This window comes from Perognathus longimembris, chromosome 4 (genome assembly GCF_023159225.1).
Source record: "Perognathus longimembris pacificus isolate PPM17 chromosome 4, ASM2315922v1, whole genome shotgun sequence".
In the NCBI taxonomy this organism is placed as follows: Eukaryota; Metazoa; Chordata; class Mammalia; order Rodentia; family Heteromyidae; genus Perognathus; species Perognathus longimembris.
In genome coordinates this window covers 12,590,266-12,734,444 of record NC_063164.1, presented here as the reverse complement: position 1 = coordinate 12,734,444, position 144,179 = coordinate 12,590,266, and positions in this window count along the sequence as shown.

Here is a 144,179-nt window from a genome sequence, read left to right as displayed (position 1 = left end):
AATACAGCCCCATCAATTCAGTAAGTTTTCATTTAGGTGGCTTCATCACTTGATTGGACTCAGTTACAATTTACTGTTTGGTTTTCATACTATTGCTCCTGGATTGTTTCTTAAAAGTCATCACTGCCTTACGTATGAAACTGTAACCCCTCTGTACATCACTTTTACAATAAAGAAATTTTTAAAAATCACACACACACACACACACACACACACACACACACAAAGAAGATATCTAGATAGTTGAGTCACATACTCACTCAGAGAGCCAGGAAAACTAAGAATTTGGTTATATAACCTTTGCTTTTGAATCCAATGTCCAGGTAATAGGACAAGAGAAAAAAAGTCACTGCTTAGAGAACAGATCAGCAAGCCGCTACTTGAGATGATTCCCCCTGAGTTCTCTCCAAGTTGCCTTCCTAGCTCTAAAGTCATGTAACTTTTCTAAGATGTAAGTTGGATGCAGATATTCCTCTTTAAGCACCTCCAGTGGACTATCACCTTCTATACCTTCAAGTTCTTGGCCATAGTCTTTGTATGGGCCCAATACCTCCCCTAATGTGAGCCACAGATCCTTCAACTCTCACCTCCTTTCATTTATTTACTTACTTAGTTTCTTTCTTAAGTTCATTTCAATAAATAGTATTTTATATGATCAGATGTATATAGTTATTGTATTGCACCTTTGTGATCCTCTGCTAAGAGTAGCCTCCTTTGGTCTCATTGTGTGTGAATGCCTGAAGACCTGTATAATTTATCATGTCCTAGTGTACATTTTCTTTTCTTTTTTAACCATCCAGTGTGTTTACTTATAGATTTATACCTATATTATAGCTACCAAAAATGAGAGCAACCGTGCAATCTATGTTTCTCTGTGTCTAACTTAATTTGCTTAATGTAATTTTTTTCTCAGCTGAGATCACCATCACACTTTTCCTTTACCCAGTTCACACAGGTATGGATATTATACGGCAGATAATCAAAATAAAATAGAAATATTCCTGTGCCCAACCCTATATCATTTCCCCCATTTTTCTAAATTTAGTTTTATTGTCAAGGTCAAGAAAGGTTACAGTTATATACATAAGGTAGTGAATACATTGCTTGTCAAATTTTTTGCCCTCCTCCCTCATTTGTCTCCCACTTTTCCTCCCTCCAAGGCCCCCCAAATTGTTCAGTTAATTTCCAACACATTGTCTTGTGAATTCCACTGTTGCATTGCTTCACCCTTTGTCCTTGGTCTCACCATTTTGATGTTCCCCTTCCCTTCCCTAATTCAGATAAAGATATATACAATATAGAGGGTACCAAAGTCAAATACAGTGATAACAGGGGATAAATCATAGGAAAGAAATACAAAAGAAAAAAATAATTTCACATTGTATAGTAAAAATAACAGAAACAACAAAAAAACCTCCATATCTTGGAGTTCATTTTGCTTAGCATCTCTTACATGATCATACATACATAGCTATTGAGCTATTGTGATCCTCTGCTAGGACTATCCTAGGCAAATATTAATTATTATCAATGAGAGAAACCATGGACTCAATGTTTTTTTGGGTCTGGCTTACTTCATTCAATGTGATATTTTTCCAAGTTTTTCCATTTTCTTTCCTTTTTTTTGAAGGTTAAAAAAACTTTTATTACAGTTGGGGACAAAGGGTAAACAAATACAGCAGTGGTACTCACTAGACACTATGTGGAAAATGAACTATGCAACTTGTGGGTGGGGATAGGAGGGAAAAACTAGGAGAGAGTGAGGGAAGGGGGGAAGGCATTGTCAAAAAAAAGTACTATTTACCTGGTTTATGTAACTGTAACCCCTCTGTATATCACTTTTATAATAATATTAAAAATAAACAACAGTTTGGGCTGTTAGATATAAAGAACCTAAGAGAGGGTAGGTGGTTTGAAGAAGTCACAGAATCTGAGAGTGGAAGAAAATAACATGAATGTTTCTTCTATAGCCAAGAATAGTGCTAAACTTTTCTCTTAGGTTTATTTAGCATGCACATACACCACAAAAATGGGTTGCAGAGAACAATACAAAGAACAGAATGCTGTTTGACTATTCTTTTCTTTTTTTTTATTATGAATGGGATGATGTCATTCTTTTTGATAGAAGCATAGAATTCCATTGTGTATATATACCACATTTTCTTCTTCCATTCATCTACTGAGAGGCATCTGGGTTGGTTCTATATCTTAGCTATGGTAAATAGTGCTGCATAGAACATGGTTGTGCTGGTAGTTTTACTGTGGTCTTGTTTGTGATCCATTGGGTAAATGCCCAGAAGTGGGATTGCTGGATCATGGAGGAGCTCTGTGTTTAGTCTTTTGAGGAACCTCCATACTGCTTTTCAGAGTGGTTGAACAAGTTTGCACTCCCACCAAGAGTATAGTAGCATTCCCTTTTAGCCACATTTCTTTTTTCTGATCCTGGAACTCAAGCTCTGGTCTTGGGGGCCGTTCCTGAGCTCCTTTTTGCTCAAGGCTAGTGCTCTATTACTTGAGCCACAGTTCTACTTCTGGCTTTTTCTGTGATTAATTAGAGATAAGAGTCTCATGGACTTTCCTGCTTAGGCTGGCTTCTAACCACAATCCTGAGATCTCAGCTTCCTGAGTAGCTAGGAATATAGACATGAGCCACTGACACCTGGCCATATCTTGTCTTTAAAAAAATTCTTCAGATAGTTACACAAAGGAGTTGTCATTTAATAAAGCAGTTCCTAGAAGCACTGCATCCTGATCAATGTCACACTTTTCACTATTCTCACCCATCCCTCACAATCCTCTCCTTTCCTTACTTTGCTTAGTTTAGTAGGATGTGTATTGAAGTCTTGACTGCATAATTCCTCCCTTCTTCTCTTCATTCATCTACCACTCTTCCTTTGACCCTATCCCACACTTTTCAAGTACCCACGTCGTGGTGTTTATTTTGTTGAACTTTTACTTTGCCTTTCTAAGAAATTATAGCATTTGAGTTGTTCCTTGAATTTACCGTATCACCCACCATATTTACTTGTAAGTTTTAAGTTAATTCTAGTTTCCATATATGAATTTCCATATATGCAACCTTTGTCTCTCTGGGCCCGACTTACTTAACATAATTTTCCTGGCCTTACCCTTTCTTTGCAAATGGTAAATTATCATTCCTTCTAATGGATGAATAAAATTGTGCATATATACCATATTCTCTTGATTCATTCATCTATTGAGGGGCATCTGGGCTAATGCCATACCTCTGCTATACTAAACAATACTGCAATACTGCAGTACTGCAATAAATACTGCTGGTGGTGGCTCCTGGTTTGTAATCCTTTGGTATCTCTGATAGATATAAGCAAAGATTTACCGAGCTCTAAATGTTCTCTCTGACTTCATACTTTCATACACACCAATCCATCCTCCTACAATGCCTGTTCCTGCCATGTTTGCTTACTATAGTCCCACTTCACAAATCCCTTCCAGAGTCTCCTTGCTTATAACCTCTCTTCCTCTTAGTTGTTCTCTCACCTTGCATTCTACAGCATCTTTGTGAACCTCGCATGCCTCTTAATGCTTGTCAACTACTCCTCATTGCATATATTTACCATCAGACCATCAATACCTTGAAGACCGGGATCTGGGTGAATTTTAATTTCCTTGTTCTTTTTTGTTCCAGTACTAGATCATGAACTCAGGACCTCACACTATTACTTATTTTTCCACTCAAAGCTGGTGGTCTATTTTTTGACCCACAAATCAACTTCTGGAACTTTGTTGGTTAATTGAACATAAGTCTTATACACTTGTGTACTTTGGCTAGCTTCCAACCTAGATCCTCAGATCTTAGCCTCCTAAGTATCTAGGATATAGCTGTTAGCCAATGGTGACTGTTCTTTAGATCCCTAACACCACCATGATGCCAGGCTCAACAGGAATCCCCTTAGAGACTTTCATTGTGAGGCTTCTAGAAATAATATAATGGCAGTGTGGGAAGAGTTCATGCAAATTTTTGAATACAATGGGAATTCCTGGTGGTATATGCATTTATATCTGTGTTCTGGGTTATAAGTGTGTACAAGTGTGTAAAGGACAAAAAGGAAATTATGAAACTTCTGAAACACAGTTAAATCACTGTTACCTAAAAAGCAGCAGAAATACTAAAACTATTAACATAGGAAAATTACAAGTTCATGGAATATTCAAGGCCTTTTATGTCCCTTCTGAACAGTAAGAATCAATATTTAAGTAGTGTTTACTATGTTACAAGGACTATTTGCCTTATACTATTTTAGTAACTATATTTTAACTACTATCTCATGACATAGTAATATGGTTTTCTTTGTCTTTATATAGAAAGAATCTCTGATATCTGAGGTTATGTAACTTAGCCGTGAATCTAAGCACACATAGCTTACCTGCTAAAAGCAATGATCAATGAGAGATGATCACTAGGGTGAGATGGAGCCAGGTAGCAAGAAGCCTTACCATGAAGACATGGATGGAATACCAAGAATGAGTAGATGGTCGATCAAGAAAAACAAGTTCCTAAAGTATGGAGACCTCTTTTTTATTCAGCAAAAATCAGCTACCATTGCATGGGGATACTTATTAACATCATTTGCTTTCTGTGCTCAAATCTGAGCAGCTTATTCTATTTAGTTCACATATTTTCCCAGTTGCTTAATTGATGATCTTTATATTTGAGCTGATTCAACTACAATGCTTTCATGGGTATTTATCCTTCAATGGGTTATCCAAGATTATAATTAGCGACTGCAACCACTCCCACTTAGAGGATTTATATTATTTGTAGCTGACTTGATTTTTTTTTTGAATTAGAATAGGACAGTGAAGATCAGCAGCCATTTTGTGTCACCTGTGGCTAACCATTGGGATCTCTGGACACCCATCATCCTATGCTTTAGCCACTCTGTCACTACCTTTCTTCATCTCTCCACCATGGTCAAGCTAAGACAGAGGATCAGAGACTGAATGGATCCATGTTGCCTGACTCCAGTGATTCTGCTTGTTTTCTTCTTTTTAATTTGTTATTCTTTTTTTATAAAGGTGATATACAGAGGGGTTACAGTCACATATGTAAGATAAAGAGTACAATTTTTTTCTGCTTTTTTTTTTTTTTTGGCTGAGTCATTTCTATGGTTTCTACAGAACCAGAGAAATGTCACTCCAGCTGATCACTCTTTCAGTGGCCAGTCCAAGCTTGTGGCCTCACTCTTAGCAAGTAATCCAGGAACAATAGTGTCATTTTTGGCTGGAATTTCTGGTTGGAATCTCTGGGATAGATTTTGCAATTGTGATATCAGTTAACTTTGTGAGTAGATACGGGAGGTAGGAATTCAGATTACAGAAAATGGAGCATGTTTTGGGGGAATGTATCATCCTGTTTTAATCATGCACTAATACATACCCATGTTGTCTCCCTAGGTAAGAAACAAGTCCAGTTTTCCTGGTTACAAACATAGGCTAGGTTCACCTCCATGCGTTGTCTGGTTAGTGAATGCTAGGGTTTGTGTGTGTGTGTGCATTTGTGTGTGTGTGCGTGCGCACATGTGCATGTGTCTTTGTGTCATGTTTGGAGGTTGCACAGATATCTGTAATTAATACATGTTTTAAATTGGTAATGTAATTCTAGATATATAATGGTGCTTTTCTTGATGCTGAACGGATTCCTAAACTCATGAGTTATGGGTCCTCTTCTGATTGATGTTGTTCTTGAAGCTTACTGAGGAATACTGGCCAGATATCCTACCTTCTCTGTTTGCTCAGTGTCCTCATCTGTGAAATAAGAACTTCAGGCAAATCACCTCCATGTTCTGTGAAACAGCTTTACAATTCTATAATGTGAAGTGATCAATAAATCTTGGTGCTGTGGCTGTGTTGAAACCTCTTCCATTTGTGATACATTTGGCACTTGAGAACTAATGCTCTTAGAAATAATTCTCACCAAGGGAAGACAAAAAGGATGCACCATCTTTCTTATTTATTTTATTTTATTTTATTTTATCGCCAGTCCTGGGCTTTGACTCAGGGCCTGAGCCCTGTCCCTGGCTTCTTTTTGCTCAAGGTTAGCACTCTGCCACTTGAGCCACAGCACCACTTCTGGCCTTTTTCTTTATATGTGGTGCTGGGGAATCGAACCCAGGGCTTCATGTATACAAGGCAAGCACTCTTGCCACTAGGCCATATTCCCAGCACACCATCTTATTTCTTGGTTGTAGATCTTCTTCTGTTGGCTGAGACCTAATACCACACCAATTGGCTGTGAAAGTCAAGCATAAGGTGGTAAGGTAACTCTTCTGTTAACGACTGAGGTAAAGGCATGGGGAGTTACCCATGCTTTCTTCAATAACTCCTCCAAGGATCTGCAACATGTGTGTTGAAGAGGAAAACAATGGATCCCTTCCCAAGTTTTCCCCTGCATTGTCCTTCAAGAATTCAAACCTTTTTTGCTTCAGTTTCCTGATTCACTCAGATTCAGAGTTGACCCTCTCATCACTAAGGACATGGAGCAAAACCTATAATGGCTTATAAAACTGTTCCATACTGTGCGGGCCTCTTTCTTGGTCATTGTGGTGTGATTACTTTGTCTTGTTAATTAAGTGAAGTGTTTCTGATTTTCAGAGTTGGATTGTAGGGACAGAAACTAAGTGCACAACATTATTCTGAAGCCTGAATCTGCCTGCATTTGTTGGGCAGCCCTCTCTGCTCTGCACTTCTGCTTTATATACTTCTCATAGCTCTGACACCTCTGTTCAATATGTCTTGTCATTCCTGGCTAATAAAATTGGTTTTATGCCAAGTCAACAATTCTCTCAAATCCTGGGTGTCCCTTCTCATCAAGTCTTCCTTTTATCACTGAATAAAGCACAAAACTGTTTGACCACTATAGTGTGTATGTGTTTCTTTGTTCTGTCCTACAAGCACAAACCCCTTCCAAATAAAACTGGACCATTGTCTCAACTATGATTTTTTTCCTTCTTTTCTCTGTTCCATAGATAGATTCGAAGAAAGCAATTATTGTAAGATGTGTGGCTCTTTGTTCTCCTCGAACATATTCAATCATTCAGAGAATTCCCATTCTTTATAAGCCCAGCAATTCGTTGAAGAAAATCATCTTGCATTGGGACAACTTGATTCTCATTAGGAATATTTCTTTCTGCAGTGTAGACCCAGAAGCTTGGCCTATGCCTGTGTGTTTCCTTTAGGATCCTGTGAGCCAAGAAAACTAGAGTGTTTTGTGTCCTAGGCCATATTTCCCAGTGAAGTTTTAAATGGCATTATGTAATACTAAGTGTGATACTAAGTTTATTTTTCTGGTAATTTGGGGTTAATGTAATACAGGCTTTGAAAAAAATTAGTTTCTTTATGTGCTCAGCTTCCTTCTCCTCGGCTTTACACTATTTCTCACCATGTTTTTCCCCTACAGATGACTTCTGTATGTGTCATGGTAAACACCGAGTATTTATAGCCTTCTAGGTTTAGCCATGTGTACTTAATCATATACAAAAAAATATTCATAAAGATTGTGCTAGCCAGGGTCCTGGGAGAAAACAGTTGGCAACTTCTAAATAAGATCATGTAGAGAAAGCTTAATAATGGGATTATTTGTAAATGTGCAGAAAGGGCACTAGAAATTAAAAGGATGAGAACTCAACCCTAGAGCTATAAACTTCCCTAAGGCTGAAGGGAAGGGGAGAAGGGGCTAATGTAGCCTTGTGGGGAGAGCCTTGAGAAAGCTGTGTCTTGTAGATGAAACCAGTTCCAACCCCTTTCTCCCTTCACTTTCTAGTCTTCCAGGGCTCTGACTGAGCCTGACTGAAAGTACTATGTTCTCTGCAGGTCCATGTTCTGAGCGGTGGGAGGAACAGAAGTTGAACCTCAGGGGAGGAGTGAAGATATCCCACTTTGGAGTTTTGTTAATCTTTTTATTTCCAACAAGTGATGTATTTTTCATTCTTGGTGACATCTACTTTCTTCACAATGCATCCAAAATAAATGGCAAGTCATTTATTCTTCTTGATTGTGTGGAGTTTTGAAGAGTGTCCGTTTTACTTATTTGTCTGTTTGGCTACTGAATATCATTGAAATATGTGTGGATACATAGGTATGCTTATACATACATACGTGTGTATGTATCACTTTGAGGAACTAAGATTTCAACACTTTCTCTTTTGGAGGAGTTATCAAAATATTACAGGTATTTATTAGAAAGCAAGGCTATTCACAGGCTGTCAAAGTCCAAAGTTCCTGGGGGCAGGGAAATAAAACCTGGCCTGTGCATCTGTTTTCTGTTCCTGGAAGGAGAAACCTTATGTTGATGGCATCACTTTCTCTTTTCCCCAGCAAAGTCTGAGCTCCTCTCCAACAGAAACTTATTGTTAATCAGTACTACATCTCTATCTGTGTACAATGCCAGGAATGTGATGTTTACCAAATAACAAATGGTAGACTGGTATAGGTAAGCAAACTATGCAGAAGAGAGCATAGGCCTGCTAACTCTACAGTTAGTGATATACATCATAGGCTGAAAGCAAGAAGCTTCCAGCACCTGAAAGTATACCAGAGAATACTTAACTGTACCTATTCTAATGTAGAAAACCCTTCTGCCATGGGAACTTGGCCTAACTACTACTCAGCTCAGTCAATCACTGCAGAGTTTAGACCTGGAGATTATGGCAATAAGCCTGAAACAGGGGTAGCCTTTTCCTTCTTGGGACAAAAGGCACAAATAATTGGGGAATGATCTGGGAGACTCAGCACCTCTCTGTGCCTGAGGAGTGACTCTGAATACAGAGTTAAGAACATTTGTCTAGGCCTTGGCTTCATGCAAATCACAGAGCAGCCTCTAAAAGAAAAGAACAGGATGGCAAAAGAACAGACGCCATGGAATGAATGACTGGGCCAACTTCTATGAAGGAAGAATCTGATACCTTGAATACATTATCTTGTATTTAATCATTACCACAGCTCTTTTGCTGTAGACGCCCATATCACTTTAAAGAAAAGAGGAGGTTCAGAAATGGTACAACCTACTCAGGTCACACAGCCAGCATTTGTATCAACATCTATTTACCTCATCTTGGTGTCCCTTCAGCAACAATTAACTCATTGCCTACTCTGAGCTTGTAGGTTGAAGTTTGCCCAAAGCATGTTTCTTCTGTCATACCTGGATATCTCTTCCTTTCACTCCTTGACTTTTGAATAAGATTTAAATGCATTATAGAGGTTCCATAGGAATGGAAATGGGGGAGAAGGAGCAACTGAGCATCTCATGTCCCTTGTCATATTTTTCCTGAGGAAACATGATTTTCAGGGGCTGGCACACACAATTGATTGCATTGTTTAAACTTACTTAGCAAGATGTCTTCAGGAAAGGCTGGAGGCCATACCTCCTTCAAATGTGTTTGAAAACGGTCCAGAAGCATTTGAGAAACATTTTGGTGGTAATATCACACTTACGGATTAAGGGAGAAAACATCTTTATGATTTCAGTTTGGGTATTCGTGGGTCTTTTTTTTTTTAATTAGTAAAAGAGCCCAAAGTATAAATTTTCTTGGTGCTTCATGGGACTGCAAACTCAATCTGCTCTTGCTAGCAACATGTTCTTGATGAGCTGCCCTCTCTGTTCTATGGGTTGAAAGCAGTGACAGACTATTATCCTTGAGTGGCATGAAGTTTCAATGATAATGGAAACTGCCAGTGGTGCCAGGATTTGTAAGATGAAGTTGCAGAGAGCTCCCCTTTTCCTGGCTGAGTCTTGCTCTGGGGATGGTGGGGACTAGAGCCTTGGGGGCTCATTCAGCTTTCTGAACTTCTGGAATCACCTTCTGTTTTGGTATCGGAGCCCCAGGCATTGACAGAACAGACTCTCCCAGTTCTCTGTCACCATGCCTGAGAATCCATGTGGTGACAGGGAAGACTGAGAACAATACTACTATTTGTGTGCTTTGTGTTGGTTGTGTGACCAAAATTTTTTAAATCAAACAGTATAGTTGAAGACATTGCTCAATACAAGCTACACCAAGTGTCTCTGGACAAAAGTGGCAACAAAGTATTGAAAAGCAGTGGCTCTGACTTGAGAAGAGGCTAAAATCTGGACGGGAATCACCCCACTGAGTAAACAATCCAATTTCAAAATCACTGATAAACTCTTTCCACTTAATCTTTATTTGTGGTAATGGTGTTAATTAATTCTGTCTATCTCATGTAATTATCTCAGAATAGGATAGGTACTGAAGATTGATAAATGCAATCTCAGAAAGAAATAGTGCATTAGTAAACTATGGAATAGACTTTAACTTTGGCCTTGTCTAGGCCATAGTCTTTACACTCAACTCCCACCAAGACTAGAAAACTCACTCATCAGTAACAGATTAGAAAGAGAATGAAACTGCCCAGTCCTCTGAGAATTTAGTTTTTAAATATTCTTTGATTTTTTCATTTGGAATAAAGGTAAAATTAAGTTTCAAAATATTCCCTAGATTGAATCATTGTTATAAAGCTGACAAGGTGAATTTAACCAGATTAAACAGGGGGATCTATGTTCCATAGGCCTGATGAAATCATATTCATTGAGGCCAGAGGTATGTCTAGTTATGGGCTAGGTGTACCCAGTGCTCATAAGAGTATTATGGAAGAATTGACACTAAAAGATATGTGTTGCATGAATAAACCTGCCCAGGTAACAGAGGAAATAAGAAGTGCTAAGATTTCACAATGTTTAACTCTGAGGAGACACAGCAATACAGCATTTCAAACATGCCAGAAATACAAATTAAAAGATGAGAGCCTTTGCTAAAGATGAAGCTTTCATTTCATTCTGAATTGCTTTCCTATAAGTGGATTATGGCCTGTTTTCAGTTGAAACCCACTACTGGATAATAAAATGAATTTATAGGTTCAGGACTACCATTTTCTAAAAAGAAGAGAAAGGAAAAAGAAGGAATGAAAGGAAAAGGAAGGAACGGGGATGTTTGTATGCTTCCAAGCTTTCAAAGTTAGTTTTCTTTATCTGTACTTGTATTTCTCAGAATATGTGTGTATATCTATCTACATAAGGGGCATGTAATATGTTGTGATGTTAGAGACAACCTAAAAATGTTGGATGGTATTTCTCTAGAGAGAAAATTAGTGATTGATCAAGAAAAAAGGGTTATTTGGACAAAGACAGGGAGGATAAAATGGCCTAACTAAGTGTGGCTAAAAAATTGGGTGCCTGAGAAAGAGAGATAGGAGATAAGGATGGAAGGGTAGGCAGGAGAAGGATACAGGGGCATTTTGCTCAGCTAATAATTTTATATTCAGCTAAGGACAAGACAAATAATACTCATAATTGTGGGAAGATGAAGAAACATGGCAAAAATCAAAAGACAGCGGATTTTCCAAAGATTTGAAATTGTGTGCTTATAGTGGTCAACCAAAGTAAAAAGTACAATGGTGAATTTGGCAATTCAAAGGACAGCGATAGTAATAGCTTTCCATAACCTTCACAGAACATCTGAGAGAATCAACTTCAAGGGAGCAAAGGTTTCTTTTGTCTCACAAATTCAGAGATTTCAGCTCATGGATGTTTGGTCCCAAAGCGCTTAAGACTGGTATGAGGCAGTGGATCATGACATGTGGATCAGAAAGCATGGGTCCCAGAGCAGAGTTGCTCACCTTTATGGAAGATGGGAAGCCAGGAGGGAGAGACGGAGAACTAGGATCTCAACATCCCCATTATGTAGATAGTTCCCTCAAGTCTTATCTTCCTCTAGCAAGTTCTAAAGATTCAATCAATTCCCCGTAGCACCACAGGATGGAAGGTGGGAGTTGTGGGGCCATTTAAGATCAGGACTATGATGAGGGACAAGGCAACAAACAGTACAAGAAATGTATCCAATGCCCAACGTATGACACTGTAACCTCTCTGTACGTCAGTTTGATAATAAAAATTTGAGAAAAAAAAAAAAAAAAGATCAGGACTATGAGAGTGATATTGGTTTCTTGTTTATCCTGATTCCTTGTTATTTTTATCTTTGTTTTATTTTTGTCTCTTTATTTTATCTCTTTATTTTATCTCTTGTTTTTAATCTATCTTCAGCAGCACATTAAAATATATAATATATTATAAATAATATAACATATAGGTATGTTATAATATTTAGATATGTTATAATATGTGATATTATATTATATGTTATCTTATATATAGTATAATATATAATATATTATATATAATATGAGTTGGACAATGTTTTTCTTTTTACAAAACATTACAAGACATTCTACCTTTTATGTTTTTTATCTTCTATTCTATTTATTTAGGTTTTGAATTCTTAAGACTCAGTTAACTGATTTCATACCAGGTACTGGCTAGTCACCAATGCCTTGAAAAGGACTGCATTAGATCACAAAGCAATTGCACTGGCCAGGATCATGGGACAAAAGCATGCTGTCCTGAAGCCAGGAATGAAGTGTTCCTGCTCTGCTTGCTTGCTTACTTGATTTACTATTTTATTTTATTTATTTATTTTTACATCCTGTATGGTAGATCTAACTTTGAAAAGCCAAAATAACCCTTGTATATATATGTAAATATGTTAAGCTAGGAATTATTTTTCAATCTGATCTTTACTTCAGTTAGCCAGAACTTTCTTAGAACCTGACTTTAAGACCGTTCATATTGGCAGTTGTAAATTAGCTCTATGCACCTGCCTATGTCTATAAGCAGACAAAAGTTCACTAGTCACACATAGTTGGGGTGGTTGTGGAGACAGAGAAAAGAGGAAGAAAAGAAGAATTGGAAGAGAAGATTCTAAATTTCAAGATTTCACCTTACACAACGAAAAACAGAATCATTCCCCACTTTCCAAAGAAGACTAAGGAGGGATTTAGCTCCATGGAATAGAAGAATTCACGGAACGTTCACACTTGGCTCACCGAGGGTAAGAATTAGAACATGTTTAATAAGTTTTACGATGGCTATTTTTGTTTTATATCTTCAGGGTTGAAATGTTTAAAATAAGAATGACATTGTGAAATAATTACTTTGCTCTCTTCTGCAAAGACAATTAGGTATTTTTATGCAGTTGCAAACTGAGGTCACAGTGAAAACTTTCTGAGGGCTCTACATGGGGGAAATTATTTTAAGCAAACATATATTTATTGCATTTACTTAAGACTAAGTATTGGCAAAGACTGTTGGGGAAATCAATGTATTTTCTTAGATTTTTGTCTTTCCAAAAGGTATTTGCCATCACTGGTCAGTAGAATGTGATAGATATAAACTTTATATTTCAGGAATTTCAAATTATGATATGGCCTAGTGGTAGAGAGCGTTTGCCTCGTATACATGAAGCCCTGGGTTCAATTCCCCAGCACCACATATATAGAAAACGTCCAGAAGTGGCGCTGTGGCTCAAGTGGCAGAGTGCTAGCCTTGAGCACAAAGAAGCCAGGGACAGTGCTCAGGCCCTGAGTCCAAGGCCCAGGACTGGCCAAAAAAAAAAAAAAAAATTATGCTTTCTTTCTTATAAGTCATCCTAAGGGCTCCAGTTTTTTGGAGAGAAAGTTTTCTGTTGGACTTCCGGGAAGACTGTGGAGGAGCAGCAGAGCCCTAGCTGAGCTCCCTCCGACATCGCAGTTTTCTCACCCCATAGAAACTTTTACCCCTAGATAGACAGCCAGAGTAAGTTCTAACAGTACAGGGATTCTGGCCAGGAAGGAAAAATCGACTTTGCTCATCTGAAAACACACATTTGAGCTCCGGGCGGTGTCCCACCACCACGCCAGTGCCAGCACCGGCACAGCACCCAGCACAGCAACCCACACTCCGCATGGCTAAAGCACACAGCGTAGACCAGGGAGAAATCCTCCAGACGGCTGTTGAGCACAGACGGGCTGAAATCGCAGAGAAAGTGTGAGTACCCCAGGAAAGATATTCTCACTCGTGCCCACAGAGCAGCTTCTGGTAGGCAGCCCTTCCCCCACAACCAGAGCAAAGCGCCATCTTTGCCACTGGCATAGGGTCAGACCAGACTGGAACTAAAGCGGCCCTGGGGAAAGTGAACCATCTTTGAAAAGGGCAAGAGGGTCCGACCAGTGAGAGCCAGCTCCGCCCAGGAGAACGCCCCTTGCCCAGGCAGGAGGCGAGTCCTGGGCTATGGCTTAGCCAGAGGTGCCCCGCCCTGCCTGCCAGAATTTCTAAATTTAAAGCAATAGCAGTGAGCAGCTACTGGTGGCACGGAAACACCAGACGGGGGAACAAACAGTTCCTGAGACAGATAAACGGTCCCACCACAGAGGACACCCAATTCTCAGCCTGAAATGGAACTGAATTCCATAGCCAGCCCCGCCAAGGAGGCCGCCCCACCCAGGAGGGAGAAGCCTCCCCCAGGCAAGCAACTCTTAGCCCCGCCCTGCTGAGTCCACCGCCTATTCAAAGCCAGGCATTAAAGGCCGAGGCCCCACAGCAGACAGAGGAGCCACAGTTCCTGAGACTGCTCACGTCCCCATCTACAGAGGACGCCCAAGGCCTACCTGCAAGCTGTGTGAACCACACAGACCCAGGATTGCACCAACAGGGGAGAAGGTCAGAACAGATCCACCCCCTGCAAGCTGAAAGCAAGTCTAACCAGCCAATCAGGAAAATAGACTGCAGACCATCGCAAGGAAACCAGAGACTGGAGAAAGACCACCCAAACAAGAAGGATGTAATAGGGAGGTCAGATCTGGCCAGTGCCATCATTAACTGTGGAGGGACTTCAGGTTGACTCCAGCTCAGATAAGAGTAGAAGCCAACTCCATCTCTACTAAGCCCTCCCCCACCCTATCCAGGGAAGCTCCCCATAAGTTATGTAGATTGACTAACTGAGACCTGGGAGCTTCAAGGGAACCTGTGCCCTCCTATAAGTAGGCGTATCCACCTGTATCATGTGAGCCCAGCCAAATCCATTCACCAATCCTAACTAGAATGATAGGTTAGTTCAAACAGATATTATGAGACAGACTGTAACCCTATTGGCCACTTGTGTGCGGCCTAGCATACTCTGTAAGTGTTGTATCTTCATTGGTCACCTGTGTGTGGCAAGTTTGTCTGTGATGTTTGCCTTATAACCAGGCTAGAAGGCCTGGTTCCAGCTCCTGAGTCTGGGCTGCACACATGAAGGCGGTTCCAGCTCCCAAGTCTGGGCCCTGATCCTGCACTCGTGGTCAGCAGTTTCGGCTCCTGAGTCTGGGTTGCGACCAAGGCCGGTCAGTTCACTTTTTGTTCACTTTTTACTTCCCCAATAAATCTGTCTTTTTGTCATCTTGTAGTTGGTGACTGTGGTGGACTCTTGGGGGAACCAGGAATCTCCTCCCTTGGGGGGACCCCATTTCATTGTAGTGAACCCCACTCTACTTCAGAGGACTCCTTTTTTTTCTTTTTTTTTTCTTTTCAAACATTTTTTAAACTTTAAAAAAAATTTTTTTTAATTTTTTCACTTCTGAAACACCGTTGGTTTCTTTTGTTTTTCATTTTTACCTGTTTGTTATATCAATTTTTTTTGTTTGTTTGTTCTTCTGGTTTTTTCCCTTTTTATTTTTTTTTAAATAATTTTTCTCTGTTTTGTGCATCTGTCTTACAGTATTTTTTCTTTATTTCTTTCTTTGCATTCTCTGTCTTTAAAAATTACTTTCCTATGAATAACACCTCCACTCTTTTCTGCTAACTCTCCATTGTCTATCATTTTAAACTTGTTCTTTCTACTGATTCTACTCTTCTCCACATTTCCACATCACTGAAACTAAACCAAAATCATCACCCCCTGAATACATTTTACTCTATTCTCTTTACTACCTCTGACTTACCCTCCTGACTTACTGCCAGGACCTCCAGGTTTCATTGACTCCTGGTTATTGGAAAGAGGGTATCCCTGCTTAATCCAAGTGAATCAAAGGGGTTCATAGAGAAAGCCAGTCCTAAAAGAACTTAATATAAGAACAAGAATTGCTCATATGGGCTGGGGATATGGCCTAGTGTCAAGAGTGCCTGCCTCATATACATGAGGCCCTGGGTTCGATTCCCCAGCACCACATATACAGAAAACGGCCAGAAGGGGCGCTGTGGCTCAAGTGGCAGAGTGCTAGCCTTGAGCAAAAGGAAGCCAGGGCTCAGGCCCTGAGTCCAAGACCCAGGACGGGCCAAAAAAAAAAAAAAAAAAAAAAAAGAATTGCTCATAAGGTTGTAACAGTAAATAAGTAACTACTGAATACAGGGCCCAGAATCGGTTGCTATATTGAAATTGTATTCTTTAGGAACACCAAATCTAATTTTATAGACAGGTATACAAGGTATTGGTATATAATTGTAAACTTATAAGATTGATACAACAGTGCTTGGTAAGGGCTGCTTTGGGTCTTAAACGGTGCTCATAGGTGCTTGTAAATTGGCATTCCCAATCCAAATGGGCAGAAGAAACACAAGAAAGATGGCAAACAATGGAGTCTTTTCTCCCACTCAAAACAAGCAGGAAACAGAGCAGTCAATCAAAGACATAGAAGAGAACCCTCAAAATGCTCTACAAAGTCTACTGATAAACATGTTAAATGAAAAGTTTGAATCAATACAGCAATCCTTCCATAAAGTAATAGATGATTTCATGGCCTCAACACATAGAAAGACAAATGAAATTCAAGAGTCAAATGAAAAGATAGCTACCCAGGTAAAAGATTTGAGAGACAGCACTCAAAACCAAATTAATGAAGTAAAGAAGTCCATGCAAGACCTAAGAGATGACATGGAAATCATCAGGAAAGACCAGTCAGAAGGAAAAGAGATTCGAAATCAAGTAGCTAGCCTACAGTCCCGACTAACTGAAGCAGAGGATCGAATCTCGGGAGCTGAAGATTCCCTAGAATCTATGAAGAAAGATAAAAAATCAATACAAATCCAGTCCAATCAACAAAACAGATCGCTACAGGAGATTCAAGACACGATCAGGAAGCCCAATCTAAGGATAATAGGTATTGAGGAAAACTTGGAGAAAGAAATTAATGGGATAGGCAACCTATTTAACAGAATATTAGCTGAGAACTTCCCAAATATTCAGAAGGATAGACCTATACAGATACAAGAAGCATTTAGAACCCCAAACCGACCAGACCAGAATAGGACATCCCACTGACACATTGTGATCAAAACAGGATCAGTAGAGTACAAGGAAAGAATCCTTAAAGCAGTTAGGAAGAAGAAAACAATCACTTATAAAGGAAAAGCAATCAGAATTACCCCAGACTTCTCAGCAGAGACCATGAAAGCAAGGAGAGCCTGGAATGAGGTATACCAAACACTAAATAAAAACAACTACCAACCAAGAATACTGTTCCCAGCCAAACTCTCATTCATAGCCGAAGGTCAAATAAAAGTCTTCCACAGTAAGGAAAAACTGAAACAATATATATCCACCAAACCAGCTTTACACAAAATCCTTAAAGATGTACTATACAGGGAAAATAATCAAGATCACAATACAGACCGAGAAATGAACCCTAAATAAAAAACCAGAATATTAGATCAAGAATTGGGAAGACACAGCTTTTAACAAGATAGCAATAATGAAAGGAACAAATGATCATCTCTCAATCTTAACTCTCAACATTAATGGACTCAATTCTCCAATCAAACGACATAGGCTCATAAGTTGGATCAAAATCAAGATCCATCTTTCTGCTACTTCCAAGAGACACATCTATCCAGCAAAAGTAAATATCTTCTAAAAGTGAAAGGCTGGAATCAAATCTACCAAGCAAATGGCCCCCATAAGCAGGCTGGAGTTGCAATCCTACTATCAGATAAAATTGACTTCAAATTAAAAAAGGCAAGAAGAGACAAAGAAGGTTACCACATACTAATAAAGAGATCTCTCCTACAGGAAGATATAACCATCCTAAATATCTATACACCAATATGGGAGCACTCAACTTCATCAAACAAGCACTACTGACTCTAAAAACACTCATAGACACAAACACATTGATAGTTGGGGACTTTAACACTCCTTGTCACCTCTGGACAGATCAACATGCCAAAAACTGAACAAAGAAACCACAGAACTAAACAATTGCATAGACCAACTAGACTTAACCGACATCTACAGAATATTTCATCCAGCAACAACAGAATACACATTCTTTTCAGCAGCACATGGAACATTCTGTAAAATAGATCACATCTTGGGGCAAAAAGAAAATCTGTATAAATTCAGAAGTATCAAAACCATTCCCTGCATTCTCTCAGACCACAATGGAATAAAATTAGAGCTCAACTCAAACAGCCACCACAGAAAATCCTACAATTCATGGAGGTTAAACAACACACTGCTGAACCATCAGTGGGTCACTGAAGAAATTAAAACGGAAATTCAAATGTTTATAGAATTCAACCAAGATGAGGACACAAAGTACCAGCCCTTTGGGATACAGCAAAGGCAGTACTCAGAGGAAAATTTATGTCTCTGAGTGCATACACCAACAAACTGGAGAAACAGCAACTCAATCATTTAAGGAAGCACCTTATTTTCCTTGAAAGAGAACAACAAGCCAAACCCCAAGTCAATAGTCGGAAGCAAATAATTAAAATCAAATCAGAATGAAATCAATTAGAGACGAAAAAAACCATCGAAAGAATCAACAAAACAAAGAGTTGGTTCTTTGAAAAAAATCAACAAGATAGACAGACCCCTGGCAAACCTGACCAAAAAATGAAGGCAGCACACTCAAATAAACAAGATAAGAGATGAAACAGGTAACATTACCACAGAAATAACCGACATTCCGAAAATAATAAGGGACTATTTTGCAAACGTTTATTCCAACAAATTTGAGAACTTGGAAGAAATGGATGATTTCCTAAAAAAAATTCATATCCCCAAACTCAACCACGAAGATTTAAACCTTCTAAACAGACCCATATCCAGTTGAAATAGAAACAGCAATAAATGATCTCCCATCCAAGAAAAGCCCAGGACCAGACGGATTCACTGCAGAATTCTACAAAGCCTTCAAAACAAAACTCACACCAATATTTCTCAAACTCTTCAATGAAATTGAAAGAGAACGTTCACTACCAGACTCATTCTATGAAGCCAGTATAACCTTCATCCCAAAACCAGGCAGGGACTCATCACGGAAAGAGGACTATAGACCGATTTCCCTGATGAACATAGACACAAAAATTCTCAACAAAATTCTGGCCAATCGACTTCAACAGGTCTTCAAAAAAATCATACACCACGATCAAACTGGATTCATCCCAGGGATGCAAAGTTGGTTTAATATATGCAAGTCAATTAATGTAATCCACCACATCAACCGGAGCAAGGTAAAGAACTACATGGTTTTATCTTTGGATGCGAAAAAGCATTCGATAAAATCCAGCACCCATTTATGCTAAAAGCCCTGGAAAAACTGGGATTCCAGGGAACATTCCTGAATATAATCAAGGCAGTTTATGACAAACCAACAGCAAGCATAACTCTAAATGGTGAAACACTAAAGCCATTCCCTTTAAAATCAGGAACAAAGCAGGGATGTCCACTCTCTCCCCTGCTCTTCAACATAGTACTAGAATTCCTAGCCAGAGCAATTAGGCAAGAAGAAAATATAAAGGGGATCCAATAGGAAAAGATGAAGTTAAACTTTCTCTCTTCGCAGATGACATGATCCTATACCTAAAGCACCCCATAGACTCTACCCCCAAGCTACTAGAGCTGACCCAAAACTTTGGCAGTTGCAGGATATAAAATAAACTCTCAGAAATCAACGGCCTTTCTCTATGCTAACGACCCAAAGATCGGGGCTGAAATCAGGAAAGCAACTCCTTTTCCAATAGCCCCCCAAAACATAAAATATCTAGGAATAACCTTAACCAAAGAAGTGAAAGACCTCTTTGGTGAGAACTTAAAAAGCTTGAAAAATGAAATTAAGTCAGAACTAAAGAAATGGAAAAACTTCCCATGCTCCTGGATTGGGAGGGTTAATATAATCAAAATGGCAATATTGCCAAAGGCTATCTGCAAATTCAATGCAATACCCATTAATATCCCAACATCATTTTTTAATGAAATAGAGGAAGCAATCCAGAAATTCATATGGAACAATAAAAGACCTAGAATAGCAAAAACACTCCTAAGCAGAAAGAACAGTGCTGGAGGAATTACAATACCCAAGTTCAAGCTGTATTATAAAGCTATAGTAATAAAAACAGCTTGGTATTGGCACCGGAACAGGCCTGAAGACCAATGGAACAGAATTGAAGACCCAGAAATGAACCCAAAGAACTACACCTACTTAAATCTTTGATAAAGGAGCTAAAACAAGAGTTTGGAAGAAAGATAGCCTCTTTAATAAATGGTGCTGGCAAAAGTGCTTCAACACATGCAACAAACTAAAACTAGATCCTTATATATTACCCTGCACCAAAATCAATTCCAAATGGATTAAAGACCTCGAAATCAAAGCAGACACCCTGAAAACACTAAAGGAAGGAGTAGGAGAAACACTTGGGCTCCTTGGCGCATGATGGAACTTTCTTAACAAAGACCCAGAAAGGCTACAAATCAAAGAAAGGTTGGACAAATGGAACTGCATCAAACTGCAGAGCATCTGCATGGCAAAGGACATAGTTCGCAAGATAAACAGAAACCCCACAGACTGGGAGAAGATCTTTACTGGCCATTCAACGGACAAAGGCCTTATATCTAAAATATATGCAGAACTAAAAAAATTACCTTCCTCCAAAACAAAACCGCAAAGAACCAATAGCCCCCTCATCAAGTGGGCTAAAGACTTACCAAGAGACTTCTCTGATGAGGAAATGAGAATGGCCAAGAGACATATGAAAAAGTGCTCTACATCACTGGCCATAAAAGAAATGCAAATCAAAACAACATTGAGATTCCATCTCACCCCAGTAAGAATGTCATATATCAAGAAAACTAACAATAACAATTGTTGGAGGGGATGTGGCCAAAAAGGAACCCTACTTCATTGTTGGTGGGAATGTAAACTGGTTCAGCCACTCTGGCAAGCAATATGGAGATTCCTCAGAAGGCTAAATATAGAACTCCCCTATGACCCAGCAGCCTCACTTTTGGGTATCTATCCAAAAGACCACAAACAAAATCACAGTAAATCCACCAGCACAACAATGTCCATCGCAGCACAATTTGTCATAGCTAGAATCTGGAAGCAACCCAGATGCCCCTCAGTAGACGAATGGATCAGGAAAACGTGGTACATATACACAATGGAATTTTATGCCTCTATCAGAACGAATGGCATTGCCCCGTTTGTAAGGAAATGGAAGGACTTGGAAAAAGTTATACTAAGTAAAGTGAGCCACACCCAAAGAAACATGGACTCTGTGCTCTCCCTTACTGGGAATAATTAGCACAGGTTTAGGCAAGTCACAGCAAAGGATCACAAGAGCCCAATAGCTATACCCTTATGATCACATAAGATGATGCTAAGTGAAATGAACTCCATGTTATGGAAACGATTGTTATATCACAGTTGTAACTACTTTCAACGTCCAATGTGTATCTGTAGCTTCTATTATTGGTGATATTCTTGTAACACCTTCCTCTGGTTGTATCTACACTATCTCTGTAATCTTATCTGAGTGTATTGGAAACCGTGTATACTGGTATTAGAACTAGGAAATTGAAAGGGAATACCAAAGTCGAGAGACACAGGGTAAAAAAAGACAAACAACTACAAGCTCAATACTTGCAAAACTGTTTGGTGTAAGTGAACCGAACACCTCATGGGGGGAAAGTGAAAGGGGGAGGAGGGAGGGGAGAATGAGGGATGAGGTAACAAACAGTACAAGAAATGTATCCAATGCCTAACGTATGAAACTGTAACCTCTCTGTACATCAGGTTGATAATAAAAATTTGAACAAAAAGTGAAAATAAAGAAATAAATAAGTAAAAAAAAAAAAAGAAAGTTTTCTGTTTTACCTGCAGAAGTGTTTCCTAATGTTCATCTGAATTGAGTGATATGTTGACATTATATCTGGAAATAAATGACATGAAATGTAAAAGATGGAATGATTCTTGCATAAACTTATGGGCAGGGTGGGATTTGTTTGGACATCCTAGATAAAATGAACTGAATAGGTAACTCATCTGACTTCTGTGAAACAGGAGGATTAAGGGACACTCACCAGGACTTCTACCAAGACTGCTCATAGGCAGCTCGGGGGGCCATGGTTGCAGAGTAGAGTCATACACCTCCTGCCTGGATATTCTGGTGCTCAGCCAGGTCAGTCAGATGCCCGCTGGACTTGACATGACTGCAGGGAAATGCCTTTCCCCTCACTCCCTGATCCCATAATAAACGGTTTCCCCCATTAGTGTACAAAGTACTTCCTCTCCTTCAGTCATTTTACCCCTGAGGAAATGGAATAATTTATGAATGATAAAGCTGGAAAGAATACGTGGAATGGTTGGCTCAGCTTTTGTGTTTCTCTCTTGATCGAACAAGCCCTATTTTGCTCCCTTGTCACCTCTCTTCCTGTGAAAGAAGGCCATTTCAAGCTCAACTTCTAAGTACTGAGTGGTTAAGTCCTGGCCAAATTCCTACTTGTATTATCATCTTGGCTGAAGAACTAAAGTCAAGTCTTTCAACGTAGTCCCTATCATTATGATATTTTGGCCTCAGTTCTTGTGCTTTATCTTATTTTCAACATGTTCAGAACTTGGGTGAGAGAACAAAATCCTACTTATTAAAATCCCCTTCCTAGGCTTGCTCCAACAACATTACATACCTTATTTAATTTCCCATCACTTAAACTGATTAAAGTTAACGATGATTAGAGTTGTTGATTCAACCAAGTTGAACACTTGGAGAATGGTTGGCAAAGGTAATAGTTTAATAAGTGCCATAAGTTGATAAAAAATGTTATTTAGTGTGAGCATAACAATTGTAAATGTTTATCAGGAAATTATACATATTTGGAATTCTGTGTTCATATTACTTCCCGTGTGTGTGTGTGTGTGTGTGTGTGTGTGTGTGTGTGTGTGTGCGTGTCAGTCCTGAGACTTGAACTGGGGGCCTGGGAGCTGACCCTGAGCTTTTTTTCTCTGCACTGATGCTCTACTACTTGGGCCACAGCTCTACTTCCTTTCCTAATGTTTGAACAGAGTCTTCACTTTCAAAACTGTTCAAAAAATGTCTTTATTTTAAAGGAATTCAACCTGTACATATGTGTACATATGTGATGCTTTTGGTAGTGTCCTTTTTTGTTATTTTTAGACTAACAAAATTTTAATTAGCTTATCAAAACAGAAAGGAAACAAAACCTTTAACCCTGTGTGTATATGTCTGTATATATTACAGATACATGTGTCACATATGTATTACACATATATGTTTTTATGTATGAGGGCACAAATATATATATATACATGCATATATATGTTTTAAGTCTACAGAACGTTTAAAGCATTGATGTGTCATTTAAAAAGAAATTTTCCCTTTCATTGGTACTTAAAAATATATTGAACCAAGTCACTTCTGCTATAGTTCTTAATTAAAAGCTTTTCCAACTTTTCAGGCCAGGAATCCTTCAAGAATCTAGGGAAAATTCTTGAATCTCTTCCTTTACTAGGTGCATATACACCCACCCAATGCATAGAGTGCATTTTTGCTTGTGCTCCTGTTAAATTTTCTGCCCTTTAGTATTACTGGATGGCCAGGATAACTCTTGTGAAGATTTCAGGATAGCCATGAGATAAAGTAAGTGTGACTTGATGTCACAGAAATTGAAATTTATTACCTTCTTTATTCCCATGTAGCACACATACTAACCTCTTCCTTGTGACAACTCTCACATAAATGTGAGAGAAAAGGGATATATATTTTTAATATTAAAATTTTGCAGAAAAAATGGATAATGAAATATTAACTCTCCCACTCCTTCCCTGCTTCTTTATTTGCAAATCCTTCCATTGGCCTGGTCTCTTTCTTTCTAACTTATGCTCAAATTTTCCCAGAAGAATTCGTCAATCAAGAGTGGTCCCTTGGTTTGGAGTACCTAGTATAAAATAAAAATATAGGTTCTCTGGTTCAGAAAAGGTTAACAATTTGAAGACAATAGTAAAAGAGCATTAAAATAGATTCAAGTTCCTTTTGTGTATGTAGGTTGTACACCCATGAAGCCAACCCACATATAATTGCTGTTTGTTTCCACATGTGCAAACATTGTCTCTCTAGGCCTGACTTACTTCACTTAATGTAATTTTTCTCAGGTCCTTCCATTTCTTTACAAATGATACCGTATTATTCTTTGTAAAGGTTGAGTAAAATTCCACTATGTATATATGCCACATTTTCGTGATCCATTCAGCATTTAAGGGGCATCTGGGCTGCTTCCATACCTTGGCTATGGTGAATTAGCTTATACACATGTAAGTAAATACGTTGGATGATATGCAAGTGCATATAGAAGTCTTAATTGAAAGATGGTACATTCAAGGGAGAACTCCAATAACGTAATTCCTTAGACAGGCAAAGCCAAAGTTCAACTAAACAAACACTAGGAAAAGGGTAGTTGAAAGGGGTAGGGTGAGGCCAAGGAAAGAAGAGTAGATGAAAGAAAAGGAGAAGGAAGAAGAATTCAATTAAGAATTCAATGTATATCCTACTAAATTAAGAAAAGTGAGGGAAGGGATGGGTTATGAGGGATAGAGATGAATGTTAAAGGGATGACATAGATCAAAATGCATTGTACTGTGTTAAGTGGCAAGTTCTCTGTACAACTACTTTAAGATAATATAAGAAGAGAAATATTTGCTTTGTTTGGAGAATGCTTCTCTATGTTAGGACAAAATGATCACAATTAATCTACCTTGAAAGGTTTTTGCTTTTTAAAATATGGAGCCAAACTTTGAGCAATCCTTGAGATACATAGTCATGTGAGATCGGAATAAAGTAGGTGACTTCAGATCACAAGTAAGATGAGTCAAGAAGCTACACTTATGAAGAAAATAATTTTCTAAGGTTAAATGCAGTACAAGTAGACTTACTGGGTTAGAATTCATACTTTATTCCAATTCTCCTCTACAGAGAATTAAGGAATAAAGAAAAGATAGAAAGAAAATGCAAGGAGCTGAGTCTCTCACTCTCCTTGAAGTTGAAGGAGGTAAGTCTCCTGTGTCATCAAATGAGGCTGTATGTTCTAAGGATTCAAAAAGAAACCAAGCCCACCCCCTGCTTTGAAAAACATGCAAGGAAAAGGACCCAGCAAAAGAATGGTGCCTCTAGCACTTAGAAATGGATGTGGCCGGATGAGATTTCCTGCAACTCATGAAAAGTCCAACATCTTTTCAACAACCACCTAATCACCCAGACCTGCTCTCCCTCCTTCCTGGGAGGGTCAATGTCATCCCTAACAGAATCCAAGTGTTGTTTTCCTTCCCAAAGATGAGAATAAACTCATTGAATTGGGGCATGGGGTGGGGTGGGGGGGGGCGTGGTGGAGAGAAGGATCTAGTAATAAATATTGGTTCACATTTAGAAACAGGGTAGCATTAATTTTTCAAAAAACTGACAATAGGGGAGAATGGCTGTTTTTGTTCCAAGCCTTGCCTGGATTCTGGATATTTGTTCCTGCTATTCAGACTATAACTCTTCTTTGGTATTTTCTAGAGGTCCACAACGGAAGAATAAGATGCTAGCAAGCCTTGTGACTGCACGTAAGAAATATCGTTTTCCAACTGGGGTTATCAATAATAATGCATCTTTATTCTTCTCTCTTAGTCTTTATACTTTATCTTATGAGCTGCTTTTGGATTTGAGAAGAGGAAAGGGTAGTCCTGTTTTCCTCTCCAGATCTCAGTGACAATTCGTTCTTGTCACCTCCACATACATACCTTCACAAACATTCTCCTTTCCCTAAACCTCTGAAATAGTCAGTGCTAATTGGTACTTTTTTTCTTGCTGAAATTTGCCTATTCTATGAAGAAGGACTCTATACTAAAGCAATTTTATTTCTGTATTGAACTCTTTCATTGTTCGCTAACTTCACACAAAGCACTTCCTTTCAATAGGCCTCAGCGTTTTTCATTCGTAAAAGGATGGATAGGATCTTGTGGTTTCTAGGGTCCCTCTCACCCATGACTTTTGATGCTTTATTCCTTGAGGGTCAGGGGCTCAAGGTCTTTCAAGGAAACCCTTAGAAGATGAATCTGAATCAACACTATTATGGGACAGGCATAGAGGAGGAGGCTTAAGGTGGCATCAACAACTAAGTAGAATCATGAGGGTATCATGGTTTATTCTATGTTATTTGATCAGGGAAGACTTGCAGGGTACAGATTTGAGGCAACATATAAGAATGTTTTTCGAATGGTCCAGGAGTTTTCAGTATCCTACTATGGGTCAACTCTTGAGGTTCTAGTTTTAGATGTTCTATTTTATTTGAATAGATCAATTACATATAGTAATTATCTACTTTGTAAATGGATATTTGGAGGGGGCATTATCAAGAGGCAAGGTTATTTCTAGAGACTAAACTGATTCAGCAAATAAGACAGAATTTTCCCTCCCAAGGGAAAATTTACATTCTAAAACAAAATAGCATTTCAGTTAGGAGAAAACAACAGATACTGAAACAGAGATAAACTTGAGCAGTGTTTTTTGAATACAGAAAGTATGGAGGTAATAGGGCAACTAGAAAGCTAAATGTTATTTAGGATGTTTCTAGGAGTAGGCATGTAAACTGTATGAGATGTAGTCTAAATTGATGGGCAAAGTAGATCACCCTCTGTAAAGGTGAGAAGGCCTCACCAATCAGCTGAAGGCATGTGCACTCAGAACAACAACAACAACAACAACAAAACATATATGAGGCTCTCCCAAGCTAAGAAAGAGTTCTTCAGCAGAATGCCTCTGGAATTCGTCTACAACATTGGCTTTTCCTGGTTTTATTGTGGACCTCTGGGTCCACAATATTGCGGATCTCTGGGTCTTGCACTTGATGGCTCCCACTACAGATTTTATATTGCCAACCTTCATAATAATGTGTTATATGCATCCAAGTGCACCTTGTCACATTGAACCTGAAGACACACACATATTCTGTCTGTCTGTCTCTCTCTCTCTCTCTACTACCTATTCCCTGACTAGCTCTAATGAAGTAGAGAAGTCGGCCTGTGCTGTGCTGCGTGGAGCTTTTGATGTAGTCAGGAGCAGGAACACACTAAAGAGCATTAGCAGGGGAATGTGGATTGCATGTGACTCACGCTGGCTGCTACATGGAGGACAGACTGAAGAAAGAAAGCATGAAAACAGTCTGAGAACCACACTCACTTGCCCAAACTTAAAGAAGTACAGATAAAGCAGGATTTTAATGATGGTCTTGCAAGATCAGGTATCTGGTAAACAGAACCACTCAAAACAGCAAAAGCAAGTATCTACCTACGCTGTGGCTCCCTCCGCTAGTCCCTCATTGGCTGAGTATTATGGGGTGTATAATCTACACAGGCTTTGAGTAAATTTCACTGTTTTCTTATAAACGTCTTTCATCTCCCTCCCTAGTGTTAAGTTTTTATTTCTATCCAATGTTATTTCCTCTGCTCTCTCTTGTTCCTGATATTCTGTTTGTTTGGGGACTTTCCAGGTGTGTGAACTTTAAGGTCATCTCCATTATGAAAGCAAATTCTTAGTAATTTTTTTAAAGCACAAGGATAAAAATACACCTAACACACAACTTTGTCTTGAACATCAATAAACCCATAAGGCTTGGGACAGTGCCAGGCATGCAGTGAGGAGCATAAAAGTCCTTGTTGCCTCTGTAATAATTATTGTTATTATTAATGTTATCATCATTTTAATGAGTAAAATCCAACGTCAGTCAGACTTAGAATAAATATCTAAGTTGTCATCCAAGGGAGCAAGAATAACACTCTGGCTTAGTTATGAACATAGAATAAACAAGTTTATGTGAGCAAGGCAGACATATATGTACTGAGTACATGTGTCTCTCAACACAGAAATCAACACTTCAGCAGTCAGAGCCGTCTCTCCTTTCCTACATTCCCACACACCACATGTAAATTCTCAGGGAATCATGAAAATCCCCTAATCCTTTCACAGCCACTCTGGTTTCTTATTTGGGGAGTTTTGTTGAGTGTTTAGTGGTATCAGGGATTGAACTTAGGACCTCGTACTGCCTTGGCTTGATTTGCTCACAGCTGTCACTCTACTCCCTGGATCATGCCTTCAGCGCAGCTTTCTGCTGCTTAACTGCAGCTAGAGTCTTACAGACTTCCTTATTTGGGATAGCTTCCAGCCACAATCCTCCAATCTCAGGTTCTTGAGTAGCTAGAATTTTAGGCCTGGCCCTGGCTTCATCTTTACAATCTTAAAACTGGTGACAATAAAAACAACAACAACAACAACAACAACAAAACAACCATTCCCCTGAGATAAAAACGGAGGATCTTCAAGTTAAAGGTCCTTACTCTCCAGGCTAAGTCATTCCCCAATGCAGCGCAGCCCTCCATGGAACACAGTCTGGTTTCCTGCCGACCCCTGCGTTTCCCTTGTTGCAGTTCTCTGCTCATGAGCATTGCACCTTAATGAAGCCAAAGCATGAAGAATCAAATGAAAAGTGATGCATCGTTGCCCTAAGCTTTCAAATGTACCTCAACCATTTTAGCCAGACGACAAAGGGGGGAAAAATCTCTATACCAGTTTGATGTCTCAATCACTTGCAAGAATCAGCTGGAAGGAGACAGAGCCTCCAGAGTGCATTACCCGGAGAGATGCTGACAGAGGCTGACAGGAAGAGAATGGCTTTCCCACCTCCTCTCTGTACCCAAGGGTCTTGAAACGCTGCAGGGCCCCCATCTCCCACACAGGGCCACCAGGGGAAGTGGCCAGCTGCCAGCCTGCTGTAAATGTGGCCTACCATGAAGACTGCTGTATACACAAGGAAACCAAGAGGAGCCTCTCTGTGGTTATTGTCACCGGAAGGATTTCAGAGGATGGCACGGCTGTGCGAGCAGTGTTGTATTTCAGAATTCCATGAGGGCTTTTATAAATGATGGAGGATGAGAAACAGGTTACACTGAAAGTAAATGCAGCATGCAAAATGATTAGTGTTACGCTACAAGGGAAATGTTTAAATACCACCAGAATTCTTGGAACATAACCAGAGGACTCCTGTTGATGCGGAAGCTATTCACAATAAATGGCCCCTGCGACTGCAATGTGCCAATTAAACAGTTTGTTTCTGCATCAACCTTAATTTGGCAGACAGCTCTGTTGTAAATCTGCATACTAAGATGGAGAGAAGTTGTTTTTTTAGCTTCATGTGACACCCCTCCTCCCCCCAGAGTTTACTCTTTGCTTAACACAAAATGTAAATATGTCATTGTGTTGACTAGGAGTCAGACAAAAGATGCCAATTGGAAAGAAATAGCCAAGTCCTTAGATTAATTAATGCTTGAGATATTTTTTATTCACTGCCCATGATTGATGTAACAGAAAAGTTACAAGGGATCAAAGAACCTTGACAATGCAGAACTTCAGAACTTACAAAGGGGAGGTTGAGAATGTCAACACAGTTGTCCTGACCACAGCCAGAAAGAAGGTATTTCCCTCATCTGAGGGTCAAAGGATAAAACAATATTAGGCTCCTGACTAGCCAGCTCCTGGATATAATTTAATCTTACAAAAGCCAAGAATCATATTAACTTTTGAACAAAGTATTTATTTCTATTTATTGATTTTTGAGGTTTAGGTATGAGAATCATAAATAGCAGTAGTTACAAGGATGTTGGCAGATTTTATAGGATGTCAAATCACAGTTTCACTGACACTCTGAAACAATCCTGTAGAAATCTCTAGAATTCCTAGGTCTTTATTCTTCACTGTAGTTAATGAGTAGTCTCTTATAGGAAACTGAACTCCTCCTGGCAGACTTATCTCAATGTGGCAGATATTATGAATGCCATAAGACAAGTAAGCTGAGAGGGGATAAGTTAGTCTACCCTTGGGCATGTTGGTCTTAATCTTAAGCCCTCAGGAAATCTGTGCCAATCCATCAGGTAAAGACCTAGTTTGGGATAGAAATCAGAAAACAGTGGTCCAACCAACACCTGCCTTCTCCTTTAATTCAGTGTTCTAAAATAATTCTTGAAGTCACACATGTTGGCACACACCTGTAATCCCAGCATAAGGGAGCCCGGGTAGTATCAAACAGTTACACAGTTTCATACCAGCCTAAAGTAAAGACTCAAAACATTAAGTATAAAATTTAGTCGGCCCTGACACATATTCCTATCTGTTTTAGATATGAATGAGAAACAATAACAATAAGACTGCCAAAAAATCCATTCATATTACCTTCATTTATTTAATTATTTATTTTATTTTTGATAAACAGTATTTGTGGTAGTATTTCTACCTTATAGTCAGTTCATTGAATAGATTGATTTGGATTTTTTGCTAATGTCCTCTTCTGGTTCTCATTATACTCCATTGTATTTATTGGTCATTTCTTTTTCATCTCCTCCAGTCTAAACAGTTCTCTCTTTCCACATCTATTCTTTGGAGGATTGTCTCTAAATGCAACTGCAAGTAGTTGAGGTAGAAGGATAAATGGGGTTAAATCACATCTCTTAGGTAGGAAGTACCTGTGTAAATTGCTTTGAATTCTTCTCTAGGGAAGATTGTTTTTCCTCCCTTGTTTATTTAAGTTAATTATTTATGTCACTGTGGACTCATGTATATTTATCTTGTATATTGCCTGTTGTATGACTCATCTCTATTTATTTTGGCTATAATTCATGACCATGTTATTTATCTCCTTGCTAAAATTCCGGCTTTGGCGACCGAAAGCTTTCTTGCATGGGTCCTTTATCCCTTTGGGGTTCTTTTAATTTTTCAAGAACTTCTTTACTTTGTGGTACTGCAAAATATTCCAGGCATGCCTTCCATTTTCCATGCTCCAACTCAAGAATATGGCATTTCTCTAAGGAGCTCTGGTCCTATTTATTTGGAGAACAGCATTTTCAAATCAAAATGTGGCATGGTTTATGGTCTTGGCAATAAATATGTCATTGTTTCTAAGCCCTTTTAGTTAACTGAACTAGGTAGTGCATATGTAGATGTGCGTGTGTGCTTGCGCATGCACATGCTAAAATATACAACTACACAACTACTCAATTATAGATAAGCATATCTATACTTACCTAGACACAAATCTGCCCATGTAGATATGAAGCTAAACATATGTTCCTGCTGATGTCTCAGACTTCAATCCAGTATAACACAAAGTTCTTTGGAACTGCTCTCCTTGCTTATGTGTCTCCTTCCACTCCACTAGTGAGAAGCCTGGCTCCCACCATCCTTCATTCATCTGCTTACGTGTCCAATACCAGTATAGACATATATCAAGCGTATTCCAAATTGTGAACTCATGCTCTCACAAGAAGCAAACACACCAGCTAGCACCTCAGTCAAAATTCTACCTTCCAGTGCCATTTAAGGCAGCTCTGTACAACTCCCTTCCATAAGGTTATTGCAATTCCATTGTATGACCTAGTGTGCACTGCCTCCTCGTTATTGTTGTTTTAATCTGCATACATTAAAGTTCACGCTTCTAATGTTTGAGACAATCTTTTTATGTTTAAACAGATTCCAACTTCTGAAGTGAACTATGTAAGGTAGGTTTTAAGAAAAATCCTTTCTGGTGGTGTCCTGTTGTTACTCGCTCTATAACCAAGGAATTGCTGTAGGAGAATTGTGAAAGTCTACTTTCCTCTGGCAAGGCACTCAAGAGGATAGGGAACAATTATTAATTACAGATCCTGAGCAAAAGTTAGGGGCTGAGATAGAATTCTACAAAAATCGCTGTCACTTGTTACATTAGGACCCTATGTCAAGGCAGGGAGCACAGAGCTGGGAGAGGATGACCAAGACAACCTTTACTTTTGTGTCTTATCAAGCCATATGACATAGAACTCACTCCTCCCAGAATGTCCAGCACTCTGCATGTCATTCTTTGTTGTTGTCATTGCCATTGCTACTCCCTGTCCTGCAAATGCTAAGCCTTCTTAGCAAGGATCCTGAACCACTCCACTTACAAGATGCAGATCGTATATTGTCTGATCAAGTTGAAAATAAACCTCTTGGGGAGAAAGGGTCATGCCAAATTCCCACCAACATCTCCACAATATGTACTGAATTTTATGACAGCATACTTGCTGGCTGATACAATGTATTCTGTGGTTCGATAATGATAGCAATGACTGCTATTGAACATCTATTGAACACTTACTGTGTACCATGTGCTGCTCCAACATGACTATCCTTAGACTGAGGCATCCCCATGGGACATTTTTGGAACAATTAAATATTCCCCTGCCAGAGCCTATACAATGCCTTAACTCAACGTCACCCCTGCCTTGTCAGTCTTCCTTTGGGTACCAGGACCTAAGGCATGTCTGCCCAAATGGTCCTAATCCAGAAACTTCCAAGCATAATTTTTTTCTCCAGATTTTTACTCCTCAGGTTGAGGACATCCTTAGGCAGGATGACAGGAGGAGCTGTTTGTAGTGATATAGGGGGAGTTCAAGAAACAGCAGCACTAATAGTGGGCGGGGGTAAGATACTCTGTGTCTCTTGCCCTGAACCACACCACTAGATTAGGAGTGAATTATATAATTATATGCTGTGTGTGTGTGTGTGTGTGTGTGTGAGAGAGAGAGAGAGAGAGAGAGAGAGAGAGAGAGAGAAAGAGAGAGATCATTTTACCTTCAAACATTCCTATCCACAGGTGCAGAAGGGCACAGAGAGGTTCAGTAGATTTTCTGAGGAGATGCAGTGTGGGGCACACCTGGAAGTCAACTAGCTGGCCCACCTGTTTCTCAGTCTTGGGGCCACGTGTGGCTAAGATGGCGGCGCCTAACAACAACGCACAGCTGCTACAAGTGTCTTTGGTTATAACCCGGAGGCGGTTCTGTGGGCTGTGATGCCTCGGCTCTTCCACCCTTACCACCCTCCCCTTCCTGCCGATCTTAGACCTGATTGGCTCCTGTGCCTTATATTAGTGGCACATACTTCTCCAATAAATGAGATCTTGCGCTGACTTGACTCCCAGGCCGTCTGATTGTCCTCCGGTGAGGGAGGGCTGTGTGCGGGCGGCCTGCCAACCCTTTCCTTTCTTGGCTCGTCTGGTCTGGGCGTGCCTCTCCCATCTCTCCCGTGGGTCGGGGGAGCGTCGGGGGCCAGAGACCCCGACAATACAGCAGAGTGTCTCTTGAGAAAATGGAAGACAGGCCACAAGTCCAGATTTATTTAACTCTGTATTTAGGGCTTTAACCATGATTGTGTGTGTGTGTACGATGAATGTTTCTGGCTACCATATTGAACAACTTCATTTCTGTTTGGTGGATGTGTATCCCAGAGTTAGGGAACAGCGAAGCCATCTGGTAGGCATAACAATTAACAAAATAACAATTGGTCATTCACAATATCCATTTTCTGCCCTGTACTCAGCCTCACTCATTTGTTACATTGACCCCTGAGATTGTCCTCAACCAACAGCCCAGAGTCCTGTAGATCCATATTAACAGCATCTGTGGTTAGTGCACACACATGTGTACTTGCAAATCCATGTGTCTTTCCATCACAGTCTTACAACAGGTAAGTTTGTTCTTAGGGAAATGGCGGGTGTACCTCTCCAGGAAGGAGGGCATGACATTTCTGTGCTTGTCACCTCAGTCCCTATTTGCCTCCCCACAAAAGGAGTATTTTAATAGAAGGTTAATGGAGGGCACACTAAGCAAAAAGAAAATCCTGTCATCATTATTCCATGTTTTATTGTAATAGAGGTCAGCTCTCCTGGTCTCTTCCTAGTATCCATCTTTTAAATGAATTGTTTAGCCTATGAAAACAAAAACTAGTTTATTTATGATGACAGAGAAGCTGTAAATGTGCTCCTGATCTGTGCATTGACTAATTAGATTAATTAAGCCAGCATGCATTTCAGAACAGGCAGGCAGGTGGCAAATAACATTTGAGATGATTTATAGGATATATTCCATCAAGCTTGTGGTTGATAAATAATATCACATTCATTCCATTAAGATATGGGAGTAGAAGAAGAAAACAGGGCATTCTTGGCTCTGTGTTTTGACCACCAGAGCCACCAATGAGGTTAGTACATGGGGTATCATTTAGGATGCTCAAAACAGGGAAGAAAAAAACCCACATAAACCAAGCCTCAAATGTGAGTCAGACGTCCTAGTATTCCTTTTCTTAGATGGGTATTATTCTGATTTGAGGAAGAGAGATGAGATGTGGATCTTAATTATGTCATGAATGTTGGCTGCCAGTTTTTGCTAAAAGCTCCAGTATCATATCTTGTTTCCCAATCCATGCTAGATGGGAAAGAAATGGTGTCTCGGTCTGCAATTGTAAAACTTCAACATGCCCTGAAAAATCGCTACGAATTTTCACAGAAGTTCAGATTCCTGGATCCTGCCCTCAGTATTTCTGGATGGATCTCAGGGTCCTATTTTGTTTTGTTTAATTTGATTTTTTAAATCAATTCCTAGAGTATCGATATTACCACTATACCAAGCTGCTCTAATACCCAAGAACTGAAATGTGTGATTTGATTTTTGGTCTTTTAAGATTCAAGAGTCTGTTGAAATATGTTAGAGTTATTTCTTCTTTTAAAGTAGTGTTGCCTACTGCTCTGTATATCAGCTTGACAATAAAAAAAATAAAGTAGTGCTGCTTGAAATTTGATGAAGAGAACACTTGTATTAGAAAATTTCAGGAATGTAAAAATTCACACTCACTTGTAACCTCTAAATCTGAATTCTCAAGGGCAATGTGGGATAATTTGCATTGATTTAAACAAAAGATACAGCTATGCAAACTAAAATCTAAGAACCACTTTTTTGGAAGAAGGAAATCTAAAAACCACTGTATTGGAAGGAGTGTGTGTACGTGTGTGTGCATGTATGTGCACGTGCATGTATGTGTATGTGTAATTTTTTGCTAGTCCTGAGGCTTGAACTCAGGGAGCCTAAGCACTGTGCCCTACCACTTGAGCCACAGCTTTATTACAGGCTTTGTTTTGGTGCTTAATTGGAGATAAGAGTCTCATGGACTTTCCTGCCAAGACTGGCTTCAAATTATGACCCTCAGATCTCAGCCTCCTGAATAGCTATGATTACATGCCTGAGCCACCAGCATCCTGCAAGAAGGAACATTTTGATATAGGACAATACAATTCTCTTCTGTTCTGTGCTTGTAGTTGGTATGGCTTAGAAGATAAAGATGTGTGTTTCATTCTAAAAATAAATTGCCACAGGCCTGGATAGAATGGTCTCGTTCACCTCCAGATCAATTTTTCCCTCCTGGCTCCTATTTTGGTTTATATTTAAGACACTGAAGAATTGCTCCCATTTGGTATCTGCTCCCAAGTTGCCTCTGAAAATACTAGAAAGGAAGTAGTTTAATGGGACTCTCCCTTGATTACCACTGGGGGAGGGGTATACCAATCATGCAGGTGCCCTGGTAATGACAAAGGATAGAAATGGATATGTGAGACAGACTCAAATCAAAACCTGACATCCTGCACAGCCCAGGAAGAGATAATGATCCCTCCTACTATGGCAGGCAGAGTATTGGAAGAAAAGGAGTGACAGAACTGCCTTGGCATTGCAGGAGAGGGGCAACCCATCTTCTAGGGATCATGGGAGTCCAAGCAGAGCCTCCGCGAGTCACTGATAATGTCTGTTTTTAAGCTTGGTACAATCATGTAAACAGTAATTGAGAATAATCTGTGAAGTGTAATGAGAATTCTAATGGAAAGATGTTATCTTGCCATTCTCAGACTGCATCAGACAAGGATGAACAGGATGGAAAAGAACAACTTTGTAATCTGGAAGGAGAAAAACTTTGGGATGACCAGAGAAGAGGTTCTTTCTTTAGTCTGCCAGATACTCCATAGCAAGAAACTAAGAGCTAGAAACTAAGTGGAGAATCTTTTTAATATACCCTACACAATTCTGGCAAAAATTTTCATTTGCTTATTGCTAAGTATTGTTCTCTTCTTTCACAGGGCAAGTTCAGATCATCCAAATCAAATCTTACAGATATTTTCACCAAATGCTATAGATATTTTCAAGCTATCAAAGAAGGAACTTTCCAGAAACCAATGCCCATAAAGGCCTATGTTTCCTTGATGGATAGAGAGAAGATTCTAGTTTTCTAAAGGGCCAAGAAATGATTAACAACCTTACTCTAGAAGAATCATTCTGATGGGTAAGCCAGATCTTACTGTGGTGAAATAAATGATTCCACTTAACCCTAAAACATATATCCTAGTATATTTTAGTATCTAATCTCATGAAGCATTGTTACTAAGATGTTCTTTATTAACCTATAATCTTAGGATTACTCACAGTTAAGCAGTTTTCTTTCATAAACAAAAGTCTATAGGAACTCAATTCTTGAGCAATTCTTCCATCTATAGCTTTACCCTAACGGAGACTCCCTTGATCTCAGGCAAACATGGCAGCAGAGGGAAGCAAAGTGAATCAATAATAAGACCCAGTCAAGGTTTATGGAGAAAGACACATTACTTTTTCTTATCCTTTCAACTGCTCATCTCAGTTGGGCTTCTATTTCCTTATGATTTTATGTATGCTGTAGACATTATACTCTACCCGCCAGGTTCTAAAAATGTTCTCAAGTGTCTGCCATAAAAGATATACAAAGGATAGATTTATTAAAAATTAAGTGGAAAATGTCAACTATGCCTATAGAAAGTGCACTGCTCATCCAAAAGGTACTCTCTGTTACTATGAATAAGCATTACATTTAGCTATCAGGTTCTTCAAAGCTAAGACAACCAGAGGGATAAAATGCACTTCATTCTTCCTAGTTTTCAAAGCAAAATATCTACCAGCTTTTAAGGCATAAAACTATAAAAATCACCTATTTAAACTATGCATTTGACAAATGTAATGGGTAGGTATGGAATCATTACCACAATCCAGAGAAGGTCTGTTATCTCCCCAAAGGCCTTCAACCCCCAAAGGTCTATCAATCTTGCTCTAATCCTAGGCTCTGCTTTCAGTTACTATTTGTGCATTTTCTATGATGTCACATAAATGCAATCGTATGGTAGGTACAGCTTTCTATCTTGGTTCTTTCATTTAATAGAATCCTTCTGAGGTCCACCCAGTGATGTTTCATACCAACAGCTTATTTGTTTTTATTGTTAAGTACTATTGCCTTATAGACGTGAATCATGATGTGTTTTGCCATTCATTTGTTGAATTTTTGTTCATTTATTGACTCTCCAATAAAACTACTGTAAATTCTTGTGTGAGTTTGAATGAACATATGTTTTCCTTTCTGTTGGACAAACACCCAGGAGTTGATCTCCATCTTGCCATACTGAGATCTCCCTGTGGTTTTAATCTATGTTTTCACAGTGACTAATGATAATGAACACTTTTTATATACTTAGTTGCCATTTCTATGATTGGAGAGTATCTGCTCTCAAGTTTGCACAATTCTTTTGTTTGTTGTAGGGCTTGACCTCAGGGCCTAGTTGCTGTCTCTGAACTTTTGCACTCAAGGCTAGCATCTTACTACTTTGCGCAACCGCGCCATTTCCAAGTTTGCACAATTTTTATAATGTTGTTTGCCTTTTTCTTTACAGTTGCATTTTCTTCTATTTTTCAATAGAAGCTCCTGTGTCACTAAAACTTCACCTGATCTGAAAAGTCCATTTCCAAATGTAATTAAGATAGAATTATGCCATCTGAATGAAACATCAGAAAGGGAACAACATACTCAAATTCTAACTAAAATAAGAACAAATAAGCCAGCAAACCATACATATTTCTGAGTCTCAGAGCAAGCAAATGATTGCCTGGCATAGAATCCACACATGAGTTCAGGAATCAGGATTAATGACAAAGATTCTTAGACTGACAAGACCAATTCAAAGGACAAGCTAAGACCCCATCAGGAATTCAAAGACACATGGTGCGGTTACCTGCAGAGCATTCAAAGTCAAACCTGGTAAACTTAGACTGTTGTTTCCATGTCAGTTTTTGTCAAGGAGCCAGTGCTGGTCTTTTCCAGTGACTACTTCCTATCTCTGCATATTCACTGTAGAAAAAGAAATCAGCCTCTCACCAATAGATGACTTCCAAGAATACAAACAGAAATTGCTCAGGAAGGCAGAGTTAATGCTTGGCAAACAGGGTCTGTGCTCTCTTGGTAGAATTTTTCCTTTCTTAGTATTGGGAGAAAGCCATGGAACTTGAAGCTAGATTCTGAGGGCATTTCTGAGTATGTAGTGAGTAAAGATCTCAGAGGAGCTGAGAACAATGACGATGATAAACACAGTCTATGTGTACACTTGCTTTAACAAGTGGCTGGAAATGGGGTGGACCAATGAAACCATTGTACAATATATAGTCTTTTGGTTTCTCTTGAGGATTAAGCAAATTCAATTCAAGGACAAATTTCTCTTTTGATTTTATTTTATTATTTTTTTTTGCTAGTACCAGGGTTTGAATTCAGAGCTGAATTCTAACTTGACTTTCCTATTCATGTTCCACTGTACCATTTGACCCATGCCTCCAGTGTAGCCTGTTGCTGTTTTTGGAGAGGGAATCTTGTAGACTTTTCTTCATCCTGCCTTGAAGCAAGATCTTTTAGATCTCAGCCTTTTAAGTAGCTAGGATTACAAATGTGAACCACTGGCACTGGCTCATTTTAATAAACTTTTTGATTCTTTTTAAAATTTTATTTTAGATTTGATATTCATTTTTTTCTTATTTATTGTCAAAGTGATGTACAGAGAGGTTACAGTTTCATACGTTAGGCCTTGGGTACATTTCTTGTACTGTTTGTTACCTCCTCCCTCATTCCCCCTCCCCCCTTCCCATTTCCCTCTCCCCCCATGAGTTATTCAGTTGGTTTACACCAAATGATTTTGCAAGTATTTATTTTGGAGTCATCTGTTTCACATGGCATGTTGAAAGTGATTACAACAGTGATATAACAGTCATTTCCATAACATGGAGTTCATTTCACTTAACATCATTTTATGCGTCCATAAGGGCATAGCTATTAGGTTCCTGTGATCCTCTGTTGTGACTAGCCTAAACCTGTGCTAATTATTCCCTATGAGGGAGACCATAGAGTCCATGTTTCTTTGGGTCTGGCTCACTTCACTTAGTATAATTTTTTCAAGTCCTTCCATTTCCTTAGGAATGGGGCAATGTCATTCTTTCTGATGGAGGCATACAATTCCACTGTGTATATGTACCACATTTTTCTGATCCATTCGTCTACTGAGGGGCATCTGGGTTGGTTCCAGATTCTCGCTATGACAAATTGTGCTGCGATGAACATTGTTGTGCTGGTGGCTTTAGTGTGTTCTTGTTTGTGGTCTTTTGGGTAGATGCCCAAAAGTGGGGCTGCTGGGTCATAGGGGAAGCTCTATGTTTAGCCCTCTGGGGAATCTCCATACTGCTTTCCAGAGTGTTCACATTCCCACCAACAATGAAGTAGTGGTTCCCTTTTGGCCACATCCCCTCCAGCATTTATTATTGTTAGGTTTTCTTGATATAGGACATTCTTACTGGGGTGAGGTGGAATCTCAATGTAGTTTTGATTTGCATTTCTTTTATGGCCAGTGATGTAGAATACCTTTTCTTATGTCTCTTGGACATCCCCTGCTCCTGGATTGGGAGGATTAATATAATCAAAAAGGCAATATTGCCAAAGGCTATCTACAAATATACCCAGTAATATCCCAACACCATTTTGTAATGAAATAGAGGAAGCAATCCAGAAATTCACATGGAACAATAAAAGACCACAAATAGCAAAAACAATCCTAAGCAGAATGAACAGTGCTGGAGGTATTACAATACCAAACTTCAAGCTGTATTATAAAGCTATAGTAATAAAAACAGCTTGGTATTGGCACAGGAACAGGCCTGAGGACCAATAGAACAGAATTCAAGACCCAGAAATGAACCCACAGAACTATGCCTACTTAATCTTTGATAAAGGAGCTAAATACAATAGTTTGGAAGAAAGATAGCCTCTTTAACAAATGGTGCTGGCAAAACTGGTTCAACACATGCAACAAACTAAAACTAGATCCTTATATATCACCCTGCACCAAAATCAATTCCAAATGGATCTAAGACCTTGAAATAAAAACAGATACCCTAAAAACACTAAAAAGAAGGAGTAGGAGAAACACTTGGGCTCCTTGGCACAGGATGAAACTTCCTTAACAAAGACCCAGAAATGCTACAAATCAAGGAAAGGATGGATAAATGAAACTGCATCAAACTGCAGAGCTTCTGCAGGTCAAAGGACATAACTCGTAAGGATAAACAGAAAGCCCACAGATTGGGAAAAGATCTTTACCGGCTATACAACAGACAAAGGGCCTCATATCTAAAATATATGCAGAAACTAAAAAATTACCTTCCTCCAAAACAAAACCGCAAAGAACCAACAGCCCCCCTCAACAAGTGGGCTAAAGACTTAAAAAACTTTTTGATTCTTGAAAGTGAAATTTTGAAAAGGAGTCAATCATCCCTCTCTGAATGGAATTAGGAGCAGAGATCAATGGCATAATGACCCATAACCCTGTGGAAAGGTCCGTGGATCTTGAACATCAAGTAACAGCTAAACTCCTCCTCCTCCTCCTCCTCCTCCTCCTCCTCCTCCTCCTCTCCTCCTCCTCCTCCTCCTCTTCTTCTTTTTCTCTCTTGTTCTTGTTCTTCTTCTTGTTCTTCTTGTTCTTCTTGTTCTTGTTCTTCTTGTTCTTGTTCTTGTTCTTCTTCTTCTTCTTCTTCTTCTCTTCTTCTTCTTCTTCTTCTTCTCTTCTTCTTCTTCTTCTTCTTCTTCTTCTCCTTCTCCTTCTCCTTCTCCTTCTCCTCCTCCTCCTCCTCCTCCTCCTCCTCTTCTTCTTGTTCTTCTTGTTCTTGTTCTTCTTCTTGTTCTTCTTGTTCTTCTTGTTCTTGTTCTTCTTGTTCTTCTTGTTCTTGTTCTTCTTGTTCTTCTTCTTCTTCTTCTTCTTCTCTCTTTCTTTCTTCTTCTTCTTCTTCTTCTTCTTCTTCTTCTCCTTCTCCTTCTCCTTCTCCTCTCCCTTCCTCCTCCTCCTCCTCCTCCTCCTCCTCCCTCCTCCTCCTCCCTCCTCCCTCCTCCTCCTCCTCCTCCTCCTCCTCCTATCTTCTTCTTCTTCTTCTTCTTCTTCTTCTTCTTCTTCTTCTTCTTCTTGTTCTTCTTGTTCTTCTTCTTCTTGTTCTTCTTCTCCTCCTTCTCCTTCTCCTCCTCCTCCTCCTCCTCCTCCTCCTCCTCCTCCTCTCCTCCCTCCTCCTTTCCTTCTTCTTCTTCTCTCTTCTTCTTCTTCTTCTTCTTCTTCTTCTTCTTCTTCTTCTTCTTCTTCTTCTTCTTCTTCTTTCTTTTCTTCCTTTTGTTATTGTAAAGGTGATGTACAGAAGGGTCACAGTTACATAAGTAAGGTAATTTGTACATGTCCTTTTGTACAGTATACTGATTTTTCCTATGATATCACTCTTCTATTTTTCTCTCAATTTCAGAATATCTTTATTTTATTTGGATAAAATCTGGGGGCTGGTGGCTCAGGCATATAGTCCTAACTACTCATGATGCTGAGATCTGAAGGTCACCATCAAGCCAGCACAGGTAGGAAAGTCCATGGGACTCGTATTTCCAAGTAACCACACTCAAAAGCCAGGAGAGGACCTGTGGCTCCTGTGGTAGAACTCTAGCCTTAAGTACAAAAGCTCAGAGACAGCAATAAGGTTCTGAGTTCAAGCCCCAGGACTGGCGTGAACATTCACACGCATATGCACACACATACACACAAACACACACACACCCCAAATAAATGAATAAAATAAAACTGCTAAAATTAAGAAAATCTGATAAAATATGGACTTCAGTAGATATTATGATCACTTTTCTACATCAGTTGTACAAACATGACATTCTAACCTTAGTCATTTTTCTGTAAACATTAAATGTTCAAAAAAAAGCAAGCTTTGCTTCATATTAATTTTTGGAGAACAGAAGCTTTCAAAAACGATACCATGTCTGCAATGATTGGATTACACAAACTTCACTGGTTTCTTATTTTTTCTCTTTTCTCCATTTTTTTTTTAAGTTTTTTCTTATCAAACATAATTACAGAGAGGTTACAGTTTCATACATTAGGCATTGGATACATTTCCTGTACTATTTGTTTTACTTTGTCCCTCATTCCCCCTCCCCCTCCCCCTTTCCCCTTTTCCCCTCATGAGTTGTTCAGTTCATTTACACCAAACAGTTTTGCAAGTATTTGCTTTTGTAGTTGTTTGTCTTTTTTTACCCTGTGTCTCTCAAATTTGGTATCCCCTTTCACTTTTCCTAGTTCTAATACCAGTATACACGGTTTCCAATACAACTCAGATAAGATACAGAGATAGTGTAGGTACAACCACAGGAAAGGGGGATACAAGAAGATCATAATATAATAGATCATAATAGAATAGATCATAATAATTAGAAGCTACAGTTACACATGACACGTTGAAAGTAGTTACAACTGTGATATAACAATCATTTCCATAACATGGAGTTCATTACTTAGCATCATCTTATGTGTTCATAAGGGTATAGCTATTGGGCCTCTTCTGATCCTCTGCTGTGGACTTGCCTAAACCTGTGATAATTATTCCCAGTAAGGGAGACCAAAGAGTCCATGTTTCTTTGGGTCTGGCTCACTTTACTTACTATAACTTTTTCCAAGGTCCTTCCATTTCCTTGCAAATGGGGAAATGTCATTCTTTCTGACAGAGGCATACAATTCCATTGTGTATATGTACCACATTTTCCTGATCCATTCGTCTACTAAGGGGCATCTGAGTTGGTTCCAGATTCTAGCTATGACAAATTGTGCTGCGATGAACATTGTTGTGCTGGTGGCTTTACTGGCCATTCAACGGACAAAGGCCTCCTATCTAAAATATATGCAGAACTAAAAACATTACCTTCCCTCCAAAACAAAACCGCAAAGAACCAATAGCCCCCTCCTCAAGTGGGCTAAAGACTTTACAAAGAGACTTCTCTGATGAGGAAATGAGAATGGCCAAGAGACATATGAAAAATGCTCTACATCACTGGCCATAAAAGAAATGCAAATCAAAACAACATTGAGATTCCATCTCACCCCAGTAAGAATGTCCCTATATCAAGAAAACTAACAATAACAATTGTTGGAGGGAATGTGGGCCAAAAGGGAACCCTACTTCATTGTTGGTGGGAATGTAAACTGGTTCAGCCCACTCTGGCAAGCAATATGGAGATTCCTCAGAAGGCTAAACGTAGAGCTCCCCTATGATCCAGCAGCCCCACTTTTGGGTATCTATCCAAAAGACCACGACCAAAATCTCCATTTATTTTTGCTCTCACATGTTTGAAAGTCAAATAGGAACAGTGTGAGGAGGAATTACTCTTATGAGTTGCCCTGCGGGAATGCAGCTCAGTGAGAAGTTCAGGATGGGGTAGCATGGTGCGTGCCACAAACCTGCACATAATTTATGATGATTTCTTTCTTCATATTTTAAAGCAATCAAGTCACATATAAAAGGAGCAAAATTATACAGCTACTCTCTCCTCTTAACTTATTTAATCTCTTTGAAGTTATATAAGCCATACTGTCTCATTCTTGTAGCCATCAATATGTTTACCCTTAGTAGATCTTTAATAAGTGGCCATAGTTTTAATGAATGTTGTAAATATAGGCACTGATAAACACAAGGAAGAAAACATGAATGTTGTATAGATAGATAAAGAGGTGGCTCATACTTATCAATTAAAATCTAATTTTAATTACATTTAAAGTGTTGGCTACATCTTTTTAAAATTAACTGCTTTTAAAATTATTAAGCCAGTTTAGACATGAATTCATCATATTGGGAGTGCTTTTCCACCCAGAAAAAAAAATGATTTTCTATTCAATAAGCAAAAACCATATTTTGAAAGATATTAATTTCCATCTTTTTGACAGCCTTGTCACTCATTGCTAGAAAACTTTATTTAAGGGTTTCAAATTCTGTCACTTAGAACAAATTTCAAGCTGAAGATGCCTATGCAAAATTTCATTGGTAATGTTTTCCTCGCCAAGATGTTGCAGCCTGCAAAAGAGAACTTTCAGCTACACTCAGGCAGGTTTTAAAGGTAGCAGATTGAAAATTGATATACCATCAAAAGAGTTCCATAATTAAGGTATTTCTTTACAACCTCTCCCTCCATCCATTCACTAATTCAAAAAATATTTATGGAGCATTAGCAATTTGTCAAACTTTTCTGTTTCTTGAACCTGATAATATTACCTAAATGAATGCATGAATGAACAAACAATTAAATGAATGACTCAGGAGGAGAAAAATGGAAATGCACAAGATACTACTCCTTTAGCCAAATTTTTCTAAAAGCACAGGGCAGTAAGATTCCTGTGTTTCCGTTGGGGATGTCTTGAGTATTTTATGCCACTCGTTGTGCTGCTAGAGTTCTGCCCAGAAAAGATGCTAAAGTATCTTCAACTTAGTTCTTGCCTTTCTCCCTTTCCCTTTCAGTCTCCTGCTGTAAATACAAAAGGAGCTTTTTCTTTCTTTTTCGTAGGTCAGGATCTGCTCTTAAGTTATATCTCTTTCCTAAGTCCTTGAGAATCAGTTTCATAACCTGCTCTGTAGTTTTTAGAACCATTGTTTCTATTTGCTTGGTTAAATTTTGTATTATGAATAATTCAGAGCACATAAATATGAAATAAGATTGAATAATGAGTCATTTGTTCATCACTCATTCCAAAATGCCATCACCACAAGTACAATGCTGCCCCACCTACCTTTACTTTATGGAAACAATTCATCAAAACATCTCTCAGGGCTGGGGATATGGCCTAGTGGCAAGAGTGCTTGCCTCCTACACATGAAGCTCTCGGTTCGATTCCCCAGCACCACATATACAGAAAATGGCCAGAAGTGGCACTGTGGCTCAAGTGGCAGAGTGCTAGCCTTTTGCAAAAAGAAGCCAGGGACAGTGCTCAGGCCCTGAGTCCAAGACCTAGGACTGGCCAAAAAAAAAAAAAAAAGTAAAAAAAACATCTCTTCCGTTATACCTTGAACTTGATGACAGAAAGACTAGATGGAGGAAAGTAAAGAACATCATTCCCTCTTAGTAAGTAAACTGGGAAAGTGAAAAGGTTAACAGGATTGCCCAGGTTTGAGAGGGAAATGAGCTAATGACAGTCCTGGAGAAGGCAGAAATGGAGACAGGTAAAATTCTGAATTTCTTTTTCTTGCTCTTGCTTTATTTCTGTGCCTGGTACTTACATCTGCTTTTCTCTCTTCACTGGCAGGGGCCTCCTTGTAACACCTGTACTCTTGCACCCAGATGTGAGCAGAACAACAGGCTCCATCTCTGCACTTCTATCTTATGTCCATGATTCTGATTCTACCATCTTTGTTGTTAAAAAGCATTCCTAGAAAGTACTGTGATTGGTCTATCTTGAGTTCCATGTATTTCTCTCTGAACCAATCATGAAGTCAAATGACTGACATAACTTACTCTTTAATATTTTTTATTATCAAACTGAATTACAGAGAGGTTACAGTTTCATACATTAGGCATTGGATACATTTCTTGTACTGTTTGTTACCTCGTCCCTCATTCCCCTCCCCCTCCCTTTCCCCCCCCCGCCCCCCGCCATGAGTTGTTCAGTTGTTCAGTTCATTTACACCAAACAGTTTTGCAAGTATTGCGCTTGTAGTTGTTTGTCTTTTTTACCCTGTGTCTCTCGATTTGGTATTCCCTTCCAATTTCCTAGTTCTAATACCAGTATACCTGGTTTCCAATATACTCAGATAAGATACAGAGATAGTGTAGGTACAACCACAGGAAGGTGATACAGAAAGATCATCAATAATAGAGGCTACAGTTACATATGGCACGTTGAAAGTAGTTACAACTGTGATATAACAATTGTTTTCATAACATGGAGTTCATTTCACTTAGCATTATCTTACGTGTTCATAAGGGTATAGATATTGGGCTCTTGTGATCCTCTGCTGTGACTTGCCTAAACCTGTGATAATTATTCCCTATAAGGGAGACCATAGAGTCCATGTTTCTTTGGGTCTGGCTCACTTCACTTAGTATAATTTTTTCCAAGTCCTTCCATTTCCTTACAAATGGGGCAATGTCATTCTTTCTGATAGAGGCATACAATTCCATTGTGTATATGTACCACATTTTCCTGATCCATTCGTCTAGTGAGCATAACTTACTCTTGATATACCATGGTTCACATCTCTGCCACAGAAGAAAAGATGTGATCATGTTTGGAAGGAAAGAGTTTGAATGCAAGTGTATACAAATGTATTAACTGAAATATGATAGATTCAAGGGAGATCTCCTTAGGCAAAACCAAAGTTCAGCAAAATAAAACACGAGGGCACAGGTACTCAAAAGGGGTAGACTGGGGTCAAGAGGAAAGTGGTAGACCCAAGAAGAGGAGAAAGTGCAGTCAAGAATCCAATCTTATAAAATCAAGAAGAGTGAAGGGAGGGCAGATAGAAATTAGTGTGAATGCTGAAAGCGATGGCATTGATCCAGACATATAGCGCTCATAAACTGCCTTATTAAATGGCAACTCCTTTCCACATTGCTTAAAGATAATAATAATTTTTTAAAAGCCAGGTGTCTGTGGCTTAGAACTATAATCCTTGCTACTCCAAAAGGTGAGATCTGAAGATCACGGTTCAAAGCCAGCCTGGGCAGGAAAGTCGATGAGACTCTTACCTCCAATAAACTAATAAGAAAAAGCCAGAAGTGGTGCTGTCTCTCAAATGGTAGTGTTAGCCTGGAGGACAAAGATGCTCAGGGACAGCACCCAGGCCCTGAGTTCAAGCCCCAGGACCAGGGGAAACAAAATATAATAAGAAAATAAAACCATCAGTAACTAAAGTAAGTAAAATAAAATAAAATACAAAATTAAAACAATCTAGTTTCTTTCAAATATCTTTCTCCTGGGTGACCAGACATACCATAATTTTAATGAATATAAATGCCCTAAAAGATAAACCAGATGATTTGCATTTTGTGTGACTAATGATAAACTCAGAAAGGCAGTTTGCCCAACCTTTAGCTCTTTCGGTGTCTTGTTTTAATACTTATTCACCGACGTCCATGTATAATTTGAAGCATATATATGGCATACATCTCATGAAGTGTACCTCATGAAGTGTCAAGTTTTGGCACTGATTTTGATGTCTTTGAATCTTAGCCACACAAGTATTATGAAGCTGTGTGGTGTCAAGAGGTGTTTCTAGCTTCTCTCTGCCTTGATTTTCTGCTGTGTAAGATCATGGTAACAATATCCACCTTGCCAGGCAAGGGTTGAGAAGTGCATACAATATGTCTCAACAGTGGCCAGTTGGCAGTATGAGAGAAATAAATGGTTATAATTATTATTATTACTTCTACAACCTAGTACTCTAAGTGACTGCAAAGAAACAATTATCAAGAGCAAAAATAAACCCAGGCTTACCAACTGTGATAAATTGCTGTGATTGTGACATGAAAACACCTTACCTTTATTACTTCTTAAAAAGCAAAGTCCCAAAAGTACAAAGGCGATTTTTGTTTCCCATATCAACTGCACACATTTTCCCCCAATCTGGGGATTTACTGAAAGCTCAACTGAGAAGGGTAATGAGGTTACTAAAAAGGGAAAAATTGAAAAGCACAAAAAGCTCACTGACCTAAAAAAGTGTACTGTTGGAGTGGATTTTTCAAATTAGAGTAGATATTGTTCCATTTCTGGTTTTTATTTGAAAAGGAAGCCAATAAAATTGCCTTAAAGAGGAAAATTGTTTCAATGAATGGTTCTAACCTAAATCTATGTGACACACTGTGTCTCTATTTGCTGAAGATTGGGCAAATATTACTGTTCGTGCAGCTGGGAAAGACTGGCAATGAATGGAGACAATTCTGGAAAAATGCTACCCTGGGATTATATTCAGTAGTATAGATAAAATTGTCTGTACCTCAGATTTCAGCTTGCCAGGTATGTTTCTTGCTATGTAAGATACAACTCATGCTAGAAGGCAGTGTTTAAGAGTAATGCAGGGAAATTTCAGCCAATAGAAGGCAGACATTTCATACAGTCTTACTGTGAGGTCCCTAGAACCAGACACCTGGTTCAAGGAAGGCCCAGATGGACTAGAGAGGACAGCGAGGCATACCTTTCCTTGCTGCAAGTTAGGTGCTGGCTCCTGAAAGTGAGTTTGTATCATCTCCGGTCTCGATTAGATTAAGTTCTGAAAGTTTATTCTGCAATGTGAGCCAATTTTTAAAAAAAAGCTAATAAAGGTTGTGCCAAGGATCTGCAAGGAAAGGCACATTACAAACCACAGAGATATGCTTCGAGCAAAGAGGCAGTCTCTGTTTTCATAACATTGAAGCTGTGCCAGTGATATTATTACAACAAATCCATAAGCATGTGGAAGCAAGAATAAATGACCCAGGATCTTATTCCTTGGGCTATTGCTTGGCCTAAAGCCAATAAACACCAAGACTATTTAGTCTGAATGGTCACATGAAAGATAGGCACATTTCAGATACAAGAGTTAAATGTAAAACGGTCTTAAGAATTGATCGAGAGCAGTTCTTGTGCAAGTGGCTAGTCAAAGTCTGATATAAATCTATTTTCTATGCCAGGAAGTCAGGATAAAGTTGGCAATTGGAGGGACCACCATAGCAAAAGGTGAAAACTCTCATTTTATATTTAACATCTTGGGTTTTTGCTGAGCTTTGAGCTGAGATGGGATTCATTTTACTCAATCAAAAAGCGTGCTTTGGCTGAGAATGTGGCTTTGCAGTACAGTGCTTTCCCAGCATGCATGAAGCCCTGGGTTCTATTCCTTAGCACCACATGAACAGAAAAGGCTGAAGTAGAGCTGTGGCTCGACAGGTAGAGTGCTAGCCTTGAGCAAAAAGAAGCCAGGGACAGTGCTCAGGCCCTGAGTCCAAGCCCCAGGACTTGGAAAAAAAAAAAGTGCCTTGTTTCCTGACTCCCTCACCAGGAGGAAATCTCTAGAGATGCTGATGATGAAAAACTGGAGAGAATTAAAGTCTCCTTAAAATCTGTGATTCTAAAGAGAACACGTCCTTTTTAAAGTGGGTGGGTGTGGGCAGGGATGCTTGCTGTGCGTTCCATAAAATGAGGAAATTCCAGCACATTGTACTATAGCCCACCATGGGAGAGAGAGAGAGGCAGGAACTGCCCTTGTATTCTCTTCTGAGTTTGTTTTACTCTCTTTCCTCTCTGGGCATTCTGTCTTTTCTCGCCCATTTCTCCTTTCATTGAACCAGATATTCCATCTCTAACTAGGGACCTGGTGGAGATAATCTGCCCACATTGGGTGGTCAAAGGACTTCTCTCCCCTGCCCACTTTCCTTTGTTCCAGGCAGTAATTAACTCTGATTTTCCCGAGCAAATGACTCCATGTCCACTTGACCACTCCATGACAGCCATTGACACTGAATGTGTCCTTTTCAAATTTAAGTTGGCTCTTGGCCCACGGAGTGGTCAAGTGACAAATATATGAGTCAGTGACGCAAGATTGACCTGACTATTTCATTTTCGTACTTCTTTTCTTCAGTAGTGCCATTCGTAACATTACTGTAACATCACTAACATTATTGTGAACTTTTCACTAGGGAGTATATCAAATGCCTATGACAGCAGGATGGGCTAATAGACTTACAGGGTACCCATCAGTAGCTTCACAGCTATGTGTGAAGTCTGTGACTGTAACAAGTAGTTGTGTGGCCAGCACATCACTGTAATTCTACACAGTTACATTTTTACCTCGAGGCCATACTTGCCATGTGGAGCTTTGGCAGCTTTGCCTCTTAAGACCACATCCTGCCTGGCTTGGTAATCACAGCCCATTCCACCGAGCTGACAGAGTCTAAACTTCTTAAGCAAATCTCCTCGAGATATTAAGTTCGCTCCCTTTTCTTCAAAAATAGGAGATGATTTAGAAGGTCATAAAAATGTTCATTCTTCAGGTCAGTCCATGCAGAACCCCCTTTCTGGTCTCTGATAGCAGTCTGGCAAGGGAGCATGTTTATTGTCTCTGATCTTCACCATGGAAAGACCAATGAAGTAACACAAACCATGCCAGGCCTCCCTTCATAATTAATGCCATGGCTCATCCATAAGTTTAAACATTTCTTGCAGCTGTTTCTATTTCTAGCCTGTGTGAGTTCAGAACAAGCCCCTCAGAGACCAACACAGATAATAGTAGACTCTCGAGGTGGTGGGCAGAAATGGAGCTCTCTAGACACAGGCAGCAAAATCTGTACTTAAGCCAGTGAACTTTCTTTCTTTATTGCTAATGGGCTTATCATCCAAACCAATAAATTCTCACATAGCCCAGCGTTAGTGCATTTCTAAGATATTAAAGATGCTGTAAGTTATCTTACAACCAACGCTGCAATCTAGACTGGTAGAGATAAGACATAGGCATAACAGGTCTTCTTGCTCTTATCTCCAATAACTGTAGTCTGGAAATTTATCTTTATTAAGGTGAAGATGGATATTGTGTTCATGTACATATGGGTGTCTGCAAATGTGTGTCTACACAGATGTATTTCATTGCTGTCATGGCCTCTTGAGGTTAAATATAGTTCTGAAGGTAAAGATTTTTTCTTCTTTTTGGTGCCAGTACTGGGGCTTGAACTCAGGGTCTGGAAGCTGCCCCTCTGTTTTTTTGCTCAAAGATGGTACAACACCACTTGAATCACAGCTCTACTTTCAGCTTTTCAATGATTAATTGGAGATAAGATTCCCATGGACTTTTCAGCTGGGGCTGAATTTGAACCTCCGTCTGTAAAGCTCATTCTCCTGATTAGCTAGGATTACACTGAGCCATAAGTGACCACCAACATTTGGTGTTTCTAAACATGCTTGCTAAGTTCACAAATAAGACTTCCTGCATCCTTTTTCTCTCTGTTCTTTTCTTGATGCATCATGCTTCTATGTCTTCATAACTGAAGGACCCTAGGCTAAAATACCCATTCCAAAGCTATCACAAAATCTATATTCCAAAGGCTTTGTCTTCCCCCCTCCTTCTCGCCTCCATCAAAGGGTTTGATCATCAGAATATCATATTTTCTAAAATGATGTTTCATTGGTTTAATGAGCAGCATCTTTAAAATTACAGAAATAGATTGAGCAATGCAGCTGCCTAAACTCTGTACGGATGCCGTCCATTTCCATCCAGATGTTACAAAAGAGGCTGTTGTCTGCGTCCTACTGCTAGGATATTGTGGGCATTCATTTCAAGAGAACCTATTCTACTATCTGCTTGTTCAGAGCATCCAAAAGCCTTGCTACTCAAAGTGTGGCAATTCCGAGACTTCTGAGTGCTGGCTAGAAATGTCCTATCTCAGTCCCCGCCTCGGCCTGACCACTGTGGTCACCAAGACATGCTGATCTCTCTGAGGGTGACATTGAAGGAGTACCGCATATGTTCGCTGATGGAAGACTGGGACTACAACATACTTATACACCAGGTTGTATGACTGCTTTTTCAAAATTCTGTTTGAATGCTAGTCTCCTGTTGGTGTAACAGAATTCCTCTGAGGGTTAGTGCCATTGTCACTGCCACCCAGTGGTGAGGAGAGGCCTGCAGAAAGCTGCAGAGCTCTCTGATCATTATGATTGATGCACAATTGCTTCCACCATAAATAACTTTATGATTATGAATAAGTTTATTCAGTTGACTTCAAATGGCTGATAGTTATCTCCTTTAATCTATGTAGGCTCTCAGAGGGCAGAAATAGTTGTGCTTAGTCTCACTCTTTGGGGTTAAGCATGTCACAATACAGTCATTCAGTATGTGCGTCTTGAATGAATATTGTTGAAGGAATTTTTCTGAGCAGGCTGAGAAAATGCACTGAAGCTTTGTGGGCTTTAGCAGTTTGAACATCATCTTGATCGCGGAGCACATCTTCTGCTCTGGTCCCTCACATTCCCAAACTGAAATCCTCTCCAACTTTGTCTTCTGTGCATTTCCACTGGTGTTACTATGAAGCTCAAATGAAGAATTGGTTATATTTTAAAAGCAAGAACAACAAATATTTGAGGTTTCTTTATCCCCTACTTCCCATCCTTCGCTCCATTCCTTTCCCCACTCCTTTCCTTCTTCCTATATTTCCTCCCTCTTTGCCTCCCTCTTTGCCTCCCTCTCTGACCTCCTTCTCTCCCTTCTTTCTTTCCTCCTTCAACCCTTTTTCTCCTTCCTTCTTCCCTTCTTCCTCTTCTCTTCTTCCTTCCCTCCTTTCCTTCTCCCCTTCTTCCTTTCCTCTCTTCTCTCTCTTTCCTCCCTCCCTCTCTCCTTTCCTTTTTCATGGGTTTCCTCTGCCCTTTCTTCTTTCCTTCTTCCTCCTCTCTCTTCTTCCTTGCTTCTCCTCCCTCCCTCCCACCCTCAGTCCCTCCTTCCTACCTTCCTCACATTCTTTCACTTTTGCCTTCCTCATTTTTTCTTCCTCTCTTCAATCTCTCTCTCTTCCTTCTTCTTTCCATTGGTCATTGCTTGGTTCGGAGCTCGCTGCTCAGGTGTGTGGGAGTTTACCAGTTCTGCAATGCATACCGCACTGTAGAAGGAGCAGGGCTGAATGATCTCATGATTTCAGTACAGTGTTCTGGGCTCCTAGTGGCAGCTAGCCATTTCACCAGCGGGAGGAAACCAAGCCAGGGGTGACTCGCATATGCCTCCTCCCAACTCCACTCTTGTCAGATAGAAACTCTTATTAGAAATATGTAATCAATCTCAGCTTATTTTATGCAAATTATACCCTATTAAGGAAGCTTGTGAACAAAAATCCCTGAAAATAAGATTCTGCAGGCTTTTTTTTTTTTTGGCACTTCTGTGATAGTACTAAATGCCAGCAGCTTTTGCATATTTAAAATATTTAATGATGAGGAGAAAATATAAAATTAATTATCTTGGTGATGAAAAAAACTGTCAGACAGATAATTTATTTAAAACTATTTTGGAGAATTGTTAGATAAAACATGTCCAAATAAAAGAAATTGATATATGTAATAATAGATATTGGAACTCTACCAAAGTAGTACTAAATTAAAATTTATATTGAGCTCTAATCCAAATAACAGATGACATAAATTGTACTTACAATACACACTTGTATGCCTGTGGCCACCTCAAATCAATCCCCCCAAAAGGCTTGCCAGAGGCATTTACATGTCTTAATACTTTATGTGCTATTAAAGGAAATCAGGTACATTTAATGTTCCAAACAAAGGATAATTTTTTCAAAAGGAAAGGCTCTGTTATTTGATTTATTTCTAAGAAAGTTCTTCTTTCAGAGTACCTTCACCATTGTTCTATTATTAGTATTGGCAATCTCTGTTTCTAAACCACGTACGTGAGAAAATAAATATGCAGCAAAGGAATCTATATGCTATAATAATATATGGGTGAAGTGATTGAAATGGTTATGCAAGACTGTATTATTAAAATAACATTTTTCTTAGACTTTCCACTTCACATGGAGGACTTGCCATTTGAAAAGAATGAAACTGTAAGGTTTTATTACATGGTGATATTTATGCACAAAGATCCCTGAAATGAAAAAGCACATACTTTATCGCCTCGCTCCTGTAACTCACAACTATTGAATAGATTTAGTATTTTTTTTAATGAATTAAAACCAGAGGTGGGCAATTGAAGTCCTAAAGCTGTTGGTTTCAATAAGGAAAGAGGGCCATACAGTGGCGATATGGAAAAAGCTACTTTGTGGTGCTCTTTCTCCAAAGGAGAGAGGGTGTGTTATTTCCAGGGATGATAGAGAGTAAGAATGGAAGACACAGGCCAACTCAAGTGATGGAGAGCCAATGCGAGCTTTCAGCTTCCAAGAGCTTAGGTCGTTCTTTTCTTAATATGGCGGTAATCCATGACACAAATCATTTCTTGGGACTCAAGAGATTGCCTTTTTCTCAGTCCCTGAAATTACTATCACTGGCTCTTCAGATGCCATTGCCAAAGATGATACGCGCTAGTCTCTCCTCCTAGACTCAGCTTACAGTATAGGAAAAGGGATGGAGTACTTATTCTCCTGTTATCTCGATTTACCAAGAATTTCAGAGCTACACAGACCCAAGACTTGGTAAGGAAGTTGTTTTCATGCTGTTTACCCAATGCAAGCCACTATGTATTTTCACTGTTTACTTTCCAGAAGATCTTCTCGACTTTAGGGGATGCCTCAAGTGTCTCAGGACCTCAGCATAGATTCCCCATGCTGTAACAAATACATCCTTTCACATGGCATCATCGCCTTCAAGAAAGCAGACTTATCTCCCCACTTCATCTACGTGGCTCAAGTAATTTATTTAATCAGTATTTGTAAAATATCTTCCATGGAGAGAAATGATGAACTTACTAAAAATCATAATTAACATGACAAGGAGATCCACAGAGATAGAGAGAGGGAGAGAGGGAGAGGGAGAGAGTGATAAAGAGAGAGAGAGGAGAAGAGAGAGAGGAGAGAGAGAATGCATGCATACAGTGATTGTGCATGAGATGTTTGCAAGTATATACTAGATTGGGGGGATACTCACAAGCAAGTAATCATCACGGTTAGATTCACATGGAAGGGCTTTGCTGAGGAAGTTGAGAGAGAGAGAGAGAGAGAGAGAGAGAGAGAGAGAGAGAGAGGATGCCAGCCAATCTCAGCCACATTGTGGTATGAAGCTGGGATTTCCCTGTGGAACATTTGTTCTAGAAGCGCTCTTGCCTCCACATACTCCCAGGTCCTGCTTTCCACTACAGTGTGCCAGGGCTCCTCCAAGCATGCCTTTCTTTCTTTTCAGACCTGTGGGCCAACATTAGTTATTCACATCACATCTAAGAGTAGAACTATACGCATTCTTATTCTTCCCTTGTGGCCCTTTCACTCTCTCTCTCTCTCTCTCTCTCTCTCTCTCTCTCTCTCTCTCTCTCTCTCTCACACACACACACACACACACACACACACACACACACATTTTACCAAAAACCTGAATTCAATTAAGCTGTGTGTATTGGGGGAGGGGGGGAGGGCGGAGAGGGAGAGAGGGACCGAGAGAGTAGGAGTTTTGTTCTCATTTATTTTCTTGTTTTGGTACTAGGGTTTCATTCAGAGCCTTGCACTTGCTCAGCTTCCTTTCTTAACTGGATCTCTCCCACTTGAGACATGCATCCAGTCCTGCTTTTGCTGCTTATTTTTAGAGATGGAGTCTCTCTTTCCTGTCACAGCTTGCCCGGAAATGAGATCTTCTAGGTCTCCATGTGCTGAATAGTTAGGATTATAGTTATGAGCCATGGGTGCCTGGCTTTCTTTATTCAACCCCACCGATAATTGTGACAACTTTCAAAAAACATTTTTATATTAGCATAATGAATAGTATAATGGGGTTATGTTGTAATAATCCTATAGATACATAAAGTACATGTTGAACAAGTTCACCCACTGTAATTTTCTCTTTGTTCCCCACTCTCCTCCTTGCTTCTTCAAAGTTTGCTGCGGCTTATTATGGTATCTTTACGTACACACACACACATACACAAACATACACACACTCACACACATACAATGGACTTTGATCTTCACCCCTAATGCCCTTCCCTTTGCCACTCCTACTGATCCCTCATGGCAGACCCCTTTTTACACCCATGGCTGAAAAATACTTCCTTATGTCTGAGTAATATTGCATGGTGTATACCTACCACAGTTTCTTTATTGATTATTGGTTGTTCCTATAAGCTGATTCCACAGCTTGGCTCTTGTAACAGTGTTGAGATGATACACATGTGTGTGCAATCATCTCTCTTCTATGTTGATTTTGAACATATACCCAAGAGCAGTAGGATAGAGTCACTAAGGCAGAACTACTGTTAGTGTTTTGAGGAACCTTCATATTGCTTTCCGTAGAGGTTGAACAGGTCTACCTTCCCAACAGCAGTGTAATAGGCTTTTTCTTCCCATATTCTCCAATCTTTGTTATTTGTCTTCTTAAGATTGTCATTATGACTGATATATGATGGGAATTCAATGCAGTTTTGATTTCCATTTCCTTTATAGCTAAGGCTGTTCGACATTTCTTCATATGTTCAGTAGCCAGTTGTACTTCTGCTCAGAATTGCTTAACTCAGTTGCTCATTTATTAATTAAATTATTTGTTCTTTTGCTGTCTTAATTTTTTTTCGAGCTCTGGCTACATTCTGTATGATAACATTTTCTTTTCTTGCTGCAATAAATGTTAATGTCTTTATAACCTTACATATTTTTTCTTCACAATTTTGTGATTATCAGAAATGCAAGTATTAGGTCAGCACACATGCACATGTAAATGCACATGTGCGTGCACGCACACACACACACACACACACAATTTTATAGACATTCCATAGCAGGTTGCTTGCAGAAAATGTTTTAATTCACACTATCAATGTGTGAAAAAATATTCTTTCTGTAATCCCATCAGTAACACATGTTTATAGTTTTTTCTCAATATCCAGAAATTATTTTCTCCTTTTTGTGAATCTACTTAAAATTTTGAATAAGTTAAAAGTTGATTTCAAAGTCATAGATCTGTATCCTACTCTATTCAAGGACATCTCATTTCCAGCACTGCCAGGTCTTCCTACTCTCTTAGTCTTCCAATGCATTTGAGCTTAGTCTTTAGTATGTCTTTTACAAATATACTTAATCGCATTCACATTTATACTTTTAACCCTTTTATTACATGAGATGTACCCTGCCATATGTTCTTGTTCTTAGCTCTCATCACTTAACAGCCTCTTTTGGTTCTCAGTGCGGGTGAACTACACAACATTACATGACGTGAGTACACGGCCATATGTTACTCAACTAGATCCCAATTGATGAACATGGAGGCTGACTTCAATCTTCTGCTTGTCTCAAAAATGTCATCGTGAATAATCTTGAACATAACTCATTTCCAGCATATTTAGGAGAGATTTCCTATAAATAAGATTGCTGTGAAAAGAGTACATGGATGTAAGCTTTTTTGTTTCCCAGATATTACCAAAGACCTCTGCATTCTCTGATGAATAGCTAGAAAATTGAACAAATACATGAAATGCAGAGTAGTCCCATAAAAAAATGTAAGTGTCTATGTATCCTCCCCATATTCTTATAAAAATTCCAAATCTTTAGATGTTCAACATCCTGACAGGAGAAATACTAGTTTTGTCTAATCTGTATTTCTTTATTCTTGAGTGTGATTGTACAGTGGCTCAGATGTTTAAGAATTGCAGACAAAGTTTTGGTTATAATTTCTTCTGTGTATATTTTGCTTGGTTTTCTATTGAGTGACTGGACTCATTGCTTCAATGTTAGTAGCTCTTTCTATTTTAATGTTAATAACTATTTTAAACCTGAAATTCAAACATTTTAAATTTACCATTTGCTTTTGCTCTTGGTGATGTGTGTGTGTGTGTGTGTGTGTGTGTGTGTGTGTGTGTTTGTGTTCATGCCTATAATCCTAGCTATTCAGGACATTGAGATCTAAAATCATGTTTGAAAGCCAACCTGGCAAGAAAGTCTCTACATACCATAAAATTAGCAAAAAGCCCAAGCTGGCTTTTAGTGGCTCAAGTAATAGAGTGCTAGGCTTTACACACAAGCTAAGAGAAAGCACCAAGGCTCTGAGTTCAAGTTCCAGTACCAGCACAAGAAAAAAAAAGATTTTTTTGTCTAAATGTTTTATGTAATTGAACTCAATTATTTTAAGTCAGTATGGATTTTCAGCCACAGATAGTAAAGTATCCCCATTTCCAGTTCACAAAGGGTCTCTCTCTGTTTGGTCTTAGGGGATGTATGTTTTTGATCTCCTATCAATTTGGCGTTTATACTCATATATAGTGTACCATTTTCCCACATTACTAATTACAATGTTCAGTGATTCACTGTAGATCATGATTATGAAGTTCAGGGTTTAAAACAATATATATATACCAAATTTCTGTGTGTCTCTGGAGTCAATTCTGTACTATTTTATCAAAAACATGGTCACCTAAAGACTTCATAGCATCTCCCTGTCTCACCAGAGGGACAAATCTGGTCACTGCCTCCACCACAGATGTTTTTCTTTTGTAGGATATGTTTGTCAGCTTTTTGATACTGTAATGAGTACCTGAGGTAATCAGATTCAAAAGTAGAAGTAGTTGAGAGTGACGGCACATGCCAATAATCCCAGCTACTCAAGATGGAGAGGCAGGAGGATGACAAGTTCAAGGCCAACCTGAGCAACATAGTAAAGCCCATCTCAAAAAAAGAAATACATTAGATACTAATACTCATGTGAGATTATGGTTTTCTTTCCTGTACAATTTTTATCAAGTGTTAACATGTTTTTACTTGTCTCCTAAACATAATTTGGAAGATTTCTTTCATTCCGTAGAAGATATTTAAAATAGTGCGAGGATAAATTACTTCTACTATTGAAAATTGGTTTCTGTTTAGATTTGTTTTGTCTGGCTTGGAATCATATGGGGAAAATTATATTTTACTACAAATTTATATCTTCTAAATTTTCTAATTTATTTGGAAAGAATTTTAGACAGGTTTTTTTTTTCCTAGTGACATTTCCTTTTCCTTCAACCCCTTTCTTCTCTCTTTCTCTCTCTCAGTGAATGTCTACTGCTTTTATACCATAATAAAGTGAAAAGGCTGTAACACTTTGTTAGGTGCTTGTGGCTCACACCTGTAATCCTACCTATTCATGCAGCTACTATCTAAGGATTGTGCCTCAAAGCCAGCCCTGGCAGGAAAGTCCATTAGACTCCAATTATCTCCAATGAATCACCAAAATAAATTAAAAAGAAATAAAAAGCCAGAATCAGAGTTGTGTCTCAAGTGGTAGATTGTCAGCCTTGAGTGAAAAAGCTCAGAGACAACACCCAGGCTCTAAATTCAAGTTCCAGAACTCTCTCTCTCTCTCTCTCTCTCTCTCTCTCTCTCTCTCTCTCACACACACACACACACACACACACACACACACACACACACACACATACACACAGAGTTAAACTCAGAAGTCAAGGATAAATTGAGGCTCCCTTGTACAGCAGAGTCTCCTGACTGATTCTTCTTCACCTGTGGCGCTATGGAACTAAAGAGGACTGTTACCACTTTTCACAATGTAATGGTGGAGCAGGCATAGAATCGCCATCATAGACATTCAGACTGAAATTACGGTGAAAGGAAAGCAGAGCCCTTTACACAAAGACAATGTGGACTCTAGAAGTGTAAATTTCTTTAGACCACAAGATTTCAGGGGGGCGGGGTGTTAAGCTCTGCTCTTCATCCTTTGTTTTGTTGTGTCTGCCTTGAGACTCATTATCCACAGTTCATGGAAATTGTAAGGAACAGCTTCAGCTGTGATTTTATCTATCTGTTTATCAGAAGGTGTGGAATGTGAAAGTCTTTATAACTTCTACTTTGTTTAGTTTAAGCAGTGTTTCTGCTAATGCAAAACTTTCTTCTCTGGTGCTCACTGCTCCAACCTTTTGCTCTTTCAGAGTTATACAAAGAGATTTCTGCACATCACTGTACAGCTAAGCTATATGCTAAGCTTTTTTTTCTCTATGCCATGCTATCAAAGAAATTGCTTAATTAGAATATCATCTGCAATCTGGAAAAACTGAAAGACATTTCTCAAACATCAAGACCTATTTCCTATTGTAACAAATTATTAAGCTAAGAAAGAAATGTAAAGTTTATTTGGCCATGGAAACTGTCTAAATCATTGATACTTCACTGGGGATAGTTATGCCCTCCAGGGATATTTGGTCAAATCTACATGCAAATACTGGTCCTTAAATATGGGTGGGAAGGGGGAGGGGAGCTATTGGTTTCTAAAGGATTACAGGCCAAGGATGCTATTATACATGCTGCAATTCACAAGAAGACCCTTTACCTGCAGTGAACAATTATCTGCCTATAAATCTAAATATTGTTGAAGTTGGGAGACTTTAATCTAAACAAATCCCTTTCCTTTAAAGATGAAAGTAGTATGAATAGTAAACTAGGATCCTTGATAGACTAATATGCCAGAGAGGAGTCAGAACAAGAACAAACACTCTCTTCTCCCCATCCTCCTCTCCTCATTATCTAATTGTTACACCCGCCAGTCAACCCTCGACACATAGGCATAACACTTGTTTTAAGTGTGCTTTATGATTTTTCACAATCAGAAATTTGACCTATAGTACAATATTTCAAAATTAAAACCAACAATACTCCTTTCTCATCAGTAAGGAAAGAGCAGTCTTGGCATTCTTTTCCAGAGATGTTAAGCCTTTGATTTGCCTCTCCATTATTGTCCAGAAGCTTCTTCCCTTGCATTTTATTCTTACCCGGTTAGATAATCCATATTCACATTTATAGGCTATTTAAAATGTCAAATGGTTCCACGTGCATTCCAATAAAACATGCTTGGAGAAATTACAGAGCTATATATTTTAATATGCATTGTTTTATCTCAAAGCATCACACTGTCTAAAACTAGAAGCTAGAGTATGTCATTGGGAAGCTGCCTTTGGATTCCCACCTAAAGCAGCATATAAATGTGCACTTTCTTCCTACTCGCAAATACTCAGCTGCACTTCCTGGGGGGGTGTTCACACCAAGTTATTTTTTTTAATACTATAAGAGGCAAATTGATTAAGTCCTTTCTACCATGATTCTAGTTATTTAAAGCAATACTGGTATTTATGATACAATTAAAATATGTCAGCCCTGAAGACTGAGCCAGCCCTGAAGATTGAATATGACCGAGACACTCAACTTACATAGCTTCTTAACTGGCTTGATTGACATTATAAATTTTCTCCAAAAGGTTGTACACTTTTCCCTCAATCATCAGAACAACTATAGAGTATAAGACTCAAGCACTGACAGCAATGTCCTTCTCTGCAGAGCCCCATGGTAGATGGCGTACGATGACCTGTGGGAATGAGAACCTCTTCACTCATCTGCTTGTAGCATTGTTGGAAGATGGTCCTTAGCTGTTGGCTGTCTGCCTTGCTAAGGGTCACCTTTACATTCCAGGGCATCGCATATTCATTCAGTGATTTTGCAGGGGTTTATGGACTTGGTTGTTTGCTTACACTTTGGACAAATCTGGGAAACTGGGTACTGAGACCTTCAATAGTACTGTTGAACTTCTGGCTTTGTGCTCGACGCTAGTCCTTTCCCTCCACACTATAATTGTAACTCCCAAGAATAATGTTCATTTCCTTTTCAGGGAAGTCAAGCTGGAAAAGCAGACTGGGAAACAGAGACTGGTTTTGATTGTTCTTTTCATTAGTCCTGACTCCCATGTACTTGGCTGGTCATTATCACAGGAGGAATTCTGTCCTCACAATAAGTAAAACAAGAGTTCTCCAACCTATGTCACAGAAGGTGGTGGCAAAGGTGATGGATTTGGTTCAAGCATTTCAGCTACGCTTCTACCCTTCTTGTCTAAGCTAAGCTACACCTTTCAGTTGCCTGGTGGGGATGTGAATGGCACCTACAACATAGGACTTGAGGGATGATTAAATGAGATAGAACATATACAGCACAGTATAAAGGAAGTGATCAGGAGACTTCTGTTTTTTGTTTTTTTTTTTTTTCTGTATCTTTTGTGTACTTGGTTACAACTAATTCATATACTTGGCACATCCCTGGGGTCGGGTAACTAGAAAACAGACTGAGTATCCTCTCCCATGCTGGTGAGATCCAACAGCCAGCCCCGTTTGATGAAAAGATGTTTTCTTTATTGTTCATCCTCTTTCTTCTGCAAGAATAATATTTTCTTTAAAATTTCTAGCTTGTCAACTTTAGAATATTATGATTGGAAGAGGATTTTGTTTGTTTTGTTTGGCTTTTTTTTTCTCCTACAAAGAGGGCAAATCTCAATGGCCTTTTGTGAGCCTTTGGAGAGAAAATTTATCCACTGAATGTCAAAAAGCATTGTTTTATTGTTGCTCTGGAAAAAAATCAATAAACTTTTTCCACCATGGTGATTATACTTCAGAATGATTTGAAAATCGGTGGGTCCAGGCCACTGTCAGACAAGGCTTTATATCAAAGTAAGGAAAGCTTAAGGGAAAGGGAAAATGGTCTCCAACGAAATCAGGTTTGCAGACATCCATTGTTCTCATTTTCCCTTTCCCTCTCAGCTTGTGAAAATCCTCCCCACTTAGGAATTCAGTTATCTCCACCAAGCATTCAGAATCATGCTCTGGATTCCCATCCCAGCCCCATTCACTATTTATATGTACGATGTTATTTGAAGTTGTGGGACTTGCTTTGCTATTTTCATCACCACTCTCCTGCTTCTGTTAACAACTTTGGAGCCACTGATTCATTTCTGTGAATCAAAAATATAACACCTTAGAAAAGTAACGTGGAACTCTAGCAAATGTAAAGAAAACTATGCAAAGGAGGTAAGAAGGTGTTAGTAAGAACAAATGACTCCCTGTTCCCCCAATGTACTGCCAGGGAGGGAAAGGCCGTGAGAGTCCTGTTGGGTAAATAGAGTCTATCAATCTATTATCATTTTGTCCTATCTTTCAAGTGCAGCACTGCCTGCAAATACATCATTTCTTTGTATTTCTCTTAATATCATCAAATTACATGCACACCATGTGAATGACAGCTATACCCACAGAGACCAGCAAACCAGGCTGAGACCTTTGTTCTACATAACACGGCATCTACGAAACAGCCTGGGGAAAGACAAACTTACCCAGTCTGCCCAATACCTGCTGTGGAAGCACTGGGACAAACTTGCTCCTTGGAGTCCTGTTTCACTTGAATCTGGTTACTCAGCTTAGGAATGTTCTGTTCTAAGGAAGACAGATCACAAGGACCCACGTTGCTATTCACATTCAGTCAGTTGGGCTCCTTAAAGTGGGTCAAGGACATTTCCTCATGTTCTTGAGCTATTCACAAAATAGATGCCTGGAGAATTCATGTGAAATTTAGCTATACTTGAAGGGATCTGCCTGAAATTAGGGTTGCTTGGGCTAATGCCTCGTACACACCAGGGAGTCCAAATTCTAACCCCAGTTCCTCAAATCACTCATGATTAGGATTTAACTAATGGTTCAGTTTCTTTTAACTCTGTCAGATCTTCTTTATGCAGGACTATGTGTAGCTTCCCGGTCAAAAAGCAGATATCCAAAAGTGAAAATCAGTCAGGTGCTGGAGACTTACACCTGTAATTCTAATCACCCAGGAAGGTGAGATCAAGTGGATTATGACTTGAAGCCAAACCCTGCAGAAAAGTCTGTGAGACTCCAATGGTTCAAGTAGTAGAGCACCAGCTGAATGTAACTAGGTTAGTCACCAAATAGGATGTGTCATAAGGCAAGGATGCCCCTTGGCTTTGCATCTTCCACACCCATTTGCCTTTCTGTTGTTCCATGATGAGTTGAAACTGTATGAGGATCTTGCCAGATGGGGCCTCTCAGTCTTGAACTTTCCATTCTCTAGAAACATGAGTCCATAGGACACCCTTTATCTGTATAATCACCCAATCTCAGGTGCTTTGTAAATGCAACAGAAAAGTAGATGAAGTCAAAGCTCAAAGAGAGTAATTGTGATTACTTTTAGTATAGAAGTCCAAAGCCTGGGCTATTGACTGGAAGTCCACACCTCACAGGACAGCATGGTTTCTCATTCCCCTTGGTGGCCTCTGTTCCTTTCATTCTCACACTGGGTCAAACGTGAGGGTTTCATGGCTTAAGTTATACTAGGCAAGAAGGTAGAGCTAGATGAGATAAGTTGTCAGTTTTATGGATGTGAAAAGCCACCAATGATTATGACCCCCACATTAAACCTGAGGAGAGGTAGAGAGTAAAATGGTTTCCATGCATCTAATCCAAGATTAGTTAAAGAAGAAGAAGGATGATTAAGACAAAAGGGATTATGGCTCTTCCTGGTGAAGGTCCATGGTGTTTGATGTGAAGGGGGGGCATATTGGGATGAAGGAGGAAGTAATTTGGAATATTCCTTACTGCAGGGCTAGGGGTTTGGTAGACAAGTGCTCTGCCACTGAACAAATCCTACTCCTTTATATTCCTCGTAGGGTTCATACTGAGGGCAAGGATGTCTCTAAGGGATTTCTATTGGAGGTAACTCATCTCTCTTTCCTTGATCTTTCTCCCCTTGGTTTGTCTCGTAGCTTTATTCTTCTTTTTCCTTTCAGCTCATGTATCTGGCGTGTGCCTAACAGAGGTCCAGGGAAGTTTTGCACTCCTAAGGGTGGCTCTGTAGTTCTTCAGACTCCTAGGGCAGAGCTGACTTGGTCAGAAAGATTGTGACAGTAGACTTTGCATGCAACCTGTTTCTTTTATTTTTAAATTGAATGTTTCTATGTCAATACAGGAGGGAAAAATCTTGTACCTAGAATAAGACATATAATCTTCTACCAAAGCAGTAATACCAGTAAACAATGTTCAAACACATTTATTTAAGAGACAGCAAAAAGTAACACTATTTTTTAGTACAAGTTTAAAAAGAAAATTGGCTTTTTCCATGATATAAACTGATCTTCCAAGCCTTGATTTCTAAATTTGGATTATAAATAACTACCTCTCTGTCACATAAACCAGAACATTTTTAAGGTGAGGAGTGGGGAAAAAAATGAAATAAAAGAGAAAATGACTTCTGTCTCTATTTGTGTAGGTGTTTTTAAAAAACAGTCATCCCCGGGGAAGAAAGGTGTCATTGTATCTGTGTAGGATGACAAATTTCATCTTCACTGCCTTAACAAGTCAAGTAGTCACATCCTGTTAACAAATCATCAGTACTCTGGCTTGATAGAACCCACCACACAAATCTGAAGAAAGTCTGAAAATCGAGGACAGCTTCTCTTCAATATTTGCATCCCGGCAGGTCCTCTGCTGCTGGCAGTGGGTTCTCGTCCATGTGTCCATGTGCTATCTGCCCCCACCTGCCCCTGACACAGACAGCACAAGTTCCAGAGGGCCAGATCAGTCTCTCCAGGGGCCACTGCAAATCACTGGCGGCCAGCCGCTGTGCATTCCCCACCCACCCATTCTTTTTGTTCAGTTCTGCAAAGAAGAAATTATCAAATGTGCATGAGTTTTAGAAATGCTAGAGAATCATGGTACAAAAGCCATGATGTGGAAATTAAAAACGATTGGCTGAAGGAATCAGCACCCCTAGGTTTTTTTTTTTTTTTTGTGTGTGTGTGTGTGTGTGTGTGTGTGTGTGTGTGTGTGTACATATGAGAGAGAAGAGGAGAAGGAGGAGGAGGAGGAGGAAGAGAGGGGAAATGGGAGATAGGAAAGAGAAGAGAGGAGGAAAGAGGAAAAGTGGAGGAGAGGAGAGGACAGAAAACTGCAGAGACAGACATAAGATCTAATTTATTTTCAAAGGTACAACTATACAGATTCTACTGACTAGCAGTTTATTAGTACTAACCACTCACTAGACTCAGCAATAGTCAAACAGACTAAAATGCAGGTGAACCTCTGCCTAAGGTAGAGCCATGCCCCATAAATCCATCATAAGTTGAAATCAGGTGGGAAGAAATGCATTTCTTCCACCTACTCAAACATCAACCTTAGCCTTACCTAAGGCTAGGTACATTCACCTAGCAGAAAACCTACTTCATAATAAAAGTACAGTGAAATATTTCATGTGATTTATCAAATACCTCTATCCAAAACACGCTGGCTGCACTGTTCGCTGTGGGGATGAACTTTGGGGGATCTTCTCTCCCCCGAGCCGGAGCGAGGTCACAACTAGGAATGTGCCAGGCATACAACTTTGGAAATCAAAGCAAGCCAAAATAATGAATGCACTCATATTTAAATATATTCTTACTTCTATATGAGACTCTTAATTGTATCTATTCCCGAGAAATTGAATTCTTCCCAGTTAAGCTATACATGTTAACCATATAGGTTATTCTCACAAATGTTCTGGGCCATAGCAGGCTGAGTCAAAGTAGAAGAGGAGAAATGACAGCAATTCCTATCACTATCTCTCATCATTCTGAAAATTGTTTCCAGGATCTGATTATTACAAGTCCTCAAGGGAGTGGCCTCAGCATAAAATCCAGCTGCAAAAGCTGTCAAACCTTTTTTTTTTTTTTTAAATGAGGAATCTGGTCTTTTCCACCGTCTCATTTCTATGGTTCAACAAGGAACATATGTCGTTTTCCATGATATCAATTTTTGGAAACCTCTAGCAACTTAAAGCAGGGGCAAGGCATGAGAGGTGTTCTTAGAAGCAGGATGGAGAAAAGAAACAGTGTATTTTTATCTAAACCACAGATGCCTCACCATCTCCTGCAATTGACTGGTAAATAAGTGAAGCCACTTGGGCGTTTAATATTCCAGGGATTACAGGACTGCTTACCCCAGACCATCATGGTGGTGAAGCACAGCCAGTTTATTCCACACCATCCTGTAGGTCTTGAAACCGTCTCAGCTTAGCATTCTTTCAAGTCACAGCCTGCTCTTTCACAGCCCAGAGGATTTCATCTCCTGTCTCCACAGGTTACGTGGTCACGTCCATGAAAGTAAAAACCCAATGACTAGTCATTGCCACTGTTCCATGGCCCAAGCTAACTTATTTTCTTGACATGTCCTTCAGTAATAATAATTCTGTTCCTAGCTCCATCCCTATGCATCCACATCTGCCCAGCCCATTCAACAGTTGAGTTCTCAGCAGTGGCTCAGTTAGATCTGCAGAGAATTGGAAGGTTAGTTCAAGAACTAATTTGGGTTTGGGTAAGTGTTTTATTTTTATTAAATCTGTTTGGTTTTTTAAAAATCTTAATCTAGCTTATTAATGTGCTAATTTTCCTTCCCCTAAGAAAATTCTGGTTTTAGTGTTTTCCAAAGGAGATACCCCAAGAGCCCTCCATGCAGATAGCTTTTCTTCTCATAGACATGCTCAGAGGACCATCTGCCCAATGTCCATAGCAAGGCTGCTTCCATTTAAAAGTCTTCATCTTCCTCTCCATTCGCGGATAAAGATGACTCCAAGGCTGCTTCCATTTAAAAGTCTTCATCTTCCTCTCCATTCGCGGATAAAGATGACTCCATAGATCATCTTTATGTCACCTGTCAGAAAAAAAAATTAACTCACCTATGCTTTGTGGTTCCTCCAGAGTCTAGCCGGATACTGCCAAGACAGAGACTGGTTTCTTGATTTACCATCTTTTTCTCTCCACAGAGGAAAAAAAAAAAAGAAAACTCAATTGTGAGGACTTTTATTTTAAAAAGGAAAAGACTGAGCAACTCTGCCAGGCTCACACATCAGCTTTGATGGCTTGGTGGGAGAACGATTAGGGAATGTGTGATAGAGTGTAAGACATATATTCCTTTTATGTGCGGAGTATAATGAGGTAGACTGATTACCCTAACTCACTATGGCAAATCACTGCATAGTTTTAAAAGGTCTATTCTTCAATGCACCATAATTAAATTAAAGTTAAAATGCTGTAATTATTTAGAACCAGGATGCCATTTTTTCCCTTTACTGACTTTGTGAACTTATAAGCTCAAATGAATGCAGAGATAACATAGCATAGCACAAGTTGCCCATGCATTATCTTGTCTATCTTGTATTTAGAATTAAATTGCTCAGGAGTTCAGAGGCTAATAAGAATCACAAGAGCTATCCTCAGTGTAATGTAGCTTTAGGTTGGCTGAACTTGAATATCAATAGAGAGGATTAATTAGATTATTTACCTGCAAGGACAAAAGCTTAAGTGTGCACATGTACACATAATGTGACACTCGCTACATCTCCTCAACTTGACTGGGCAGCATTATATGGCAGGCAGTGTGTTTCATGTACTTTGTCTCCTGTAGCCCACAGAGCCACAGATAACAGGTTTGCCATGGAGAGATATGATTATTTTAACTTGGATACCCCAAATCCAGTTTAAACTCTAGTGGGAACAAGTAGCCCATTATGAACGTGCTCCATGATGGCCTCCGTTCATCCTTGACCCTTCTTTGGACCTTGGCAGGGCCAATATTCCTTCAGGCCCAGACCGGAAACCTATGAGTCATTCATAACCTGTCTCTCCCCTGTCTCCGGGATCAACACCTCATACATCTGTCAATACAGCTGTCAAGTAAGACAGCTGTCAAATCCCTTCCTTTGCCTTAATTCAGACGTTTCTAGATGGTGGCGGCATGCCCTACTGCACTTCCAGCACCTACCCCTCTCCATTTGATATTCTTTGTGTGTGTTGGGGACACTGAGGTTTGGCCTTGCACTTTACCGGGGACATCTCCCTTGGTCCCACTTTAGGGAAGAATTCCTGTCAGACATTATCATGGCTTTCTCTTATCTTCACCACATTCAACCTAGAACACTATTGCACATTTATATGTGCAGCTATATGTCTACTACTTGTCACTCCAGCTTGGATGAACGGACAATGCACTGTGTCTACTGCTTAGCAAAATGCTAGATCTGGCAAATGTTTTGTCCAAATACTTGATTCTATTTTTTTTTGAAACGTGAATGGCCTTTCTAATTATTGAACACCAAAGGAAACAAATTCATTTCAAGAAACAACAAAAAAATAAAAAGCAGATGAAAACAATTTACTAAGCAGAAGTGACTTCTGATTTGTTGTATTTTAATGGTTAGGAGAAAAAGAGTCTCCTTGACCTGCCATAATGTCTAGAATTAGAAACACAATAATATTTTTTAGATACACAGAACAGGTGGACAGTCTGTCAACTTTATTAAAGCAAATATTAGAAAATATATTCCTAAAAGGAAAACATAGCAGAAGAAACTAGGCACTGGTAGCTCATACCTGTAATTGGGATTACTTAGGAGGCTGAGATCTGAGGACTGAGGTTTGTGGCCAGCGCCAGCAGGGAAATCCATTAGACTCTTCTCCCCAATTAACCACCAAAAAGCCAGAAGTGGAGCTGTGGCTCAAGTGATAGAGCACTAGCAAAAATGCACAGGGAATGTGCGCAGGCCCTGAGTTCAAGCTGCAGGACAGGACACATACACATGGGTACACACATGTGCATGTGCACACACACACACCCCTCCGCACACACTGATACTCACACACAAACATAGTGTTAAAAGGGGAGATCAACTGGACCGTGGAAAGGAGGTTGGCAAACACACTGGGAGTTCCCCAGCATGAGAGTGTATTTGAGTGGGGTGGAAGGAGGTGTGTACTGATACCTGCCCAGAGTGGCAGTAATCCATCATCCCAGCAGAGGGCACTCTCGGTCATTTTTCTGTAATGTGTCAAGGGACCACTGGTGTTCCCAGCTCCATCTGGGATGTCACTCTGATGCCTTCTTCAGCCTCAAGACTAAATAAACAGCATTTATTTAACTCACCCCCAACAGGCTTTCAAGCCATTGGAGGAAGAGCACACTTACAATGTAAGATAAAACTTTGGAAATCCTCACTTCCATCTCTGATACTCGAGTATCCCTGGCCCAATCTACTTCCACAACCCCAAATTCTCATAAACCAAGATGCCTGGACCTTCTCACAAAAAAATTCTCTTGGTGGAGAGGAGGTTAGTTGGGAGGGGAGATAGGAGAAAAAATGAGGGATGGGGTAAGAAATTTGACAAGAAATGTAATTACTGCCTGAAGCATCTCTGTACATCACCTTGGCAATACAATTAAATAAAATACAATACAATTTAAAAAATCTCTTAGCCCTCTCTTCTCTGACTCAGGATTTTATTCTATACGTTTTGTCCATTTCCCTCACATTCCTCAAACATGAAGAGATGCATACGAATGTGCATCATTCAATGGTATACATCTTTAAATTATACTTTTGCTGCCTCCCTTGCTGAAAAACAATACAATTTTATTTACTATGACAAGGCCACTCATGTCCTTATTTATGTGCCACATGTTACGAAGTATTTTTCATGAATGATCACAGTTTCATATGCTGTGCTGTTTTCCTTTAGGACATTTCTGTTGGCTTGGAATGTGTCTTCAAATGACATCGGAGGGAAGAAGTCTGAGAGTCAGAGGCAACAGGAGTATTAAACCCCAAGAGAAGTCGGGGCATCCGACAAAAGAGGCCAGTGCATAGAGAAATGAACACTACAGACATTCACCCAAGTTGTCAGTATGCTTCATCCAGACCCTGGCATGGAGATATCACAGAAGATCTATGATGCATGGATAATTAATACAGTCCAGGAAAACTGCCTAGAGATAATTAATCCCAAACAGGGAGTCCAACGTATTTATTGCTGCCAGTGTACACAAACGAGCTAAAGCCCACATATCTTCAGAAACGAGAGAACTATCCCTGGATGACATCACTTCTAATGGCCTGCTTGCTGTAGATCTCCACTAGCGCAGGACTCTGAAGTGAGACACATCCAACATCGTGGTGCTTTCCACATTAAATGACTTCCCATTTGATACCTAATGAGATTTAAAAAAAACAAAACACTAATTGCTGGCTTACTATAATAACTTCCTGAAAGAAGACTGGAACATTAAGAAAACAAGCTATGACAATGATCCCATGCTGGGAAGAATTGAAGATGACTTGTGGTCCCAGAAATCTATTCTTAAATAAGCTGGAAACCAACACATGTTCCATCTAATCAACCAAGAGGAATCTCTGGTACATACCGTGGTGTGGTGGTGGACACCTGTAGTCCTAGCCAAACGGGAGGCTGAAGCAGGAGGATTGGGAGTTCCAAGCCAGCCTGGGAAAAGGGAAAAGAATGAATCAGTTTCAAAAATTTTATAATTTTTATAATAAGGGTTGGAGGTGTTACTCAAAAAACAGTTGTATAGCATGTACAAAGCCTTGGGTTCAATCTCCAGCAACACACACACACACACACACACACACACACACACACACACACACACACAAACACGAGTTCCTGATGCATAAATGCCAGATCCTGACAGAGTCAAAACTGGACATCTTCAGACAGACTTGGCCATTATAAAGATGAGTTGATTCTGAACCAAAATCCCAGTGTAATTTTTAAATATATATACAAGTTCTCTCTATTAGAGTCATGAGCCCTCACCACCCAGTAAAGCCTCTGCAATATTTCCTGGGAATTCTCTGGTGTTTTCAGACTATTCTTGCATTTATATCCCTGTGATGATTTTCACAATGCATTTTTAGTCCAATATATTTGACATAAATGCCATGCATCAGCCTATTTCCCTCTACATTCTCATAGCAAAGGGAAAATAATGCTGCATGTTTCCGCTTTCTGACTTTTTTTTTCAACTTATTTTTCAAAGAGAAATCAAATGGAAAAAGGAGAATGAGGAAGAGGGGGAAAAACCCAGTAGCAGACTGAGATTAAATTTAACAGCCACAAGAGATGGGTATAACTTAGTGGAAAGCCTCTCATGGACTCTTCCACAATCCTTCTGTTTTGTGCTTTAATTGAATGTATGTGTCCAAAGATAAACTACGTGGGTTCAGAAGGGGAGGGAATTCATTAGAAGAAGTTCCTAATAAAAGAGATTCAATCTTTGTATTTAGCTTTTAATATAAAAAAATTAATTAACATTTGCATTATGAGAGTTGACCTCCCCAGGGAAATGCAGTCAAGTCTCCCCAGTGCAAGATGGATCGACAGAGGACATAATTTCTAACTGTGGATCTCATCCATCATGTCAACTGTGGGGGTAAATTGTAAATGATGCTCAGGACTGTTAAAATCTAGGCTCTTTTAAAGCCAGTTGTCAATGCCATCGTGTATAAATATATACTTACAGTGGGACTGTTTAATTATAATATTGATTCAATTATTGCAGTTCCTGGCAGCATATGTGATAATGGCGCAGTCTCTGGAAAGAAGACAAGTGAGAGAAAATACTGTCTATGGTCTCACAAAAGTTAATTTCACAAAGAAACTGTGCTCATTCCAGAAAGCCTCTACTTGAGAGGCTACATTTCCAAGGGAGATTGAATGCTTTAGTAAAGACAATTTTTAAGCTGTTTGAAGCTCTTTACTTTTGTTATTTTAAATCATTCCTTCATTAACCTGTCTCTGTTGTTTCTACTGAGATAATATTAATATCAAACTAACTATTTTACAGTGGACAATTCTGATACATTCACAAATGCTGTATAAAAGTATCATCAATTTCGAATTCTCCAAAATTATCATTCCCCAAAGGCAACTCTGTACCCATTAGGCAATCATCTCCCACAACTGGACTCCTATAATCTGTATTTTTTGTGTTTTGTTTTTTGTTCATTTTGAGGTAATGCTTTCAAGACCCATCCGCAGTGTTTCATGTACAGGTATCGCATTCCTTTTAACAGATGAGTGATATTCCATTGTATGGATGCATTACGTTGCTTTTCATTTCATAGTCATTTGAGGTGATTCCATTTTTGGGGTTACTATGAATAACATTACTATGAATATGAGCATTCTGCACAAGAGTTTGTTTGAACATCTGTTTTCAATTCTCTTTGGTATAAATTTCAGGGTAGAATTATTGAGTAACATTTGAAAAACCACCCAACTGTTCTCCACAGTGGCTGAGCCATTTATTCTGCTACTCTAGTGATTTGCTGCTAGCAAGGTAAATCCTTCCTAATGCTTGCCATTTTCCTTCTTTCAAAATCATTATTATTTCCTTCCTATTGCTATTAAGAGGCATCTCACTGTGATTTGATTTACATTTCTCTAATTACTAATAATGTTGAACATCTTTTCATGGGATTATTGGTCATTTGTATAGCTTCCTTGGAGAAATATCTATTCAAGTCCCTTGCTATCTTTTAAATTGAATTTTTAAAATCTCTTTGTCATTAAGTTGTACAAATTATTACAATGTTTTGAATATTGGACATTTTCAGACATATAACTTGTAAATATTTTCTCCTCAGGCTGTGGTTTAGCATTTTACTTTCTGGACAGTATCCTTTCATGCATAAAAGCTTTTAAAATTAATGGATTCCACTTTATTTTTTAAATTGTATTGCTTGTGCTTTGGTTATAATTTGGAGGAAAACATTTTCAAAGCCCAAATCATAAACATTAACACCTATGCTTGCTTCTAAGAAGTTTACACACTTAAACTCTTACATTTAGATGCTATTAGAAACTGTACTGCCTGAGAAGTGTGTACCACATGGCTTGCACAGAGCTGAAATTTTCCTGGTTCTACAGAGCCCACATTTATTGTTCAAGCCTCTGAATATTAAAAAGGAAGCAGGAAGCTGTGGTCCAATCTAGTGAGCATTTCCACCTCATATGGAGACGTATTGAGTTCCATTTGGTTAATCACATTCTCCTGTAGCAAAGCCCTCACAGGGAGCTATAAATAGGAGGGATATGCTTTTTTCAAGACAGAGAAAGGAAGGAAAAGGGTAAGATTAGCAGCACACAAGATTGGTTGCCAGGTTGGTCCTCACAAAATCTAGACACTTGAGCTAACTCCCGCTCTCCTTGATGGTCCTCATCTTAATGGCTCATTTGTCCTTTATGTTACCAAATAATTTGTCTGCAAGAAAATATCAATACCATTTTGTCAAATTAACATTATCATTGCAAAAGACAGAAACACTGGCTTCAGACTAAGAGGTTCTATCTCTCCCCTGCTTATGGAAGAAAGAATAGGATCAATATTATCTTCTGTATGCTCTGGGCTATTATTATGAAACCTGCAAATTAAGGAGTATAACAGTGCCTTTGATATACAAAAAAAATTAAATGCAGCTGAAATAGTCTACTCCTTTATTAAGAGAATGTTGCTGTCATCTTTTCATATTTCAATTTCTTTGTAGCCCAAAGAAACATTTTGGAGGAACAATCAAAAGCATCACTGTGAATCAGAAAGAACTTTATGTTCCTGTAACATCATGGCATATAATGTTCCTAATCCATCTGCTCTGTAAGCACTGCTCAGTGTCCCTGTGCACCAGGCATTGTATGGGTGCTTTGAATGCATTTGGAGCACATGCACTATAATCCCTGTCCTAACAGATGTTATAGGAGAGTGGGCATTAGGCCATAGAAACAAGGAAAGCATGCCATGATGCAGAAAGCACTGAGGACAATGGATGAGTCAGGCTGGAGTAGAGGCCCCTGGGGATTAGGTATGGCTTTCTAGAGGAAGAAATGTCTAACCTGAGATCTGGAAGCTCACGAAGAGTGAGCCCTGCGCATGCAACTTTGTGGCATGGACTGGGATTACTACTGACTGAAGATAGAGTGTGAAAGTGTGAAGGTAAGGGAAAAGGGAACCCACTGATGCCACTGAAGCTGTGTCTCAACACTTCGGTAAGATAGGAGCACAGAGCAAGGGTGGTTAAGATGGAGAACTGCAAAGACACGCGATGAAGGAACAGAAGCTCTGATAAAGAGCTGGCACATTATTCTGATGTGCATAGGAGATTGTGATGTGTTTTAAGCAATGAACAAAATGATGGGGATTTTTTTATTTTTTATTTCAGAAAGCACTTTGAAAGCCAGGTGCTGTTGGCACACATCTGTAGCCCTAGCTAATCAGAAGGCTGAGGTCTAAATTTTGTGGTTCAGAGCCAGCCTAGGTAGAAAAGTTCTAGAGACTCTTCTCTCCAGTTAACCAGCAAAAAAAAAAGTCAGAAGTGGAGATGGGGTTCAAGTGGTAGAGCATCAGCTTTGAAAGAAAACACCAAGTGAGGACATGAGGACCTTAGTTCAAGCCCCAGTAGCAGCACAAAAAGTTGATGTAGGTAAAATGGATAGCAGAGAATAGAGACATTACCACATGGAGGACACAGTAGCAGAATTGATGATGATTTACCTATCACACTAGGTTGAATGATATATTTCACAATAAAATTTAACCAAGATTCCTATCCACCCAGAAGCTTAGGATGGGATGACATTCAAAGAGAGAGTCTTGCAGATGGAATCCGATAACGTGTGGTTCTACTGGATTGGGAACCCTGACATCAACCAATCCTTCTTTATATGGCCACGTAAAGACCCAGAAGGATATGAACAGGAAGTTGTTCTGTGACAACAAATACACTAACCAAGGAATACTTGGGACTACCACAGGCTGAAAGAGGCCAGGGAGGCTATCCTTGAGCATTTAGGTAAAGAATGGCCAGGCTGACACCTTCATTTTGAGAGACAGAACTTCTACAAGTATGGCAAAATAAATCACTAGTGTGTTAAACCATGTGTACATGGCTATCATCACACGAGTCTTGGGAGAAGAGATGTGAACTGGCTTGATGCTGCTTGGCTGCTGGCCAGGTCCGTCCTCTGGCTCCAGCCTAAGTGACTTGCAGTGGTCTCACCAGAGCAACTGGGAAGTTTGCACCACTCATTGATCAAGGCCAACAGCAACCATGGGAAGAGGAGAGGCTGCTGGGTACATTTGTATTCAGGAGAGACTCAGGGGCCTGTAGGCCAAGAGAGCCCGTACAACAGGCAGTAAGATAAGTACATGTGCTGAAGTAGGGCACAGAACACTGGACTGAACATAATTGTTGGGGAGTCTCACCTGATGTGGGGTAGATGGGAAGGTCCAGGTCATAGGAGCAGGCTACAGAGGTCCATCCTAAGCTGCATTCATGTTTGCCGATAAAGAACCAACCTTTGTCCATTGGAATTAGGCATTCAGTGCTTACTAGCCACCTTGTTAAGGGTAATTTTGGTGAAAACAATAGCCAGAATGCAGTGGATTAAATCATGATAGGGATGGAAAGAATTGGGTCTATGAGAAGTCAAGAGTATGAGGGGAGGGGGCTGCAGTTGGTCTTATGTTTTGAATATCTAGGTGTTCAGTGGTGTGGTTCACTACCAGTAAAAGGAATGATGCTATCGCTGAAGGTTGGGAAAAGGTAAGGACACATTTCAGCCCAGATAAGTAGCACTGGAGGCTGTGAATTGTCGAATTTCCTCCCCACTTAGGGTTTCCTTTTGTCCTTCAGGCAAGAGAAAGCATCATTTGTTGAAGTGAGACAGAGGCTGATAGGTTTGAAGGTTCATACCACATCCTCTTCATGAGATTTGTTCATTTCATTGTCCAGATAAGGAAATGAAGTCACAGAGAAAGCGTGTGGACTAGCTTGACGCTGCTCTCAGTTCTGAGGAATAAAGAACTGGGCTTTGAATCTGAGGACAATCTCTTCTTGCTCTACATATCCTTCACCTTGGCATTAGCTTTCTTGAGTTGAGTTTATGACAATGAACTTTTAGACCTTAATCTTGGTGATTATATGGGATTTCTTTTCTTCCCAATGCTCTTCCCTCCCAAGATAGCCACTAGATAATATAGCCTAGAGTGGCTGGCAAGATTCTACACTAGACCTTTTGGCCCTCCATAAGAAAGGCACGGCTCAATTGGAAAGGAGGACTCCATACTTTGAGTGTCTAGATTGTGAAATCAGATGTCCACAAGGATATTGAAGAAACTGAAAAAGAGGGGAAAGTCTAGGAGCAGAAGGTCTTGACTTTATTCACTCTCTATTCCCCTTCCTTCCCAGGCATCTTGTAGTCTCTTCCTTTGTGTTAGTGCAGTGTTGTGTTAGTTATTTTCAAGAACTCACATGAAATTTCCAGGCCAGACATTCTTACAGCCTTCTTTAATGGCAACGAATCTCAGTCCTGTGCACTCCAGATTCAGGCAGAGGCAAAAGGATGCACATATTATTCTCTTTCTTTCAAATACTGTCACTGGGGAAGGTTGTGACTTGAAGAGTGAAAGGAGAATTCTAAAGTACCTGGGATCATATTTGTTATTTGTTTGTTTCCTCTCTGCCCATAGCCATATTTCTCTATAGCAACAAGTTTTAATAGGACAAAATATGTTTTGCAGATCTTCCTGTGTATGTACCTCGGCCCAGCAGAATTCATTCACTTAAAAAGTGACATCAAACTGGACACCGGTAGGTCCCACCTGTAATCCTAGCTACTCAGGAGGCTGAGACCTGAAGATCGTGGCTCAAAACCAGCCCAGGCAGAAAAGTCCCTGTGAGACTCTGATGGCCAATTAACCACTCAAAAACTGGTAGTGGTACTGTGGCTCAAAGTGGTAGAATGCTAGCCTTGAGCAAAAAGAGTTCAGGGACAGTGCCCAGGCCCTGAGTTCAAGCTCCACAACCTAAAAAGAAAAGGGACACCACTAGTCAAAGTGCTGTCCAAAATCCTGCATTTTGTCTTTCTCACAACTGTAAGGACCCAGCTCGGTGCCTTCTATGGTGCCGAGAGAAGGGATTTTCCCTATGAATTAGTTCTCATGGAACTGTAGCCAGCTTCTTGGGAAAGCCAGAGATTTCCGGGATAAACGATTCAGTCCATCTGAATGAAAGGAATTGGCAAACGTTTTTCTGAAGTTCTGTCACCGACGCTCTGACCCTCTTTATCATGACTTCCCTTTGGAGCATTATCTAAGAATCCATACAGACCGTGTGTGAGCTAGCCAGCCCTTGGGGGACTGGCAAGCTCCAGCAGTCACATGAGAAACTGACAGAAACCAGCTGACATGCGGAATGCCCCAGTGTGCACCAGAGCTGAGAGCCGTAAGATAAGAGCAAAGGAGGTGAGCAAACGTCACTCGTCAGTCCGGGTCAAGATAACAAATCAGTGGGACCAGGGATAATGAAGAGGCAAGAGTCTGCAGTCAACGAGCAGTTCTAGAATCTTCTTGAGACTCCCTCACCGTTTTTCTAGGTGCTCCCCAGCCTGCCAACTCTGAGACAGAGTGGCTTGGGACAATAGTTCACTCATAATTCTTTTCTTTGTGGCTTCTTAGTGGCTACTTTTGAGGGGGTCACCTTTCCAGATTTAGTTTGTGTTCTTTTAACTACTTCTAAAATTCTGAGTTCCTCTATAGTGCGATGACTATTATAAAAGAAACACACTCTTCATTAAACCTCATTTCTTTTGGCTTACAACTGGGTCATTTTTTTTTATCACTTTACAACATGGAAAATAATTGAAAAACGTTCTAGAAATTCCTGACCCAGGATTTCTGGCCAACAGATATGGAGTTTCTATAATGACTCCTTGTTTTATAGGATTCATGGCTCTTACTGAGTTCCTTCAGTGGTTTCTGGAATGTTCCCAACTCAGGACCCAGACATGAAAGAGATCTTAGCACCAGCATCTTTCAGAAAAATCTTACGGTACTGCAGGAACATTTAAACATTTGCCTCATGCAGATGAGGAATAGTGATGTGTAACAAACTGCTATGGGTTATATGCCCACTTCTCCCCAATCACTTGCTGAAACTCTGCCTGACAAAGTAAGAGCATTCACAGGTAGAGATTTTGAAAGATGATTGTATCAACAGAGCTTTCCTTTCCTAAAATGAATTACTGCCCTTAGAAAAGAGACCCCCTCAAGGAGCTCATGTACCTTCTTTTTATTATGTGAGGTCACAGCAAAAAGGGACCATCTATGAATCAAAAATGTCTGGTGACCTGATCTTAGACATCTTAGCCTCCAGAACTGTGAGTTAAAAAAAAAAAATGTCTGGCGTATCAGCCACTCAGCCCATGATGCTTTATTATAGCAGGCGAACGTCTAAGACGCAATCCAATCTTCCTTGCTCACTTCCTCCCAAGGGGCCTTCATGTATGTACCCGTCAGTCACACTCAGACCTGGTTGTGAGACTCAAGCATTTGGGACACTCAAAGTTGGGCTTTTGTTTTGGGTGCTGTTTGCTTATAAAAGACCTGACCAACAAAATATTTTGTGTACATGTGTGGAAATGGAACAGCTGAAGTTTGTTGAGATTGGTATGGGAAAGGGGAGAGGGGAGGAGGGAGAATGAAGGAGAGGTGAATCTGATCAAGGGACAGCATATGCATGTATGGACATGTCAAAATACAATCCTCTTGAACAATGAATTGAGGCCAATAAAAATAGGTAAAAAAAAATCTGACGCACCTATATGAAATATTTTAATGTCAATAATGATTTCAAATCATTTTACTTTAATTTTACTTTTTAAATTATCATTAAGTTGTGCAAAGGGGTTTCAATTCAGCACATCAATTGGAGTTACTGTGTTGATTGGAAAAAGTAAAGAGGGACTGAAAATAAAGCATGGTTAGTCAAATACTTAACTGTTACTTAAAATTCACTCATTCTGAATACATCAAAAGGAAATGAAAAAAAAAATGTAGGGTATAAGGCCATGGTTCTGAATACACCTTACCTTGGATGTGCTGTGAAGTTCTAGGTTTAAATCTTGTTTTTCAAATATTAAGTTTTTGACTGACAAAAAAAAAATCTAGTTGAGCCCAGAGTCACAACTCCTTTTTTTTCAGCTTTCTAAAAGGTATTTGTTTCCATTAGTCACAATAATTGATATAATAATTGATATATTGCATTGCATTCATTCAGCCTCATGAGAAAAGGAAGATAGATATAAGAAAAAAAAGCAAGAATACAATAAATTTATCATGGCAGCTTTGCATGGTCGAATAACTGAGTGCATTCATCATCAATTTCTCTTTTTGCATGCCACAAGTAGTCTCTTCCCTTATTTCAGTATTTTGAAACAGTCTGAATGGTTTCTCTTGAAGTTACCAGACCTTTTGATAGGACCTCCTACTATTGCTTAAAACATGTGGACCTTCTCCTTAGGAGTTCTAATGAATTAGATGTAAACCAGGCTCATTAATATTCTCCTTCATCCTCTTCTGATTCTCCCTACTTTCCGTTTGACTCACAGAAAAGAGTCTAAGCCAAGTTTTGAAAATGGCTTTTTGCAGTTTTTCATCTTTTCTGATTTGAATTTTAAATTTATGTCTTTGTACTCCAGGCCTTCTCATTTTCTAATTTATTTTTCACTACTTCAAGCCATCCACATATCCCTGCCATCCATCTTGATTTATATGACCCAGGAACATAATCCAATCATGAATCTTCCTTGGGAATGCCAACAGGTCTTGAGAGAAAGCACATTAATGATCTTTCTGGAGTAGAAAAAAAAATTCAAAAGAAACAGTAAGATGTAAAAAATACTTTCAGACAGATCCTATAAACCTACAATGCTATGAGGAGAACGGCCATTCCCTGAATCCAGGCTGGAATTAACTTGTTGGAATCATAAATAAGATCCCAAGGACCACAGCATCCAACCCATCTCCAACCCATGTTGTGAGCATCTTCCCTAATTCTAGGCACGTCCCATTTTACATGACAAGGCAGACATATTTGATCCTTTACCCTATGTCTCATACCTGATAGAGCATAGATTCCTCTGAGCCAAACACTTGGCTCAAATGCTTGTTTGGCTTCCTTATGTTGCCAGTGACAAAAACCAACTATAAGTGAGCCAGACCCAAAGAAACATGGACTCTATGGCCTCCCTTATTGGGAATAATTAGTACAGGTTTAGGCAAGCCATAGCAGAGCATCACAAGGCCCAATAGCTATACCCTTAGAAACACATAAGATGATGCTAATTGAAATGAACTCCATGTTATGGAAACAAGTGATATATCACAGTTGTAACTACTTTCAACGTCCTATGTGTATGTGTAGTTTCTATTATTGATAATGTTTTGTATCACCTTCCTATGTTTGTACCTACACTATCTCTGTAACATTATCTGAGTATCTTGGAAACCGTGTTTACTGGTATTGGAAGTAGGAAATTCAAAGGGAATACCAAATTCGAGAGACACAGGGTAAAAAAAGAGAAATAACTACAAAAGCAATACTTGCAAAACTGTTTGGTGTAAGTGAACTGAACACCTGGGGGGGGAGGGAAAGGGGGGGAGGGAGGGGGGCATGAGGGACAAGGCAACAAACAGTACAAGAAATGTATCCAATGCCCAACGTATGATACTGTAACCTCTCTGTACGTCAGTTTGATAATAAAAATTTGAGAAAAAAAAAAAAAACCAACTATAGTGACCCAATGAGACATGTGTTAACAGAATATTCTGGAATCTCCTGTCATAAGCTTTGGTGAAGGCAAGGAACAGAAGACCTGGGGGGACATTATGCAAGATCTCATTTGTTTTCTAATTACTGCTCTGTATTTAGGATGACTGAGACTCAAGGACTCTCATACTGGATGTTCTTCTGTTTGGGGATTAAGCATCTCAGTGCAGCTTGAGCCAAGAAACCTTGCTCCATCATCCTGTCGGAGTCCTTGGGGATACATTAAGACACCAAGTATTCAACCTTGGATCTTAGGTGTTATTCCCTGTTTAGGGTTGCTAGGCCCCAGGAGGTATTCCTAAGGGACATATAGTGAGACACGTCTATCTTGGCTCTGTGCCAAGGCAGAGGTCTTTGCAGCTTCAATTTAATTAAAAAACTTAATTTAAAAAACAAAAACCTTTAGTAGAGCAATTATAGTGTCCCAACTCTATGTTAGACATTTGTCCCTTGAGAAGGAGAAAGACAAATGACCTCTATCCTCAAAGCCAATTTATTTTTTTCTCAATTTGACTAGAAAATCTTTGCTAGTAGTTATTGGCATGTAAATATTTATTGAGTTCCAAGTGTATGTTAGGCGCTGCTCCTGCTCTGGGGGACACAACATTGAACATGGGGGAGAAAAGTCCACATCCTCATGGAGCATTCATTGTGGGGTGCAAGTAAACCATGGCTAGGGGACTGGATGTGAATCCTTATCCTTTCCAGGTGAAGGGCACACACCCAAAGTTCTCTGTTATTCCATGTCCTCACTTCTAGCCTGAGAACGATAATAACATCTGTCTCACGATATTGTCATTGAAGTGTGTCCATCATACAGGAAGAGGATAACCATCATCTCATTATCTTCATCATCTTCATTTTCATCATCATCATCTTCACCATCAAGAGAATCTGCAATCAGCTCCTCCTCATCTCCACACCTACAGTTATCCCTCTTAATCCAATTGAGGAAATTCTCTAGAACTAAAGCGATTTGGCTGAGCATGCGCATTTTAGTTCTTGCCTTGCTAGTAATATAAGGGCTATGCTAGGTGGTGAGCTTAACAAGAAAAGAAGCTACAGTGGTATTTGAGGTTCAAGATGTTCATTAGAGAGAGGAAACAAGATGGAGCAAGAAAAGGAACCGAATTGTAGCTCAGAACCCCCCAAAAACTCTTCAGCAACCCTCCAGTGCTCCCAATTGAGACTGTTCTGCTGGGGACCATTTGCTGCTGATCTAGACGGTCCTGCACAGATGTCTCTGCATCTACCACAAATCAGGTAAAATATGGATAAGGAAAAAAATATGATCGTTAAGTCATAGAAAACTCCCAGAGAGAGTACCAAATGATATGTTTAACTCTGAAGCTCAGGAAATGTTAGGAGGTGAATTGACCAAAAATTTAGCCAACTCTTGCATGATTCACATCTTGGTGGTTCTCATTTTATTGAATTTTAAGTCTTCAAATAAATTGTTACTAGAAAATACAGCGTTTGTGTCATGATAGCTCCAAGTGTGATTCAGACTGGCATGCTCTGAAAAGTGTTACCAGCACATAAATAGATATGTACAGAGAATAAGCATTTAGACTGAAATGCAGCAATCAGACATGGTAATTTTCTGTTTATTGCTTCTAATAAGAAAACATTGGTGTTCACATTTCATACATCTGGATTTTTACTCTATTTTCTGGTAATACATTCTGACTATATTTTGTGTAATTATCTACAGTCAATTATAATGTTTTCTTAAATGAGGGTGCATGCATGTGTGTTTAGGTGTTTGTGTGTCTTTACCAAAGGTTGTTGAAAAGGCACTGATCAATAGTGTATACTACTTATTTTAATTTTTGAATGTTTAACAAAAGCTCTCTAGGTCAGCACCTCTGTCATACATTAGCTTGTTGATTTGATAGTAAAAGTTTATCTCACATAAACAGTAAACATATTCCTACATCACCTAAATACAATATTATTTTCTTTGAGCCCAAATGTCTAGGAACTTCAATTTATACAGCAGTTTCATAGAGTTATAAAGATGCTGGCTGGTAGGTGATATGAAACAAAATGAAATATGGCCAAGTAAGAACATATAAATGTCCTTACAACTGCGTTAGTAAATAAATAATTTTCTGATAAAATATAAATAATACCTGAGCTCTAGTAGCTCACATGTATAATAGCAAACATTCAAGAAGCTGAGATCTGAAGATTGTGGTTCAAAGCCCCTCACTCCCTACCCCCCAGGCAGAAAAGTCCATGAAACTTTTAAGCCCAATGTCTGGCAAAATGCCAGACATGGCACAGTAGCTCAACTGATAGGTTGCTAGCCTTGAGCAAAATGCTAAGGGACAGGGTCCAGGCCATGAGTTCAAGCCCCAGTACTGAAATAAAAAATAAATAAATAAAATAAATCCTAAAATTAGTTATCAACCATAAACACAGAAATAGCATCATTTAAAAAATATTGCATCAGAACCCTCAAGCTATAAAAGGAAAACAATGAAGGACTAACAGATCAAAATGCACTGAGCTGAGTTATTCTTTTGCACAGAGCTTGCCTCAAGGTATTTCATACAGACCCTCTACCATGGGGACCCATTTCTCTCTCATGTATGGAGACTTCTAGACACTATAAATAATTATTATTTGCTCTAATTGGGGCTAAAGAAACTCAAACATCATGGAGATACTGAACTAAATCCAACATTAAGACAACATTAAAGAAGATAACAAGAGTGAAGAAAGGTCTGAAGTTTTTCTTAGAATACATTTGTGTTGGCCATACATCTATTAAAAATCTCTGACTTATAATTTAAACACTATCATTCAAAAATAATAATTATTAAAGCAAAATTCTTTTCCAGTAACTAAATGTGGGTTTGGATTTGTCTAAAGAGTCCTTAATGTAAGCAAACCAGATTCTACTAAGTCCATATATATATTGTGTTTTAAGAAACTTGTATTTTTAAAAGAAACTATTCTAGTGTGTGTGTGTGTGTGTGTGTGTGTGTGTGTGTGTGTGTTTTACTGGGGATGGAACCCAGCACCCCATACATTTTAGGCACTCTACCACTAAGCCACATCCCTATTCTTGCTTGTGTTTGTTGTTATTATTGTTTCTGCTTTTTAAGCAAAGACTTAATTTCAAAAAGTAAATGGCTTAGTTTTGTCTTCTCAAAACCCATTCGGAGGAAGAGAAGTAGGTAGAAGCACTTGAAGAATTCGAGTATTTGGACTGTTGCTATGTCATAAGCCACAAGCTTCATAGTCATCCAATCACTGCCACCCCTCGCAGTATTTCATCCGAGTTCTAGTTTTGAGGAAGGAGACTGACAGGGATTGAATGTTTATTCCTGATGGATCAGGTGCTTGTCATCAACCATCCCATTCCTGGAAAATACATCAAGCAGTCACATGTTCATGTGGACGGGCCAGATTTTCCTCAGGCCATCTTAAAGTCTTGGGAAAATCAAGGAGTTTGGGAGTCATACTGCTTCATGAAACAAAAGCAGGGTCCCATTTCTAAAGAAAGGAGGAGGGTCACTCATGAAGGGGTTGGCCATGGCAGCACAAGAGGTTACAACTATTGCCCTCATCATACAGTTAATCGGTCTGTGTTATAGAACAAAGTCAAAACCAGCAGAAGTTTCACAGATGATGTGTGCTCTGGACAAGCCACAGATGCAGCCAGGAAACAAAATCATTGAGACATAGCTATCTTGTAAGACTTAGAGAATTTATACAGGAAAAGTCTGAGATGGAGTTTGCCAAAGGAGGGCAAAATAGAGGTCTAACAGTGTTTCAACGTGTGCATCCATCAAAGTCAGTTCTCAGTTGGTCAATGAACATCATTTGTCATGGCTTCCATAAGAATAAATGTTTTCTGGGCTACAATGAGAATACACACTCCTAACGTTCTTCTGCTTTCTCTGACATTTACATGAAGACATCTCTCTCTAATCTTTGTGAGTCATTTCTCTTCCCCTTCTCTCCCTTTTCCTCTTCTCCCTTTCCCTCTTCTCCTGCTCCCCATCTTTTTCAGATAGCATCTGTTTGGAGAATTTTCCAGAGTAATTTTTCCTGATAGAGTCCAAGAGAAAATGAAGAGAAGATGCAAAAATGACCCTCAGTCCTAGCAGCAGGAAAGCTTTGTGTTGCTAGGAAACCAATGGTAGGTGCTAACCATCCCTCACTAAATGAGGGCAACTCCCAGCAGAATAATCCTTTCTGTGGAAGAACCTAGACCATGATTTCACTTCCTACCTCCAACTGGCTCAGTCTATGTGTGTACATTTATTCTCCAATAACAAGCAACAGACATGATTAAAAATAATTTTAGAAATGCAAACTTGTATCTGTAAAAAAAAAGGTCAGAGAAGTTGTATAATACAGAGCTACAAGGCTGAAGATTCCTTATTCTTTAAACATTTAGGCAATTGTTAGAAACAAGCTGAGAAAGAGAGGGGGAGAGAGAGAGAGACTGTTTTGCATGAACAAAAACAAGAAAAGCATTTAAATTAAGTTTGAGTTGAATCTATGATAAAAGACTCTTGCTAGAAGCTTTTACAATTCAACAGAGACAGACAGACAGATACATAGCAGTAGTTACATATGCTTCCATCTGAATATCACATATTGCTTCATCATTTACAAGTTGTGTCTGCAAAATTGATTTTCTCACAGTGTTTTTGTTACAGACATAAGTTGAAGGGTGTTTATTCAGGCCTAGCCTGCAGGTAGCCAAACTTAGAGATCTGGAATTTTGTTGTCGAGGGTGCATATGGATATAATCAAGAAATGTAAGTTTAAAGAAGGGTGGTTTGTTCTTTCACTGAACAAATATTTGTGTGCCAGTTTTGTATCAGAATTTTTGTAGATGTTTGAACAAGCAGGTCTTAGTCCAGAGTTTATATTCTGATGGAAGAGATAATTAATGAACAAGATAAGGAGGTGTGTGTGTGTGTGTGTGTGTGTGTGTGTGTGTGTGTGTTAAATAATCCCAGTGCTAACACATAATAAAAACAAGGAAATGTTGGGGTGGCTGCTGCAAGGTAGAATTTGAACTACAATCTGATAGAAGTGAAGGTGGTATCAAGGCATGCAGCCAGGAGTAAAGCCTTCCAGGTTGAGTGGACAGAGACTCTGTGTACCTGATCCAGACAAAGAGCAATAAAGAGGCTGAGTAGTGGAAAGAAGAAAATGGTGGGAATGTTGCAGAAAGTCCGAAGGGCACAGTGAGGAGAATGTGAGAAGAGAGAGGACTCTGGAATCTCATAACTTCAAGGTCTTTTTTTCCTCGAAGAGAACTCATGTGGCCAAGAAAGTTCAAACTCAGAATAACTTCATGCATTTCCACACATTCCACTCCCCTTTGCAACTAGATTCATGTGCCAGCCATGAGCAATGACTCACAAGCAGAAGGTCTAAAGATTACTTCCAGGTCAAGGCAGGAGAGAGACTCTGTCTCCTCCATTTCTCTGCTTGGATGACATGACATGCAAATTCAAGAACCTCAATGGTTAAGGACCACCTGGCCTTATATTTCACCTGAGTAACAAAGCTTTGCTGTCTGAGCTCCTGAGATTATAAGGTACATTTGTTTCAGCAGCAGCACTTGCATACTTGATTGTACTAGTGGTGGTATGTCAAATGAGGAAGTGAAGAGGGACAAATGGAGGAGGAGATATTCCAATGGAAATTTATTGGGCTGGTACAGGTGGGCAAGTGTCAGCCAACAGTTGAGAAAAGGAAAGAAGTGGTCAGACTCTGCTTTGGAATTGTTTCTGAGAGACTGAAAGTCAGCTATGTGTGAGAAAGAAAAGATGCAGAGGTTTTTGACTTGAAGAGCCTGACTGGAAAGATGTGATTGCCATCAACGTAAGCAGAGAAGTTGGGGAAATGATGCATTATGTATTCAAAGTAAGGATTTGGGGCAGTCAGGTAGATATCAGCATTTGAAACTGAGTCATGTATCTGAGTCAACAGAACACAGATGATTTAAGTCACAGGACCAGATACATTTCCAAAGTGCAGAATATGCACAGAATTTAAAAAGAAGCCCTTATGTATTATCTAGTAAAAGCATTGATTCTTGAAATAACATCTAAGTCCATTTACACTAACCAACTATTTATGTAAAAGAACGCAGACAAATGCTATGCAGAAGAATATCCCAATATTCTGAGGCAGAGAAGTGGGACAAAGGACTCAATATAGTGAACGTGCACCTGTAAATTTGAACTAATCTAAAAGAAAATGATGAGAAGATGATAATAGGGTCCGTATATCCCTGTGGAGAGAATAAAGGTGATTTATGAACAATTAATGACAGCCATTATTTTGGAGAGAGACAGAGACAGAGACAGAAACAGAAACAGAGAAATAAACAGCTATTAAAATGACACCATCCCTTACAATGAGCCATCTTGGCCCCTGAATATCTGTTAGTCACCTTGCCATGTGCTGGCTACATTTGCTTCTCCCTTGTGTTACCTCTGGAGGTAAACAGGTGATAAGTTCTCTCTATTTTGGTTCCATTTACCCATGTACCTATTACTCTTAAAGACTGGAGTTCCTGGATTCCATGCTGTCATTTGATTCAATAACATGAGTATGAATATGTGTTTCACAACTGTGTGTTTTCAAGATGAGCAGAGCACCGTAATAACGGTGATTCCAGTGGCAGCACACACCAGGGGTTTGTTTCTTAATCCTGTTACAATTTAATTATAGCTTAATTAAAAGATGTACATTTCCATTTTTATCAAGCAAAAAAGGCGGAGCTAACGTCTCTTTAGAATGTGATCTCAAAACTGTCCCAGAACTTTTACTGAGTAATTATTACTATTATGTTATTAAGCAGACTCACTGAACATTGTGCAGACATGTCCTGAGCAATGTATCTCTAAAGATGGATAAAAATGAGGTTCACAAAGGCAAAATGCCTAAGTGCATGTGATCATATGATGTATTATTTATCAAAATGTACCCCAAGAAATGAAAACAAGAGGGTTCTTTTTTATGGTTTTTCCTTTGTTTGTGTTTTTCTTTTTGTTTTGTTTATCTATCTTTAGAAGGGTAAAGGGGGACACAGAAATGGAGGGACAAAGGGTGAACAAATGCAACACTGGTACTCAGTGGACACTATGTTAAAAATGAACAATACAACTTGTGGGTGGGGATGGGAGGAAAAATCTGGGAGAGAGAGAAGGAATGAGTGGCATTGTCCAAAAAGATGTGTACGTATTACCTGCCTTATGTAATTGTAACCACTCTGTATAATCATCTTTATAATCACAACTCTAGAAAAGGAATTCTTTCTTCCATGAACTCACAGTTGAGTAGAAGAAACAAAGAAACAAACATCTAGAACAAGATTACAGTTATCTGAGGAAGGTGTTTGACAATTAATTCTAATTAGCACAACAGAGTTTTAGAGCAGAGTTCAGCCAAAACATTTTAAAGATGATGCTGCTTAAGATGCAAGTGAGAAAAGGTAGAGAAAGGTAGAGAAGAAAAGGGAAAGAATCACGAAGTCAATTGAAAACATCAGAGCTGAGCTCTGGGCAGGCAGCTGAAGAGGCAGGTCATTGGGAGGCTGGAAAAGAACTTGGGTGATGGACTAAGGAATCTGGACAAGTCCATAAGCCCAGAGGAGCCATAAAGGGAAGAAGAAGTAGAATGAGAAGTTTCCACTCGTAGCTTAGAAAGGTGGCTTAGACAAAGACATCCTGGAGATTAAAACTGGCAGGAACAGGAAAACATGGATGCTGCTAGGATGCCACTGCACAAGGATGGAGAGAAAACCAGTAGGCCTTGAAAATTGAAAAGAGGAAGGCAGGGAAGGCAAAGGGAGAGGAGAGCTTCATGCCTTCACCTTTGTGTCCCTAATGCTTGGCATGGTGCCTGGAGCACAGCAAGGGCGGCTTTGTTCTCTCTCTGCCCAAGGGAAGTGGTTTTAGAAGACTGAGAAGGTTTATAGATATAAAACAAAGTCCTTTCTCAAAAGCTCTCTAATCCTGGAAATATGTTTAATAAGGATTAAAAACCTTTCATTATACTACATTTTGTCGTTGAAGCTATGAGGAAAGGGGAACTCCTGTACATTACCAGCGGGGGAGTAAATGGGTACAAATTCAGAGGAGGGCCATTTGGTAATATCTATTAAAATTACAAAGGCACATTCTCAGACCCAGCAATTCCATTTCTGGGAAAATTCCCTACAGATATATTTATGCTTGCTAAAGAAATGAATTATGAAAGCATTCATCACAGAATCCTTGTTGGAACAGCAAAATACTGAAATAGCGCAAATATCTCCAAAGAGGAAACTGAATCATTAGTTTACGTACACCTAGAAGAAGGAATACTATGTGGATGTGAAAATAGAATGAGAACACTTCCTACGCACTGATAAATATTTTAAAGATGTGTAAAGTGAAGATAGTAAAATCTGAATAATGTATGCAATATGTTACCTATTGAGGTAAAATGGGACTGGCATTTACATTTCTATTTACTTAATTTCTATTTATTTGTTTCTTTAAAAATTCTCAAATGTTACAAAGCAGACTAGATAGGTTTTTAAACCCCACAAGGCTGTATTTGTCATTCAAAAGTAAATAAATCAAAATGGTCATCTCTTTCAACAATGGTTTGAAATGTAAAGCACTTCCCCCATTCCATCCTTGCTCCCCTGAAGTTACACATTGATTTAAACTTGCAGCAAGATGCAAGTACTAAGCACCAAGCCTTTCCTAAAAAGTCTCTTTGAGAGGAGGCAGTTTAGGCAAAGAGGACAAGACATGAGAATTCTAGAAGCCAAATATGACACAATTAGGGGATTTTATATTTGAGAGAAAAGTAGGGGAGGGGAGGAAAAGATGGTCACAATAGTATAACCTCTTTAAAATTCATGCATGAAACTGGGGTGCCTGTTTAATCACAGACATGCTAATTCTTAGGGGCCTTTTTTTGACCACAGAGCCATTAGTTAATCAGAAGTGTAGGTAGAGTTTGCTGGAAGTGAAATATTAATACATCTGAGGTTTGTGGTTCCTTGAAATTTTCCTCTAGGTGTTTCATAAAGATTGGCTTACTCTTAGAAGGCAAAGTAAACATGCCTGAATGCTCTGGCAATTTGCCAACCTGTAAGAGTTCTTTTGAAAAATGTTGATAGATATCTTCAATCTGAAGGATGGCATGTGGCCAATCTCTATGGACTCACGACATCTAACCATTGCTGCCCATCCAGTACTATTTTTCCAGAAGACCAGGAACCATCCAAGCAATAGGTTCCTCATAGTTCCCACTTTACATCATGTACAATCTTGAAATTTCCTCCCAGATCCTAGAAAATATGTTTAAGTAACCGCTTATAGCCGTGAATAGATTCAACAGCAACTCAAAGAAAATAAAGAAATGCTTGCTCTCCCTAAATGCTAAGATGCTCACTTTATTCACCAACAACTCTCTAAGGAACCGAGTGGCATATCACCAAAAAGAGAGCTAGAATTAGAAAATGGAAAGTCTCCTTAATTTGTCTCTTTCCCACACTCAGGAAATCTTTGCAAAGCAACAGAGAAGACAGCGAGAGTTCATCTTCGATCAAACTCAGCATCGGGATAATCCGAGCTCTCAATGTTAATTACACAGCCCAGCTTTTCCATCACCACCAGCATTCATGCTGAAAGTATGAGGGGAGAGTCTACCACTTCCTCTCCAGCATACGCTCTTCCCTTCCCAACAGTAGAACCTCTGATTAGACCCAGGTCCTCCTCCACACCTCTGATACTTCTCATGAGCTTCTAGAAGTTACACTTGTCACCTCACGGAAGAATGGAACCTGGTGTGTTATCTGTCCTCGACACGGGCTCTCCAATCATAAGGAGAGAGACAGAGTGAATGTCACTTCCACTGATGGCCTGGGGAGATGCGTGGACGTTTGAAGGCCTATAACGCATAAAGCTGTGGTAGCTTTTGAAGCCTCTCATTTTCATTTGCTGCTTCAGTGGAGCTACCTCTCTTGCCTAGTCACATTTCAGCCTTTACTATGAGTCAGAACATGACTTTGGTGAATTGTTGTTGTTGTTGTTGACAAAGGGCAGAGATTGGAGAATAGGGCTTCCAGTGATTTGGTAGGCCTGTACCCACCAGGTCAACATCCCCACGCTGTACCCCAGAGAACTGTCACTGGAGTCTACTCCTGCTGCTAGCGACCATTGTGTAGTAGCAGACACTTTTTTTAATCTTTGCAGTAGGTTCAAATCTCTCATTTTTTTCATTCCTCACACTTCCTTATAAAAATTATTTTCTTTTGGTTAGTCTGATCTGCCACTAGTATAGCTTCCAATATGATCAAGGGCAGAAGAAAGGGGAAGAAACAACCTGAGGATGAGCAAGGGGCTCTTTTAAAATACACCCCCCTACATATACAGGTGCATGCATCGTGTTCATGCCACTGGTGTCATGTGTGGAGCTCCAAAGTGTGTGAGAGATGATGGACCCTTATCAAGTCCCTTTAGTTTTGATTCAGGTGTTTCTAATTTTCTTATAAATACCTCCCTCCCTTGCCAATCCCTTTTTTAGCTTCAACCTAACACCATTTCTGTCTGTCACCTTAAAAAAAATATGGGTTTTAGTATTAACAACCACTTGACACTGTTTCACATATGGGAATATCTGCCTTGGCTAGCACTCCTTATCCGTTAGCAGACTTGGTGAGCATAGGACAGTTAAAATTTCCTGCTTTAGCTTGAGGCTCTCATGGTTGTTCTTGTGCTTCTTGTTTCTATCTGTTCATGAATTAAAATTTTGTGGAGGTGCAAAAGTAAGACAATCCCAAGTGTAACTCCGTGACAAGCTGAGTATTTTGAATAGAGACATTGGAAGAACCTCAAAAGCAAAAGTCTCTCTCTGATCCACTCTTGTTTACTATCATCTCCTCATCTAACAAAACAACTCATAAAATTCAGAATACCTCCTTTGCTGTGAGGCAGAGAAACTAGAAACAGTATTTCTGTGTACCACCAAGCCATTAAGACATTCCAGGACCTATCCTGTGTGACAGTGAATTGAACAGCAGATTCTGAGACACTTCGGGGAGGAAAGGGGGGCAACACAGAAAGATCATGATGTTCCCATGCAACAAGGCCTTGCTAGATCCCAGTCAGGTCAGATCTAATTAATCCGATCCTATCTCCACATGGCTGTTTAATCAACACTGATTCTAAGCAGAAAGAGATAGCTCTAGCCTGTTCCAGTGACCCTGTAAACCTGGCATGCTTTTCTCTTATTAACTTGTCTCTCATTATAGGGATGTCAGGCATGACCCTTCCATCAGGAGAAAAGAGAGAAGAACTGACCGAAAGGACATAATCAGCAAAAGCATGGACTACCGAGTGAACTCTTCAGAGAGAAGCCAGGCCATTCTTCTCAAGGTTATTTCTGCACACCTGCTGTGTGCAGGAAATGATTTTGCCTCTCTATCGCTTTCTGTCTGGCAAGGAAACCAACATTAATAAAGTATTAAACACCTTTGAACAAAGGTGACATCCTTGTACATGCTACCTAATCATTTGAAGGATTACACAGCAATCTCCATTCTTTGTAAAGTTCCTGGCTGATGCCTTAGCTTGCTGAGCACCAGGTCTTATTTTGCAGTATCTTTGCCTTCTCCATTCCCACCTCACCCTTTCCAAGATTTCTGCTGTGTTTGGTTTCAAACTCACAGGTGCCAGTTGTATAACATGTTGTAATCAAGGGACTTGAATGTATATCACACAACTCTACAGAAGATGAATGTGAAAGGATTACTTCGATGAGAACTCTATGACTGCTGTGGAACAATGCAATCAAGACAAGCTACGAGAAGAATGCCATTAAATTCAGCCTGGGCAAAATGGCTGTAAAAATAGGGGAGGAAAACATAAGATATAAAAGACTCTGTTCTCATTTTGGTTTCCTGAGGCCTTTTAGTTTTCTTTACTTTAAAAAAATAAATGAGTAGATTGGCACTGGTGGCACATGCCTATAATCCTAGCTTCTCAGAAGGCTGAGGTCTGCAGGATCACAGTTCAAAGCTGGCCTATACAAAATTGTTCACTGGGATCCATCTCCAAAATAACGACAAAAAGCAGGGCTGATGATCCAAACATTGGTGTCTCCCAGCTGTAATGCTCATTACTCAGGAGACTGGGTCCTGAAGAATTGTAGTTTGAAGACAGCCCAGGGACAAGTCCATGAACTTCGATCTCTAACTGTACAGCAAGATGCCAGGTGGATCACACAGTAGACTGCTGGCTGTGAGCAAGAAAGCGGAGTGAGCACAAAGCCATGAGTTCAAACCCCCAAACCATAAAAACGGAGGGAAAGTATGCTGGGTGTTGTGGCTTATATCTCAGTCCCAGCTACTGGGGAGGCCGAGATCAAGAGGACTATATTTCAATACTAGCCCAGGCAACAGTCAGAAAGACCTCATGTCAATCCAGGTGGAATTATGTGCACTTTGACCCCAAGCTACTCAGAAGGCAAGGGCAGGAGTATCTCAATTAGAGACGAGCTAGTGGGAAAAATGAGTATTCTCATCTGAAAAAATAAACTACAAGCTATGCCTGGGGGCATAGCTCAAGTGACAGAACACTTGCCCAGCAAGCACAATCCCTGGTAGCACCATCAAATAAAGGATGATGAAATAAATACATGCATTCATTTTCCCTAGTTCACTAAAAGGATTAGCCAAGTGCCTGCCCTGGGCTAGTGTGTCCGATGGACTTCATCTTGGACCTGAGGTTCACCTGGCACTCCATCCAAACAATAAGAAAGCATTTCATGATGGAGGACCTTCAATGCTGAGCTTTAAGACTCAACACAAACTAAATGCTACAAATATCTAAACACATACTTGTTTTAACTTGAAATGTTTCGGCTGGGTGTTTATGGTGTGTACCATCAAACTTGCATCTTCTGCACGGCCCTTGACACAGTTCAGGGAGGTGGGGAAACTCCTTCTGAGTTTGGCATCAAACTCAGCTGTCCAGCTGTCCAGATGTTGGAATACCTTCCCAAACAGCTGGTGAGTGAGCTGTGCTACTGTGTCAAGGATCGCAAATGCCACCATCCCTGTATTATCTCTAAAAATTGTTAGTTTTCTAAAGATTGTTGTTAGTTTTCCATAATGCACGGTCTAAATGAAAACATGTAATTTGTTAATTTTTATTAATAACTATTAAAGATCTTCTAGGAACATCATTATCATGCTGGGTGCAGCTGGTAATCATTTAATAACAACATGTGCTGTGAAGGAACTGCATAGTGTGTGAAAAGTCCGAAACAGGAGAGCGTACACTGTACACTGGTCATGGCATTCCCAAGAGGTTGTCCTGAAGGGGCAGGGTTAAACTGTGGCTTCAAGGATGAGTGGGAAGTGCCAAGCCCAAGGGGGAAGGGATTAGGGCTTGGAGAAGGGCAGTCAGGCCAAGAGAATAGCTGGAGCTATTTTAGCAGAAAGAAGCTCCTTCTTTAAACAAACCAAATCGTGTACTCAAGTGCAAATTCACTAGAGACCAAGGCCAATAGTAGAGAGATAAAACATGTCAAGGAGAGAAGGAAGGAAAAAGGGCAGACAAGGACAGAGAGAAAGCTACAAGGAGGATCTGCTCCTTGGTTTATTCAAGGTAGGACCAGGACAACGTCCAACTCCTGTGGTTCTTTCCTAATGAGACCAAGAAAGAAACCAAGGCTAGATGAGCTGTTCCCTCTCTTCTGTGAGAAGAACATTGAATTTCATCCTATTTCCTGAACTACTACACCTACTACACTTAGCCTCTCTGTATGTATAGATCACACAAGCCAGGAGTCAACCCACCAAAACTTGAAAAAAAAAAACAAAAACCAAGAGACATCAGCAAGACAACAATAAAAATAATGCTGATTAAAAGCCAAGACTGTATAACCAATCTCAACAACGAAATGGACCTTATAAGGGAGTAATCCAGCAGCAATGCAAAGTATACAGGTAAAGGAGCACAGGTGATAGGCAAATACAGCACCATACCCTACATGAGCCCCGGAGGCACCTGCCTCTGCCAATATTTGTACCTATGGGCGTCCTGAGACAATCCTCCACTGACTCTGAGATGCCTGCTCATGCCAATACAGCCAGTAGGCAGAGACGCCTCCTATGGTTTCCATGTTGTAATTCAGCTCCCACACATCATACCCACTCCCATAAAGCCATTCTTCCTCTACGCCCTGGACTATCTCTGCATGGCACAGCTCCTGCCTCCAGTAAAACTATTCCTACTTCTCTACCCTCCACTCAGTCCTAGACTCCCACGACTTCCTGGCCCTCCTACCATCCATAATAAAAAAGAAACCAGGAAAAGAAAAAAAAGAAAAAGGACTCAGGCTGCCAGCCAGGAAAAGTTGTTAAACCCTGTCCTCTGCAACTTCACAGCACATTTGCTTTAATACCAAAAGCAGATTCATCTTGGCCAATGAGAAACAAATGAATATGCAGCGTTTCGCCACTCGCTGTAAAGCCTTGCCAACAATTCCCACTGCTGCGCGCTCTTCTGTTTTTATAATCAATTAAAAAGGTTCAGTTCGTTAAGGGGGGGCCTTCCCCTCCCTCCTGAAAATGGAGAGGCAAAGCAAGCGGCTCTCAGAAAAGGCACAAAGCTCTTCTGAGAACTGTCTAGCAGCCCGAGTTTCTTACAGTAACACTTCATTTTAATGGGTCTTTAATGCAGAACTGACAGAGGAATTCCTGCCGCAGCTCGTCACAGCAGCCTCGATCCCCCGAAATAACAAGGATGATGTTGCCCGAGACAGGTCACCACGGAGATCTCAACCTCAGAGGCTCCCCCAGAGCAGAGAGAAGAGAAAAGAGGACCCCTCCCTATGATCTGGGAAGACATCCATGTCCACCCACTCCTCCAGCAGCTCCCTCTCCTCATTTAGATGATCTCGGCTTATACATTTAGGGAATTGTTCCACCGTGGAGGCCTCTGTAGGTATCAGCTTTCTGAGAATTGGGTTGTTCTTTCTGGAAACTGAAGGGAGTCGAGTTGGTTTGAATGCGCACTTGTGGGTGAGCCAGGGTGACAGGGAGGGGAGGGGGCTGCTCATGACGAGCCAGCGTGACACTACGCACATAAGTACCCCACATCCCCTCATTACTAGCACCAGATTGAAGGTAATATTTTAAGACGTTTGGAAGCTGCTGGGAAATTGTGGGCTTGAGAAATGTTCTGTAAACCTTTTGAAATTCAAATTCCATTTCAGCAAAGATGTTGAAATGGTAAAACTGGAGGAAAGGACCAAAGATTGACAGTTCTCCCATTCATCACAGCCCTCCTCCCTCGTTCCCTTTACACACTCACCCTGGGCCCTTCTGAGAGGCTGTGGGGTAATTGCTAAACTCCACCCAGGGGCAGGTGGGGGAAGAAGTCACAGCGCAGAAAACATTGACACAAGGAACAGCCTGACTGAGTTTACTGATGCTTGGCTGGGTAGGAGATGGGCAAAAATAATGTGGATGATATGAACGCTGTTACATGAAGCCCAGGAACTGTAGGGCACAACAGCCAGGCTGTATTGTAGAGAACATTCTAGGTTCTGTGCTGGTTTGCTTTCTATGGATGACCATTCATTCATATCTGACCACATTCCACAGGAAGAGGAGGCTGCAGGATGGTGCTAATAACAGGAAATAGGAAATAATACAGTGGCATGAGTAACCAGGCTGACTTTGAGAAAACCGCAGTTCACAGCAACTACAGCACCAACAAAAGAATCCATTTAGCCCAAATCAATGGAAAAGAGGTAAAAATGTCAAGACACCAAAAGACAAAGACTGAGAAAGCAGCCGCCCTTTAAGGATGCATCCTGTGTATCCCCTGGAATCCTAAACAGCAAGGTCCTCAGTCTTCCTCTGCCATCACGTTAGTTTTCAGTTAATGAGACCAGTGGTAAATAGCATCCAGCCCCATAAGGCCACCTCTATTAAACAAGAAAACTGGGAAAAATTCATAGCCAGTGCCTGTCACTGGAAAAATACATGAAAATAGCAGCAAGTGTTTGTCTGTGTGGAGAGGACAGTGTGATAACCACATTGTGCCAAATGCACAGGTCATGTACTAGACCTTTCCTGTGCTCACTCTTCATGTAGGACAACTGAAGCATCTAGTGCCTGATGGTGTGCAGGTTTCCATAGGCCTCTCCTCCCATGTGTCTGAGAGGTTCTGAATAGACCTGTTCACAGTCCCATGCACCAGCAGGGATTGCATGAATTCCTTATTCTCTGTCATCATTTTCCCCCCATTTAGTTTATCGCTCTTCAAATCCTTCTCCAGCTAGCTGTCACTTGATATTAGATGTCGATTGGAGAGACAGAAGCTGCTCTAGATAAAGTGGTATTAGCCCTGGATGAGCAATAAGGCCATCTGTAATGACTGTTGGATTTGAGTCCAGGTTTGAATTTAATCAAATACGTAGTTTAAGATAATGCGGAAATACAGCAGATCCAGTGTTATCATCTCTGATTAAGCAGCATGAAGAGGAAGGTTTGGAAATGATGACAAAATATGGTTCCTGCTGTTAGAAGGGCAGGTCCTGCCCAGCATCCCAGAGCCATTGCCTAGATATCCAATCCAATTCCAATACTGGAATCCATTGATGACAGCAGTGGTACTGGTATTGCTATGGAGTCTAAAGGGGGGAAAAGCAAGACACCAAGCAAGTTTGCTTTGGATTTTTTTAAATTAATTAATTTCTTTCTTTCTTGTCAAAGTGATGTACAGAGGGGTTATAGTTTTCTTATCCAACTTGTTACCTCCTCCCTCATTTTTCTCCTGCCTCCCCCTCCCCATTTTGCTCCCCCCCCTTCACAGTTGGTTTACACCATATAGTTTTGTAAGTATTGCTGTTGCATCAGTTTGTCTTTTTATCCTTTGTCTCTCAAATTTGGTATTCCCTTTCCCTAGTTCCAATACATGCATATACAGTATCCAGGGTACTAAAATCAGTTACCATGATATCAAGGGTAAAAATCACAGGAAGGGAATATGGGGGGGAAGGGCACAGTTTACTACAACAGTGATAAATTACTTGTTTCCATAACTTGAAGTTCATTTAGCTTGGCATCATCTTATGTGTTCTTTCGGACATAGATATTAAATTATTGTGATCCTCTATTAGGACTGTCCCAGACATGTACTAATTATTCCCTATGAGGGAAACCATAGAGTCCATGTTTCTTTGGGTCTGGCTCACTTCACTTATTATGATTTTTTCCAAGTCCTTCCATTTCCTTATGAATAGGACAATGTCATTCTTTCTATAGAGGCATAGAATTCCATTGTGTATATGTACCACATTTTTTTGATCCATTCATCTACTGAGGGGCATCTGGGTTGGTTCCATATTTTAGCAATGACAAATTGTGTTGCAGTGAACATAGTTGTGCTGCTGGCTTTAGTGCGGTCTTGCTGGTAATCTTTTGGATGGATGCCCAAAAGTGGGGCTGCTGGGTTATAGGGGAGCTCTAGGTTTAGCCTTCTGAGGAAACTCCATACCTCTTTCCAGAGTGGCTAAACAAGTTTACACTCCCACCAACAATGTAATAGGGTTCCCTTTTGGCCACATCCCCTCCAGCATTTGTTATTGTTAGTTTTCTTGATAATGGACATTCTTACAGGGGTGAGGGGGAATCTCAGTGTTGTTTTTTTCTGAAACTTAACATGACTAAAATAAAAATCATATCACCAGCTTGAGAGAAATGGCGGTCCCATACTTAACATACCTAAGAGAACAACTTCAAAGAAGAAAGATTGACTTGGTACCTAGGGTCAGATGTTTCTTTCCATCTTAGTGAGAAAGAAACAGTGGAGTCTTTCATATCATAGCAGATAGGAAACAAGAAGGAGCAGCCTGGAGACCTCATTTAACCTTTACATATACACCTCTCCCTCGGCTTACCTCTTCTAGTAGGGTGCCATCTCCTAATGTTTCTACATCCTCCCAAAATAGTGCTACCAGCTTGGGAGGAAGCAATCAAACATGTGAGACTCGGGGAACAATTCATGTTGAAACCATAATAGTCAGTTACCAAGAATGAAGTATTTAGTAACTGTGTAATTACTTCACACATTTCCTCAAATAGCTTGAATTGCTTATAAGAAAGAAGGATGAAAAGAAAACACCAAAGAGAATTGCTTACTCAAAGAAATGCAAATGTTTTACTGCTAACTTTTAACTCATTGCTCTGATTTGGCCTAGTGGAACTTAGAAATAAATCAATACTGGATATCATTATGAGCCTTACAGAATTCTTTATGGAAGTCACAATACATTTACTATGGATGGATTTTCCCACTCTGTAAACAGAGTAGTTACATCTCCTCTCATGAGCCATGTTAGTGGCAGTCAACTACCACTTTATTGTCGCAAACTATATTTTCTGAAGAACAAGTTACAAAGGAAGGGAGAGAGAAGAAATGAGACTACGTGCTAGTCCTTCAGGTAGGGCTCAAGAAATTGATTGTGCTGTGTGGAACAGTGTGCTCGGTTATGAAGCAGTGGTTGAGATCCAAGGTAAGAGGCCTGACCTGCAACTGGATGAGATAGAATTTAGAGAACGGGAGGATTCACATCATGCCTGTCCCTATGAGCAAAGGCCAGGGGATCTGTAATCCCTCCTCATCAATGATCTCTGTCTCCTGCCTGCATCCGTAGATGCAATAGATAGGACTGTGTAGTATCTCTTCTTCCGTCCTTCTTATCTGCCTAGAATACTTGTGTTTCCTGCTGGGTAATTTCCACTGATCCTTCCAAGCTCAGCTTCTTCAAAATTCCTCCCCTGGCCAGTGATGAAGTGATGTGGAAGCATACAACCTCCATCTTAACATTTATCAGAAATCTCTTAGTTAAGACTTTTGGGATGCAACATATGGAAATCAGATAGATAAATGTAATACACAGAGATGGTATTGTTTTACATTTTCCAAAAACACGATGAAAATTGGGTCTTAGCAAGGAATAAAAACTGGAAGTAGATGGGAGTCACTCTAGTTCATATATTTGTTACTCTCTGTATATCTACTTCCCTTCTGTCTGACTCTGTAAACCAGTGCCTTCCCCATAAGGAAGAATATGACAGCAATAGCTCCAGTCATAAGCAGAAAACTAAAGGCTATCAAATAACAAAAGTTTTGCCATTATCTTATTATTCCCATTTAAAATAAGAATCTAATTTAAGGCCCATTTTAGAGGAGAGAACAATGACTATGGGCTAAGCTATCTTTCCCCAAACCAGAATATAATAGCATTTGTATTTGCAATTGTGGGTGTCTGCTTTGTAAAAGTAAGCCAATGTACCATACATATTTTATCACTACTATATCCTTGTGAAATTTGCCAGACCCATAAAATGTTGAATATATAGTCGAAAGAATAGCTTACATAATTCCCTTCTATCAAATGACCTCTTTCTATCATTTTCTTTTTTCTTCCTCCTTCTATTTTCTTTGTCTTTCTCTCTCATTCTGTCCCTTTCTCTATTCCTCCCTGTTTCCTGTGCTCTCCCTCTTCTTGCTCCCCCCCACACATATACTCACACACATATACACATATGTATACAAACAGACTCACATACATACTGAATCTTATCATTACCAACTACATCAGTGGGTGATGGTGATCTCAAAGAATCTTTGTATTTTTTAATCTCTGTAAAATATTTCTTTTCTCCCCAAATTCTCAGTGACTATGATGCACTTTTAAGCATTACCATGTGAACTAACAATAAGACATAAATTACATACATCATCCCGTGCTGCAGGCGTAGTGAAAGGCATGCTCTGAACTTTATCTGTAATCACCACAGCACTTAGTATTTTCACCAGCTGAAGCTCAGAAATACCTGAATAACTTGCTCAAGGTCACAGCTAATAAATAATCCTTGTACATTTGAGTGCAAACCTGGTATCTTTCTACTTTCTAATCTTTCCGCTCATGCAACTCATTAAGCTACAAGCTCTCCAGATCCAGTAACCACAGCTAAATTTATGCCTATCCCCTTGGAATCTTATATATCACACATTTCTAACCAGCATATCATGAATGCTTAATAAATATTTATTGAGGAATGAACGAATAAATGACTGAACAAATAAATACACGTATTGTAGTTAAAGAAAAGAAGGCATTCACCACAAGTAAAAGTTTTCTCTATTGTATTCTTGTGAACAACGTAATTCAAATAAAGACCAAAGTTAACTCCAGAGAGACTTTTCACAAAATGAAAAAAGTGAAACTAAAAACTACAAGAAGTTGCATATGGTGACATATGCCTGTGATCCCTACACTAGAGAAATTCAGGCAGGAGTACCACAAGTTGAAGGCCAGGCTGGGAAATTTAGTAAGATTTTCGCCTTAAGGGGGGAAAAAATGGAAAGAAAAACAGAAGGGCAAAAGAGACAAGATGGTCTATTATAATACACAACATATCCAAGACTCCACTGACTTGAAATAAAATCCCAGGTACATGGCTAGAAGGAAAGGTGAACAATTTAGAAAGGTTGCCAGTAAAGGAGTTGAGGGGCAGTAACCAGGGGCAGTCAAGAAATACCAAACTTTAGATCCATTTTTTTTTAAGGGAAATTTTCCTCATAGGAAGCCACAGCAGCTACAGGAGCCAGAAAATTCTCAGGAGTAGGAGCAGATCTGCCTCTTTCTAAAACCCTCTCCTCAGCCACATACCACTTTGCAAACAGTCACCAATTCCCTGGGCTGAGAGCCTCACTTTGATTCAGGAGAGTTTATCTGTGGCAACTGAGCTCCCTTCCCAGAGCAAAGCCTGTGGGAGCCTCAGGATGGGCAAGATGCACGGAGCATACCTTAGTCCTTGCCATTCCTAAGTCCACTACCCAGCATATTTGTGTGGCAAGAGACGACTGTGTGCTGCTTTGCAAACAAAACACCAGCCCAGAGGATCTGGTAGAAAATAGTCAGCCACGCTGGAGTGGCTCCGGGCCTGCACAGGGCAGTGAACAGACAGCAGCAGCAAGTACATTCGGCACCCACTAGCTCCCCACAGAAGGTGCAGATTTCTGGAAGTGCCTCACTCCCATTACAAGTGTTGTAGAGGCTCCCCAACTGTGGAGCAGATCCAGGTCCAGACTGGTACAGTCATAAATGCACGACCTTATTTGAAAAATAAGTATACCCAAAAGGGCCGAGGGCAGAGCATCTGGGCTGACACTTACAAGGCACTTAATTCAAACCCTCATCCCACCAACAAATAAAATATGAAAGAATCACGAGAATGACAAGGATATCCAATAATAAGGATGAATATTAATGATTTCTAATTAAAAGATAAAGATGGGTTGGTTGTATGACAGAATAAGACCCGGCAGTTTGTTTCCTACAAAATATGTGCCTCATTCTCAAAGACAACCACAGAATTAAGGTGAAAGGATGGGAAAAGATATTCCAAACCAACAGAACTTGAAAATTGTGAGCCCATACACAGGGCATCAGCACTTCCAATGTAGCGCACCGAACAAACACTATCTGCCATAAAAACACAATTTGCTAATAATAGGTGTCATCAATACTCTATTATCACCCACACACGGGTTCCTCAGACCAAAACATCAACAAAGAAACATCAGAGTTAAATGAAACTAGTGGTTACGTGGCTTGAACAGACATTAACCAACTGCTCCATCTAAATAATCACATTCTCTTCTTAGCAGCCCATGGAACTGGCTCCCAAATGAACAATATTATAAGACATAAAGCAAGACCGAATAAATACAAGAAAATTATTTCATATGTGGAATCATATCTAAAATTTTGAAACAAGACAACAATAAGAATGAATGCAAAAAAGGGAATGTCGGGCAAAGGGAACCACAGAGGGGGAGAGGTAAATGTAGAGGGTGATATGATGTATGGTATGAATGTATGAAAATAGAATAATAAAACAATTAAATAGGTTCAAAATAGAGGACTGAGAAGATAAGAAACAATTCCAGATAGTAAGTATGATCAAAAACCATGGCAGAGTGTGTAGAAATATAAGAAACCCCATGGTACAATTTTTTAAAAGACAAAAATGCAGGAAAACCAAACAAAACAAGAACTTCTAGAGTATAACTCCATTACTACATTCAGAGAAATAAAGATTTCTTAAACACCCAGGATAGCTCCATGGAAAAGAAAAGGTAGTGGTAGAAAACTATATATTAACATAAAGAACCTCTTGTATTGAAGCCATCATTGGGAAAATATATTAGCAGATTACAGAGTAGCAAGTGATATTCACAATACATAATACAATATATAAGTGACTCCTACCAGATCAGCAAGAAAAGTATAGGAAGGTAAATAAAAATATGCACATATGAATAGACACTTCACATAATAAAACAGACAAATGGCAAATAAATTTAGTTAAATGTGTGCTGCATTGTAGATACGTGAGGGCTATTGGAAGACATACACAGCAATTGGAGCTTTCCTGTCTTTCTGGTGATAATGGGAACTGCTACCATCATTTACTTAAACTCTGACAGAATCCACCCAAGCTACACCTTCCCATAACCTGTGACAGCATTCCACTGATATACCATTAAATTTCCAGTGAAACACGTGTCCAAAAATGTTCAGAGCTCTTCTCTTAGAGCTAAAGACTGAACACATCCAAAAGAAATTAGATAAACTATGGTATAATTGCATAATACTTCTCAGTACATAGCTCAGATAAGCAAATGATTGAATGAATTAAGAATGCCAAGTTATTTAGTGAGTGTAATGTCTATGAAATAAATGCATTCAGACCAGTCTTCAAAATACAGGGAAGGTTTTACATTTCTGAAAGAGGACAGGAAGGACAGTCGGGTAGAAAGGACTCTCTAAATGCATACAATGTGGCTCTAGGAATTTCTCCACAGGTCCAACAGAGTTGGAGAGCCCCGGTGCAGTGATTGACCATGGAGGAATTACATGCTGAGCAGATCTATTCAGAACTTAATAGCTACTCTCACCCGGGTTCCTCACAGGCTGGATGCTGCACACAGAGGGAGCTCATCCTGGATATGAATGTCCACCAGATCCCAAAGGCACCATCGCTAGCCGTCAGTGGATTACACTTCTTCAGGCTGATTCTCCCAGGGTTCCCTACAATGGGGCACTGTAAAACCAACGCAGATAAACAAATTACTATAAAACACAGCACCATGAGAATATCTTAAAATCATAATATTGAGGAAGTTAGATGGGCCCAAAGAATGTTCGCAGCATCATTCCAAACACCCAGAGCTTAGAAATACCAAAACCACTTCATTGCAGTAGGTGCCAATGGCCACCTTTGACCAAGGCCCAATGCCCGAGATAGGAAAACATTAAGTAGGCCACTACAGACATCCCATAATGTCCTGGTGGTATGTACATCCATGTTCAAATCATTTTGAGCTAAGACATTTGTTTTCTTCTGTTTGAGTGAATGCATCTATGCCACACTTCACTAAAAATACTCAGGAGGCTGAGGACCACAGTTCAAAGCCAGCTTGAACAGAAAAGATATGAGACTCTCATTGCCAATTAACCAGAAAAAAAAGCTACAAATGAAGGTGGCTCAAAGGGTAGAGTGAAAAGAGAAAACTAAAAGAGAGCATGAAGGACTGAATTCAAGTTCCAGTACCAGAACATACACACACATACACACACACACACACACACACACACACACACACACACACACACCATACACGTACACAACTATGGCCAAATAAAGAAACACATGCCATATAAACCCAGGCAACAAACTCCAAACCCCAAGGGAATCATGTCTCCAGAAACAGTAGGGAAACAAAAAGAATAGAATATATTTGTTAAAGAAAACATAAATTCATCAAAATATTTCTATTATTATGGAACCTCTATTATTCCTGAGAAACAGTTGACATGCTAGCTGCTTTGTTTAATTGTACAAATAACTTCTGTGATGAATTAATAGCTATCATACTTTTATTCTGGAAATGCTGGTGCCAACCAATATGAGTTTAAGACAGCACTTCTCGACTTGTTTCAGGCTGACACAAGTGAAGTCCTAGAGGAAACGCAGATTACCATGTTCCCTTTAATTGGACTTGCATTCTGCTTTGCATAATAATTAATGTCTGTGTTATTTAAGTATAATCTTTACAAAGTACTTTCCCCACACAAGACATGTTATTTGCCTTTTTCCCTGGCTAAGCCATATCTGCTAATAGCCTCAATATGTTAACCAAGTGCAGAGAGAACTGGGGAAATGCATGGGATTGAATTTACACAAAATATTGGAGAATCTACTTACATAGATTAATGTAATTTAGAAAACATTTAGTCAATCAACAAATAAACATTGGAGCCCAAGAGGCAATGCTTGAAGTGCTTTATATTCCTGTATAATTATATGCTGACAAACCTAAATCTAAATTCACACAAACAGACCAGTGTGGTAATAGAAAACAAACATAAGAACAGGAACTGAGTTTGGACTTAGCTCATCTATGAAGTAGGTCTGTGTGGTGTAGAAGCATTCTGGCCCACAGGTGTCTGAGTCGTAAACTGGGGAAGGTTGAACCGCGTGAACTCGCCTCTGCATCTTGGATTCATATCCTGTCTGCCAACCTGTGGCCTTGGGCACATCTCTCCACCTTCTGTAACGTTTCTTATTTAACAGAATGGCCACTGTAGATACTTTTGTCTTCCTGCTTCTTCCTTGTCCTGCAGATATCCAACTTTGCTCTGTATAGGATTTAAGAAAATGTCCTCAGCCCCACCCCTGAACGTGGTGCCTAATGAACTTAAACTATGTCCCTATCAGTCCTCTCATTGGGGTTCACTTTAGACAGACCACTGGTGCATGGAACATAAGTGCTGGGAAGCACAAGGAAAGAGATGGTCTTTTCCCGGTTTTGTCATATCTAAACGTGATGACTAGAATTGCTGCAAGTCCCCTGGGACTCTGGGAGATGCCTGACTGGGGTGACAACAAAGAGGTCACAATGTGGAAGACAGACAGCTGCTCAGCGCTGGGTTCCTGAGTGTGTGATGACATTCTAAGCCAAAGATGGATTGCACTGTGCAGGAGCCTGCTTTCTGGATGCTGTATCACCTGAGGCGATATGGGTGTTATTGATCCTTTTTCTTTCTTGCTGCCAAAAACATCCCGACACAATGGGCATACAATTCGCCACACAGAAAGTTGTAAGTTTGAAGGCTAGTATAACTGGCTCGAGAACCTGTAAGTACTGTAATATATTCATCTATGAATGCATTAATCTTTCAATTAACAAACATAATTGATAGTATACTACAACTATAGATTTTAAATCTTTAAATTCATGGCACCTTACTATATAGGAAAGAGTATAGGTTATATGTTACAATATGCTATACTCAAACATTAAAAAAATGCATGGATCAGAGAAGCTAGGCTTCCTATAAAAAATAGCAATTTTCCAAGTTATGCTTAGAAAGCTTCCTTCTGTCTGACACTATCTTTCACCACTAACAACATCACCATCTATTGGCTATAAAGTTAACTAAGTTGTTATTCACTGAACAAGTTTTATTATCTGTTGTGCTTCGGGCACTGAGAAAGGAGAACAGAAACACAAGAATGGTAGCTTTAGGAAATAAGTAATAAAGAAAATCCAAACGCTTTCTACTTATTCAGAAAAGGCAGAGGAGATAATTGTGGATTGGAAGGATTAACTATTCCTGCTGGCACTATAACTCAAATTTGGCTTTGGGTTCCTAAATCAGGGACAGAATGAGTCCTTTCCTATCATTTTCATCTCTGTTTAATGTAGGATAGTTAGATGTTTAGATCAAGGGAAATCCTCCAATTTGCTGGGCAGTGAAAAATGTATAGTCAATGGGGTTGGAGGCGTGGCTCAGTTTCCAATAAGCAAAAGTGTCAGGTACCAGGCTTGAGCCCTGGCCTGGAACAAATGTATAGTCAAGATGGTTTACGTCTAGGTGGGCATATTTCCAAAGCCAGAAAAGATACAATTGGTCAGTTAGCAATGTATTTGCTCTCTCATGGCCAGACCTCATCACATGCTTTGTCAGGAAGCCATGGACAAAACCAGGCAAACATTTCCTTTTAAATGTTACAATGCGTAGTTCTTCAATCAGCCATCAGATATGCAAACTACAGGCTACAATAAATTTGCAGTGCAGTCTAAACAAAAAGACAGGGCTTCTTGCCAACATGGCTAATCTGCTGATTTTTGTGAAGGCAATGTTTTTCAGACTGTGAGTAAGGGCTAGATTATGAAAATGGTCAGACCAATAGATCGTTCTTTGTGATAGGAAATGGTTCAGTGCCGCAGAAATTATCCAAGAAACAAGCCAAATCCCCTGAGATATTCCTTTCATCACTAAAATTTTACTTTCCCTTCAGGAGAAGCACAAGAGTATTTCCTTCTTTATCTTTCTCTCTCTCTGTGGTAATGGGGAACTTAATTGGTTTATGCTTTTTTCAAAATAAATGTCACTACAGTAAATACTGAAATTAACTAAGGGAATATCTGGTCTACCAAAGGCTCAGTGACTTTAGTAGCAATGTCATAAGGGACATAACTTTAATGTACAGTCAAGAACATGACAAGTTTTGATGAATATGAATGCATACTATATGTATAATCTCTGGAGAGAAATAGCAGTAATATAATTGTAGAAATATATATGTATGTATATATATTTGATTTTGCTGAAACCAAACTCTCTGATCTATAGCTACTTTAACCAACTGTTATTCCCACAGATACCATTTCTCAGTATGGTACATGAGCCGTAGGGAAGTGAGATCATTTCTAGCAGCTTTACTGATATTTTAAAATTTTTTATTTGTCATATATCTATTTGAGTGTATATATGCATAGAAAGGCAGTATAAGATGCATACAAACACGCACACGCACACACACACACACACACACACACACACACACCTAGTGCATTGAATCCATGATATAAACTGAAGTGTGAAGTCAGTGTGGTAGGCAGAATTCTCAGATGGTCCTCAAGATCATAACTTCCTCTCTAGAGGGGAAGAAACTCTGATCTGAAGGGACAGCCACTCCCATGGTTACAAATATTAACGCCAGATTGATGCACATGTGGGAGACTTACTACCCTTTCACACCCATCAATAAAGCAAGGACCTTTGCCACTGAAAATTTCCAAGGACCTGAAGGAGCTTGGAAGAGAAGAGCAGCCTCCAGATATACCATCCACCTCCTGTGAGTGACACTTGACTTCAGCCTCTTAGCGCTCTGAGCAGCGAATCCAGGTGATCAGAATCCTCTACGCTTGTGATGACCTGTTGCACTCTTATATAGACCACGAAGAGAGCAGACCACAGAACACGCGGCATGAAGCTGTCATGCAGATGGTAACTCAGTGGAAGTTTGGAAAGTGCTGACCCATCCAGTAGGCTGAAAGAATCAGAGTCAGACAAACATCCCCGTTGAGCTGTGCACAATAAAGAGAGTTCATACCTCAATGCAGGCATGCGCACATGCACATGCACACGCTCACACCATGGGTGAGTGCACACTTGGGGTCCCACCCTCAGCTCTGGCACAGCACAGCCTGAAGTCTCGACCTCCATTCTCATAGTTACCTTCATTCAGGTGCCAGGAAAAGGCTTCTCCCCTCCCCAGTCCACATCTTTATCTTAAAATATCTCCACTCCTATAAAACGTGTATTTCTCACAACTCTGCAGTGTTGTGGAGTTTCGGATCAAGATACAGACAGGTTCTGCATCTGGTGAGGTCTGGTCTTCGTCAGAGATGGCTGGTTTCTCACTGTCATCACAGGGCAGAGGAGCAAGTGCATTCTCTGGTCCCTCTGATTAGGACATTCATCTCACTGATGAGGGTTCCACCTTCTTGAGCCAGTTGCCTCCCAAGAACTTTACCTCCTAATACCAAGATTAAGATTTTGAGGCTGGGGATATAGCCTAGTGGCAAGAGTGCCTGCCTCGGATACACGAGGCCCTAGGTTCGATTCCCCAGCACCACATATACAGAAAACGGCCAGAAGCGGCGCTGTGGCTCAAGTGGCAGAGTGCTAGCCTTGAGCGGGAAGAAGCCAGGGACAGTGCTCAGGCCCTGAGTCCAAGGCCCAGGACTGGCCAAAAAAAAAAAAAAAAGATTAAGATTTTGACTTATGAATTGGGGAGGGGTGCATAAAGATGGCACAAAGATCTTGAAAGCAAATCTGGGCACTGTAGGACTTTGTCTCTTGAGCATTTCTGACATCAGAGACAGAGTGTGTACTGGAATGCAAGGAGGTTTTGAGTATAGGAGGGGAGAAGATTAAACACAAGACAAACCAAATAACTTGCATAATCTTTCTCTCAACCTGAAAGCAATACCTTTCTTGCCTAATGAAATGCTGTTTCTCAGTAAAGTCATGTATTCTTTTCTTGGTTCTTTGCAGGTTCCAATTTGTGGAGGGCTGGTGAGTGGATGGAGAAGCACTGAGGTTACAGATCGTGGCTGGAAAAGTGTTCTATGCTTGTTTTACTTTTAAATGTGTGCATAGACATGCATAAACAATATTTCTATTATATTGACAACTAAATGGATGTTGGATGCTAGCACTGCTGTTAACTATAACAATGCAAAATACTGAATATGGTTTAATTAAATTTTTGCCAGTCCTGGGGCTTGAAATTAGGATGTTGACACTGTTTCTGTGCCTCTTTGTGCTCAAGGCTAATGCTCTACCACTTAAGCCATAGCATCACATCTGGCTTTTTCTGAGTAGTTTACTGGAGAAAAGCGTCTCATGGACTTTCCTGCCTGGGCTATTTTCGAATGGTGATCCATAGATCTCAGCCTTGCTAAGATAATAAGTGTGAGCCACTGGCTCCCAGCAGTTTAATTAAATGTTTAAAGTGTTAGAATGTGAGGTGTCAAAGGCTCATGCCTGTAACCATAGCTACTTAGAAGGCTGAGAGCCTTCTGATCTTAGGGCAGAAAAGTTCACTAGAGTCCATCTCCAGAGAAATCAGCAAAAAGCAGATATGGAAATATGATTCGAGTGGTAATTGGTCAGACTAGCAAGCATGAGACCCTGAGTCCAAATCCCAACAACAACAAACTAAAGATAGCTAGACATGGTGGTGTATGACTGTAATCCCAGCAGTAGGAAAGATGAGCCAGGAGTTTGAGGCCAGCCTGAGAAAAGAAAAAAAAAAAAAAAAGGAAGGAAGGAAGGAAAGGAAAGGAAAGGAGGGAGGGAGGGAGGGAGACAAAGAAAGAAAGAAAGAAAGAAAGAAAGAAAGAAAGAAAGAAAGAAAGAAAGAAAGAAAGAAAGAAAAGAAAGAAAGAAAGAAAGAGAGAGAGAGAGAAGGAGGGAGGGAGGGAGGGAAGAAACCATTTAGTCAGAATAATTCCAGGTGAAAAGTGAAGTACTTATAGAAAGGATATTCTGACTACCTTGTCAATAATACTAAGCTAAATAAGTATTTTACAATCCTTTTGACAAAAGTTCGTGATTAAAGGAATGATAGGTACATATAACCTGCTTCTAATGAAGACGAGGTCCACTGGAAAAGCAACCGAGCCTTAAAACAAATACAGCAATTTCATATACTTCAGTGAATAATATCTCCCCCGAAGGAGTTGCCTTGGGAAGCTATGAGCTGAAACCCATGGCTGCTGCAATTCCTTAGAAGTTTCTAGCTCCCCTGTTCCGCCTCCAGGGATGGTGGTCTATTGTTAGGACTGCCTTCCAGAATTGAAAGGCTTAGACACATGAAAATAGATTTTTATTTTTGAAAAATAATCAAAAGTCCACTGAAAGCAAGTCAGGAAAATGAATTAGGTGATTAGGCTGAGTAATTCTGGTTTTATTTTAAAATAACTTGTAAATTGAACATACCAAGGTGGCTTTTAAGTGCCTTTGAAACTGGAGCTGGTGATAATTTTCAAAGCATTAGAAGAACCAAGTAGCTGAAATGAGAATAAAGATTCTCAGTCACTTTGAAGGCAAAACAGATCAATCTCAGCACATTATAGACATGCTTCATACCCAAATATGCTAGAATTCATACAGTCATTCTAAAATGGCAATGTGTATCAAAATAGAACTCACTAATGTCCTCTGATCTAGCAATTCTAAGACTAGTGCTAACCATGCTTTGTGACATGAGACCCGAACTAATATATATGCAAAACTCTTCATTACTCAGTGGGTGAAAATTTTAAGCCATACTAATTAGTTGAATAAAATATCCTAAAGCTATATATAAGGAGTGTTCATCTGGTCTAAAGGATGGTAACTCAGGAAAGCCACACACATGTTTATAATATGTCTCAACTGTAGTCAAACTTGAGAAGGGTTGTGAGACAGAGTTTATCTCAGCAGAAGCTGGTATAAACTAGTGATGCTTTCAACACAGCACACAAATTGTGACGTAATACCATGGTTCTTCCTAATGTGGCTCTCCGTCAGGATTGAGACAGGAAGTTTAGTAGAAGGAATATAATAGTGAGACTACTTAGAAACATGTTGAAATTCTTGAGAAAATAAATAGAAAGTGTAAGAACCCAAAGCACATAGCTATAAGAAGCCAGAGGACCAGATGGAGCTGAAGAGGACCAGAGGAGTATTGTCCAGCAGAGAGCCAAAGGGTGAGGAGCCAAAACTTTGGGTCTTGCATCAGAATCATAGAAGGGAGAGAGCTCTGGAGGGAGACAGGGCTGTGTGGTCATGCATAGCCTCTGTCTTCAGAAGGCCCCAAGATGCTCTTGGATTAACGCTCTACTTACACCAGCTTGGACATTTTGATACGATCGAACTAGCAGGCTCTTTCATTTCATTTTTTTTTTTACTGGGCCTCAGAAATTACATAGCCAATCACACCAGAGACTGCAAAGAACCCAGCTGAGTGTCAGTGGCTCTGGCCTGCAATTCTAACTACTTAGGAGGCTGAGATTTGAGAATGGAAATCTGAAACCAGCCTGGGAAGACAAACCCCACAGAAGTGGAAGTGTAGGTCAAAGTGGGAGAGTGCCAATCTTGAATAAAAAAGCTAAGCAAGATCATGAGGCCCTAGCTTTAAGACCCAGTGTCCCAAAGTAATATTTGTAGGAGTAATTATGATATCGTATCTTCCTATCATTGTAGAAGGCTAGAACAAGAACTTAGCTATTCACCCAGTCTTGTCTAATGTGACCACAGATAAGATAGTCTGAGAACTTAGGAGATGGATATGGGCCTGAGGTCCTTTCAGGCCTTTGGAGATGGTCTGAAAGACAATTTCTACAAAAGTGTGTAGTCTGAACCTTGATTCTACATTTTAGTAAAGCAATATGAATACAAAGTTAAGATAATCCTCCCGCAAGTGGGGCAGGCTAGGAAGTGTTGGGAAGGTGAAATCTTAAGGTGGCTGTGGGAAGAGAGGCAGGGCTTCCCACCTCACAACCCAGGCTCCCCCTACTGGAACACCTTCAGAGTTGGCCCTTTGCTTTGTCCAGATATAGAGAGATAGTGGCTCTTCTTTGGGTTTCCTTCTTAATGGCTTACTAGCTATGGGCGTTGTTGAGGAAGCCCAGTGGCTAGGGTGTGAATATGACAGCACCACTGTGGCTTTCAGGCTTACCCGCCATACAATGAGTTTCTAAACATCCTGATTTCTCCTTTGGATGTTATGTACCCCGAGGAAAATAAACTGCAACACCTATTTTTTAAAGTGTTAAATTAGTACCATAAATTAAATGATTTACATATAATGCAGCTGGTTCTTTTTGAAAAGAAAAATAGATGATTTCATGGTGAATAAAATCACTTTAAAATGTAATTAAGGGCCAGGTATGGTGGCATATATCTGTAATCCCAGCTGTCCGGGAGGCAGAAACAGGAGGGTCATAGTGCAAGGCTGGCCCAGGCAAAGGTATCACCTATGTGAAAAGCAAGCTAAAAGCAAAATGGATTGAGGGCACATAGAAAAAATTACTCAAGTGGTAACACATGCACAAAGCCTTGAGTGATCAAGACCCAGTTCCACTGAAGAAGGAAGGACAAGTAAGAGGAGGGGAAGGGTGGAGGGGAGAGGGAAGGAGAAAAAAATGTTAATTTATGTTCAGAGGTACTCATTTAAGGAACTATTTAGCAAGATACTGAGTTTGAAGTCAGCCACACTCAACTTCTTTAAGTATTTCCGTTTTTGGATACATGTCTGAATATGTTGTATTCTTACAATTCTTTTTTAAAAATTCCCTTAAGGAACAATGACAGCTTTCTTTTATTTGCCATTTCTTTTTTATACAAAAAGAAATGACTGGGGCACCTGTGGCTCACACCTGTAATCCTAGCTAGCTACTCAGGAGGGTGAGACTTAAGGATTGCAGTTTGAAGCCATCCCGGGTGGGAAAGTCAGTGAGACTCTTATCTTCAGTAAATGACTCTGAAAAAGCTAGAAGTGATACTATGATTCAAGTGGGAGCGGTAACCTTGAATACAAAGAGGCTCAAGGAAAGCGCCTAGGTCCTGAGTTCAATCCCTAGGGCCAGCAAAAAATATTTGCTCTGGGAAACGTCATTCTGGAAGCAAATGATGCTAAACTCTGTGATAGCAATCTTGAAACCAATGGCCATGTTAAATTTCTTTCCTAGCAGAGAAGCTGAAAACCTAAAAGAGAAAACTCTGTACAGTCCTCTGTATATTCATCTATCCGAAGGGAACCGTGCTAATTCAACCAGGAAATTCTTTACAACTGAGATCAGAGAGCCCCAGACTCCCTTGGTTAATTTCACATCATCAACTCACACAATCCTAATCTATGTTTGCTCATTCTTCACCAAGAGAATCATTAACCTTGCTCTCTTCTCTTTTGTCAACGCATATGTAAGGCCCTCTGGATATCACCCAGCTTTCTGCTTAATCATGATGCACACCCCCTTTCCTCTGGGACAAGCCCTATTTACCCACCCTTATCACCCACCCACAGTCTGCTCTGCTGCGAGGCAGGAGACTGTGTGACAAAGGGCCCGCCACACACGGCTCCCCTTGAACGCTATCAGTAAAAATTCTACATTAGTACCTCCATGGAAGGGAGGAAAGAAAGATTCTTGAAAAGGTGTCAGATTATCGCCTTTTGTCAGAGGTTAAATGGATAATTAATTTGCATCTCGGCTTTTTCTTCCAGCCATTTTACACCTGTCTCGCTGAATAAATTAGAACACCCCCCTCTTAAACACCACCCTCATACCAGTCCTTTTAGTTGGATTTTTTTGCTGAATAAAGTCTTTGCAAACGTCTATCTTTTAGAACGCTTTTTAAATAATAAAGATCAGGTCATGCCTCCATCACTGCCAGGCCCAATTTTGGTTTAATTATGAAGGATCAAGGGCTCCCGCCCTGTGCCAAGTTGGGATCTCTCGAGTTGCTCAGCAGAGAGTAATGTGAAGTCCAAAAAAGTGGAGAAAACCTAACCTAAAGAAGCCAGAAGGAGAAAAAGAAGCTTTGGTCAACAGACTGTCCAGGAAAGTCTTAAAGACTTGAACTTGTCACTGAGGAACTGGTAAGGTATCAACAGCAGGAGGGCCCCGAGGTAAGGAAGGTAAAGGAAAATATAAATCAAATGGCAGAGTTGGACCCCATGGCGGGGAGGAGGGGTGTCATCCAACCCCATGGTTGAACAATGAATGTCCTGGCCTTCCTTTAGTCCCTTCACAAGACAATCTATGGATCTCAGAAAACAATGCATGCTCTCTAGGCTGCATTCTTACCAAGAAAGAAGCAAAAGAGAATAGGTACTTCGTGAAGCTGGATACATCATGGGAGAGGAATACACAAGAAACAGTCGGTTCTAGGACCCTGAGGAGATGAAAGGGGGAGACCAACCCCACACAGAAAGGGTCTAGCCTATTAGAAGAAGGAAATGTCTGGAGGAGGAAGCCATAGGCTTCCCAGCTTCCATGGGCCTGGAAGGAAAGCCAGTCACAGTGGTAAAGGCTTGCACTAGCCTTTAGAATTCAATAGGAAATCAGAGTATAACAAACAGGGACCAGGGGCTTTGAACAGTATTGAGGGCCCAGCTGAGATCAGAGAGCACTGATTTGCCATACATCCATTTGTATATAAAAATTATACAGCGTACACAAGTATTGGCCATCTAGCCAAGAGTTAATGCACTTATGTGATATTTTTGTCTTCAGTAATGGTAGTTAACATTTTTTTCGGTAAACTCCCAACAGTCAAACCCAATTTTAAATTGACCTCCCTTCAGATTCTGGTGCATTTAGCAAATATCTTTTACTCACTCAGCATTTCTTGTTAGTTAAAAAAAAAAAAAAAGGAATTGTATTTGTTTTCCCCGGCACTTCTGAAATCATACCCCCATTTGTGAAATGGTCTTTAGGAAGGCATGAAGGAAGGAAAGAGGGATTTTTTTTATATGACTGTGCTTTGATTTTTGTTTTTTGCAAGAAAAAAACAACCCTTTTAAAGCTACCCTGTTGGACAGGTTGGGTGTCCAAGATGCTGCCTTTGCCAGTGGTTCCTATGGAACCGGCAGGAATGCCTTGGCTGCAATCTTGGGAAGCACCTTCATTTGTCCTGGTTCTGTGACAGGTGTCTCACACCTACCTGCCTCTGGGCCCCTGCCCTCCTGTTGGATTTGAAGACTAGCATGCACAGAAAGGTAAACAAGCAGATGGTGATTTGAAATCCCTTTATCCCAGATGGAGAAAGAGGAGTTATAAAAACTAGATTTGATTCTCACCTTGGAAGCTCGGCCCTGCTGAACCAAACTCAAAGAAGCTGGAGGTAAGGATAGCTATTTGGGAAAGGTGGGGGACATTCTTGTGAATATTTTCTATTCTTATATCTCTCCTTTGAGAATGTTTAACAAGCATTTAGCAATGAACCTTTGCTGCAGATTCCAAATGACAAACATTCCTTTGTATTAATGGGCCATTAGAAAAGGACCATTGGTTCCCAGGACCAAGATATTTGTCTCCAAGCCACTGATCTTAATGCTGAAGATTGGGCCGAAGAGGTCACAAAAGTCAATAGTAAGGCTAATGTCTTTGATTCCAGGCCTAAGAAAACATCTGATTTTCCATTCTGCATTTTTTTTTTTTTTTAGTCTTCATATTGCCAGGGACCACAATTTGTATTACTGAGTTCCAGATCTGACCTCATTGTACTCTCCTCATCCAACAGATCCTCCTGGCACTTAGTGGGTAGAGATATTATTTTGGTTTTTATGAGAGGCCATGAAGCTACAGTCATTAAATCACAAAGTCTAACAGTGACCCAGAAGGACAGAATTCAGATCTCAGCCCAAGTGAAAATCCAAAGCAGACCACAGCACCTTCTCCTCCCTTTGCTTTATCCGTCTGCACTAGGCATTGCAGTTTTCTCCCTCTGCCCTTACAGGTCCCAGTTTCTGAACAGTTGTAATTACTATTACGCTTTTTTTAATTGTTATTGTCATTATGATACAAGAAGTTTTCAGTGGCAAGGAATATTTGATACTTTAGAAGTGATGTCTCATTTAATTCTGGCACATGCTGTGAACATGTAAATGTAGCAGTCTGCTAATGCATTCAATTACATTCATTACAATGGTGCTTGCCTTCATCTACACAAAAGCTATGATTGGGTCATCATTAACTTCCTGCTTTTCAATCTGGTAGATTGGTGTTTAGAACAAGGGAGATGAGGCGAGGCAAAGAGCCAGGGGTGAGTCTTCTCGATCATCCTGCTTTTTGGGACACATTTGCACTTCCTTCTTACCTTTAAGCAATTGGGGTTTTCTACTTCCATGTTTCCCTTTTATAGAATACTTAAAATTTTCATGTGTGTGTGTGGGGGGGGTGGGTGTGTGTGCACGTGTGCTAGCAGTGCAGTAGTGGGGTTTGAATTCAGGCCCTGGGAGCTATCCTTAGATTTTTTTTTGCTCAAGACTGGTGCTGTACCCCTTGAGCCAGAGCTCCACTTACTGGCATTTGTTGGTTAATTTGAGATGAGAATCTCATGAACTTTCCTATCTGGAGTTAGCTTTGAACCACAATCCTCAGATGTCAGCCTCCTGAGTAGCTAAAATCAGAGGCGTGAACTACCAGTACCCAGCTCAAGAATCTTTTAATTATATAAAAGTAACACCACCCCAGGCCCTGGTGGCTCCCACCTGTTATCCTAACTGCTCGGGAAGCTGAGATCTGAGAATCACAGTTTAAAGCCAGCCCAGGCATAAAAGTCCATGAGATGCTTATTTTCAATTGACCATTAGAAAACCAGAAGTGACACAGTTGTTCAAAGTGGTAGAGTGTTACACTTGAGCAAAAGAGCTCAGGAACAGTGCCCAGGCTCTAAGTTCAAATCTCATGGCCAACAACAACAACAAAAAGTAACACCAAGACCTCTAAACAGTGAAAGTGGTAAGAGTCTTTAGAATCCACAGATGCATTTCCACCCATTCCAGTCCCACGCTGAGTTCCCTTCCAAAAGTTAAACTCCCAAAGTCAGATTCTGCACTGCCATTAACTGGCCACAATCACCAATGGCTGACAAGGATACAGACCCCAAGATGGTACCATTTCTGATATTAGTGTGATCCGTATATTAAAAAATAGTTAATTGGAAAATATGTGTGAACTTCACTTTAACAACACAATCAATGAGAAATCAATTTTGTTGAGAAAGTAGCAACTAGATCAGTTGCTAAGATCAGAATGTAATACCATTAAGCGTGAGGAGGAAGATAGACACAAGCAGATCTTTGTTCTAGAAGATCCCTTTCATGGGGTCTTATCCATTATTCCTTGGCCAGTAGGAAGTGAAAAATCACTTCATTCCAAAGCCTGTTCTTTTAGTAAGTATCTTATCCTGCTCTCTTTTCCTCCATCAAATATCTACCATTTGGCAAAAGGAGCTCATTGTTTTTTGAGAACTTCTGGTTATTTACAGCACCTAAAGATGTATAGGTGGGTTGGGAGCAGTGTTCAAAATTATACACTGTGATATTGGGACAATATCACTAAACCTGGATCCAGGAGACTTGAGTTGCACCCGGGCTCTGCCTCTTAGCACCGTGTCCCATGTGGAAAAGTGAAGGTAATAAAGCTCATATCAGGTACAAATATCTTGTATCCTTTGCTGTTTTACTGATCCCCCAGTGTTAGTTCTGATCTTTCCCTGAAGTCCTTTTTCAAGTAGACATTTTAGTATCAATAATAATAGTAATCCTAATATTCTGAACTATTGTTGAAGAGACTCAAAAAATAGTAGTTTCTATTACTCTCATATGAGATTACACAGGCTTCATGGTACAATATAAAAACAAGTAAAAGAAAATAAACAGAAACATAGCCAAGCATGAAAAGCTCATACTACTTAGAGGGCTTAAACATGGAAGACAGTGGGGCGACCCAGAAATGTCTGCTAGACTCAGTCTCCAACAGAAGCAGCAAAAGGCAGAGTTAGAGGTATGACTAAAGTGAAAAAGCACCAGCCAGGAGGCATGAAGCTGTGAGTTCAAACCCAGTACCAGAAGAAGAAAGAAGAAGGAAGAGGAGAAGGAGGAGGAGGAGGACCAGTTCTTTTATATGACTCTAGCCCCACCCTTTAAAGTAGCATCAATTTTCCCATTTAACACAAAAGCAATAATCCATGTTTTATAGATCAATTAAGTTGTTTTTATTTTTGCGGTTTTAATTTTTGCTTTACCAGGGGTTGAACTCAGGGCCTTATGCTTGTTAGGCAAACATTTAAGCAATACACACTCCCTTCCTTTTTGCTTTCTGTGTTTTCAGTCCGAAAGGGTCTCAAGACTTTTGACAGGATGGCTTGTACTACAATCTTCCCATCTCAACTTCCAATGGAGCTGAGATTACAAGTATGTCCTACCATTCCTGGTTAATTTTTGAGATAGAACCTCCATGATTGTTTTCCCCAGATTTGCCCCAAACTGCCATTATCCTGAGTCGCTAGAACTATAGTCATGAGGCTTAAATCACCAAGATCCTAAACTCAGTATATTTCAGTTTTCAAGAAAGCATGTTCACAGGGGGAGTGTCAGAGAAATGGAGAGAACAAAGGTGGGCAAATACGATAATTTAGTCAATGTATGTATGTGGAAATGAAACCCTGTAACTTGAGGGTATGAGTGGGGTTGGGAGAAATGGGAGAGAATGATGGGAGAGGTGATCATGATGCACTGTTCTGATAAACTGGTTGAATCAAAACTTCTTTGTACAATTAAATAATAAAAATCAAATAATTAAAAAATAAAAATGAAATATAGGCATGGATTATCATGCCTAGACTGCAAGATTCTTTTAAAGAGAAGTGTTTTTTTTTTAAAACTCAGTACATTGCATAGAGGCAAATTATTACTCTCAAGCCTCTTATGATACTAAACTCTGTTTTCTGGTACAGAAAACATTAACAGTGTATTCATGATCATTCTCATTAGCATCCTATTGAAAAAATATATTTTCCATTAATAAGTCCATTTGCTTTTTGGAAATGACAAGTGAATACTGAATTAATGGTCTATGAGGATTTGATCCTGCCAAAATGAAAACCACAAAATGGGCCTAATTATCAATTTTATACTCTTGTCTGGGGAAAAAAGTTAACTATTCATAAAGAATATTAAAAAAAAAAAAGAGCCAGGCCCAGTGTCTCATGCCTATATTCCTTTCTACTAAGACGGGAGAAGAATCAGGTTTTCAAGGCCAAAAGCAGAAAAGCTTATGTGACATCACCTCAACAGACAAGCGGGGGATCTTAACATGCCTATGGGGGTGAAACCTAAAGAAGAGGACCACAGTCTAGGCTGGCCAAACAAAGAAAATAAAACCCTATCTCAAAAATAATGGCTGGGGAAATGACTTGCTCAAGTGAGCAAGTGCCTGCCTAACCATCAGAAGGCCCTGAGTTCAAACCCTAGTACAGCCACATTTTTTAATGAACATAGAAAAAGAATATCAGTAAAGCATTTGCTTCTATTTCCAGCTAGGCTTCATTATAGCCTACCAAAGCTAAGACACGCATACCATAGTTTATTTAATAACAAAAAAAAATCAGTAGCAAAACAACTTCAGCTCTGAGAAATTAAACCTCTCCCCAAGGTTGCAGTAATGGTTTTGTCACAGCCAGGCAGGGACTAGAGATTTCCCACTCCTGATTCTAATATTTCTCATTGCAGCTCCCAACTCCTGAGTCACCACCTAAGCCAATTTCAGTGCTTATTATGTGGGTTATTTCTTGAATAAACACATATTAGAAATCATGTGATTTTAATATATAATAATATATACATACATATGTGTGTGCATATATATAAAAGAAATTTATTTATTGCAGCTATGACACGGGCTATTTTTAATTTAAAATTTGTTGGCAGTAGAATGACAGAGATTATGAGCAAATCTCATTTCAGCTGATTTTCTTTTCTAAATCCACTCCACCCTCCCCTCATCCAAAGCAAATGCTGGAAAGGGCTTGGAAACTGAATTTATTTATCCAATAGACACTTAACCAAGGAAATGGATTGCAGGGAAATTAGCATGTCTTGAATGATGGTCTTCCTGAAATGTCCATCAGTCATTCCAGGACTGGCTTCTCTAGTGGTATTCTCAGAATGGATTATTGTCCCTGAATTTTTAATAACAATTTAGCAGTTCAAAATACTGAGAGTGATGCACGATGACGGCTTTTGAAGAAAAAAAAAGTGTCTGGCTTTCTATGTTACATAAATACAATACAATTGTAACTCTGCAGCTACTGTCAGAATCACTCTCAATGAAGATATGTTGGATCCATCTGCCAAGGACAAAAGCATCTACAGAAAATAAATCATGACAAACAGAATTGGCTAAAGGTTAGGGACCTAAAGGACAAACACATTTGAAAGCACAAATGACCTCTCAGACAGTGCTAATTTAAATAGCCCATCTCCTCTGGATTAATAAAGAGCTGGCCTAAACAGCTCCATATATTTCCAGTAATACTGTGGTGAGGAAAGATCAACAAATGGGAAATGTACAAGGCTGGGTATGTGGGTAGGGACTTGGAATCCCAGCTGCCTGAGGAAGTAGAATAGGAAGATCATGACTCAAGGGCTGATAAGGCAAAAGTTAGCTAGACCCTATCTCAAAAAAAAAAAAAAATCCAGGTGTGGTGCTGCATACCTGTGTCCTCAATTATTTGGGGGCAGAATTAAGAGGATCACAGTTCAGAGGCTGGCAGCTCCTAGCCAAACAAATAAACAAACAAACAAACCCAAAGAACAAAACTTGAAACAAAAAGAGTGGGGGTGTGGCTCAATTGGTAGAGTGCTCTGACCCAGCCCCTGAGCTCAAGGCCCAGTGAAGAAAAACAAAAGAAAGAAAATGAAAAAAAATTTAAAAAAGGGAAGACAAAGAAATAAAAAGAGAAATGTGACTGGCAAGCTCAACTCAGCTCCATCAGAGGTTTCATTACTCTGCACGGTGCCCCAAGAGTAGCTATCAGCCAGCGTGGCAACCCAATAGGCATCTGAATTATCACCAGAAATGCCATTTCACTGATATTCTAGGAACGTCTCAATGACTTGGTCATAACTTGTGAGTGGCACTCAGGAGGGGACATAGCCTGTGAGCGGCAGGATCCGCACTGCCTCCTGGAGGCCAAGAAGGCATCTCAAGGTTCAAAGGGCTGCTGCGTGCCGGGTTCTCTCAGCAGTCTGCATTCATCTCTGCTCGCTAAGCCAGAGCCATTTGCAAGCAAGCTGGCTCAATGTTGAGAGACAAAAGGAGACCTCAGGAATCATATTCAGAAGTATTACAAGAATGCACTGGAGCTCTGCTTCAATCAAGAAAGACAAAAGCTCATAAACAACGTTCTTTCCATTGCATCCCAGTGCTTGTTTTTGACACAATCAATATTTATTTTAAAAAAAACAACACGTCTTCCAAAGGAAAGTTCTGCAAAAATGGAAACTTTCTGCCTCCATTTCCTGATCTTAAACTCTTCCACAGCCCTATTCACAAATACCCTGAAGGATAATCAATGCTGAGATCTAACCTTCACCACTGACCTATAAACTCCACGAGGGCAGGGTGCTTTCCATTCATCTGCACAACACCCCTGGAGTTTCTCATTGATCTACACAGCAGATGGCCTTAGTACACCCTGGACACTCTTCCAAGGGTCAATTTCCTGAGTGCCTCTTGCTGTGTTTGAACCCATTCCCAACACAGTGCTAGGCAATGGTAGGTCCCGAGTTAATAAATTAATCGAGACAATTTTATCCCTAATCTCTTCCCTTCACTTCCTTCAAATAATTACTGTTTACTAAATTCAGTAGGAAGACTTGACATATTTCCATCAAGCCCAATCTCTAGGGATTCTCTCAGATAGGGCCTTCCTACCACACATACAACAACCACACATAGCACAGATAAAGAAAAATTCTCGCCTGGGCGCTGGTGGCTCACACCTGTAATCCCAGTTACTCAGAGCGCTGAGATCTGAGGACCATGACTCAGAACCAGCCTAGGCACTTAAGTCTATAAAACTCTTATCTCTAATAAACTACCCCTCCCCAAAAGAAAGCTGGAAGTGGAGTTCTGTCTCAAGTGGTAGAGTGCTAGCCCTGAGCAAAATGCAGATCATGGACAGTGTCTAGGCCCTGAGTTTAAGCCCCTTAACTGACCAGAGAGAGAGAGAGAGAGAGAGACAGAGAGAGAGAGAGAGAGAGAGACAGAGAGAGACAGAGAGAGAGGAGGGGGTAGGGAGGGAGAGAGAGAGGGAAGGAGGGAGGGAGAAAGGGAGAGAAGGAGGGAGGGAGGGAGAAAAAAATCCTAGCCTGCAGTATGGTTAGTTCTCTATTTCCTTATTTTGAAAATACAATTAAAACGAACACTTGCTTATTTTAAATGAAGAAAATACACAGGTTTTTAAAGCCAAAGGAAAACTACTTTTCACACACATTTCCAACCTATTCTTTGGAACTGTCTTTTATATAGCAGATCAGTTGACAAAATAACATTCTGTTGGGAATGAAGTCAATTTTAATTTGCCAATAATAAAGACATATTCACTTTTTGTGGAAGGAGAAAAAGATAGGCGAGTGTTAAGATCCTGGTTCATTGAAAATCCTTGCAGTAAACAGATAGTAGTGCAACTGACCAGTCACAAACTCACAGTTACAAATCTGATGGAGTGTACTTTTTTCCTGACAGAAGTCTTTAATGAGTTTAAGATAAAGCGTAGTGGTGGATGTGCACACCCAAAGCACCACAGTCTCAGAGAACTCACTAGGCTTTGTAAGAGGCCCTGAGTTTCCGCAAGATGTCTCCTTCCAAGCAACCCTCCCACCACACTGGCTCACCAAATTCCGCAGGAGTAGAAGATCTTGAGCGAGGCTCCCTCTCTGCTCAGCCAGCATGGTCTTCTCAGCAGCCATTTTTCTACTAACATGACAAAATGTGGGTTCTTCCTTTTTTGTGGCATCCTCTCTCCAACCCCCTCAAGGCCCTCTGATGCCTCTCAAGTGCAAAAATCAACTGTAGGGAGAAGAAAGAGGAAAGGCAGTATCTCCTCCTCAGCCAAAGTCTTCCATGATGGCTGATTTTGCTCTTATCCTTCAATTTCACAGCAATCATGGCCATATCTGGGCAACATCATTTAAGCAGATAGAAGTCTCCATGCCTGCCTGAACCAGGATCCGGATTTCATTCTGAGCTCTCTGATACCTGAAAGTAGTTCAGGCAGCTGTATGCCAAAGGCTTCTTGTTCTATAATACAATCTCTCTCTCTGTCTCTCTGTCTCTGTCTCTCTCTGTCTCTCTCTGTCTCTCTCTCTGTCTCTCTCTGTCTGTCTGTCTGTCTGTCTCTCTCTCTCTCTCTCTCTCTCTCTCTCTGTCTCTCTCCCCTCCGCTGTTTTGAAATGTATTGACTTAAGATGCAAATTAAGAACAGGTGCTAAAACAATAGCAACGGCTCATCCAAACCATCTTTGGGTTTCTTTTCTCCACATTTTCATTGTGAATTTGAAACCTGATTTTGTTTTTAAGTTTGGGAAAGAGGAGGTGTGTGTGTGTGTGTGTGTGTGTGTGTGTGTGTGTGTGCACGTGTGTGTGTGTGTATGCTCGTGCACATGCACTTCTATTGAATTGGGGCTATGACCTTTACATGTTTTCATAATGCTGATCTCACTCACTATCAACTGGGTGCATATAATCAATCAATCCCTAAAGCACCTGGATTTGCTTCTGGTCAGCAAAATACTTTCTCCTTAAGTTTTCAGGTATGATAGACACCATGTCTGGAGATGATAAACTGTATGGGAGGCTGTCTCAGGAATATCACCATGTCAGTCTTGTTAAGAGTGTCTGCCACGTTAGATGGGATAGAAAGGGTAGGGAGGCAAGTTGTGCATTATCCTAATAGATTAAGAAAATATAATCCCATTTGGATCGTTTCCTGGGCCTCTATCCAAACTGTGAGATAGCTTTGCTAGTCATTAAATGTATGGGGAGAGGGTGGGCTCTTTGTTCATAACTATATTGCATTTCTAAAGGGCACAGTATTCATTTCTTTATGAATGTAATCCAATCTGGAAAATTATTGATTGATAAGAGGATTGTTTGATAAAAATACTAACCATTGTTTTAGATTGTAATTATTACCTTCATGCCATTGCAGGATTTTAGTTTAGACATGTACAGTGATGAACAGTTATTTCCAGGAAATATTTTTAAGTATTTTCAAGTGCTTCTTTACCAAAGAAGCAAATTTTTGTCAGCTTGTACTCAGGGTCAGGTTGTTTAAAAAATAAGGATAACTAAGAGTACCTAAGGTCTAGAATGACTAGAAATACAACCTACAGATAAATGAAAACTGTGTATGTTCTGTGTGCACTTTAAACAATAATAACAATATATGTGTGATTTACCAGGAGGAAATTTGGTTACTATTTTATTTTCATTTCATATTTTTGTGCTAACACGTCCTGTGGTCAATGTAAAATGGATTTTATTGGTTATATTATCAATACCTTTTTATATGTCGAATGTTATAATTAAATTCAGAATCAGAAATTTCAGGCCTTGGGGAAAAGAATGCTTAGTTAATAAGTTTTGGTGATTGCTTAAATTTCTAGCTATCTTCTTCCTTCTTTCTTGCTCTCATGCTCTCTCTTAGCTTTCTTACTCAGGGCTGCCACTGAGCCCTAACTCCACATTCAGCTTCTTGGGCTATTAACTGGAAATAAGAAAAAAATTATACTAAGTGAAGTGAGCCAGAAGCAAAGCAACATGGGCTCTATGGTCTCCCTCATAGTGAATAATTAGCACAGGTTTAGGCTAGTCACAGCAGAGGATCACAAGAGCCTAATAGCTATGTCCCTATGAATGCATTAGATGATGCTAAGTGAAATAAACTCTATGTTATGGAAATGAGTGTTATATCACTGTTGTAATTACTTTCAACGTGCCGTGTGAAACTGTAGTTTCTATTGTTGATGATCCTCTTTTATCCCTTCCTGTGGTTGTACCCGCGCTATCACTGTATCTCATCTGAATACACTGGATACTGTATATACTGATATTAGAACTAGGGAAGTGAAAGGGAATATCAAAATCGAGAGACAAAGGATAAAAAGACAAACAACTGCAAAAGCAATACTTGCAAAACCATTTGGTGTAAACCAACTAAACAACTCATGGGGAGAGAGGGAAAGACGGAGGGGGGAAGGAGGGAATGAGGGAGGAGGTAACAAACAGTTCACAAGAAATGTATCCAATGCCTAACATACGAAACTGTAACCTCTCTGTACATCAATTTGACAATAAAATTTTTTTTAAAAGAATCTCATAGGCTTTTTGGCCCTGGGCTGGCTTTAAACTGCTATCCTCCAATTTCAGCCTCTCAAGTTGCTAGAATTACAGGTATGAGCCATGGGCTGCTGCCATCTTCATTCTTTATGAGGTTTGTTACATGTAGTAAATACTGGTCTCTAGCTATTAGCTTTTCTAAACTGTGCCAAAAGCTGAGCTAACCATCAAATTACATGGCTTTAATGTGTTTTATGAACTCCTTATCCCAAGTAAATGATTATTATTTTAAGATGTACATGAAAATTATTCTATTTCATTTTCTAAGGTGGAGAGGAATTTCTTGCTGATTAAATGGTTTTTTTAGAGGTAAATTTTAACTTAATTTGGTTTCTCAAGACTAGACTATGTTTCTGGATGAAACAAAAACAGATAACAGATATCTTTAAACAAAAATAAAAAAGAGAGAGATAAGGACTTTGTTATTTGAATGAACATATTTAACCTTCAAAACAATCTATGAAATGAATATTAAGTCGTTTATAGACATCCAAAAAAGAGGAAAATGACAATCTAAACATACACAATTAAAAACATCCAAAGTCACACAGGTAATATATACATAGAACATTCAGATATTAAAACAATGTGACAGGCTGTGCTGTAGAGATGAGACTCTCTCAAAGAAGTGTGCTGGTTATCACACTGATCAGAAACCTGGATAGAAAAAGCACCTTTCCCCATGCATAGATGTTAACTGTAAATTTTATTTTCCTATTTCTTATTTTCTTCTCATTATTTCTGCATCTTATCCCGTAGCCTATAAATGTTGTTAAAGAATAGACTAGAGGCTGGGAATATGGTTTAGTGTTAGAGTGCTTGCCTCATGTACATGAAGTCCTGGGTTCAATTTGTTGGACAAATGGGACTGCATCAAATTGCAGAGCTTTCTCAGGGCAAAGGACATAGCTTACAAGATAAACAGAAAGCCCACAGACTGGGAGATCTTACTGAGCCATACAATGGAAAAAGGCCTCATATCTAAAATATATGCAGAACTAAAACAATTAAATTCCTACAAAACAAAACCTCAAAGAACCAACAGCCCATTAAACAAGTGGGCTAAAGACATACAAAGAGACTTCTCTGAAGAGGAAATGAGAATGGCCAGGAGACACATGAAAAAGTGCTCTATATCACTGGCCATAAAAGAAATGCAAATCAAAACAACATTGAGATTCCATCTCACCCCAGTAAGAATGTCCATTATCAGGAAAACTAATAATAACAGGTGCTGGAGGGGATGTGGCCAAAATGGAACCCTACTTCATTGTTGGTGGGAGTGTAAGCTGGTTCAGCCACTTTGGCAAGCAGTATGGAAATTCCTCAAAAGGCTAAACATAGAGCTCCCCTATGACCCAACAGTCCCACTCTTGGGCATCTACCCAAAAGATTACAAGCAAGAACACACTAAAGCCACCAGCACAGCAATGTTCATTGCAGCACAATTTGTCATTGCCAAAATATGGAATCAACCCAAATGCCCCTCAGTAGATGAATGGATCAGGAAAATGTGGTACATTTACACAATGGAATTTTATGCCTCTATCAGAAAGAATGAAATTTCCCCATTCATAAGAAATGGAAGGACTTGGAAAAAATTATACTAAGTGAAGTGAGCCAGACCCAAAGAAATATGGACTCTATGTTTCCCTCATAATAGGGAATAATTAGCACAGGTTTAGGCTAGTCACAGCAGAGGATCACAAGAGCCCAATAGCTATGCCTTTATGAACACATAAGATGATGCTAAGTGAAATGAACTCCTTGTTATGGGAATGAGTGTTATATCACTGTTGTAATTACTTTCAACATGCCATGTGAAACGGTAGCTTTTTTGTTGTTGATGATCCTCTTGTATCCCCTTCCTGTGGTTGTCCCCGTGTTATCACTGTATCTCATCTGAGTACCCTGGATACTGTATATACTGGTATTAGAACTAGGGAGAAAAAGAGAATATCAAAATTGAGAGATAAAGGATAAAAAGACAAATGACTCCAAAAGCAATACTTATAAAACCATTTGGTGTACATCAACTGAACAACTCATTGGGGGAGAAGGGAAGGGGGAGGGGGGAAATGTGGGAGGAGGTAACAAATTGTACAATAAATTTACCCACTGCCTCATGTATGAAACTCTAACCCCTCTGTACATCACTTTGACAATAAATAAGTAATTTTTTTTAAGCCAGAAGTGGTGCTGTGGCTCAAGTGGTAGAGTGCTAGCCTTGAGCAAAAAGAAGCCAGGGACAGTACCCAGGCCCTGAGTTCAAGCCCCAGGACTGGCAAAAAAAAAGAAAAGGAATAGCGTTACACTTCTTTGAAGTATCCACCGTAAGTACTATTACGTGTGTGTGCATGTGAGTGCACGCATACACCCACACATACACACATGTACCAGATGCCTTCTCATCAACACAAAGGGCTGATGCTCAACTGAAACTATAAACAAAAAAGAAGTTAAAAACAAAGGGGTAGGTCTGGTTTCAGGCCCAGCTGGGTCCAGGATTTCAAACAATGACATTTCTCTCACTATTTCTAAGTCAAGTGCATTTTGTGTGATGAACAAGACAGACACCAGCAGCATGACATTCATATTCTTTTTGCATAGTAGCCTGAGTAGCAGATGGCAAACTCCCTGACAGCTCTGGCTGACAGATCCCAGGAAGGACTCAGCTTTGTCCACCTTGAGCTATGTGCATATATTTGAACTGATCACTCTTTCCAGAAGGAAGAGGAATTTCACTTAGCTGTATTCCTGGAATGATGGGTGTCAACTCAGAACCAGTTGCATTAGGTGAGGAACAAATCCCCCCAAACTGAGTGTGGAATAGATGAGGAAGAAGGGAGGGAGGGAGGGAGGGAGGGAGGGAAGGAGAGAGGGAAGGAAGGAAGGGATGGAGGGAGGGAGGAAGGGAGGGAGGGAAGGAGGGAGGGAGGGAGGGAAGGAGGGAGGGAGGGAGGAAAGAAGGGAGGAAGGGAGGAAGGAAGGAAGGAAAAAGAAAGGAAATGATAGTATGGAAAGAACTATTACATGCATGAAATTTTCAAAATGATCCTTGAAAGAATTTATTCTGGTAAGATATTGCATGTGGCTTATTCAATATACAGACAACTTCCCTGATATATATGGAAGAAAAGCTACCTTCCCATGCCACATGACATGATAGGGTCAGGACTACGCATTATATTCTGCTGAACTACCTCTGACTTTATTGGATTTGAAAAGGTGATTTCCAGGGAAAATGAAGATGATCATAGCCTTTATATAAGTCAACACCATCAGGTACTTCAAGGAATTTCTTTGCTATATTGCTGCAAAATGAGAGTAGTCTCAAGGGAAAGCAAATTGCTAGATAAAAAAGAAAGCTAACATGTTCTCCAAAGACCATTCTCCTTAAAGCAAATTCAGTCTGACACCAAGATGGCTATAATAACAAGGAAGATGATAACAAGAAGTAGGAATGTGGACAAATTGAAAGTTTCAGACACTGCTCATAGAAATGTAAAATGGTACATCTGCTTACATGAAAATATTATTCAAATAGTCTAAGATTAGGAAAAACCCAAGTGCCCATCAATGCAAGAATGAATAAACAGAACATGGTATGTCCATAGAAAGGAGCAGTAGGTAGCTACTAAAGGAACAAAGTATTAACACATGTTGAGGCACATACAAACCTTGAAAACATGGGGCTCTGGGAAGAAAAACCAGGCTGAAGAGGCCACATGTGATATAGTTCTGTTTGTAGTCAGCCTCTAGGAGGCACAAAACAATAGAGAAAGTAAAGCAGTGTTGCGAAGGGATTGGAGGAAGAGGAACAGAAGTGTAAACGCTCTTTAGGGGATGATGGGAATACCCAGGAATTCAATGAATTTGTTTGTGTTGGTATCCTTAGGGTGTCCTTGTTTATGGTAATTTGGGTAAATGCCAGGAGTGAGATTGCTGGTTCTATGTTAGCTTTTTGAGGAACCTCCATACTGCTTTCCAGAATGGTTGAACCAGTTTACATTCTCACCAACAGTGTAATAGCTTTCCTTTCTGTCCACATCCTTGCCAGCATCAGTTATTATTTATTTTTATGGTAGTAGCCATCCTAACTAGGGTGAGGTACAATCTCTATTTTTTAATCAAAATCTTTAAGAGAGAAAAATCCCATCAAGACTATATTAATGAGTTATAGCTGAGGGACACTGAAGCTCAATGCCCCACCAAGATATATCACACATTGTAATATCACATCATTATCCTGTGAAGAGGAATGATGCCTTCCACTCTCATCTGTGTTGCTGTGCACACTAGAATCCAACAATTCTTATTGTTCTGGAATATGGGTCTCACCCATGGAAAGGGAGGCAGAGTCTGTCAGTATGCACAGGAAACCTCCACAATGACTGCAAAGAACCAGGAAGGGGCCCAGGCAATGTGAGACAGGTGCCAACAATGACCATTCTAGCTAACACTCATCAAAAATCAATGTGTAACTGCCTCCACACATGAGCTCAGCCAATAGGAACCAAGTTGTCTGTGCTGGAAACTCCTGTCCCCACAACAGCCTTATAAAGGAGCAGGCTAAGGGGAGGCGAAGCTTGTCCAAACACTTGCCTTACAAACTCGCCACTGCTCAAGTGAAACAAATAAGCATTATCTTATTAATATTCTAGTGTAGACTGCCATCCACATGACCAAGCTTTCATAGAGATGAGTATGTACCATCCCCTAATTTTCTTGACAGGCGAAACCTCCCACTTTTGAGATTGCTTTGCACATTTCTGGCATATCATTCAAAGACTCACTTTACTTATCAGAACCTCTCATAAGCAGATCCACATAAAAGCTTAGCGAATAAAAGAAATAGGCGCATTTGACCTTTGCAAATGGGGAGTGCACGCAGAGGAAAATGGGGGAGTGTGAGCCTGTAGGATCATGGGTAGCAGTTGGGAGGGAAGAACTGAAAAGGGCTGAAAAAAATCAGAAATAAAAATGGGATGTCAAAATAGCTATGGGAACACATGCATTTTTAAACACCTCAAAATTATTTATTGTAACTTTTAAAGTTTGTGATATTTCAATGCTACATGAAAATGCATGAGACACTGTGGATTTCAATTGCTTGTTTCCTACCTGTATTTGCCTGCAGAAACACAGGGTCTATCCATATAAAACAGGCAGTACTGATATTACTGGGCCAAGCTAGAGAGACCAGGGCAAAAAGAGCCATGAGCAGAGTGAAACACCACCATAGTTAAATCCCTTTCCTTCGTTTATAAATTAACTTTCTTTTGGCCTTTTCTCTCTCAGCACCAGGGACAGAATCCAGGGCCTTGCACTTACGCTTGCAAGAGTAGGTTTTTTGCCTACTCTGCATCCCAGCCCTTTGCCTTGGTAATTTTGGAGGTAAAGTCCTAGGGTCCCATTTTATGTCCAGTCTGTCCTGGCCTGTGATCCCCTTATTTTTGTTTCCCTTGTCAATAGGGATGACTGGCGTGACGGCCATTGGCAGAAATGGAGCCTTGAGAACATTTCTACCTCAGTTGGCCTTGAACTACAATCCCTCAATGTCTGCTTGACCCACCATGCCTGCACTGCTGGTAAACTGCTTTGAACAATTAACATGCAGCTTAAAAAAATAAGTTACAGAAATGTAAAACACAACTTCTCAAGGTGCTAGCATTCATTGTGGAGGTGTGCACACAGAGAGGGTAAAGGAGGGTGAATATAGTCAAAATGTTTTATGTACATGTGTGGAAATGGAATAATGACATTGTTGGGATTGATTTGGAGAGGGAAAAGAGAGGACGAGGGAGATTGATGGAGGGGGAAAATGTGATTAATATGAAATGAAACCCCTTCCGGCAACTAAGAGCTGCTAAAAATTTTTCCTTTAGGAAAAGAGCAATGAGCAATAACCAAGGAAATCTCTAGGTGCCTTACAGCAGACATGGCGAGCTCTCAGATTAGCAGCATCTATTGAACTAACCAGTATCTATTGAGCTCTCACTGTTTACATAGGATTGTTGCAAACAATACTGAAGACATTCAGATCAAATGGCAGTTCCAGGTCTTAAGGAGCTCCTTGTCTACCTGAAGATATCAAATGAATACAAATAAAGCAGAGTGAAAGTCCCACTCCCTCTTGGGAAGTATGAACCTAAATCTGGTCCTCAGTTTTGCAGTTTTGGAAGCTGATTTGAGCAGCATCAAGAGTGAATTAGTCACTCAGAAGTCCCAAGAATAACTACACTGGCTTTTGTGTCTGTAATTTTCATTTTCTGTACTTTATTGCTGACTTGCTAGGCTTCTGAGAGCCACATTCTTTCCTTGGGTATTTTTGTGTGAGTCAGTTTTTCTTCACTGTCATGAAATACCTGAGAAAACCAACTTAAAGGAGGAAATGTTCATTCGAGCTCATGGTTTGGAGACATAGGAAAGTAATCATTGGCTCTGTTGCTTTTGGACCACAATGAGGGGAAAGCATGTGGTAAAGCAAAGGCTCTTATCTTGTGACAGGCAGGAAACAAGAGAAAATGATAGTTAAGGGCCAAAACTAGGCCTTTCAGAAGTGCACTCCTGTGACCTACTTCCTCCAACCAGGCCCACTGCCTCGCCTCATCTCTACCACATCTCAATATGAGTCCCATCAATGGAGAGATTCATGACAAGTGGCTTCACCAGCTGGAAGCAAGTCTTTAGTCTCTGAGTTTGGGAGAAGGGGTCTGCTTCATATCCAAACTGTAACAGTAATAAGTGTGTCCAATCTAATCAAGGTACAGTGTAGACATGTTTAAACACCCAGGATTTAAAACCCCAGATTTGAACTCTCCATCCTTCTTTAAGCTTGAACATTACTTAACCAATACTCTATCACAGTGTAAAAGGCACACATTTTAAAATATAATATTCTCATTAATAAAGTCTTACAAGGAATAAATTATTTAATGTTTATAAAGGAACTAGATGGTGTCTGGCACTAGTAGGCGCTAAATAAGTAGAAAATTATTTGTGTTGATATTTCTTCAGTCCAGTGCTGCTGGCTTTGGAGCCAGACAGACTAGCTACTGTATATCCAAGTTCATGAACACGTTCAGTTCTGTACTGAGTTAAGAACTTAGGGCCAAAACCATAGACAGCTTGTTCTAAATAAAGATCTAGCCTCTGCTACTTTGGGAAGTTAAAAAGATATTCCCCTGGGGCCACTGAGTCTGTCAGCAACAGGAAAGAAAAGGCATCAGTCATACTTCATTTTTGTTCTTGAGAACCAAGAGTGAGGACTAGCTCAATGAATGTTTCTACTTCATGATTATTCTTATATTAGAAGTTGAAGAGGTGGGAAAGATGGCACAGTAACTGCATAAATAAATGCCAACCGGTCTAAAAAAATGCTGGTTTTTAGAAAGATTTGTTTTTGACAAACCTATTAGAAAATGATAAAGTGGAACCATCATAGTAAAGGAATTTGGTTAACCCAAAGAGATAAAAGTAAATTAATTACTGAATTTGAAGCATGCTTTGTGATGTGAAACAGCAGTGGATCATGTCTATAATCCTACCTACTCAGGAGGCTGACATCAGAGGATTAGGGTTTAAAGCCAGCCCTGACAGAAAACTCCCAAAGTCTAAAAGACTCCAGCTCCAATTAGCCACAAAAGTGATGGACCAGAGGCATGCTCAGGTAGTAGAGCACCAGCCAAGTGAGAAAATGCCAAGCTCAGGCCCTAGTTCCAGCAAAATGAATAAATGGAAAAGTAAAAAAACAAACAAATAAAGGCAAACACTGGCATGGTGGCTCAAACCTGTAATCCCAACTACTTCGAAGGTGAAGATAGGACCATTACTTAAGCTAGCCTGGGCAAAACGTTAGTGAAACTCCATCTCAAACAATAAGCAGCTATACTGGTATCTATCTGTAATTCCAACTACTTGGACAGTCTTCATCTGAAGCAGGCTCCAGGCAAAAGGATGAGACTCTTCTAGGAAAAAAACAAAACTAATGCAAAAATGGCAGGGAAAACAATACAAGTGGTAGAGCATTGCCTAACAAGCCCAAATGCCCTGAGTTCAAACCCCAGGACTGCACTCACTCAATCAATCCACATTTATATATAAAAGTATTATATTATCTCAGTCAGCTTCTCTAACAACCTCATGCCATGAGGTAGTGCTAGATAAGAAAACAAGTGGTTTAACAACATTAGGGTTTGAACCTTCCATTGACAATCCGATAGTTGTGGTACTTCAAGTGAATTGATCTTTCTGGGCCTCACGTTCCTCAGCCATGAACTGAGGATAATAACACAACACAATGAACACAAAGGAAGTAGTAGACGCATTTCACATGTAATATACTAAAGCAACCCACAGTGAGTTCACAATCCCTTTTGGATATGACCTTCTTGATAAATCTTTCCTCCACATGGGCAAAATTGGGAAATATTGATAATGATTTCCCCTACTGAATTTCATCTAAATTTGATGAGAAAAACTTGTGCCCTTCCTAGTTGAGACAGTGATACAGCCTATTATATTCTTCTTCTGCAAAACCCAGCCAACTTGTTGAATAGACCAAGGATTGATGCCTGCCTTTTCAAGCAGCCTAGGGCAGCTGGCTCAATGGATCCAATTCCTCCATACTTGGAAAGGTGAGAGGTAGGAAAGAGACCATCAAAAGCAGCTTCAGATAATGAAAGCTCTCCAATCACTGAATGGCTCTATGTGTGCTGAGCTCAGCTTCCCCAAGCCCTGAGCCCTAAGGTGAATTGTGTTCATGCAGAAGAAGCGACTCGAATCTGAGATTGACCACCCATTGAGCCATGTTCCTAATTTTTACCCAGACTGCCATGTGCCTGCGAAGAGAAAGCAGAATGACTGAGAACTCTTTCAGTGGAAGGGTTGGTATTTTTTTCCAACTATTGCTAGTACTGAAGACTTCTCTGACTAGTTTATTTACTTCCTTCCAGAGATAAAAACAAAGGCAAAGATTATTCATGTGTTCGATAAATGTGTATTAAACTGCTGCTCTGGTGATGACAATAAATAAAGCAAAGATTCTCAGTTCTCCTGGATTTTATATACTACCTAAGGCAAGGGTCCATAAATAACTATGCAAAAATGTGTACTGTTAAGAGACAGAAAGGGAAATCTAGAGTGTACATGGGGTACGATGGGTGGAGAATTTCCTTCTAGAGTGTTGGCTTTACATGCACACACACACACACACACACACACACACACACACACAACTTTATATGTGTGAATTTTAATGTCAAAATCCAGTATATAGTGCTATAATAAATATCTAGTAACAGTTCCAGATTCTTTTTTTTAATGTATTTCTAAAGACTTAAGGGGTGGGGAGACTCCACCACTCTCCAAGAGACTGAATTCATAGCCCAACTTCAGCACATTTATCTTCTCAGTAGTTTGATGGGGATTTCTGGAACACAGTTGACTGGATAAATCTTTGATCTATTCAATCAAATAAACCTCAATCAAAATATGAATCCAAGTCATTACCTATACAGCATTTATGATGGCCTAGACTTGTAGTAAGTCTTTACCTTTTGTTCAGTCAATCCCACTGAATTATTCTGTTATAAAAATTTAACCAATGCATTCTTTTAGGTCATCTAGTTACTAAAAATCTTCAAGATAATTTTCAACTAACATTTTTTCTCTGTGGGAAATCCAAAGGTGTCCCTAGGGTTTCTATGACTCTGGTTAACTCTAGTTCCAATTACCAGCTTCTTCTCACTTCTGCCCTTGGTGTCTCTTCTTTACCACACTCCCAGCCTCTCCACACAAACACCCACTCCATCCTGTTCCTATGAAGAGGCTCATGGAGATAACTATTTATTAAAAGAGATGATAGACTGCTAGAAAAGTTTCCAGCAAGCAGTCTGAAGTGGTGCATTACTCTCCTCTATTGTAATTAGTTGAGAATCCTTTGAGCTTTTCTGTTCGAGGCTAGGACTCTACCAGTTTGAGCCACAGCACCACTTCCAGTTCTCTAGTGGTTAATTGGAGATAAGAGTCTCACAGACATTCTTGCCCCGTTTGGCTTCAAACCATGATCCTCAAAACTCAGCCTCGTGAGTAGCTAGGATTACAGGGATGAGCCACCTGTGCCCAGCAGAATACAAATTTTTATAAATTGTCTCCTTACCCACCACCTTTCCTTCCTATTCCTACTATCTATGGTCTGCTCCCTCCAGCAATTTCTTCTTTGAAGAAAACTTTGGCTGTCTCCATGGCTGCCTTCTAACATATTCCCAAGTGCCTCACCAAGTACTATTCTAAGGAATTGCTCCCTACCAAAGAAAGAAATTAATAGTCAGTAAAGTGTGTTTTTTTTAACTTGCCAATATAAAGAAACTCTGAAAAAATCTAAGCTCTTTGGAATGAAATTTTGCAGCCATCTCGATGTAACCTCTCATTTCCTGCTCAAGTGGAAAAGCATCTCGGGTCTGACCATCGCTACTGCCATGACCACCGGTGGTGGAGTCTTAATAAAATACAGTCGTATATTTTCATATCATATTCCCTCTGTGAACCAGGAAAATGGAATTGGCAGTGCATTTCTTTAAATTGTATTTGGCCTCACTTAAAACAGGAGTAATTCAAAGCTAACGTCTTCTGCGTGCTAAGAGGTCTCCTCAGTGGAAAAATGTTCAATAATTGCAACAATATCTTAGCCAGTCTTTAGGCTCAGGAAGCTCAGGGATACCATGTGAATTTGAAAATAACATGTAGTTGTGTCTTTTCTGCATAATATGTAAATATTTGGCATCATTAGTGGGCAGAGCTGTGGTCAGAACCAAGATAGAAAAAAAAACCCACTCCCATATGTATTTAGACTGCACTGTCTCTGAGAATTAAGTTCATCCTTGATGTGTGTGTGTGTGTGTGTATGTGTGTGTGTGTGTGTGTGTGCCAATGGTTACCCACTTGGGAATTGGAAGAATTAGGAGTCCTAGCTGTAAATCATGCTGGTGGGAAACTCAGAGATACTAACATAAACATCCACACCGACTTAGACTGTGGCTGAAGCCAGGACTATTAAAAAGTGGTGAATCTTGTCCTACTAAAGCCTCCATGACTTTATTTTAGACTTTTTGGTTCTACCTTGAAAAAATTGGCAGAAGAGGGAAAAGGCTGATGAGGGAATAACTCCTGGGGTGAGACAAATCTCCAGATAGTAGGAGCCACTTTCAAAAGATGGATCAAGTTGAAGAAGGCTCTCTTATAAAATGGAAGACAAATATGAGCAGATGAAGAGAGAGAAAGGAGAACTGGGAACTGCAGAGATCACACTGCAGACTTTAGCTTGGTAGGGGTCTCTGTTTCCTAACATAGTCTCCCTACATATATTTCCACTCTCTTTGATTCCCAAATCCCCACAGTATTTGAGCGTGCCCTGAGCCATCTATGTACAGTACAGTGTGGGGGAAAGGACATGGTAATTAAAAAAAAAAGGCAGTGGGTTCATCCTTTTACTTATCCTCTAATAGGCCTAGAAGAATGAAGGGCTAAGGGATGCTTCCAAGAATTCCACATCATGAAAGGCAATTCAGTCCTTAGCAGAACCAGAAACAGTGAGATACTACAGAAGATGTGGAGGCATGGTGGCCAGGAGATGACTCAGGAGGGACAAGAGTCCAGCACCACTACTCCCCAATGTACACCCAAGGAAGTGACCACTGAAGGGCTTGGGAGGCTTCCTGGTGGGAGAATCGAATGATGTTCAGCATCTCAGATGCCAAGGTAAGGTCGCTGCACTTAGAGTAATGAGAAATGAAGAGAAGGGGAGGCGAGAGTAAGAGAGAGAAAAGAGGACAGCAGAGGGAGAGAGAGGGGAAAGGGATGAGATGAAGGGGATGAGAAATAGTCTTTCTCTAAGACTTACTCTATAGGCTTATCTAATTTAAGGGAAAGAAATGGGGGCCTATTGGGAGATGAAATTTTGGAGCTGAACAATTAAAAATATTTTAGAAATAAGTGCTAGCTATGGCTTTGAATAATATTAATTTCTCACAGTGGTTGAATGGTTTTCCAGCATCAAAAGCACTAACATTTACAAAGTGGGTTGATTTGGAAGGGCTTAGATCTGGAGGAAATCAAATGATCACCTTCCTCATGTGCCTGGAGACCCTTTCCCAGCCTCACTCACCTGCTCTTCTTTTCCTCACTCCACATGGAAATGAGCATCCTACATATAACCCACACCTCATCTCCTTCCTTGATATTAGAGACTCTGAGTAAAGCAGATTATCCCCAGAATGTGGATGAGCTTCGGCCAATCAGTTTTTAACAGAGGGAGAAGATAGAAGACTTTTCCAGCAAATGAAGGAATTCTCCAATGGCCATATTACCTCGTCCCTGGGGTTACTCCTCTCCAGTCAGACCTACATCTGTAGTCTTTGAGACTGATAACTTCCATCATCACTCAAATGAACCAATTCCTTAAATCTGTCTGTCTGTCTCTTGTCTCCTCTGTCTCTCTCTCTCTCTCTCTCTCTCTCTCTCTCTCTCTCACACACACACACACACACACACACACACACACACACATATCACCTTCTTGTTATATTTTTCTGGAAAACCCTAATACAGATATTAAGAATGTTCTGCAAAGAGGAAGGGTGGGCAGTTATAATCATAATACTCAGTATACATGCATAAAATGCAATTAGGAAACTTGATAAGAGAGAAGTGGTAAGAGGTACCTAATTAGAATGAGGAGAATGATAGTAGGGATGACTCAGCTCAAGATATAATATACATGTAAATGAACATGGTCAATTAAAACCCCCTTGTACAAATATTTGAAAATAATAATATAATTGATATAATGGTAATAAATTCCTGCATCATGGTTTTCCCATTGAAAAAAATTTCCATTCTCATCTTTTATTTTATGGAGAAAAGGCCATTTTTAAAAACAAAATGTTTTTCCAGTGTATGTATAATTGCAATCATTTTCCCAAATGTTACGCTTTACTGAAAAAGTACCCTTGCAATAAGAATTTTTTTTAAAAAATCTCCATCCATTCCAACTGTCACAGTCAGTAGAGAATCCCTTGATCAAAACTAAATGGCATATTGGCATCCAAGAAGTGTTATATCATTAGGTGAGAACAGACTAAGGGTAACCTTAGTCTTACTAAGGGTAACCTGGCCACAGTGTGAGGGAGGGGATGTGACAGAATGAATGGGGGGAGAAAGCTGGTGACACATAATGACATTGTCTATTGGTGTCCTGGTGTAGGGTTTGGACCCTACAGGCACAGCAGGTCCCATGGCTTTCAAACAGAAGAATGTACGTAAAACTTGGAGCATGTCATCAAAAGGGCTGTCCTGCTCATAAATCAGAGAAATCCTGAGAGCAGAGTAGTGGAACTAGAAGAGCACAAAGAGAAACCACTCACCTTCAGGGGTCTTTACCCACAGAAAATCCTTGATATCTTGGCTTCAAAGCCCAAGGCATTTAAATGGACACTGTCTATTCATCATTGTTCTCCCTACCAACTTTTCAAACTAAAGTATTTTACTGGTAGGTAAGAAATTGTTTACAAGTCTTATGTTTACTTCCTGTAAGATTCTTTATTAAAATCTATCACTTATGGCTAGGCACTGATGGTTCATTCCTGTAATCCTAACTATTCAAGAGGGTGAGATCTCAGGATCATGGTTGGTAGCTGGCTCAGATAGAAAAATCTCCAAGATGCTAATCTCCAACTAACCAGCAAAAAGCCCACTGTGGAGCTGTGGCTCAAGTGGCAGTGCACTAACTTGGAATGAAAAATCCAACAAGAGCACCAAACACTGAGTTCAAGTCCAGCACTTGCACACACACACACACAAATTACCTTTTAAAGCATAAAGTAAACTAGGAGTTTTTTCAAAAGCAATGACTTTGAAGCCTTTTGGCTAATATATTTCTATGTCATAAACTATTCACCAAAACATACACAATGATTGAGATAAAGTAGAAGTTAAGCAAATATATTTTTGAGAACATGCTAGAGTACCCAGTACCTACCATGCATATTTAATTGTAAACAATATGCTTGTAATATTTACTTCCATGGATATCATAAGATAAATACAAGAGTAAGAAAATGTACAGAATGAAAGTAAAATTCACAAATCCAGTATCTTCTTTTCTTATTCACAGAGATGGTCTGGTATAAACTTTACTTGGGGACTAAGGACAAGAGGTATCATAGGAAACATCCCTTTAGTTTCTATCTGTCTGAGTATTTAATAGTAATCAAATGAAAATATAAAAACAATAATCTTATTTTAGCTTGCTAAGACCAAGTAAACCCAATGGGGCCTAACCTAACATCATAAAAAAATTGGTATAGAAATTTATTTGAGAAATGACCACAAATCAGCCCACATTAAAGCCATCAGAACAACATGTTCATTGAAGCATTATTTAAGATAATAGAATCAACCCAGATGCCCCTCAGTGGATAAATGGATCAAGAAAATGTGGTATGTATACACACTGGAATTCTATGCTTTCATCAGAAAGAATGACATTATTCCATTTGTAAGGAAATGGAAAGACTTGGAAAAAATTACATTGAACGAAGCAAGCCAGACCCAAAGCAACATAGGTTACACGGTTTCCTCATTTGTAATAACTAGAATATGTCTATAATATTCTTAGGAGAGGACCACAATAGCTCAATAGCTATGTGCATGACCATATGAAATGATGCTTATAGAAATAAACTTCAAGAAATGGAAACAATTTGTACTATTTGCAGAAATTTCTTTTCCCCCTTTTTTTTATTCCCTGATGCCACTGTTTTGTTTTGTTTGTTTTTTCTCTACCCTTTGTTTTGTATATAAGTTTATCTGATTTGAGGAAGGAAGAGGAATCACAGAAATGGTGGGGTGAAGGGTGAATCATTAGACACTATGTTGGAAATGAACTTTCCAACTTGGGGGTAGGAGCGTGAAGGGAGAGTGGGAGAAAATGAAGGAGGGGTAACACTGTTCAAAAAGAAATGTACTCATTATCTCACTTATGTAACTGCATCCCCTCTGTATATCACCTTTACAGGAAAAATTAAATTAAAAAAGAAATTTCTTTAAGAATATCATAGAATTCTCTCATTCTCTGTTGTATGTCTCTGGGTGGAGGGCTTTTCTAAAGCTCTCAAGAAGCCACTTCAGAATTTCTTTACAGCAAAGTTTCATTTCCCTCCATTCGGTACACTTATCTTTGATGGGCTGTTTTATTTAATGGCACATAATGTTCTATTTTTGTGGCTTTATTTTGTTTGCACTCTGTCTGCTGCAATTCAGATTGAAACTTCCAAGGGCAAGCACGGTGCCTTCCATTCCTCCTGCTCCTCTGCACACAGCGGGTGAGCCTCGGAGTCATGTTGACTAGATTCTTTAGAGGAGATAATTGATGATCTCATTCTGGTCCGAGAAAGTGAGATAACTTCAATGGTGTCAAACAAATCCATGGTGGCCTTTATACATAATACATTTGCTTGAAATGCCAGTTTACTACAAATATATACCAAGGCCAAGTGAACAATCAAATGACACAATGCTCTATCTACAAAGTCTACTGCCCACATCTCTAGAGTAAGACGAGAACAGCTGGCTTCAAATGCAGGTCGCATCAGGACTGATACTGGCGACCCTCACCGGTGAACCCCGCTACTCAGGAGACTGTAATCTGAGGATCAAGATTTGAACCCAGCTCAGACAGAAAATCTGAGAGTCTTATCTCCAATTAACCAGCAAAAAGCCAGACATGGAGGTGTGACTCAAGTGGTAAAGCACTACCCTTGACCAAAAAAAGGCAAGCAAGAGTATGAGCCATAAATTCAAGCCCCATTACCAGCACAACAAATCAAATGAATAAAATGCAAGTAGGAGTGTGAGAGAAAGAAAAGTCCTCTCCCCTACTTTCAACTCTGGTGTAGAGATGCACTTATCCATCATTCCCCAATGGAAGGTAAGACCTCTGAATCTTTTTACAAAAAGATTGTGAGGATCTGAAGATGTTACTGGTCCAGAGATTCACATTCAAATCAGAGCAAAGCAATAAGGGCTGGAGGATGGTGACGCCATTGCTAGTCATTGTTCCAATAAACCAATGAGCTATTTACTGTAAAAGATATAGTTTGTAAAGAAAAGTATTCCCCTGCAGAGGACCATGAAATTCATTTAGTTTCAGCCATAGCACAGTATTTCAGAGCTGAAGGGAACTTCTCTGCCAAACCCTTTTGCTTCATAGATGGGGAAGTTAAAGGGTGAAATGGCATTTTGGAAATATCCCAATAGCTAGTGGAAGAGTTATGCTTAGACCCAGAGCAGAAAAACAAAAGGGCCAATACCAAGAACTTGATCTATTTTACACTGGGCCCTCATGTTTTTAAAGCTGTATGTTTTAAATAGCTGGGAAGGCAGAGAGGTAGGGATAGATAGAAGAGATGTTGATTTTCCATGTCATTTTAAGATCTATACTCAGACTTCAATTTTATTTCTGATGTCAAAGTATTGTTTGTGTGGACAAGCTACACTGTTGCAGAACAGGATTTTTAATGACTCTTCACTTTGTTTCTGTCAATGCTACCTACATATCATTTCAAATATTTTTTCTATTTAGTCATACACAGATATAGTATACAGATTTGTGTACTATATTTATAGAAACACATATTTGTTTCTAAACAGGTACATACTAGTCATATTGTTCCATAATTTTACCTAACAATAAATCATACATAACTTCTGTCATAGTATGCATACATTTGCTTTGGTCTTTTAATGGCAACATCATATTTCATGGTATGTATATAGTAAATTTATTCTATTTAAAACCATAGAATCTCTACTGTGATGATATTTTTCAGGTCATAGGATTAAAGTAGAATTCCTGCATTTTAAGAAGACTTGCCAGTCATAGTGGCACATGCCTATAATTCCAGAGCCTGTAATCCCAGCTACTCGTGAAAAACTAAGATCGGGAAGAGTTTACTTCACAGGAGAAAGGAGCAAAATGATAGAAGACTCTAACTCAACAAAAAGGTGGGCATGGTGGTACATGCCTATGGTCCAAGCTACCCAGACATCATACAAAAGATTCCTGCAGTCTGAGTCTGGCCTTGAACAAAAATGCAAAGCTTTATTCAAAATTAAATAAATAAATAAGGCAAACAGGGCTAGAGAAGCATGTTTCAAGTGACAGAGTGCCAACCTGGCAAATGAAAGTCTCTGAGTTCAAACTCCATTACCATACACATTAAAAAAAAGAAGAGAGTACTTTATAACATGAGGAATTGTTGTTGTTATTGCAGGATTGTATTATTTTTTATCCTAGAGAGAGATTTTCCCCACTGATTCAATAAAAAATTTAAGCAATGACTTCAGCTAGATGCTGAATCACACCCCTGATAGAGTATATACTTATCTTCTGAGGGCACTTTTCAGATCATTTGGTTATGAGGTTGCTTCTCTCATTTATCTTGCAGCTAACATAATGAATGGCAAAGGCACATGTGTCCATGAATATTCATGCCTGAGCACAAGTGTTGGGAAGTGACTTTCATTTTCAAACTCTGGCCTAGTTGTGACCTTTGAAATTAAAATATTGTACAGTGATAGAAAATGCATTTTACATCCCTGTCTGGAAGAAGTGTGCGAGAGGGGAAAAAGTCTCAAGGATATCCTATTTGGTAATATCAATGAGCCCTATTCTATACCTCTACTTCTTCTCTTTTATCATTTCCTGGACATCACAAACATTGAATTCTAAGACCTTTTCAGGGGCCATGGGAAGTGTATACCCTCCAGATTGCTACAGTTATCAGACTAATCTTATCTCATATCATTCAATTCAGACTTTGTCAAATTTAGGTAGGGTAAGACTATAGTATGCGGCACAAAATTTGTTTATCAGAGCATCCGCATGTGGAAGTCCACTGCATGGTCACAAACAGTGACTGTCTACAAATAAATAGCCCTCGGAGTCAAGTATTCATTCTAATGTCCAGAAAGCTTATATTCCTGGCAGATGACAGATCTGAAAAGAAAAACCAATGTCCAGGCACCCCCCTCCCCCGGCCCCAGGCTCACATTTATCATTGTTGCTATTCAGGAGGCTGAGATCTGAAGGTTGAAGT